This window comes from Bactrocera tryoni, chromosome 3, assembly GCF_016617805.1.
Source record: "Bactrocera tryoni isolate S06 chromosome 3, CSIRO_BtryS06_freeze2, whole genome shotgun sequence".
NCBI lineage: Eukaryota > Metazoa > Arthropoda > Insecta > Diptera > Tephritidae > Bactrocera > Bactrocera tryoni.
In genome coordinates, this window is record NC_052501.1 from 36070927 (window position 1) to 36215105 (window position 144179).

The 144179-nt window shown below is 36.3% G+C and overlaps 8 protein-coding genes across 17 annotated transcripts in view; 4 read left to right on the forward strand and 4 right to left on the reverse strand.

Moving 5' to 3' along the window:
* Nucleotides 1–21516: 21516 nt before the first annotated feature.
* On the reverse strand, nt 21517–23100 carry LOC120772498 (palmitoyltransferase ZDHHC3-like). The gene is made up of 4 exons (XM_040101144.1): nt 22874–23100; nt 22404–22811; nt 22125–22337; nt 21517–21848 (listed from the first exon to the last, which is right to left on the reverse strand). The coding sequence occupies exons 1-4, from the start codon at nt 22955–22957 to the stop codon at nt 21690–21692; spliced, it is 864 nt and encodes a 287-aa protein (XP_039957078.1). The 5' UTR covers nt 22958–23100; the 3' UTR covers nt 21517–21689.
* Nucleotides 23101–23464: 364 nt separating this feature from the next.
* Nucleotides 23465–24369, forward strand: LOC120770188 (ubiquitin-fold modifier-conjugating enzyme 1). Its single transcript, XM_040097418.1, has 3 exons — nt 23465–23842; nt 23909–24076; nt 24167–24369. Exons 1-3 carry the CDS (start codon nt 23588–23590, stop codon nt 24236–24238), a joined length of 495 nt encoding a protein of 164 aa, XP_039953352.1. The 5' UTR covers nt 23465–23587; the 3' UTR covers nt 24239–24369.
* Nucleotides 24370–25135: 766 nt separating this feature from the next.
* On the reverse strand, nt 25136–32013 carry LOC120770187 (transmembrane protein 131 homolog). Its single transcript, XM_040097417.1, has 4 exons — nt 31112–32013; nt 29619–31052; nt 26473–29521; nt 25136–26411 (listed from the first exon to the last, which is right to left on the reverse strand). Exons 1-4 carry the CDS (start codon nt 31691–31693, stop codon nt 25774–25776), a joined length of 5703 nt encoding a protein of 1900 aa, XP_039953351.1. The 5' UTR covers nt 31694–32013; the 3' UTR covers nt 25136–25773.
* A 1448-nt stretch (nt 32014–33461) lies between these two features.
* LOC120771215 (transmembrane protein 18) lies at nt 33462–34477 on the reverse strand. Its single transcript, XM_040099117.1, has 4 exons — nt 34275–34477; nt 34097–34214; nt 33785–33933; nt 33462–33715 (listed from the first exon to the last, which is right to left on the reverse strand). The coding sequence occupies exons 1-4, from the start codon at nt 34335–34337 to the stop codon at nt 33575–33577; spliced, it is 471 nt and encodes a 156-aa protein (XP_039955051.1). The 5' UTR covers nt 34338–34477; the 3' UTR covers nt 33462–33574.
* Nucleotides 34478–35428: 951 nt separating this feature from the next.
* On the forward strand, nt 35429–40357 carry LOC120770525 (ubiquitin carboxyl-terminal hydrolase 35). Its single transcript, XM_040098072.1, has 5 exons — nt 35429–37025; nt 37081–37242; nt 37309–37493; nt 37554–38463; nt 38535–40357. Exons 1-5 carry the CDS (start codon nt 36021–36023, stop codon nt 39117–39119), a joined length of 2847 nt encoding a protein of 948 aa, XP_039954006.1. The 5' UTR covers nt 35429–36020; the 3' UTR covers nt 39120–40357.
* A 2140-nt stretch (nt 40358–42497) lies between these two features.
* Nucleotides 42498–80702, forward strand: LOC120770281 (pyruvate dehydrogenase (acetyl-transferring) kinase, mitochondrial). 7 transcript variants are annotated; one of them, XM_040097601.1, is made up of 8 exons: nt 42498–43007; nt 43216–44129; nt 69511–69718; nt 70202–70392; nt 71087–71436; nt 71499–71723; nt 72377–72475; nt 79609–80702. In XM_040097601.1, the coding sequence occupies exons 2-8, from the start codon at nt 44027–44029 to the stop codon at nt 79672–79674; spliced, it is 1242 nt and encodes a 413-aa protein (XP_039953535.1). In that variant the 5' UTR covers nt 42498–43007; nt 43216–44026; the 3' UTR covers nt 79675–80702. The 7 variants fall into 7 exon arrangements, with proteins under 7 accessions (XP_039953535.1, XP_039953536.1, XP_039953537.1 ...); XM_040097602.1 differs by having other exon boundaries at nt 43664–44129; XM_040097603.1 differs by having other exon boundaries at nt 43669–44129.
* Nucleotides 80703–83186: 2484 nt separating this feature from the next.
* On the reverse strand, nt 83187–111198 carry LOC120770163 (PTB domain-containing adapter protein ced-6). Of its 4 annotated transcripts, none has more exons than XM_040097369.1 (7): nt 110678–111198; nt 90622–90976; nt 90102–90562; nt 89652–89881; nt 89122–89583; nt 88634–88794; nt 83187–84361 (listed from the first exon to the last, which is right to left on the reverse strand). In XM_040097369.1, exons 2-7 carry the CDS (start codon nt 90796–90798, stop codon nt 84302–84304), a joined length of 1551 nt encoding a protein of 516 aa, XP_039953303.1. In that variant the 5' UTR covers nt 90799–90976; nt 110678–111198; the 3' UTR covers nt 83187–84301. The 4 variants fall into 4 exon arrangements, with proteins under 4 accessions (XP_039953303.1, XP_039953306.1, XP_039953304.1 ...); XM_040097372.1 differs by lacking the exon at nt 110678–111198 and adding an exon at nt 107758–107841 and having other exon boundaries at nt 83361–84361; XM_040097370.1 differs by lacking the exon at nt 110678–111198 and adding an exon at nt 107606–107708 and having other exon boundaries at nt 83361–84361.
* Nucleotides 111199–135171: 23973 nt separating this feature from the next.
* Nucleotides 135172–144179, forward strand: part of LOC120770118 (serine-rich adhesin for platelets-like) — a 21425-nt gene continuing 12417 nt past the window's right edge. Inside the window, 2 exon segments of the mRNA XM_040097296.1 lie at nt 135172–135255; nt 135793–135865. Of these exon segments, the coding sequence (XP_039953230.1) occupies nt 135172–135255; nt 135793–135865 (157 nt within the window).

Sequence of the window (144179 nt, forward strand, 5' to 3'; positions counted from 1 at the left end):
ACTTTTCATTAGAATAAACCTTCAATAGGTCGTGAATTTGTTGCTAGTTTTCACAATTTTTGCATTATGAAATTTGTTATTTCCACTTTTTCTAGCCTTTTATCATCCACTTGCGCATTTAGCATTACATTTCACACACATAAGCACTTTAAACTATTCAATTATAATTTTTTTGTGAAAAGTATTTTTTTTTTAAATATATTCACAATATTTTCTGTAATCTGTGAGATTTTATGGGTTTTAGCATCCACGCACCACGTACATATATTAGCACAAGTATGAGAATCATATCTTAAATTATTACACATATTTCCCTTTTTTTAATATACATATGTATTGTATATCTTCAAGCTTTTAATATTTTCTTTTTTTACTTTATATCTATATTGCTGTGTTCACTAAGGGCAACGGTTATCCGAGCGTTTATCTCTGTACGTGACGATCGACGAAGTAGGACTAACGAGAACAATAGTGAGCAGGGTTTTGTTCACACCTTCAAAGAACCAAATTCTCCGTACTTCCTCGTTCGCACTAAAACACTTGCACGTTAGAGAAACATTTCTACGAAAAATTCGGCATTTTTGCCATTGCAATACTCAAAAATTCGCCCATTATATAGTGCCATCAAAATTATATCTGCCAACTTCGAGCACTCTCTGTGAATTGTGTATTCCCACTAGCACAGACAATTAGCCAGCGGATGTTCTTCATTCAGCATAGCTAATATTTTTCGACGCTATCACGCAGCGCTCTTTCCGGTCATTTTGGGCACAGATAGGCATACTGCCTCAATCTGTAGGTGGTAAGAAGCTCTCAGCATGCGGCGACCAACCAAAGCAATTCTCGAAAAAAAAAATTGCCAAAGCATTTCGTTTGCGCTCATTGAGAGCGCATTTAGAAGGTATTTAATAAACGTGCCGTCGGTCGTTGCATCGTGCGACACTGGAAAATGGCCAAAAATTGTGCTGTGTCGGCAAAAGAAAGGAGAGCTTAGAGAACCGAAAACCCGAATGTTAATTTATCTCTGAATATTTAAACAAAATCAAGCATATTGTAAAACATTTTATAATTTGTTTTTAAAACTTTGTTCTTTGACGTTAAATTCGTCCTTTTTTTTAACTTATACTCACCATTCAAATTGTAATGGCAACAAGTCGGAATCTTCGTCACAGTCGATTTTCACGAAGAATATCGCTCTTTCGTTCGGTACACAACGTATTAGCGAACTCGAATTTTCGCTAAATGAAAGTTTCGGTGGCGGCTTTTGTTGTTGCGCGCCTTCGAGAGGAAAACCCTGGGGATCTGGAAGAATAAATGAGAGAAGCATGCATGCAAATACAGAAATAGTATTCAAAATATTAACAGAAAATAAGCAATTGCATTATAAAGTAAATATGTTCGTATGACTGCAATAAATATATGGATGTACATATGGGGTAATCCATACCAAATCGAACACTTTTGAACCCGACCCCTTTAGATTTTGCTGAAACTTATCCATCCTTTTCTACCCTTTGAAAAACATTTTTGAGAATTCTTTCAAAGTTTTTTGTCCAACTTCAGAAAAAGTTATGAATTTTTCAAAAAAAGGCTTTTTTATTTTCAAATAGCCATAACTTTTGTAGAAATTGACTTTTGGGGACCTTTTTTTTAAATTTTTGTTTTTGAATGAACTTTTCGAAAAAATACACGAAAAAAATTTAACACGATCAATTATATAAAATAATCGGTTTTTTTAAGTAAAATCGTCACTTTTTGGAAGTTCGCCATTTTTTGAAAGTTAGCCATTTTTGTTGTTTTTTTGCCCCCTCAAAAAAACTTCAATTAATTTGACAACTATCCCTGCTATCCTGGAGTGGGCCGATTTGTTTTTATATTTTTTTCATTTTTGAAAATTTGACAATATATATATAGTTAAACTTGTTTTCTTCGTTAGTAGACCTACTTCAAGACGCCATTTTCGTCAAATTTAGAGTTCAAAAGATATTTAATAAAAAGCTAGTTTAAACTAATATTCGAATCTTGATGATACTGAGTGGAACAAAAAAATCGTCGCTAAGTTAACATTTATACTTTATGTTGTTAGGCTATCTCACATATTGATCGACATACATTGCGACAAAAAAGCACCTGGAAATTTTAATTAAATTCCCCGAGTAATGGTATTTCAAATGTATTTTGCTAAGTTGGTAGGCCTGTCCTTTCCGGCCAAGGTTGCAGCCATTAAGGTAGCATCGAATGCATTTGTGATAAGACTGGTATGGGTGGGCCACAGCGAAATCGCAGGAAACTGTAAAGCTATAAGCTAGCAAGAAAAGGCACCCTAGAGCCGTTATAGGTAGAATGGGAGCAGATCAGTGTTCCCTTATCATCTTGTGGTCAACTGTTATATAGGTGGGCTTCGCAGAAGCTTGCTCAGCGCTAGGACACAATCGATACATGCGCTGTCGCAAAAGCTTTTTAGCTCAAGATCCATGACAAAAGATCAGGTGATCCCTTTGCCCTCACTAAGGTTAGCCTCTCCCTAGTAGTGGGGCTTTTAACAAGCCATTTTCCTAGTGGCGTCCACGCAGTAAGGCTAGTAATAATACCGGACGCTATCTGCCGAAGCTGTATGGATGAAAATGAGGTGGAAACAACTCAACACTTCCTTCTTGACTGTCCCGAGTTTGGGCGGTCAAGACTTAAGCACCTGGGTGTGCATACCTTTGAACATCCCATCGAGCTAGCGGGAATGGAAATTAGACGCCTGTGCAAGTTTGCAGTGGCTAATGGGCGTTTTGCAAATTTATAGTTCGAACACAGGAGTTCTGCCTTTCTATGGCATCACAAAGGACTACACATAGCAGTCCACTTGCGATCTTTTTGATCAACCATTTAACCTAACCTAGGCCTGTCCTTAATTACTATGCCGAATATGAGCGCGATCTGTCAACCAGTTTGTTTCGCTTCCTTATCCATTCTGGAGAAAGCAGAACTAATGGCGCGGGTGTTGAGTCCAATGATATCAATATCATCTACATATTTAGGTCGCCTTCAACCGGATGTTCTTTGGCTGCACAGAGGGTACTTGCCCAGTCTAAGACCGGAAGTCGTGAACTAAATGAGCCATATGTAAAAGAATCATTTCTGGCCGCTCCCAAATGAATGGCGCTCAGAGAACTTTCCTCAATTGCGGGAAGTTCTACACGACTCTATCCGCCTTTATGATTTTGCTACAAAGTAGGATTTTGCGCTTGAAAATCATCAGGCAAGTGTTAGTGGGAGGGCAAGAGAGCTCAACATGTCTCGCGAGTTCGTTCGAATGCTTTTGGTGGATATTTCGGGTACGAAATGCGTTCTAGCTCAACTCGTCTCAATAAAACTGAATTTTTTTTAAACAGTACTGTAAACTGGTCTCTTTCGACCTGCTTAATCGTGCTGCCGATGAGATATGAATTTATTAATTTTACATGCCAACAAGTCAGCTGATTATCGTAATGGAACTCGCTTTTCAGTCGATCGAAAAGAGAAAAAAATTCTCTGAAGGATCTGAAAGACATTCAAAAAAGAAGTTTGTTAATTAAATCAATTTTTAGCATGAGCTATATTTGACTGTAACGATAGCAAATTTGCGTCTGAAATGAAATAGATTTGCAAGATTGTGGACTTTGGTCTGATGATGGTAGAAGGCTACCTATTAGATGATACACTTGTTCCTGTTTTTAAAAATAGGCATTAAATTGTCTTCCCTTATTTCTTTCGCGTCAAACGATGTCATTTGAAAAAGGTTATTGTACCTGCGTTTGTTGTTGAAAAAATAAAAAAATAAATTTTTGAATGGGTATGGCGGCTCTTGCATATTGGAGAGATTGACTTTTCGACCCATTTTTGGCAGTACACTTAGAACATATCCAATTCATGGATCTCAATCTGAAAGCCAATCTGTTATTATTAGCTAAAACTTGATTACGATCTCTAGTCGTTGATGTCCGTTGTCTTTCTCTTTGATTCATGAAGGCGTTGGGAACGCTTCGGAGCTCGACTCTCCTAGTGCGAACTTGTATGTTTCTAATAATTTTTGTTCTTCAAGCCGATGCACACGCTGCGTACTCGCCTCTCGGGCGCGTACTTGGAAGGGCTTCCAAATTTTGTTCAGTAAGCCGCTGAGATCGTTCGATACCCCATACACGCGATTGCGATGCGTATTCTCTTTGACTTGCAAGACGATTTTCATTTTCTGATAAAGATTTTCCAACACGGCGTGTTTTACCCTCGCCAGGCAACTATTTCTAGAAAGTTGAGATCCAAATCTTTTGGGGCATTTTAAAATAAAAAAAAATTTAAACTAAACTGAACTGAATGTAATTGAAAAATTATAAGAAATACTATACTTGAGTCGCTAAGCTATTTGGATAGTTAAAAGTTATAATATATTATTAACTGAAAAATTAAAAAAGTGGATTTAGTTCTGAAAATCGATTTAGTTCGAGTTGCCCCGTTATGGTGCCACCTAACCCAGCAGCTTGAGCGGCGACCATTAGACATTTTTCAAGTAACTTACAATTTTACACTTGAGATATCTTTCGAATGGAATGTCCAAATTGAATAATTCAAAATGTTATATAATGGTATTGAAACACAGTTAAATATGAAGTCATTTGTTTCGAGAAGGATTAAAAACGATTCCAAAGCTTTATAGCGGTGGTATTTATATACATTTTTTAAAATGATAAAAATATTTATTGTGACAAAAGTATTATAGTTAGGCATATGCTGTTGCGTTATTTTTTGTAGATATTTATATGATCTGCAAATGTGTGGTAGATTATTTTGTTCTCTAATCAATAGTTTTCGAGCCTATTCAATGCAAACAAACAAATAATATAAGTTTCTTATTTATATATTAATATAGATTAACTTTTTTGTCACAAAGTATACGGTATCAACCGGAAGTTCAAAAATCATGAAAAATTAAATTAAGTACATGGTGGCTAGCGGTGGTATTGAATTTCTATATTTTATCACTAGACTTGGAGAGATTTTCATAGAGCTGTCTATGAACCTATTTTTCAGAGTACTAAGTGAAAAAATATTCATTATCTGACCTACCTAATGAACAGTGTCACGAGCTGAGTCGAAGCACTATAGCATACAGCTGCCATACAAACTGGGTGATCAAAATAAATTTTTGTATGGAAAACTATTTTATTTGTGGAGGGTTCTCTGCAAGGCAGTTAACAATTTTCTTGTATTTCCAAAAGATGGTGTTAGTAATCTGTATCTCAAGCTGTAAAACTGCTATCGGTTTACGCTATATAGCGATTGAAAGACACCTTTTCGTTTTAAAAAACAATTGTTTCGCTCAGTACTGTTTGAGCACCCTGTTTTTTAACTAGCTTCAAATAGTTTTTAGACTAAAGAGTTATTTGGCTCTTTTAGCCCATGCTTTCTAGACAATGATGTCATATGATCTATAGTACATACATATGTAGATACTATACGCACTACGTGTGCGTCATGTGGTATGAGCAACATCAATTAGTGGTGCCAAGTCCCAGTGCCATAAATTCAAAACTACAAACTAGTCAGTCTGCCGTAAAATTGAAATGCGAAAACGAAGAACAACACATTAACATTTGCAATGTACAACAAAAAATCACAACAAATGTAGAGCAACGAATTATCGCTTGTGGGCAAATGAAAATTGCCATTCGGCAAATAAGTAACACTGAGTTGATGAGCACGCATACGCCATGTCGTACCACCACATAAAAAGTTTTGCAATTATATATGTATATTGTATATATATATTTATAGCAAAGTTTCTGCTTATCTTTTATTCTTATTTTGGTGTTATTAGTTATAGTCAAAAACAATAAATGTCCTAATTGAGTGAATAAGTATCTTCATAAAATAAGTATATCCAGACCTCGATTGAGACATTTTTGCAAACTTTTTAATCAATCGTTTTTAAAAGTGCGTTTTTATGTACCCAAAAGCGGACCCTTATAAATGTGTTTTTGTGTAAAACTTTAATGAAGAAAAACGGCTAAAACACATATTTTTTTGATCCCTGTAAAAATTAAATTTTTTCGATAGAATGCCATAGCCAATATATACGGAGAAAAGTCAACCGCATGTTTGAAAATCTTGACAATAGTTACATATATGGGACAAAGCAAAACTTTCACCTGATTGTATCCCGTTTGCGCACAAAGGTGCGGAGTTATTAGAAAAAGACACTCACTCAATTTTATTAAAATAACTAATTTTTGACATGCAGATATATTATTATGATCAGGAAGGGTTTCTTTCCAAATTTCATTTACTTAGGTGAACAATTTTATTTTTGAACATTGTTATATCATATAAGCAAAAAAAATGGAAAAAACAATTACAAATCGAAAATATTAGCTTTTCAAGCAGTTATAGCGATTTGCCCATTTTTGATTTTTGGACCCATATAATGTCAGTCTGCGACAGTATGTGTTTGCAGATTGCAGATAAATGATGTGTTTCATGAATTTGTTTCCTGTAACATCTAGTACAAAATGCCTTCAAGAATATGTAAACGAGATCCTGACTACTTTTGCTATATTTGCGGCGCATATATTGAGACAAAGCACCCGGAAATTATAATTAAATTCCCCGGGTAAATGATATCACAAAAAACAATTTTTGCCAAGTTGATGGGACCGTGCTTAATTAATATGACAAATATGAATGTGATCTGTCAAACCAGTTTGTTTACAGCAGTTGCTTAAATCGATACACCACAGTAGTGCGTTGCGATTTTTACAATGGATAAAAATATCGAAGAAAGAATTTGTCTCAAAATTTGTATCTCTTCAACTGATGAAAATATTATAAAAGTGAAGGTTAGGGAAGTCGTCAGGCAAGGATTAGAGATGGCAAAGAGCTCGACATCTCCCGCGAGTCCGTTCATTGATTTGTGGTGGATGGTTTGGTTATGAAACGCGTTGAAACATTCATGGAGAGCATTATAACTGCCGATGAGGCAGGGGTTATGGGTATGAGTTTGACTTGTAAATAAGTCAACGGTCATCGAAATGGAATCCGTTTTTAGTCGATCGGCGAGATAAAACAAAATTCACTGAAGGTGCTGAAGGCCATATCAAAAAGTGCTTATGAAAGGTGTTTCGAAGACTTGGAAAATCGTTGGCATAAGTGTATTACATCTGGTGAGGACTACTTTAGAAAATAAATATTGATGAATATTTAAATATTTTGCGTTTATTTATAATTTTCCGGATACTTCGCCACAATGTATATTAAATAATTTAAAAAAAAAATGATATAAGAAACAATTTAAGATTTGTGAATCATGTCAAGCTTACTTCAATCTGCCTGTAGTTATAATCTGATTGGTCAGTTTACTTCCTCCATTTTATAATACCATAAATTAGGTTAAAATATGTTGCCGCTGGTACCGAGGCGAAAAAAGAGCAATAAAGCTTGCTTGTAGTGCCGAGAGTTTGGAGGGAACCAGGTGATCATCTTTCAAATATTTAGAGCATTTTTTCCAAAGCTTTCAAAGGCAAAAATAAAAGCTAGAATCCTTAGCGAACTTCAAATAAAAGAATTAGGGATTGTGGAATCTCTCCGAGGCCACTTACATAATAATGAATAACAAAAGCCTCGAATAGTTTTAAAGCTTCAGTAGTGCATGGGTTTTCTGGAAACCATAGAAGCTCACCAATTATAATGAGCTTTCACTGACATGATTACGTATTTCTTCAGCATCGGATGTCGAATGTCTCTCTAAAGATGCGCATGTTATATTCTCATTTAGGTAAATTTAAAGATGCGAGAGCTTATCCGGAAGAACAAGGAGAACACTTCCATCAAGATATAATAGAATTTTAAAAAGACGTTATGCAAGGCAGTATTCAATATTGCCGGACTCTATTTAAAATAAAGCTTCTGCAGAACATGACAGGAAAAAGTAAAATTGTCCATTTTGAAACATTTGGAGTCTATTTTAAAATGTCTATTGTATGAATGGATCCTAAATGGAAGATCGGTACCTCTTATTAAATTATTGATATGCAAATTTTGAGGCATTTTTATTGAGTTGTTTTTCCATTTTTATACATAAAAGCAAATACAAAACAATAAGGTATGTATAACCCAAAAAAATGCTATTGTCGGTGATATATTGACTGATATTTTCTGTAAATAAGTCAGCCGTAGACACCGACGTATATCTTCTGGATCTGGGGGCTTGACAGATTAACGTCAATTGTGTCAATTTTAGGCTTGTAGATGGCATACGTTAGAGGCACTATTGGTTCAAAGTTCTCGATATAGTTTATTGGTTCTTGGTTTTTGTATACTGGAGGTGAAACAATTATTGATTTTATATCACTTTTAATAGTTTTTAGGGTTTTATAGATTATCATCCGATTTGTCTTGTGCAAATTTGGGTGATATAACTTGAATGGTTTGTACCACTCCCACTTTTTAAGGGTTTTTCAAACCACAGTTGCTCACCAATTTGTTATAACAAAAAACGGTTTTGTATGTTGAACTTTCCGGTATGGAAATTTATAGGTTTTCGATTAAAGGCGTTTTGTATGCCCATTTAAAGTACCAAACTTACAGTGCCAAGGAATAAATGCAACAAATTTCAGCAAGATATCGTAATTTGTACTCAAGTTACAGCTTTCACGGACGCAAACGGACAGACAGACAACCAGTCACCCGAATTTCAAATGTTTTCTATCTTTATAGTAAAGTTCATATTAGCATTGCAGCATCTCTTTAAAGTTAACCGCAGGTTTCCGAAAGTAGGTGTAGACTGTTCCTCAATTAACTCAATAATTCCGAGAACAAGATACACAGAAATCTCTTTTAATCATTCTAACGGCCACATTTTTTGTATCTAACTAAAATCAGTATATTTTTGGAGGGTAAGTTCTAATTAATTTAATAAAACTCATATGCCATCTTAAGCGATATTCGCCGTTACTGTCATCGGTCTATCTCTCAAATACTCTCAGGAGTGCAGCTTTCTGCTTCAAGCGTTAGCACGTGCATAATGTATTTTCAATTGTTAGCTTTAATTTTGAATAATATGAACTTTGTATAACATTCAGAAGTATTTAGAAAGCAGAGCTATTCAAGAATGCAACTATGTCTACCCATGTGACATACAAATATACAAGCAAATACGATGCAATTTGACGTTTTTGAAAAGAGCATGCACAAGAAACTTTCACATTTCTTCTCGAAGGTGGCAAGAACGAGACGTCAATGAACATATTTTGTAAAGCTGGCAAATAGTGCATTGTACCGACTCTCTGCCTTTCCAAACCTCTGTTATATGATTTCGCTCGAAGCAAAAGTCAAATGCATTTTTCAAAACTATAAATAGAGCAACAACTTTCTCGCTGACTGCGGTCAATAGGATACAAAAACTAAAATAGAAACCAAAAGTATATATCTTGGGGGACGTTAGTAGACGCTTTCACATCTTTCCGGCGTCAAATCCTAGGGCTTGCGGACTGCTAAGTTCTATCCACATCAAAATCTAATCAAATAACAATAACTTTTCTAGAATGTATGATGTTTCTGCATTTCTATAATTATCGGAGTAATTATCAGAGTAAACTTTGCATTAAATCTATTTTAAGACATTTTGACATGAATACATAACCTCATCACAGTAAAGCGGTTTCGAAAAGCGAGCATAAAATACGAAAACTTCCTTTGGCCCTCCCCCTCCAACGAAAAATCCTTTCTACAATAGGCAGAAGAAATTTACAGTATTGATATTTATATCAAACGCTATGAGCAAGAGCCGGCCCAAATTCTGTATACAAGTACTAGTACAAATATATCTCTATATATGTATGTACATATGTGCAAAAGTGAATTGACGAATATTTTTTTTATATAGTATATTCTTTATTATATTCTATATTATGCAGAATAATTGTGAATTCAGTCGCAGTCCATAGAATCTAATTGATAACTAGATATTTTAGAGTCAGGAAATGAAATTCGTAGGGCACACTTAGCACATTTAAATGCATGGAATGAACTTTTATCAATCAAAAATTCCCATTTTTTTTTCAAATGACTACCAAAAGTTCAATATTTTGACAATAGTCCATTCCGTGCATTAAGGCTTACAGATGAAGCCGCTAATCGGTCTGAATCGTGGAGGAAGTGCGTATTCATTTTTTCGAGGCAACCCCGCTGAACGCTGAAACACATGTTCTACACAATATTTTTAGCTTAAAATATATATTCGTACTATCGAAATATATATTGGTAAGTGATAATAAAACTCTATCTGTTTACTGCTCTTAGAAAAAAAGTCCTAAGAAATCGCTAGAAAAAACAGAGCTGCACATGGGATGGCCCCCTTAAAATGTGTACGGGTATATGGGGGTCATTATACTTGTCTACGTCAATTTCGGTTGCACCGAAGCTGTAATACCATTTTCACATAGAAAAGATTCCATTAATAACTTGATATTGATCGATCAGTTTGAATGGCAGCTATATGATGTAGTGATTCGCTCTAAACAATTTCTTTGCAAAATTATATCCTTCTTCTTCTTAATTGGCGTAGACACCGCTTACGCGATTATAGCCGAGTTAACAACAGCGCGCCAGTCGTTTCTTCTTTTTGCTACGTGGCGCCAATTGGATATTCCAACCGAAGCCAGGTCCTTCTCCACTTGGTCCTTCCAGCGGAGTGAAGGTCTTCCTCTTCCTCTGCTTCCCCCGGCGGGTACTGCGTCGAATACTTTCAGAGCTGGAGTGTTTTCATCCATCCGGACAACATGACCTAGCCAGCGTAGCCGCTGTCTTTTAATTCGCTGAACTATGTCAATGTCATCGTATATCTCGTACAACTCATCGTTCCATCGAATGCGGTACTCGCCGTGGCTAACGCGCAAAGGACCATAAATCTTTCGCAGAACTTTTCTCTCGAAAACTCGCAACGTCGACTCATCCGTTGTTGACATCGTCCAAGCCTCTGCACCATATAGCAGGACGGGAATGATGAGCGACTTATAGAGTTTGACTTTTGTTCGTCGAGAGAGGACTTTACTTTTCAATTGCCTACTCAGTCCGAAGTAGCACCTTTTGGCAAGAGCAATCCTGCGTTGGATTTCCAGTATTATTAAATTATATCCATTGGAGAGAAAAGGTCGTTTGTAAAATGTCAAATTGAATGAGACAGACAGACGGACAGCGCTAAATCGACTCATCTCGTCAAGCAGATCACTTACATATATATATAGATATATATTATTTATATAATGTGATGTTAAAAACTTTGTGGCAATCTTCATATACCTTGCTCAGGGTCTAAAATAAAAATATATGCATCGAAATACAACGCAGAGAAACTCTTGCCAAACTCGAATACCAAAATCTGTAAGTCGCTCATAGTTCCCGTCCTGCTATATGGTATATAGGCATGGACGATAACAACATCTGATGAGTAACCGCCAGAAAAAGCAGAAGAAGAGGAAGACCACCACTCCGTTGGAAGGACCAGGTGGAGACATTTTGAATTTCCAAATGACGCAAAACAGCGAAAAAGAAGAACGACTGGGGCGCTAATAATACATATATTCTTATTAGGTAAATAGATTAATTACGAACAAGAAGGGAAGAACTAAGTTCGGGTGAAACCGAACATTTCGCACTCTTGCAACTTGCCAAGACCAAAGCCAGGGAAATGAGCTATTATCAATCAAATTACCTTAAAGTGCAAACGGCAACCAGAGGATCGGATTCAAACGAGTAAGGGTGTTAAAGTAACCTAAACAATAATGGTATATGTTGTACTATATGGGAATTCGGGTGGATGCTTTCTCTTATTTTCACACAGTGATATAGGAATGTACCAAATTTGGTTTACTTTGTCGGGCAGGTCCCAGGATGTGTGATCTCACTTAAAATAGGGCGGTACCACGACCATTGTCTAATTTGACCCCGGCTCTTACAAAGCTGTCTAACACCGTGGGTAAAATTTAATGTCTCTGGAGTTTTTTACAGACTTATCGCGCTTCCAGTAATTTTTGTCCGCAGCGTTATATGGGGAGTGAGCGGGGTTACGTTCCGATTTTTTTCATTTTCATATTGTCGGTAGGAGTTCTTATAACGTTTATCTTGAACGAACTTGTTTATTTTGGTTTGAACGTTTTGAAATGTGCATGAAAGCTATTTGAGGGCGGGGCCACGCTGTAGCAACATGTTGCAAGCGTATGAAAACGTTGATAATGTTACACTGCACGTTGGTGGGACGCAAGTTCATTTTGATTCTTTGCTAAATTTTCAAAGAATTTCTTTGGTTCCTCAATACGATTAATGTTTCCGTCTTTGAGTTCCTCCTTGCACCTCGAATTCAGTAATTAAACTCAAAGTTAGCAATTGAAGTGCGATCCTATAATGCACACTAATAATTTGGACGCTATTTACACCCCACACGACAAAAAATTTCGAATTCGGATTTGAAAAGGAAAATTTCGTTGCATAACAATTAATCATATGATTCGCTTTTGTGCGACTCGTTGCTTACCTGTTGTGTTTATCGCATTGTCGGCTGTTGTTGTAATTACACTCTGGCCGGCGGCAGACCGGCTGACGCATTGTCCGCGGCCTCCATCGGGAACGCGGTAAGGTCGATTCGGATTCGTGTACCCTATGCAAGGACGCCACGATTTAACACTTCGATACTTCAAACTTATTCTCTATAGGATATTTATGTGGCTTATGTATTTGCATGTACAGTATATAATATGTATGTGTTTTTGGTTATTTCAGTTCAAGCGCACCTAGGCAATGAGACATGAAATTACAAAAGCGCGAAATTACAAAAAAAAACGAATTGTAGGTAGCTTAACAGATATACATATATTCATACATATATAAGAACTAACTATTAATAATATTTTAATACACTAATTGCTTCTTTTACTATTTTATATTTGTGCATATATGTACATATGTATGTATATATAGGTATGCGCGTATTTATGCATATGTCGTGGTGCGATTATTTAGTTTCCTATTATCTTTTCTCTCGGAGAGATCACAACACAAACTCGACCAGTCGAAATTATTAGGTACAGGAGCTACAACAAAAATATGCATACGATATTTATATTTAGCACGCCGCAGAATAACGGAATTCATATGCCAGCTAGCGCACCAGCACACACGCGTATAAACACGAACACACAAACACACGCGAATGTGGTCTGGTAATGGCTCCCGGCCGTCGCTTCAGCGGGCTTATACACGACAGCCTGTAATCTTTTTCCTTCGCTGGTATGGTATTTTTAAAATTTTTGCTTTTCAATAATATATGCAAGTGGCCATATTCACACAAATATTTCACAATTTGCCGTTTCACTTCGAAAACACTTTTGGCTTTTGCAAATTCACTTTAAAATTTGAATATGACGAATTCGCAATTTGATTTCCACCGATAACCCACTTTAAACGACACTTTTTTAACCGCTATATGCTTGTTCCGACGCCCGTCGTCCACAAAGCACAAAATTTCAGCTGACACCGTATGCACTCGTAAAACACTGCTAACTGTTACGAATTTCCAACGCCTTACAATTGCTTTCAAAATTTTCCAACGACGATCAACGGATTCGTACACCTTATTTTTACCTAAGTACTTATGGACGGGACGTCGCTGACTGACTACACATGTTCTCAAACGATCACTTCGAATATCCCGCACACGCTCTGCTTACTTGTATTATATGTGTGTGTGTGTATGTAGGCAAGAGCCAAATCAGACTGTTCACGCACTACTCCGCATCCAGCGACAACACCTCCTGGATCTCCGACAGTTTTCCTCAGACTGAGTAGTCGGATCAGCCGGCGGCCGGAGCAATGCATGGTGGCTCGTTGCCATCGCTGACACACATACGAACACTTACACATTCACACATACACACACACCTACTTATGGCTTTTTAGTCTGCTCCGCTATTTTCGGTTTTGGTGCGAGCGTTGCGTTCGTCATTGTGGAGCTGAGACGGCGGGCGCTTTGCGCTTTTCATGTGCAGGTCGTGCAGCGCGTATGCGGAACTCATCTGCACCCATGTGCCGGTGCGCTTGTTTGTTTATGTGCAGCTATGCGGCGGTTTGGCTGATCGCTGGCATGCAGGACAGCAGACAGAAAATGCAGGAGATCTACAGTGGTGCAAAAAGTGCAAAAAGTGGAAAAACTACTCCGATTATATTAAAGAATTGTCGCTCTACTCTTCAGAAAATTTGGTCCAAATCACTGCGGCTTTAGGCCGACGGAGTTCTTGTATAACTTAATAATATATTTAATTATTTTTCAAAAATTTCAATATTATTGAATTATATTATTTATAAATATACCCTGCAAATTTCAAAACCATTCGTTGTGAACCGCGCAGGCAAGGCCTGAATCGAAGCGGGATTTTCTGCATAGACTTTAGACCTTACATATGTATCCCCGCAGGAAAAAGTCTAACCTTGTGATATCACACGATCTTGATGGCCAATCGACCAGCCCAAAACAGAAAATTATCTGCTCACCGAAGTGTTCTATCAATCAATTCATTGAATTATGCAATGTGTGGAAAGTGACACCATCTTGTTGAAACCAGAAATGAGCCCAATCGCTGAACAAAATTTAGCTCTGATCTTCTTGGAACTTTTCAAGAGTCCATAGAGTGAGGCGATGTCGCTTGGGAAGCTCGAGCGGCTGCAGTTCTTGCACAAGCTTTATTTTGTACGCTTTCAATATAAGATCTCGACGTAAAGTGCGGCAAGTCGTTCCATAAGTTCAGTCCGTATGCGAACGGCGCTGAATCGATTCTCCACAGTGTTCGTGTAAAACTATCAGCTACATAGCAGCCGTTTTCTTCACTTGAGTGATGGACGTGGTCTTCCCGGTCGAATATTATCCAATCATGATGGGTGATGGTGTTGCTAATAATACGTTCAGTAGGCCGATTATGTTGACCATGAATTGAGCAAGGCGCACGAAACTACTTTCCTTACAGAACGTGAATTTTGTAAACGTTGTTCAGGCGTAAGTTTTTCCATGATGAAATGCCAAACACAACAGACAGCCGAACGATTTTCTACTCGGATAGAATTTGCTGCTTTCTGAGAGCACTCGTCAACAACTCGGTATAAAGGAACTGTGGGACGGCATTTCAAACTCCTTACGTACAGCTGCAACCGAAACCATTGGTTTCGGAAAGTGCAAAAGAACAGCTGGTACGACGAGGAGTGCCGTGTCGCAGCGGAGAGAAAACAGGCTGCCTCACCTCGCAACGTTACGATCGACCACTACACGTGCGGGATGGGATAGATACCGAGAGTTGAAGAGGGAAGCGAGACGCATTTGTAGACAGAAGAAGAAAGAGGCCGAAATGCGTGAGTACGAAGAGCTTGATAAGCTGGCCGACAGGGGTAATGCTCGAAAATTCTACGAAAAACTGCGGTGGCTTACAGAAGGTTTCAAGACCGGAGCATACTCTTGTAGAACCCCCAAAGGTGATCTAGTCACTGATGCCCAGAGCATTCTTAAATTATGGAGGGAACACTTCTCCAGCCTGCTGAATGGCAGTGAACGCAGAACACCACGAGAAGGAGAACCCGATTCCCCAATCGACGACGATGGAGCAGACGTTCCATTGCCCGACCATGAAGAAGTTCGAATAGCAATTTCCCGCCTGAAGAACAACAAAGCGGCGGGGGCCGATGGATTACTGTCCGAGCTATTCAAACACGGCGGCGAAGAACTGATAAGGAGCATGCATCAGCTTCTTTGCAAAATATGGTCGGTCGAAAGCATGCCCAACGATCGGAATGTAAGTGTGCTCTGCCCAATCCATAAAAAAGGAGACACCACAATCTGCGCCATCTACCGTAGGACAAGCCTCCTCAACATCGCATATCAAGTTCTATCGAGCGTATTGTGTGAAAGATTAAAGCTAACCGTCAACAAACTGATTGGACCTTATCAGTGTGGCTTTAGACCTGGCAAATCAACAACCGACCAGATATTCACCATGCGCCAAATCTTGGAAAAGACCCGTGAAAGGAGAATCGACACAGACCACCTCTTCGTCGATTTCAAAGCTGCTTTCGACAGCACGAAAAAGGAGCTGCCTTTATGCCGCGATGTCTGAATTTGGTATCCCCGCAAAACTAATACGGCTGTTTAAACTGACGTTGAGTAACACGAAAAGCTCCGTCAGAATCGGGAAGGACCTCCCCGAGCCGTTCGATACCAAACGAGGTTTCAGACAAGGCGATTCCCTATCGTGCGATTTTTTCAACCTGCTTCTGCAGAAAATAGTTCGAGCTGCAGAACTAAATAGAGAAGGTACCATCTTTTATAAGAGTGTACAACTGCTGGCATATGCCGATGATATTTATATCATCGGCCACAACACCCGCGCCGTTAGATCTGCTTTCTCCAGGCTGGACAAGGAAGCAAAAGAAATGGGTCTGGCAGTGAACGAGGGCAAGACGAAATATCTCCTGTGATCAAACAAACAGTCGTCGCACTCGCGACTTGGAACTCACGTCACTGTTGACAGTCATAACTTTGAAGTTGTAGATAATTTCGTCTATCTTGGAACAAGCGTAAACACCACCAACAATGTTAGCCTAGAAATCCAACGCAGCATAGCTCTTGCCAACAGGTGTTACTTCGGACTGAGTAAGCAACTGAGAAGCAAAGTCCTCTCTAGACGAACAAAAGCTAAACTCTATAAGTCACTCATAATTCCCGTCCTGCTATATAGTGCAGAGTCTTGGACGATGTCAACAACGGATGAGTCGACGTTGCGAGTTTTCGAGAGAAAAGTTCTGCGAAAGATTTATGGTACTTTGCGCTTTAGCCACGGCGAATACCGCATTCGATGAAACGATGAGCTGTACGAGATATACGACGACATCGACATAGTTCAGCGAATTAAAAGACAGCGGCTGCGCTGGCTAGGTCATGTTGTCCGGATGGACGAAAACACTCCAGCTCTGAAAGTATTCGACGCAGTACCCGCCGGGAAAGCAGAGGAAGAGGAAGACCTCCACTCCGTTGGAAGGACCAAGTGGAGAAGGACCTGGCTTCGCTTGGAATATCCAATTGGCGCCACGTAGCGAAAAGAAGAAACGACTGGCGCGCTGCTGTTAACTCGGCTATAATCGCGTAAGCGAAGTCTACGCCAACTAAGAAGAAGAAGAGAAAAGTCAAACAACACTGAACAAACATAACATGACTGCTTGACACTACTCACAAAAAAAAGGCAATTGAAAAAAGTACCTCTACTTAAATCACTTGTTTTATATGCGACGTGGTTGGACGCATATATAAATGATCACCATGACGAGCTGAGTTGATTTAATCATGTCCGTCTGTATGTATATTCGATCTGAAAATTTGCACCGAATCGTCGAATATGTCAAACAAATTGAACGATCAAATTCATGTCCTTGTTAGGAAAATATGTTTATTAACGAGCTGCCTTGATAAAAACAGCTCAAAAAATACGCATTTTATTAAAAATGAAAATTGGTGGACGTCTTGATTGCTGCATATTTAATAAAATTCCTTTTTTGTAAATTTGGATCACTTGATTTATATTAGAGTGAAAAATAAAAATGAACATAAATAATTGCAATAATAAAAATTGTATGTAAAAGTACACAACTTCCAATTCTGGGGGGCCTACACTGGATTATTGTCCAAAGGAACTATACAATTCCTGAAGACATTATTCAGAATGAAGCTGTCATACAAACTAATCGATAAAAATCAAATTCTTTTAAGGAATCTGTTGTAATTGTGAAGAGAATTATAGTTTTAATGGAGCCCCAGTTAAATTTTTTTATTTGAACTGCATTTGTTATATGGTACACTGGTGCCTGATGTCATGTGTCGGAATTTTATTTCGATGATTCGTGTTTCAGTAACTTTTTTACAACATATCTTCGATTGAGAGATCTGAGTTAGTATGTATCGACGGAGATAAAGTGATATTTCAATTAGCCGAAGATAAACAGTTAAATTGATTCCAAGGTCCATGCATTATATGAAGCTTATATTATTTAGAGATTGTTTAAAATTAGTTTAAAAAATTTAAACAACGATCTCCCCATTCCACTTCTACTTTCACCATACAGTTTGAAAAATCATAAAATTAGTTACCTAAAATATAAGAATTCAGTGTGAAATGAAAATGCGGTATAACTCAAAATTTAGGAAGAAACACAAGTAGCTCAAGGCTCAAGGGGAATTATTCTGTGATAAACGTGAAAATTCTGATATGGTACAAGAGTGTAGGGCCCCAGAATTGGAAGTTGTGTACTTTTATATACAATTTTTATTATTGCAATTATTTATTTCATTTTATTTTTTTCTGTTTCATTATAAATACAAACAAGATCCAAAATTTACAAAAAAAAGGGAATTACTTTCCTTTTTGACACTGTGCAGCAATCAAAACGTCAAATCGGTAGTATGCTATTTTCATTTTTAATAAATGATATTTTTGAGCTGTTTTTATCAAGCAGCTGTTTGCTCATTTTTCCTGTAATTTTAGAAATTCCAATGCACCGACAAAAATTATAAGAGAACGTAAGAGACAGAGAGAGAGAGAGATTAAGTAGTAAACGGGCAGAAAGTCTCCTCACCTTTTGATATTATCTCTCCCTAAACGCAAAAAGTAGTGGCGTCAAAACTCTTATATGAAGGCACCTAAGATGTTAATATCATAACGCAAAAGTTGCGTCCATAATAATATATACATACATATATTTACATAAGTATGTACATTTGCCTGCATGCCTGGGTTTAATAAAATAATATAAATAAATAGTTAGATATAGGACATAAGTACAGTGAACGCTCCCATTAACGAAAAGCTCTAGAAACACTCTTCTCGCCATTTTCTTAAGAAAATGCGTGTATATTTACTAGTATTTCGATTAGGCATGCAATTAATTTTTATCAAAAACAGTTACATACATACATATGTCTTTTCTGTGGTTGTTGTTTAGAGACTGGAAATAGAATTTTAAAAAAAGGTACTTATTAAAATTATTAAAAATCTTCCGGCAGATGAGATCATCATGATGTACGATTATTTGAATTATCAAAGATTCCTTCAAATTTCAAAACATACTTAACCAACCAATATAACCAACTTTATTCAAATTAGAATATATTTTTTTTAAATAATTTGTTAAGGATTGGGGAAATAAAAACGCGTTGTCATGCATATTGATATATTATGAATGCTATTCATTATGTACTCATAATTGAAATGAGCTAAGCCTCGGTAAATAAACACACCTTTACAAAAAGATAATCGAAGGAATAACCAAAATAAAATTTTTTGACAAAATGGCGTTTAAAAAAAAAACTGAATTTCGGCCAAAATTTCGGACTTAAATTGTTTAAAAAAAAATTAGAGTTGGATACTTTTCTCAAAATTTCTCTTATGATAACTTCGGAAATCACTTTATTGTTGCTGTCTGTATTATTTTAACCGTACTCCGACTTATTGCGCCAGAAATTGTTTATAACTTTTCGACTTCTGCCAACTTTTTTTGATATTTCAATTATTGGAAGCTGGTACTCTTCATTAGCTTCGATTATTGCTTTCGCTTTAACCGATAGCATTTTTTCTTAAGCCATATTAAGCAATACAACAAATTTGCATTTTGTAAAAAATAACAAAAACCATATAACAGGACATTTTTTCACATGTTTTCTTTACTAGTGATTGTTGATACAAAGATGAGAAAACCTGAAAATGAAAACAAAAACAAAAGAGTAGTTGCAAGTTAATAACAAAAAACTCACAAACAATTTTATTAATCTAATGAAGGTGTGCTAACCTGGTGACGCGCAGTGTAAAAAACATTTCATAAAATTTTATTAATGAAATGAAATTTTATGAATGAAGTGAAATTTTATTGCAAATCACCACTCCTTTTATCTGTATATACTTCAAATAATATCTCAAGTAGTTATTATGAGTTAAAAAAATAGAAAAAAACATTTCATAAAATTTTATTAATGAAATGAAATTTTATTGCAAATCGCCACTCCCTTTATCTGTATATACTTCAAATAATATCTCAAGTAGTTATTATGATTTTTAGTATAAAATATAGTATGTATGGTAGTTTGTTCGTTCCTTCATCTCAATATTTCTTAATATATTTTAATCATATTCATACACATAACTATAAATTATTCGTACATTTTGTTTTAGTGACGTGTTTACAACTACTTCATAGCAGTTAATATTATTAAATATTAATAAAGATCAAAGAATACAATATTCTTAATAATATAAAAAATATATATTTATGTACAAAGGTATATTTATACTTAATTTTAGTCTTTGATTTGAAGTTAAAATCAAAAAAACGAAAATATTATAGTGTTGAGTTTTAATAAAAAATGTTTAACTTATAACCAATAAACGAACTAAATACATAATTCTTTTTAAACAACTGATTATATTATACCTATGTATTATACGCGTTTGCGTTCGCTAACTACTTCATTGAATTGTTAAAATTTAGGTTTAATACAATACAATTTCGAATATAAATTTTCAAAAATAATAGTGAACAGTAGTAGTAGTATTTATGATTATTATCTTTTTGACATAAAGACATTTTTCGCACTTTCTTTGAAATCATTTGATTTCAATCAGAATGGCTAATAATATATGTATATTGATCTATAACAATATACAATAACAGTGTTTAATATATTATTTAATGTTCTTTAAATATCAGAGATGTTCTCAAAGTTAAATCTATATAATTATTTTTAATCATATTGCATTTGCTAATTGTACGTGAAAGGAAGCATGCTTTTCACTGTTTTCATATATGTATGTAAATTAACACGACTTTTTTGGCTGTACAGATGAAAATAAAGCAAAATTACATTCATTACTTCGCAAATTGTATTCTTATATATTATGCTTCTTCAAAGTATTTATTGCAAATAATTATTATATTTGCAAATAGCGAAAGCTAGCTCAGCAAGTCGAAGCTGACTGTAATAATTACACAGCTCTTCAAAAACAATTTTGTTGCCTTGGATATCTTTGCAAATTTTGATACTTTCAAGTGCCCGGATTACGAACTTATTCATGAAAATATTCAATGTGCATATGCAATGTTTTGATAAATACCGGCTTGTTAGAAGAAATTGAATATCAAGCTAGGCTATCTCCGTAGTAATTTTGATACATTTTAAAATATTTTTCGAAATTATAATGAGGATCAGGGGAGTAATGGAGAAAAGATATTGCATTGCCAGATGACGGCTCATTACTACTAGTTCAAAAAAAAAGATTAAAAAGTTATAAAAGAAAATCCCATAAAAGGAGTTTAATTAAAATATAACATATGTTTTCGAGATTTGTCTCTTTGTTTTTAATGTTTTCTGATTTTTGTCAAGTAAAATGAAAACAAAGATTTAAAAATAAATGAGAGCAAATCTTACAAATTGATAGTTTCATGAACTGTAGGCACAAATATATTTAAAATCGATATTTTATCTAAGGCGACAAAACCAATGTAGACCAGTGTTATCGACAAATATTCATTATATAATTTACCATTTAAAAAGGGTACACATATTACAGGGGTATTAAAAGCTAAGCTAGCTCAATCTAAACGGAATAGAAATGCGAATTGAATTTCGTTTGCCATGATGGCTTCGTAAACGGTGAGAACCAGGCCAGAGAAAAACGTCCAAATACAGAGTGTATGCTCTTTAGGCGAGATTTTTTTGCCCAACGTGCTTCTTCTTTTTTTAATTGTTCTATACCCTGTAAGTAAAATTATAATTAAATTTATATTATTTATAATCCAAAAATAATATGTTTATACTCATTTAAATTTAAAATCTACCAAAATACTTTAATATTTCTTTGTTGTGGACAATATATGCATATGTTATCAAGTGATCGATAATCTAAGTAAAAACTATTCACAACACCTTTCACTACAGTGGCGAGTGATAACGATTTTATAAATATTTTATCACTTCACTTACATATATATATATATATATATAACAGATAAAACTTTCTCATATTACTTACCGTTTGGTCATTAAATATGGCAGTTAATTGTGTAGCCAACATAATAAGAGTAAAAATTGCAAACAATAACGCTTCGAATGATAAAAAGAGTAACAAAAATATCGTTGCTGGTGGTGAATACGGTGAACATTGTCGCCATTCCGTATGCACACATTGCGCGAATTCAGTGACAACTAAGAACATAGAATGTATGGATATAGCAGCAATGTAAAACTGTGAAACCGTTAATCAACATTATTTACAAGCTTTATGTATTTGTATATGAAAACAAATACCTACCGTAAATAGTACAAAGTATTTCTGATTATTTTCACCGACGCAATTATTAACCCATGGACAGTGATGATCCATTTTACGAATACAACGCTGACATACTGAGCAGTGATGGGCGCGTTCCGGTTTAATGCTGCAACATTTCGGGCACTTGAAAAACATTTCACCTTCACGGTAACCCATCTGTTCGATCATTTCTTTTGTTGCATTTCCCCGTGGCACTGCACCGGGATCTGACAACATTGTACGAATATGCGAGGCGAAAGCGAGAAAGGCAAGTAATTGGAATATTATAATGTTTATTGTACTATACACCGGATATGGACTTGGGAGTAGTATCACACGCATTACGACGAATTCCGCGAACAGTATTAGCAGCCATGTAAACACCGCGCAGACAATACCACAAATATCCTTTATTACCAAAAATGTAGAAAAGTATTAGACATGAAATATTATGAATTGATGATAATTACCTTTACACACCAAGCACGCCCTCCGCAGCAACGATTATGCATATCCCTACTGCCGCCATGTAGTGTTATATATTGAGAATGCATTCCTTTGATCCTCGCAATAATAATATATATTCACTCTTTAATTAGTAAGTTGCATATGCTAATATTTTACAAAAAATACAATTGTTTAGTTATTATGAAAATCTTAGCTCGGCCATCATTTCAACAGCTGACGGTGTTGCTGCCACCTGTTTGCATACAGCTGAGCAAGCAATGGTGATGCCTTACCAGAGAACTAACTAAAAAACATTTATTATCTGCGTAATAATTTTTGATTTCAGTGTTCCTAATTTCTGATTGACACGTGCTTTGACATGAGAGTTCGAGGTGTACATTTGTATACGTTTGTTCACAACGAGGCGAAGCAAATCGAAAGGAAGCGGAATGTTGGAAAACTCTCATCTCATTTACACTATGTTGGCTATGCTTCGTTGTTGCGGTATGAACTGTCAAACAAAGCGAGGAAAGTTGTATGCGAATGGCCCATAAAAGGGAACTTTATAAATTTTTATACAGCAACACTCGTTTTTAGTACTATTTGACGTGTCGTTTTTACTTCAAGTGAAACTTGTTATTAACTTATATGTTAATGTTGTGATAAGTTTTATTCTATTTTCATTAGTTATAAAACTATTTTGCCAAAATAGCAATTTAAGCAAAGCAATTTCCATAATGGTTGACGAATGTACAAGGAAGACGCTTAGCAACATTCCATTACTGCAAACCCGTGCAGGACCAAGGGACAAAGAGTTGTGGGTGCAAAGACTAAAGGAGGAATATCAAGCGCTTATTAAATATGTTCAAAACAACAAGGAATCGGGGAGCGACTGGTTTCGATTAGAATCCAATAAGGAAGGCACACGTTGGTTTGGGAAATGTTGGTATATGCACAATCTACTCAAATATGAGTTTGATATCGAGTTCGATGTAAGAAAATAAAATTCAAAAGAAAAATTTGATTTAAACATTGCCGCCATATGTTTAATATTTTAGATACCGGTAACATATCCTACAACCGCACCAGAAATAGCTCTTCCTGAACTCGATGGGAAAACTGCAAAAATGTATCGAGGTGGTAAAATTTGCTTAACTGATCACTTTAAACCACTGTGGGCGCGCAACGTACCAAAATTTGGAATCGCACATGCAATGGCTTTGGGTGTAAGTCAATAAAATCACAATCTGAGTTAAAATATTTATATCCATAAGTTTTAGTGATCCTAATTTTATAAACCTTTCTTTGACTTTCAGTTAGCACCATGGTTAGCTGTTGAAATCCCTGATCTTATAGAAAAAGGCATAATATCTTATAAAGATAAATGATATAAAAGATAAGTTATAAAAGAACAAAAACTGGTACCATAATAGAAAGCCTAAAGTGTTGTCGTGCCTGAAAGCAACTGAAATAAATTTTAAATTAAACAATAAATTATAGTTTATCTGTTTCGGTATACCCAATTCCACTTTATATTTTCGCAAAAATAATAAGTTAAAATGGAAAAATGTATCGGTCATCATCACTTATTAAAGTGACACGTCAAATTGGGATCCAAGCACTTATATAATATATGTATCAGAGAACTGCAACGAGTAATTGCATCAAATCAGTTGACGCTGGCGGGTACTCGAATTGATCAACAATGTTGTCTATGATGAACTGAATGTTTGTTCTGATTTAATCATACTCGTTGCAGCTCTCATGAATACTAAAAATTTGTTAGGAAAATGAAGTTCGTGCAATTACGAAAGTTGGATTTATCAAACTATATATATGAAAACTTTTTGATAAGCTAAAAATAACCGCACTTTAATCGGGCTCAGCGACCGTCTCTACATTGTTGAAATAAATACACGATAGAGTTTGCAAGTAAATGAAAATTGTTTAATGTATGCTTGAAATGATGTATGTATGTATGTATTTGGTTTGTATGCATGTACTTATTTATGAATTTCATTCTGTGCGTTGACTGCACTTAAGTCCATATATATAGTTTTTAAATTAAATAATTCATTGTGTTTATTCTAAAGAATTAAAGTTGTGGCTATTGTGAGGAAATATGTATATTGTAGATTGCTATTCTGGGCGTGTTGAGCAACACTCTTGAGTACGTATGTATTTTCACGTATATAATTTCACTTCATATATATTTTTCTTTCTCTACTTTTTTGTAAGTAAAAGTACAATTTCCAAAATAAATTATAAATTTTCTTCTTTCGCGATATTAAAATTAAATAACAAAGTCAAGTGAGTGGTGAATATAAATAAAATAAAAAAGTAAAGTAAAAATTTTTAAAGTACAGTTTTCATATGGCTTCAAATTGATTTCACTCCTTTCATTTAAACACCAATTATGACTTCTTACAAACATGTAGGAAAGGAAAAATAAGACAAATTTTAACAATAACGTTCAGTTATGCAATTTCGAATTTCACGTGATGAAATTTCAAATTTTGATCGCTTCACTTTATTTCTGCAGCTCTCTCTATCTCTCATTCCAATTTTATATTTTAAATTTATAGATCATATGTTGATACAAACGGCCAAATATTTGAGAAATGCAAGGGTGAGCATATGGCAACAAGTTTCACAATATAAATCTAACCAACTATAAAATCTGCGGTTATTTCATTTGTCTTCAATCTTCAAAATTTTCACGACATTAAGTAATAAATAATCTACCCGTTAAAAGTTTTGCGGTCAATGTAGATACGTTGTATAGCTATGTTTAGGTAGTTCGTAATATTTTGTGGAAAAAGAAGACAATCTTACAAAGCTCATCAAAAATTGCATCGCTTATCAAAAACTTGCTCAACCTAACACTTTCAAACATTGAGGCCGGTCACACATACAGCTCGCTTTACTTCATGTTGCCATTGTTCGTATTGCTATTATTACTATTGTCACGTTTCTGCCAGCTGTCCGACCAAATAGAGCTAAGCGAACTAAATGGATCGAACGTCTGCATATCGGCTGTGATGGTAGCACCTGTATCAGTTGACGAAACATTTAATGATTGTTGTTGTTGTTGCGTCACTGCTTGAGTATTGTTGTTAATACCCTGAAAGTTGCTTTCCAGGCCTGGCGGCGGACGTATAATAGTGGAGCCACCACTGCCGTTGACAACACTGCTAGTTGATGAGAGAGCAGCGCCAATTGGCCAAGATGTTGTTCCGGTATTACTACCACCAACTACGGGAGCACTTAAACCACTAATCAATGCAGCACAGGGAGGTGCATTTGTAACTGTCGTAGATAGAGCAGCGCTATTTAGACTTGGAGTGTCATGCTGTCCTAAATATGCCATTGGCGACCAAGTGCGCGAGTTGAGTCTTGCCCAATCGACCCCTTGCATCAATTGCTGCTGTTGTTGATGTTGCTGCTGCGCTTGAACATGTGCCTGCACTTGAGCTTGTAACTGCTGCTGTCGTAAATTGTAAATATATTCGAAATATTCGTTTCGTGCCTTTTTTATTTCATAGAGTTCTGCGTCCATTCCTGAAGTAAGCAAAATAATATTGCGAGTCCAACTTTTGATCAATCATCTATGGATACTTACCTCTAAGTTGACTGTTTCCATCATAATCGTAAGTGGTTAAAAGATCGGAGAAAAAACTGCAGTCCCCAGTAGAGACAATAGGCTTTGGAATTTGAAGACCATTGCCACTATGGTTGCTACTTCCGCTGCTGCTACTGCTACTGTTAACTGGCTCCCAGACAGGAGTAGAGGAAGGCGATTTTTTGGAGCCAATCGGACCGAGTTCAGTAGAATTCGTAAGGGCCGCCTTATCCAAAGCTGAATCTCCTGAGGTTTGCCCAAAAGACTGCGTTTGTTGTTGCACCTCTTTGCTGGTAAAATCTGATTCATGTTCCGGCATTCCCTTCTCTTTGTCCACAAAAAAGAAAGCTGATTTGCTATCACTAATATCCAAATTAGATTTATCGTTTGCTTTAGATGCATTTTTAACCAGCACACTGATGGGCTGTGCCTGCAATACGTCACTGAAAGTAGCCTGACTACAAGTATCCCATGGAGAACTTAAGCATCCCATTAAACCACCCATTCCACCGGCTACACCGCCCCCACCGAGACCACCATTGTCATTTCCATTCGTAGGCCTAGTGCGTGTTGCCGCACCAGCAGTTGCTGATGCATCGCCGAAATTAAGTGTTCGCAATGCGTTTGCTGCACGTTGACGACTTCTACGTTCAGCTCGTCGAGATGCATTCGCCGACGATGAAGAACAATTCGGAACAGCAACATCATTTCCTATATTGGTTGAGCTTCCGTTTTGTAAGTCTTTGCGACGCTCTCGACCTGGTGTCTTCCCATACTTCGCACTGGTTACAGAACTTTGCGCGCCCACATCTTTAATGGACGAAGAGGGTATTGAAATGGGTACGGTACTAGATGGAATATCAGGCACGTTGCTCTTCACATTTATATGATTCATCGCTTCGCCGACGGTAGACTTGTTGGTATTACTGCGTGTATTTTTTGTGCTACCAGGGTTGTTACCTTGTGCCTTTTGATAAACAGTACCGACGCTTGGCGGCTCTTTATCAGTTTTTTCGCCTATTTGCACTGAAACAGCAACCGTATTTTTTGACTTCCGCGCCCCACGTGGCTGCTGCTGTTTAGGCGGGGAAGTTTGCACCTGCGGTTGTGTTGTCGACGCTTGTGTTTGCTGTTTCTTTCCAGCGGTGTTGCTGTTGTTTGTACTACCTCCACTGTTGCTTCTATCTAATTTATCACTGTGCGTATTTGATTTGGGTTGCGTTGGTGCTGATGAACTTTTCCTACCACTATTTTCACTACCAGACGTCGGGTAACCCCCATTTATGCCACTGCTGGGGTTAGTTTTATCACTGTCACTTGTGGGTTTCGTCGGTGGAACACTGCTCTTGAAAACATTCAAGTCCAGTGACCACGGTAAACTTACACGGGACGACGTCGCGTTACCGCTCAAGTGGTTCTGTCGCTTTAAACTACGTTTCTTTACACCATTATTTCCGTTGCCGCTGCTACCACTACTGCCACTGCTGCTACTGCTGCTGCTCGCACTACCCTTCGGTTGTTGTGGATGAATAGCACCACATCGCGTTTGTTGTACATTCGCTGCTGATCTACTGACCGTTTGCGGTTCATCTTCGGTCGCATGTGTGGCTGCTTGCGCCTTCAGCGCAATATTGCGCAGATTAAATGTCGGGTGCACAGAACCCTTGTCGCGCGCTTCATAAAGAGCCGTCTGACTATGCAATATGTTGTCATAATCAATATGAGCGGCAATCAAAACAAAAACAAATGTAGTAGCCAAAACCACGATTGCCGCACTACGTATGCGCTCTTCCCATGGGGGGCGTTCTATCAAGACGGAACATTGATCGATTGTGCCTGGTGGCAGTTGGGCGACTATTGTATACTCCACATCGTAAGAGAGATTGGTATGTATCTTTAATGGTACCATAATGCGATTCATGGTAAAATCGGGCGTAAATATAATCTCAATCTTTTTCGTCTCATTCGCCTTCAGTGCAAAACTGTTGCAGTCCACTATTTTGAAACCATAACCAGAGCACATTTGATCACCAATTTGAAATGTCTCTATCCAAATTGGAATTTCGCCAGTGTTTCTCGCAGTGAATTTCCGTTTCAATAATGGATACTTGATGGCCCTAAAACCATTGTGGCTGCTAAGCGTGTGTTGGTGCGTGGAAGATGGATTACAAATCGAGAAATGTTTTTCAGTAAAATTAAATGTTAGCGATACATTTGAACCGGGTTTACGGTTTCCTAGACGGAAATCAGACTCTACTACCTTCGCGCTAACCCAAACAGCTTCGTAGAGTGTTAGATTATTTCTTATATGTAACAATGTACAATAACTATCTGCCACAGGTGCCTTTAAACGAACTGTTACAGGTAAGCTCGTGTGTGGGTGGAGAAGTACAGGTTGACGTGGCGCACCTCTTGGCAAAGAAAATACTTCCTTATCGGTTAAGTAGCAATGCGGCACGATATCCACTACTTCGAGAGGCAGTGACAGCTGCGTATCTTTCGCATATGATGGATCAGCGAGGAAGTAATCTAGTAATACCGGCGTGTCTGCCGGATTACTGAGTAACACCTGTACTTCGTGAGATTTACCCACTTCTATAGTTGGCAGCACTGGTTTCTCAGTGACGAACTTCGGCCACTCAATGTCAATAATCAACTGTAACAGGAATCGCCGCAACTCATGGCTATTCAGTGTAAAAACGATGTTTTGAAAGTCGTACTTTAGGTGGCGAAACAACTCGGTTCGTCGACGTAACTCCGTCTCGTCAAAATGTAAATTGTTGTTAAGGCCACCACGCGTGTTTGATGGTGCCGGGAAGGCAAGACTGTTAGTTCGACCATCTTGCTGTATATAGCAACGATTTTGGCAAAACAATGAGGGATTGACATGTATCCGACCCACCTTAGTCATAGCATTGCCTTCGATCGTCGAACCGTTAACGTTGTAATCCTCGAAATGTAACCCGGCATCAGTGAAATTTATAGAAGTAATGTGTATGGAGTGCTGAAATGTGGAGCGTATTGCTAGTTCTGCTGAACATTGTTTTCCCTGAAAGCGACAAAAAAAAAGGTATATTGTAAAATTTTGTTGTCTTATCCCTTGAATATTTACAAAGAGCTATGTCAGAAATATTTTATTAATTTACCGGAAAGCAGTTATTGAAGTAAAGTTGCTCTTGATCCACCTCCAATTTGCCGATCCATGTTCGAAAACGTACCGTTGTTGTGATCTCCTCATAAGCAGTCCATATTTTTAGGGTACATTGATGTTGCTCGGTTATGTACGATTGTATCGTTACTTGAAAAACAGCAACATCATCTTCCTCCAATTGAGTGCATAACTTGAATTTTGCACTCTCTAACTTAAGCGTTGCATTACGTAACGCTCGCAATGAAGACGGCCGTAAACATCCTCGGAAGGTGGTATGAAAGTAGACACCTTGAGGCGATTGAAAGTTCCAAGTGGTCAGCTTGACAGGTAATGGATTGCGATTGCGCAACACAATGTAACCGTCATGTGATGTCTCTGCCAGCGGAATTGCTCCTAAATTCAGATCAACGTTATATGGCCCATCAGCTTGTATGCGCGCTGTATCATAAGTGGAGACATGTAAACGGCCACCACAAACAACCAGTGGCACTTGAATATGTGTAATATTAGTAGATACGTGTAAACTAGCTTTATATGTCATGCTTGAATTAATCATCTGAAGTTGGAGCAGTGCTAAAGATCCACCCGCTGGCAGTACCAAGAAGCCTGATGCACCGTCAGCTATCGCATCAAGGTAGTCGCTACTAAACTGTGCACGTAACGCTTGACTACCTATATCTTCCTGTGGTAGGCTTACATTAAGCAATGCCAGAGGAGTTTCGTAGTCATTACGTAGCACTAAGGTGCGCTTATTGCCGCCCCGCGTACCAAGTGTAGCTTGTGTTATAAATGTGGTAGAATTACTATCATAATGTAGCGAACCCTTGAATAATTCTGCTCGAATTAGTATCGTAAATTCTTGCGTTGACTGAGTGACGCTGTCCTGAAGTGGCTCCCTTGGTATACTCTTTATAATCATCAGCTCATCCAATATTGTTGTGCTATCAAATGCATCTGCCTCTAGAATGACTACTCCATCTTTCGGATCGAATGTCAGCCCAGATATATTACGAAGCGTAAAATCGAGTAACTCGTACTGTTGTCGCATATGCGAACTGTGCAAATGTAGCTTAAACTGAATCGGTTTCACGCTGCTGTCCCGAACTAGATCCTCCCCGTCTTTTGTTGAAAAACGACCGAAGTCGATAACGGGATTATCTGCATATAATCCGTGTAATGGTAAAATTTCAAATTCGACCGGTATTACCAACACATTTCCTTCTGTGCCCACAGTATCACCAATGCCTTCTTCAATTTGATTTGATATTTTTATACGTATATAAGCCGTATGATTACCAGCGGTTCGAGCATGGAAACGTATTCGAATAACTGATTTCGTTTCATATGGCGGTATCTCCCATAAAGTTTGTGGCCCTTCTTGCCCACCACTCGGCAGTTCTAATTGAAACAAACCTCCACTGCTATAAACCTGAAATACGATGTTACTTACTTATAAAGATACAGAGCATTTAAAATATTCTTCCATACCTCAAGTATTTGAAGTGGTGTACTATGTGGATTATACATTTGAATTTCAGGAGTAAGTGTCGCATTAAGTGGAGCCTTAATCCCCACCAAAGGTTTAAGTCTGTACGGGCAGTCTCGACCCATACCACGAACTTGCAATCGTGCTTGTCCGAATGATGTGTGAATTAGGAGATCAGTGGCAACAATACCGTGCATGCGGGGTAAAAATACCACATTAAATGTGGTATTACCCTGCGGTGGTACAACTTTTGCCTCGAAGAAACTCGAGTAGAACATAGGTGTACGCCCAGACACTGATGTCAAGTACACGCTTCGATTGACATTTTGATTCAAGAGTGTAACTGTGTATGCTCGTGCAGTACCTACAGGACACGCTTCACCAAAGTCAACCAAAGGAGGTTCGAAGCGCAAACTTCGTTGAAGCTCATCACTAGTTGCGTCTGTGACAGGCGTTAAAGTCTCCAAGACAGAGGGTAGCTCAGTTGAGGAATTTAACTGTTGTGTTTCACTGCTACCTATATCGCCGGCTACGCGACTTAGGAGTAACATGAGCACCCATGCGAGTGACGAAGGTCGTGACATCTTGACGTAAAAATAATAACTTTACCTTTCGTCTGTAGATACACGTTTCTTTCAGCCGGTAGTGGCTTTTTGGGTGTGCTTAATGGCCGACGTTTGTCCTTCTTCTTCCTTTTTCCTTATAGCTTTCTTCCTTTTAAAGTCCTATCAGATTCCGATCAAAATCCTTTTATTTGTATTTCTATTGTTTTTATTTTCCAAATTACTTTTATGTTTTTATATAAATGTTTTTGGCATTTCTCTGCACATTCTATTTTTTTATCTTAAAAATATTTATCGCCTGAAAACACTACACTATCAGCCTGTCGTCTGTAAAAGTGCAAAAAATAATAATAATCAGACTGTCAAGCGTATGTCATGGGGAAGCGATTGCCTAAAAAATACGAAGCACATGACGTAAGATAATCGTGATAGGTAAAAACACAAGAATGGCTTTGTGTATAGGTATTTTATTTTGATTGCTCTGCAACACTGGACGAGAATATTTAAAGGCCCATTCAAGTGCTGAACACATTGACGCCCGGAACACATAGAGAGCGACAGACTGCAAGCGACATCTGTCAAATATTAAAATACACACGATCCAATGGACACAGTTATTTACACAGCTGCACTACTATACGATTGCAGGCCGACGGTTGACGTTCTCGCTAACTTTAAAATATTCTTATATTTGCCAACGACCGCAGGACGACAGTAGAGTTGACAGTAGAGAGGAGTGATACCACTAATATGTAAAATGTAAAATTATTCAAAGCTCTAACAAACCTGACGTTAATTTACAAATAAAAGCATAAAATAACTCTGTTATATCATTTGTAACAATTAATAATTTAAAACAAATATATTTCCCCATTTACTTATTTTCTGCATAAAATATTTCACTTTGAACAAAATATTAAAATTTCATTGAAGTGAAAGATATTAGTATGGCAACAACGAAATTGTGTACATACAAAATGGACTACTGTGTTGTTTTGTGTACATGTCAGCGATTGTTATGTCGCTGCCTTCTTACAAATGTTCATGTAGTGTAGCCATGACGTGGCTTCAGATACAACTTTCCGCGCTTTGTGGTGCTTTGTGAACAATTCATACTGAAACAACGAGGCCCAGAAAACAATGGTTTGCTTCAATTAACGGTTTATTTTCAGTGTTTCTCTGTAATAAAAATAGGGACCTTTTTTTGACAAAGTGTAAAAAGATTAGGGATGTCCAACATTTTGCTTTGCTTCGCATCAAAAACTTTTTATGTGAACGTACTAAACAATAGCGTACATCGAACTTTATTTTGTCAAAACACATCTCTGACGCAAAGCGAATTAAAAATGCTGTGTGAATTGGCCATAAGATATCGGCGATCCTTAAATTTAAATATGTACATATGTATATGTATGCCTTAATATTCATAAACTTAGATAAAGTCAAATTATTAGTAAACGCAGTCATAAAACTGGAAACATTTAGACTCATATACTTTTAAAATTAAATGTAATATAAAATGTAAGGCAGTTGATTATTTGTTACTATATCGGAAGCTGAAATTTAGAAAGTCAGATCTTACAACATTCGTATAGTTTGTCAATATGTTTAACTTGTGACTATCGGTTCAAGTTTATGCGATTTTTACATTTTAATTTTTATGAAACTTCTTTTTTTAATTTGAACTATTTCTGCACAATTTCTGTGACGGTAAATTACGAAGAGTATTCATATCAATCATATGTACAAAAGTAAAAATCAATAAAAAAATACGTTTTTTACTTTATTGATGTAAATTTATTTATTTAATTTAACTTGTCAAACTAAACTTAAATACTACTGGTACAAATAGTTTTTCTACAATTATAGCAGATTTTATAATAATTTATATTCCAAAATAGTTTAATCCGATTTTACGTGTTCTGATTTAACTTCTTTGGTTGGCTCTGAGTTCTTTTCTTGTTGATTTCGCTTCACCTGCTGCAGAAGCTGTGCTCTTTTTAGCGTAACCATAATTTGCAACGAGTTGTACATCCAAGCACCCTTAAATATTATGAATCAATTAAATTTTCCCAATTTGTAGAGTATCTAATCGTTTGTTACTATACTTACAATTATTAGCATACAATTAAGTAATATCGGTATTGAAAATACTGTCGAAATGAAAAGCCCATTACTATCAAAATATTGCTGCTTAGAAAAGCTCTTCCATTTAGCTGCCGCAAATTCGTTAATGCTTTCCGAACAGTACGCCGCTGATACTAAAGTAGAAAATATTGTTTAACCTTGAAGCAATAAATAAAGATAATCGGAATTTTTATCCGGACAAGGACTGCCAACTCGGCACCATTCCTCGAAATTACTGCAGACATATTTTCTGGCGCTACAACATCAACAACAACATAATTGGAATATATAACTCACATAATATTAGAAACAGAAATATTTGGAAATTAGTGTTGTTCCTTGTCATCAGAGTAGTCACCGTTGTAAGAACATGCACCGCTATAAGCGCAATCAGCCACGGATCGTTCCAGTCAATCTGTATATTAATGTGGCTTATTAATGTGTTTACTATACATTGATTTTTTTTTGCACTTACACTTGCCAAAAATGACCAATATCCGGTGATTTCATTAACTTCAATGAAATTCGGGTCCACCATTCTTAATCTTTTTGCAAATATCCAGCAGTTTTAAAACCAAAATGTTCTCTTTGCCAACAACAGTTTTATCAAATGTAAATAAAGAAGAAATAAACGAAAAAGACGCTCTGAACACATAGAGCGCGACAGATTGCAAGCGACATCTGTCAAATATCAAAATGCACACGTTCTTGGGGACACAGTTATGTAGTTGTGCAGCTGTCTCAATAACTATGTCCATAAGAACGAATGTATTTTAATATTTGACAGATGTCGCTTGCAATCTGTCGCGCTCTTTGTGTCAGAACATTACTATAGAAGAGAACGTCAAATCAACATTTAACAATATTAAGTTACGTGACGTCATAAAAGACAAAATTGATTGACAACCACTAAGAAAGTTTGGCATTTTATTACTTCAAATAAATCTTAGTTGTAAAAGGTAATAATTTTGCTATTCCAAATGTATTTGTAAACATACATACAAGTCTAATAGATATTACATTAATTACCAGAGAGCTCTAACAGAGTTTTTTAATAAAACTTCTATGAGTTCCTTAAAGCCGACTCCGTAAAACTATCCCGAATACATATGATTGATCATTCCTTACGATTTTTTATTTGTCATTACGTGCTTGATCTTAGATTGGAAAATTAATTTTAATTAAGATTAAACAATATTTAAATAAAAAAAATATATATATATCGCAGTAATTTTGACTATCTAAACTCCAATACAATGAGAACATACACAACGTGGAACTCTCAGGCTCTTTGCGTAAAAAATTAGATGAACCGACACAGAGACTTAACAGAAAGCTTTGGTAATGTTCCTTGGTATATTACTTTTTCTATAAATATATTTTTATTAAGTTGGAATGTTTATAATTACCCAAATATGTACTTTATTACGTACTGTTAAGTAAAATAAAAATTCACTGAAATAAAATAGAGTTCATTTATTTAAGGAATTCTCTGAAGATGAGAGAAATTTACTACTCTAGAAGTTTACTTTATTCTAAATTTTCAAAGCTGGCAGTTCTCTATGGCAAATTTGTTTCGCTTTACATAAATGTCTTCGTTTTGATGTGCAATCCATTTTCGCCGCGAAGAGGCATGAGCAGTGTGAAAATTTTTGCGAGTTTGCTGGTGTAAATTGATAAAAAGAAAAACAATTTGACATAGATTTTATAGATTCCAAACAGGAAAATATCATAAATTTAATTTAAAAACAATTTGTATATAGTAGCTGTAGCAGTAAAAGTTTTACAAAACCGTCTTATATCTTGCGAGAGGAAAATATTTCCAATTGGCCGAAAACAGCATAAACAAAGTGAATTTCGTTATAAAACTGCATAATAATAACGGGATTGGTGATTGCTCATTATAAAAGAAGTCTGCGTCATTAAATCGAAAATTGAACAAAAGTTGTATGTAAACACCAAAGAACTCACAAATATTTTGTATCTGCTTTTATCCGAATAAGGTCGTCGCCCGACCGTGAGTGGCCACTGGCCTCTAAATAGTTGTCAGTATAGATTGTGTGTGTGCACTTTGAAACGCCTGGTTTGGTTTCAAGCAGACGTATTGCAGTAGGTTTTGTTCCAGATAACGGAATCGAGCGATCAGCAGACGCCAGCTAACGCCAGAAATTCGTTCCCGGGGAGCGGCCGACGTAGACGACGCGTGCCCGTGTCACCGAAAATGGCTGTGAAGCAAAATAACACGGAAGCGAACGCTGCGCCCGCACCCGTTAATGGGAACGCCGTAGGAGGAGTTAATACGACCGGCGGGTCTATGGCTGGTGTAACAGGCGGTGTCGGAGTGGGTGGTAACAATGGACTTACTGGCGTGGGCGTTGGAGTTGGTGGTGGTACAAAAACCAAAAAGCTTAACGCTAAAGCGAATTTAGGTGCAGAGATAAGTGGTAATGCTGATGCAAATGAACCTGGTTGCAGCGGAGTTGATAACAGTGTTCCAAATAAACCCAAGATAAATATGAAAGCGGCCACTGGATCAAGCGGAAATATTGGCGGTGGAGGTGAAGCAGGAAACATTGGTGGTCAATCGAGTAAAAACACCACTGATATTACACATATTTTACATCTCATCGAATTGGTGGAATTGAATCAGCAGCATATATCATTTGGACCGGATATAGTAAAAATTTATCATCACATAATCAATGAATTAGCACGTGTGCAGACTCCAAGACAAATTCCCAAAGAACTTAAACGTTTTAAAGAAGATATAGTCAAAGTTGGCGCTTTCTTCAGTAAAGCCAATGAGAAACGCGTCTACCTATTCTACCTTCGAGTTGTCTGTCAGCTTATAACACAAGGTGAGGGGGAACCACCTTCTTGTGCTATCGCCATAATATTCCAGTTGTTTAGCTCCGAAATGGTTTTCGAAGCGGTGCAGTCAATGTTGGACCACAAAATACCTGAACAGAATATAAGAAAGACTGTTAAACTACTAAGCGAATGGTTACGCATGTGTAACTTTTGCCAAAATCTTAATCTATGGATATTAGCCATACTGAGAGGACTCCAGGAACAGCAAAAGTTTTCGCTATTTCGTGATATTGCGTTGGATAACATAGAACCATTGTTCACATCACTTATATTGCCAGTGTTGCGACCAAAAGTATACCCCATCGTATGTCATATGTTGTCCTTCATTGACCAAACACCGGTAGTGTTTCACAAGGTAAAGTTCAAGATGTGCATTTGCAGACAATGTTTAAATATTTGATTGTTTGCAGATTTTGCCAAAGTTCCCACGTGTTATAACGTATTTGAAGCAACAATCTAATAGTCAGGAAGACTACGCTGAAGAAACCAAAAAAATTCTTCAAAAATTAGTTGATTTAACTAAGTCTTTAATGGTGCGGTTCTACGGCTATGATGATATGTACGAGGCGGTGGTGAGTAAAATTTAAGACCACTGAAATAGTGGATTTGAATGCTATAACTGTTATTTTATTTGAAAGGAGCTCGTTATGAAGGATATTCCACATTCTTATGATTTGCCAAACTATGGGAGCAGCGCTAAAAGTGGTGATGATAACAGCACCGAAATAATACCACATGAAAGTAATGCAAAAGTCGGTCTTGTTAATTTAGGCAACACATGTTACATGAATAGCGTTTTACAAGCGTTAGCTATGACTAAGGAGTATGTACATTTCTCAAATTGTTACTCTATATCGAATATATTTTTGTCTGTCTAATACAGGTTTAGTCGGGAAATATTGTTGTCACAAAGCAAGTCACCACTGTTAATGAAAATGCAACAACAGATTGCATTGATGCTCTATTCAACTCGATTTGAATTGACACCATCGCGCGTCTTAAGTGCAACACGACCACCTGGCTTCTCACCGGGCTTGCAACAGGATAGCTCTGAATATTTGGGGTATTTGTTGGAAACGCTACATGAACAAGAAACGCTGTTCCGTAAAAAGCAAGGAAGTGATATGGCGAATGCAAGAAAAGTAACTGATGGTCAAAAAGTAGTAATAGCAGACAGAGAGGCAACCGAACCAATTGCTAAAAGTGCAAAGCAAGCCGAACAAGAAAGTGGCAGTACCAACAGTGGAGAAGGTGCCACCGCATACTTCAACACACCACAGGCTCAGCATTCATATACAAGTGACAGTGCTACCACCGACACTACTAACAAAACCAACGACAGCAGCAATACGGATGTAGATGAAAAGATCGTCGTTCAAACCAATGCCAGTAGCAGCTCTGATCCTTGTAAAGATAACGCTGTTGCAACAACCACAATCGATAAAACCTTTACAGGCAAATTGGCAACTACTTATGAATGCCTCACTTGTGGCTGGAAGAGTCGAATAGTTGATAGTTTTCGTGACTTACAGCTGTCATTTCCAGAAGTGAAAAATGATTGCGCCTCCAATTACTCCGTACAGGATCTCATCGACTATTATTGTTCACCAGAGAAACTATACGGGGACAACCAATACTTTTGCGAGCGGTGTAAGAAACTTAGCGATGCTGAACGGTACATCAATGTTATCAGTGCACCAAAAAATCTAATATTGACATTGAAACACTTTAAGTATGATCAAAAGTATCATACACGCGCCAAATTGATGCACAAAGTGTTCCATGATGAGAAGGTGCGTGTTCAGTTTAAATTCATAAAATTTCGTAATAATTCTTTTAATTGCTTATTATTTGCACATTTTAGGTATCTGTAAAGGTTTGTGCTGAGGAAACGTTGGAAGAGATCGCCTCCGTGCATTACGATCTCTATGCTGGTGTCGTCCATTCCGGTTTTAGTATGGACTCAGGGCATTATTATACTTACGCTGCTGATATCACTAATAAGTGGTACAAATTCAATGACAATGTCGTCACACCGTCTAAGTCAGAAGAGCTGCACAATCTGACACCACCCAATACACCATACATACTATTCTATCAAATGGGAGCACGCTCTAATGAAGTATGCTCATGCGAAGGATCCACAACAAAAGTGGTGAAAGTAGATGTGCCAAATTCATTGTCGTTGGATGAGCTTTCTGGCGATTTGCGAAATTATATCAACCACGATAATTACATTTTCGCCGAGGAGATTAAAGAGCGCATTATAAAGAGTGGCGGTCGAGCTGCGTTGCAGAGTGCATTGGCGGCAAAACGTAGCGGTAATGGTCGAGGAGGAGGCGGTGGTCGTAGCGACTACGACGACGATAACGACTCGGATCAACCGCCACCGGCTAGTGGCTGTGGTGGAAATGCACTCGATATTAATGTTAATCGTTTTGTGTACTAAACACCAAGTGTGACGTGGCACGAAATTATATGATTTTGTTTTTGTTATAATTTGTGAAAAATTATGTCGTACAATCTATGAACATAAAGAAGTTATGGTACGAATGAAATGCAAGAGAACACAAACGACGTTGTGTAGTTATGATACTTTTTATGTATGCCAGCGTTCGACAAATAGTGGGAAATGTCACTACCTTGGATCAGCCGCCTACTAACCACCCTTATATATACTTATATATATATATATATAAATACTGCATACTGCTATTTTCATTATAATAACGTGTAATTTTGTAGTGTGTTCGTGAGCAATGTAACACAGCGAGCGAAAGTTGCATGAAATGTGTAAAATTTGGGCAACATTAACGTTAAAACTTATAATTAGGCAAAATGCGAATATATTCCGCAGATGCACAGCATCACAATGGAAGTTACAAAAGGAAAAAAAAAATAGTCGATTTATTTCAATGCTAAAAATTTGTACTTGTTATTTGTAAACTTCAACTATGTAAACTATTTCTATAGCCACTATCAGCAAATAGCAGCAACAACAAAAAATAATTATCTTCATACGCCTGCTAAGTGTATGTGAGTAAATAAGAAATGCTTCGACAACATTCGACCAAGCTGTATATGAGAGCAAAGGTGTATTTCTTCAATTAGAATTGTGTGTGTATGTGTGCTTTTAACCGTTATTTGAATAATTAAATGAGTGCGTGCCTGCAATGAAAAAATATGTATATGTGGTGTATCCGTTGCATCTCCCTTGTGATTCAGTATATTTTCCTAAGCGCTTATTTTTATATTCGATTGAAAAAACTCGGTGTCATATGATGAAATTTCGAAATTTTTCAGGATGAATGGAAAACGACGATATTACCGAAATGAAAGTTCTAAAGCAAGCGCTGTTACTTTCTTCGCATGATGAATTAAAACTTCTGTCTAATTCCTCTTACATATGTATGTATGTGTGTATGAATTATGCAAAATTAAAAAAAAAAAATCCATGTAATTGTTAATTGCAAGTGGTAATTGAAATTTGTAAAATATATAACTGCATATTACAACGTAAAGTCGAAACTCGACGGCTCCAACTACGGATTTGCCCTAAGGCGTATTCAAATCTGAAGAGCTTGCCCAACTTCGTAAGCTAGCGACTAACGTTAAACTATTTATATTCTGGTCTACAGATTGTGTTTTAATTTTGCGCACTTAAATATATAAAATATATTCATTTGATTTTCTTCTGTTATTTTTTACTTTCTTCCAAACAGTTTTATTTAGCATATACAATTGTTAGTATAGTAGCGTAGAATTTTTATGCGCCTAAACCGGAAAGTTAGTAATATTAAAGCGACTATATCTGTCCTCATACATATGAAATTCGTAATGAAATTTGTATGCAATGAAACAGTACATGTGCATACATACTTGCATACCTTTATATATGAATAGAGTACGTATTACAAAACATATGCATAATAGGAGAAGCGATATGAAAGAAGCGATCATGAGTTCGTAACATGGAGTATTATTTCTCCTAGTAGAGAGGAGAGTTCTCATGTCCAAGCAAATGTAATGTATGTAACGCTATACTATATTTATTGGTTACTTATAGTAAGCACGTAAAATTATACAACTTAAGTTTAATTTCACAGTTGACAGAAAATGTTTTTTGTTAATTATAATAAAGAAAAGTATTAACTTGCACAACAATATTTTATTTAGGCAATTTATTTTTTAAAGCTATAGCGTATCCTTTAAAATACATAATAATATATAAATATACACTCTAGGCAAAAAGATATTCGATGAATAAGGCCGGGTTGTATCGCGAGTGCAGGTCACTGCACTTTTTGTAGGGTGATCATGTTATTTAACAATATTAGAGATACATAGAGAGGGCTCAGTCAGTGTAAGATGTGCGAACTGCTAGTCCACAAAGAACATATACTTACATACATACGTTTAGTATGAATAATTAGCATTCATTCAATTGCATTGTAGGTTGAGTTAGGTCGTAGGGATTTGAACATAATCGATAGATCTCATTTAGACAAATGTACGTGATTTGTGTTATCCACTGCTGAAGGTGGATCACCAGATCTTCATAGATCGATGAAACCTTTTGAGCTTCCACGTTTAATATCACATACAGCCATTTCAATCGCCGAAGGTAAGCCGGACAATGGAGAGAAAGTGACAAGATGATTTAATCTTCTCTTCCTCCATACAGCTTTGGTAAAGAGCGTCTTACAAAATATTTAGTCGCACCTCGTGCGAACCTATTTCACCGTGTCCAATCAGAACATCGACAATTGCGGCTAGATTGACCTTGCTAAAAGTAAGTAATTCGGCGGACCACTTACTGTTCACTTTTTGCTAGAAGGATACACAATTGCACAAGTTCTAGTTGTTGTCTAACGCTTGAGGAGTTCACTGGAGGTCCATAAGTCTAGCGGCTTTGCGATTTTCGGTCATTTCGCTGTGACCCAAACAAATCTAACATGGAGGAAGCTTGATGCTTTTGCTAACGAGGTCATGCACTTTTTGTCTAATTTTGCTCTTGCTGGTTTGTGAGCTCGGCTACCGGAGTTTCAATTCCGATGCCTCAGGCAGTGACCCATTCAGGACATTGTTCGGTTTTCAAGGTCGGTTCCGACATGTGCATATAGACACCTATAATTATCTACTCAATATCCAGTAAGCGGAGTAGATAATTAGCAAAATCGCTTTCAATTTTGCTGGCGAACGTTTTCAGAATTTGCATGCGCCTTTAAACGATTATATTACAGAGGGAGCGCACACATCAGTATAAACGAATAGTTTTTGAGATATTTTACTTTTAAGGATCGGGTTCGGTTCTTTGCAATAAAGCAGCGTGAAGAGTCGATGAGTTTAGGTTTGAATATGTACCAGCAATTATAATCTGCTATGTTCTTAAATGTGTAAGGTTTTTGCTTACTTTCTTGAAGTTGAAGAAGTTTCGATATAAAAATAATAATTTAATTTGAAAACATGCAGAATCAATGAAACTGGAGAACATATTAAAATATATATGTACATACATACATACTAACAATTATTCGAAATTTCGATTTACACTGATGGAATAATGTCTCTAGAGGAAAAATAGCAAAAAGTGGTTGACCAAAATGGTACGTATTTGTTCATTTATTTATTATTTATTATAAATATAAAAAAGAAGCTGAAAATTGATTAGAAATACGAAGATACTTTTTCGACTACCCAATTTAAAATTTTCTGAATTAATTTACCACAATTATCCCACTGTACAGCTGCTACAAAGCTATAACAAAAATGTCAAAAACAGCTGAGCGTGTGTCAAAAGCTCCAACCTTCCAGATCAGACCCAACAAAAAGTTTCTCTTATTAAACACGAGAAAGATAACATTGGGGATATCATTATGTGAAACAAATGGTCAATTATCGATGTCTGCGCCCAACAAAAGAAATAAGCATGTGTACATCAAAACAGAAGTATTGGCAGTGTGAGTGAGCCCCTTTTGGAGCGAAAAATAAAATGTAAGCGCTGAAACTAACAAATCAGGCGAAGCTCTTAAACACGTACGTATATATTAAGCGCTATGTGCAACGGAAAAGCTAGACGGGACACATCAATCCAGAATTGCGAAAAAAGTACAGAGCGGACCGAGAAATCAGTCAGTTAGAACTCAGCAGAGCAGTGCAACAGTACGGTGAACATCTCAGCAAGAATAGCAACAAAAGAAGTGAATTTCTAAAAAAAATATCTGAATGAAATTACTACACTTAAATTTTAAACGTGCTTACTTTTTTACATTTGTGCAAACAAATCTGCGTAATAAACCGACTTTTAATATATAGTACATTTCATTAAATAACGAAGGTGAATAAGCATCATAAGTGAAGTTTTGACATACACACCCTCCATTTATGTAAGGGTGTTTTGGAATAGAAAGGACACTGGCCTAACGAAGGTGAAGAGGCAGAAACGCAACGTCATCAGCCTTTTGACACCGAATACGACATTTTCGGCTGCATTGTGTTTGTAACCGCCAGACTATACATGCTCTTCTTTTTATATTGTTATTTAGCACAAAAATTTACTGCGACAAGGTGACAAAAAGGAGTTTAATATCAGGCTTTACAGCCACAGATTATTATACAAATGGCAATAGGAAATATTGCCCACATAAAAAAAAAGAAACTTTAGAATATACTAGACTGTAAGAACAAAGCGTGTTAAGAACCAAATTAAAAACGCAGAGCGGAGATTAACGAACACATATGTATATTCATTCACCATTGAATGTTGTTATGCTGCAAAGGACACGTAGGCACAACTGAAGGTAGAGCAAGCAAAAATACCTACCCAACTTCATCATTAGTATACCGCGATATGCAGAGGTGAAAAGGACATATGCCACAAATTATACTACATATATCAAGGCTCACAAAACACACAGTGGTTGAGCGACTAAAAAACAATAATATTAAACTTCAGACTTTCTAATTATTTATTAAAAATTTATTTTACGTCAGCAAAGTGTTCAGATGATCATCCCACACATAATCACAGTTTTAATTAAAAACAATAAAGTTTGAGTGTTTCTCGTGACAATTCTGAACTAAAGAAAAAAATGTTTTTTTACAAGTATAAAAATAAATAAGTGATAACAAATAACTGGCATTCAGAAGACTACTACAGATACAGCAAATAATACGAATGTTAACTTATTTTCACTATAAGAAAAATACATATATATTTATTATAGTTTGAAACCAAAAGTTAACAGTCTCATCGATAATCGTGCACAAATTCTCGCATACAGTTAAAAGAGGAGCTACAAGTAAAACGATTCCTTGCAACATTCACTTAAGAGAAGACAGCAACAAAATTTCAAGATGCGGTTATTTCCGGTGCGTTTATCGAATATTACAAAAATGCTCGATATGTACTCGCAGTTCAATCCATCCCCTTTGTCTATAAAACAATTTATGGACTTCGGTAAGTTTATTTATATTTTGCTAACAAATATGGCATAAGAAAAAATTACGAAATTTCAGTATATTTTTGTTAGTTTATATAATATTTTTCGTTTTTTTTTTAAATGGGGGCTTACTCAACATTTTTTGCATTATTAATATGATTTTTAATGCTTAAAAGCAATGTACAACAAATTGGCTGCTACTTTGAAGTCACGTTTACAATCCTGGAGCAATAAATATTATATTACTGCAAAGGCATTTATATTTTGATATTCTTTTCCGTTTAATTGAATTGTTTTGACGAAATTTGCTGATAACTCTTGTTGATCTTCAACATTATCGCTATGGCGAAAAAAGGAATAAAAAGATCATGTGCAAATGTATGTACATATGTATATTCGTCTAAGTTTATTTGGACATATCTGAATAATATTTTTTTATCAAATTTTCGAAATTTTTATTGTTGATAACGGTTATATTTTTTTAGAGCATAACAACTATACATATACAGTGAAAATCCCCATTACGGACAGTTCCTATAGCTGTACACCTCCCATTACCGGACAGATTTCATAAACACAATGGTTTCATTAATATTTTCATGCAAAACCAATTCCGATAATTGGACATGAGTACGCCCTAATGACCGGACGCGGGCACAATTTTGATAGTATTTTGTCCAAATTACCTCTGATAACCGAATACAATACACATATCCATGATTTTCTTTCCTAAACACGAATAATTTTGCAAAATGTACAACTTTTATCCTGTTTTGTGACCCTAACAAAACATTTTAAACGCAAATTTTTGCCACGCCTCCAAACATACATATGTGGATAATTCCTATACTCGGACAAAAACACTGCCACGGTGTCCAGTTAGGAGGAATTTCATTATATATGTACATTCATTAATTCTTCAGTCTTTTTATTTGACAATATGTACTAAAAGTCTGGACTACGTATGGTTGAGTATAGCGTTATACTATTACTTAATTATAAAAGTTTAAACACTTTAAATAACAGACAAAATTATCGTAAACTCTCTAACCAATCTGGTATACTTTGTACCACACTCTTCAGATAAAATTGAGCTTTCTAAATGTTCTCTTCTCTTTGTATTTGATATACATATGTATGTGTGTATGTAAATGTAAAATTAAAAAATATATATATATGTACATACATACATACATACTTATGTAAGCTGTTAGCTAAATCTGATTATTTTGTGAGAGTGGGCTAAGTGTTTACCATGTTTACCTAAATAATGTTGCTAACCTGTTTTGGTCACTTCTACCTTCTTCTAATCACTCCAACAAAATACATTTGATTGTTTATCTGCATTATTTTGAATTTTCGCAAGTTTTTGTTTTGGTTGATCGTTTGATATATATTTGTACATTCATACATATGTATAATATACATATTATCTTTTGATGTGTATGTATGCGTCTCCATATGCGTCATTGTATTGTTTATTACGTCGCACAGTTGCTCAAGTTTATTGACCAGTTTTTATTTTAAGGTTTTAGTGTAAAAATGAATCCTCTTTAGAAGAAATTAAGCGAACAGATCATCATATAATTTTATAAAATCTCCAACTACGAAAAGTATGTGTTAAACCATAATTATTTATCAGTAAAAATAACCCTAATTATCTTTGATAAGAGTATGTACTATAAAAAAATAGAAATATGCATACATATGTACATACGTATACATACATGTATATATGTATGTAGTTAATTAAAAAATGATTACAACAAAATTTATCGCATTAAATTATAAATCCATCGAATGTTTAATTGTGTAAGCATTTGGATTCAAACTATAGGATTCATCTTTTCAGTATATTGCCAAAATTCTAAAAGATGGTACTGGGTTAAGTTTTCGTCCAATTTTAAAACATTTCTTCATTTTCATTGAGATAATTCACACATTGGTCGATATATGCGATATAAAGTCACCCGGAAGTGCGAAAATCTTTGTATTAGGTATATGGGGGCTAAGAAAGAATTGGCCCTATCTAACCCAAACTCAAACACAGTATATTATCTAGAAAGGATTCTCTATGAATTTCAATCATGTACTTCAATCATATTTTCGGTAAAAAATCGACTATAGGTACTGGGGTCCACATATCCGGTACCTAGGGGCTTGAACAGTTTTGCTATTAATTGGATAATTTCTGGTTATAAGATGACATACTTCAAGGCACTGTTGGTGCAATGTTTTATCTTGTTATATTAATTGTTTGTTGATTTATACGAGTATACCGAAAAGAAAAAAAAATCGGAATTCAAAATTGTGAGAAGTATTCGTGGATGGAGTCCGATTTAATTTATATTCGCACTAAGGCATAGTAATTTTAAAAGAATGTTATATATTTTATTTAGAAGAAATCAGTCGAGCGGGAAACGAGATGTATGATTTCACTTAAAAGTGAGCGGTGACACGCTTATTGTCCCTATTGACCCGGGCTCCTATAAAGCTGTCACAAGCCGTCTCGGAGTAAAAGTTAATTTCTCTGTGTGTCAAATAACAGTTCTATATACATACATATGTACATATATTAATTAAGTGCTTAGCTATGGATTTTTATAGGTTTTCGTTTAAAGTCGTTTTGTGGGCGTGGTCCGATTATGCTGATCTAGGAACTCGTCTTTTCGTATTTGCCAAGGAATCTGTGTAACAAGTTTGATTCAGATATTACAATTTTTGCTTAATTGCGGTACTCATTCAATGTCGCAAACTTGCATTTATTGCAAACTTCGCAAAATCGCAAACAGTTGTTCATTTTTACATGCAATTAATTTTTCGACAAAATTGCAACTAAGTATGTAGACTATTCTATCTACTACTATTCTCAGTGGCATCCATGGCAATTTGTCGCAAATCACAATCAGCTGTTTACTCTTTTCTCGCGTTTTGGCTTCTTCGCTGCAAATTGAAAAATATAATTACATTTAAAAATTTATTTGATTATTTTAAAATTAATTCGAGTATAATATTAAATATTTATAGAAAGAAACGATCACGAATAAATAAAGAACAGCATACTTATTGCAATATAACCCAGAACGCTCATATAATCCAAGATGCTATTTTGCCACTTTGGCATTATTATATAAATGCCACATTAAATGATACCCTTAATGGAATAGTTACATAATTGATTGCTACTGACAACAAAGATGCATAACCTGCCTATGAGCTTATCTAAGCTTGAGGGAAAATCGATTTGAATGGGATGTTTTATTAAGGATTATGAACATGGATGTTTTATTAGGGAAGTGGACAATGTTTGCTTACATCAAGTAGTCTTTTATTCAGTGTCATTACTTAGTTGAGTACTTGCTAGATACTTAAGTAATTGATTCTTGTATGCATTTTGTGCAATTGGTTTTTGTTTTGTGTACTATAAATATTCGTTTATGTACATATGTACATATGTATGTAAAATTAAAAAAAAAATAACTAAACCCTGAAATTCTCGCATTACCCTAATTTCAATATACTTACATATATGAGTCTTGGGTTCCATGTTGATTTTACGCCATGTGGCTTCGATTTTTCATTTGCATTTATTTTCGCTTATCACGCTTTTAAAAATGGATTATACCTATAGTAATATTTTTTTTTTTAAGACGTCAAACTAAAAAAGGATTGATATCTCTCAAAAAAAATTCAAAATTCAAAATAACTCCATTTTTGTCGACCAAAAAAAACAACAATTTCCATATGTACATATGTACATATGTATGTGCACCTTTTATCATACCCTCTATCATAGTTTGCGCATTTTATTCATATAATGCACCAAATGTTCTGTAAGTTCAGGATATTTATTACTAAGAACTTTGCGTTCTCGTAACATGGATGGAGGTCTAGACTATAGGAAGGATGTGACAGCACTTTTTCCATTTCTATTCCTTAACCACAAAAGTCGGGTCGTTATTCTGAATAAAGCAGTAGCCTCCATTTAAATTGAGTTTAGCTGCTGATGGAGCCAAAATTATTTTTTAATATAGCCTACTTGCCCATTCCTTATACAATTCCTTCGATGAAGAAAAGCTCATTAACGCCCATTCTCCATGCTGACAGTTTTATCTAATTTTTTTTATCTTTTATCATGTAGAATTCCTTACGTTATACAAATCGACGATCATCAGATCAAAATAAATTAAGTTTAAACTCACCTACAAAACTTACAGAATCCCAAAATTAGTTATTTCGGTGGATATATTTTTTATTTACATATATAGTAAATGGTTTGCTATATTTCTCTTCGATAAGTGTTTCGAACAGTTTGAGTGTTCCGCGTTACTCCAAGAAAATTTAATAGCACAAAAATAACGGTTCGTACTTGATAACTGCATATAAAGTGTTGCCAACGGAAGGGTATAAGTGTTTTTGGTTCATTGTATAAAGTTACGAAAATTAGAAAAGTGTTATCGCAGGGTGATAATTCGAGACTACCTTTAAAACTACATAGTATGTTATTTCAGTTTACTCATTTACTGATACCTGTGCGATAAACAAAATTTCAACGACCTTATGTGCCTTAAATTTTATTCTTCTCGATATAATTCACCCTTAATTTTCAATTGATGATGTTTAAATTCCGACGATAAATAACGGAGACGAAGTTCCAAACCGTTATACTTATAACATTGATAATATGCGTATTGATGCTCATAGAACATAAGTACTACACTCTCACAATAACCAAGTTGTCATATATGTACATATGTAGTTCTGTAGGCCATCCTCCATAAACTACTGCATTTCTTTTCTATATCGATATACATATGTATGTACATATGTATGTATAATTTTACAGTTTGGGCTTCTAGAACTTTCTATTTTTTATTTATTTTTTGAATATTAGGTTTCTCTTCTAATTAAAATGTTCAGCTCATTGCAAGCTCCATGCAACGTGTGAGATCAGTTCTTGAATAACATTACGTTTTCATTTCCAGGTCATTTACATATGCATATATGTATGTACATATGTACATATGTATTTGTATGCCGCTACGAATTCAGTCGCGGTTGTGCATAATGCCGGAAGTATTCAATATCGATACATTGAGAATTTCCGTTAATATTTCGCTGAAGTTTAATAGTTAATTACATGTTAGTACAAACAAAAGAAGCTCATGCACAACGTTAATTTTTTCAAATAAAAATTGTGTGCCTATAAATGTAGTCTGAAACCGGAATATACGCATACATACATATCTTACCTAAGGTTATCTCAAGGACGACTGCGAATAAAACTTAGTCTGTATTTTTCTATGTAAACAAATATTCCTTAAAGTTCAAACTTTTATCAACAAACACCATAAACACACCGGCATATTCAATCATGGCTGCCGTCTGGTGTCTTTTGTTGTTGTTTCTATTTCGCCTATTTTCACCTCCCTCATCAAAGTGACTGTAATAGACACGCGCAGGGACTTTTCGAGAGTTCATTATGTGTCAATTATTTTTGGTCAACCCCTTAGAGATATTTGTACATACTGCATATACATATGTATGTATGTATATATGTACATAAGTATTTATCAGCTGTGTGTTGAAATCAATAATAATAATCAATCTAGGGCGCTATTAAATAGTGATTGGCGAAAGTGAGTGTATTCGTTTGTGAGCCGATTGTGTAGCACATTAAACTCTTTTAATGACAGATGACACATTAAATGTCAATTAAAATACATTAACCGTGCGATTCTGTACTGTGATACAGTCACAAGGCTCTAAAGTTGAGCTTTTTAGTTAGAGACAATTTTTGTGACTTGAGACGATTTTGATATTCTGTAAGTGACAGTCACAAAATCTATTACACTTCATTATTTAGAGATGTTTTTACACTTGAATGAAAATAAATATGTCGATAACAAATATTAAATTTTCCATAACATAGTCAAAAAACATAATTACCAATAAAAATAAAAATATATGTTGACTATGTTTCATAATATTTACGAACTTAGGTAAAATTAATTTTTTTAACTTTTCGTGTTTTAGCTGCTTACAAAATATAAAAAAACGGCAATCGATTTATATCTATGGTGATCTCTATTCAGTATATTCAAGCAAGAGTTCCTTCTTTTTAGTTTTGTGACCTGCTAACTATCAGATCTCGAATTTGAGACAATATTTTGAGACTAACGCTAGAGACTGTTCAGTGAATAGTAACTATTCACAAATTGAGACTTTACCTCAAAATTCTCAAATAGTGACTAGAGACAGCTTACAGAATCGCGCTATAAATTATGGCATTTTATGGCTCATCAAAAAAATAGCTGGTTTTTTGAACAGTTAGGAACCGGTTTAAAGAACTTAAAACGTTTTAACTTTGACAACTTAATCTGGGAATGAGTGGTTTTGGGCATACAAAATACCTTATTTATCAGTTTCAGTGCGCCCCAATTTAATTGGGCCAAGGCTGATTGGCCCATAAACTGTAATTTAACCAACAATTTAGTTTTTTTTGTTAATACTAACCTATAATTGCAATTGTCTCTACGTTTTAACCGCGCTGAGAATGTTTGTAGAGTATTAGTGTGCCATTACTTCAATTGTTGGTTTTTGACAAGACGCATAGTGACTCTTAAGTTTCGTCTTGCCTGATCTGCATTTCTATTCTTTTTATAGTATAACTGTAAAAAATGCCGGAAATGCTGTTCCTTCTTCCATTTTTAAATATTTAAAAAAAAAAATGGAAGAAAATTTTTTCAAAGAGGCCTTATTCTATCAGCTGTTCATATAATACATAATGGTAAAATCGTTAAGTGTGAAGTTGGCTGCAAAAAAATCAATAAGATCAGCTGCTGTCATCAAACGAAATTACTTACTGCCTTCTCTAAATAAAAGCGGCAGCGTCAAATTATTCTCAAAAATTCCTCATGCCCATAGATTTTGTATGGCGCATATCTAATAACCACGGCGGCAGTGAAGAGGGTTGAAAATTTCGATTTTGGCAGCGCGTTAAGAAGAATTTTTGCAAATTGTACAAACGAATGAAAGTATTATTAGTAAATTATTTCGTTTTGCATTTAATTTCCTTTGTATTAATTTTAAAATGTAAGTGAGAATTGGACGTTAAGTTGCCGCTTTATTTACGAAACGTTTATACTTTGTTACGCCAGTTAGTGAACGATCCAATAGTTCGGCGGGAGGTTAGGGCATGAAGAGTTTAAATAATGCCAAAGCACTTAATTTGTCGCTGACGATTAACAGTTCGATTTACACATTTGCAGTCGCATCCAATTAAGTCCCCACGACACTTTATTGTATGTGTGCTATATGGTACGCAGAACTTTGTGTGAACAATTTCTAAATGCTTTGCTCCCATATCTCGCCATTTTTAGCTATTGACGAGTTTCACTTGACAACCTTGTAAATACCGATATAAATATAATATAAAACGTAATGCTTAGACCGATTTCAAACACGGCAACTTTTGCCAAAGATTTTTTTATATGGTTTTATACTTTGGTGCAGCCGAAGCTATTGATTTTTTACTTTTGCATATACAAACATATGTACATTCATATATGCATGCAATACATACATACATACTGTTATATAATAGGAATATTTTAGAAATTGGAGTATCAACACAAAATTAAGCTAAAGCAAAATATTTTTGGTTGTGGCATAAATGGAACGTTCACGAAAAATATCAAATATAACGCCAGCAAATTAGCTCTAGAGTGCTCTGTTTCAATGCCTTGCAGTTCATCAAAATCTGCCGATAATGCGAAACACTTCCCCATTTGAATACGCCTTATCAGTAATTTTTAGTTTATAAAGCAGTTTGTTTGCGTGAGTTGTGTTTGGTCCTCATTGCACACTTCTCTATGTCCGCCTTTCTGCTGTGTTCCGGTTTACGATTACTTAGCCGTATATTCTAAATGCCCAACTCGGACATAGACACAACACGATTTGTCGGTTGGAATTAGCTCCTTATTGCAGCTACTGCTCTCCGCTCCCAATCCACTTGTCTACAATGCCTTCACGACATACAGTCATGGACAGAAAAATAGCACACTTTGAGAATGTAATAAAAAGATGTGTATTTTCAGTATAAACAGAAAACAAATTTCATTTTTTCATTAGCGTCACATAAAGTAAGAAATAAGTGAGCTATTTACAAAAAATTAAACAGTTTTATTCAATACTTCTTTAAAAAAAATGATTAAGTTTCCCATTGCGTGTTTAGGTCTGGACACAGAAATAGCACAGTAGGCCGATTCTGCGGAAATTAAATAAATTTATTAGAAATCTAATAAGTATTATAGCGTTTAAGCACTTACAACGTTAATATTTTGTTGTGTGCCCACAACTTTTTAAAATTGCTTGGCATCGTCTGGGCGTGCTCTCCACTAATATCTGACACCTCGTTTGTGGGATTGCGTACCATGCCTCCGTGCATTCAGTACAAAGTTCTTCCGAATTTTTACAATTTTTCTTGGCAATCTGTATCTTAAAGTTGTTCCATAAATTTTCCATCGAGTTTGCATCGGAACTTTGGGCTGGCCACCTTGAGACGTTAATACTTTCTTCAGTGAGCCAGTTCTTCATACTTGAAGCTGCGAGCTTTAGATTATTGTCATGCATAAAAATCCAATTGACTGGCATCGATTCCAAATCGCATGGCTCTATGGTATTTTTGAGAATGTTTAGGTATGTAAGTTGGTCCATTCTACCATCCATTCTTACCAATGATCCGACACCGTACCAGCAAAACGCTCCTCAGACCATTACGCTACCTCCGCCGTGCTTAACAGTTTTTGTAGTGTATCTGAAGTTATACGCCTGTCACCTGGGACGATGGAGAAATGGTTTTCCATCCTATCTGATACGGTTCACCTTAGTTTCATCGCTCCACAGAACCCTTTTCCAAAATTTGACGTCCTTTTTTAAATGTTCTTTAACAAAGCCCAGCCATGCTCTCATGTTTTTTTTGCCAGGTGTGGGTTTTTTCGACTCATTCGTCCAAACAACAGATCATCATATAGACGTCTTCGCCCAAATCTACTGGATACGTTAAGCCCAAATTCATTGTTTATTTCCGCCATAATCGCTCGGGATGATTTAAAAGGAGCAAGGGTGATGATTTTCTAATGCTGGCTGTATTGAGAAGTTCCGTTGTTTTACGCCCAGGAGCTTTGTGGATTTTTTTTTTATTTTTGAGCAAACTTGGATCTCTTTTAACAAAGTTGATGGCGTTGTATACCATTTTCCTCGAACAACTCATAATTTCGGCAATCTTAGTTGGACTTTTGCCTTTTTGTAAGGACCAAATATTATTATCCTTTTTTCGCTATCAGAGTGCAATGCATATTTCAGCCCATTCTAAAAATATGTTAATTTGTTTTATAGTTATAGTTAAAACAGCGTATTTTTTTGCACGATTGCTAATTAATAATGAGTATTTGTACAAATAACTAAAAGTGTGCTATTTCATTGTCCAACCAAACTTCGTTACTCTCCAAGTAAAACGAGTAACAACAAAATAGTAGGCATGATAACGGCATACGCTTACCGTTATAAGTTGTAGAAGTCATGCCATAAATTAACGTGGAAAATTGTTAAGATTCACTTACTTGATAAAACTGAAAACTTATTTGAATAACTTATTTGGAAAGTGTGCTATTTCTCTGTCCATGACTGTAGATATGCTTGAGCGGTCGTAGTAGTCAATGTTGCAGTTAACTACATGCTGCATTCGAGAAAATACTATAAATTTCCACAAGTTTATATGCATATACATTTATATGTGCTTATACATATGTACTGCACTCATTCTTTTGTACATATCTATATATGTCCATACTATTTACTTTTTTGTGCTGATTGTGGTTTTGCCTATTTGCGTCTGCCGTAGAACAGCTGTTTGAGCCACATTGCTACAGCTGATGACGCGCAGCGTTTCCAACATCGTCGTCAGCACAACAAAAGCAAAAAGACGTAAAATATTTACATACATACTACATCTGTTTTTATTAGTGTGGGTGTTTGGTCTTTGATTTGTACACAAACCAGCGCGCCGATTCCGAATTGGCAAATAGCCGCCTAACCTTCCATCATAACAATGTTCGCGTGCGTACGTTGACACGGCTGTTCGGCTTTTAAACGAGTGTGGTGTTGGGTTGATTGCCGAATGAAGAACTTGAGCGAATCCAAACATTCCACTTACCAATTTTAATATTTCGCAAAGCTAATTTCAATGGAAGATAATCTGAAATGAATTTATAAAATGAACATGCAAGAATGGTCTAAGTTTGGGTACATTAGATACTCCCGCATAGGGAGGATATACTATGTAAAGGGTGTGGAATGTTTTGAGATGTTTGCAAAAAAAGCAAAACTAATAATATTGTACCTAGACTGTCTATTTATCTTTTCGCTTAAAATTTTTATTGAACTTTGATTAAACTAACGGGATGGGCGAATATCTTTACATATAATAAGGTAAATGTCACAATATGTATTTCGATTGCGCCCATATATGTATATAATATCAGTTTTTAAGTAAACTTTATCAAAATATGTACTATATATTTGGGTCTGGTATGGGTCTGGTAGTGAACGAGGGCAAGACGAAATATCTCCTGTCATCAAACAAACAGTCGTCGCACTCGCGACTTGGCTCTCACGTCACTGTTGACAGTCATAACTTTGAAGTCGTAGATAATTTCGTCTATCTTGGAACCAGCGTAAACACCACCAACAATGTCAGCCTAGAAATCCAACGCAGGATAACTCTTGCCAACAGGTGCTACTTCGGACTGAGTAGGCGAATTGAAAAGTAAAGTCCTCTCTCGACGAACAAAAGCCAAACTCTATAAGTCGCTCATAATTCCCGTCCTGCTATATGGTGCAGAGGCTTGGACGTTGTCAACAACTGATGAGTCGACGTTGCGAGTTTTCGAGAGAAAAGTTCTGCGAAAGATTTATGGTCATTTGCGCGTTGGCCACGGCGTGAATATCGCATTCGATGGAATGATGAGCTGTACGAGATATATGATGACATTGACATAGTTCAGCGAATTAAAAGACAGCGGCTACGCTGGCTAGGTCATGTTGTCCGAATGGACGAAATCACTCCAGCTCTGAAAGTATTCGACGCTGTACCCGCCGGGGGAAGCAGAGGAAGAGGAAGACCTCCACTCCGTTGGAAGGACCAAGTGGAGAAGGACCTGGCTACGCTTGGAATATCCAATTGGCGCCACGAAAAGGAGAAACGACTGGCGCGCTGTTGTTAGCTCGGCTATAATCGCGTAAGCGGTGTCTACGCCAATTAAGAAGAAGAAGTACTATATAAAATATTAGCCATTTTATAGCTTCCTCAGATGAATGTACTAATGGTGATGCCTTAATGAATTCTTCAAAGCTTTATGTATGTAACTTCTATATTTTTTCTCTTTGTAAGTAATCGCGGGTGTACAAAAATTATATGTATGTGAGAGCTTGTCAACAGCGGAAACAGTAAAAGTGAACGTTTGAGAGAGCTGAGAATTTAATTTAATTTCGAATATGTACATATGTATATTATGGGTATTCGCTTGCTCTTGCAAGATTGCAGATTGCAAAAATACTATACCGAAATATACAAGGGCACGAGAGCACCCATTGCAGAATCTAGTGATATATGAACGGCTGATTCGGCCAATTTATTGTGAATGACTATTATGCATGGCTATTGTGAATTGGCGCATCTTCTGCATAAATTTTTAGCAAAAAAAAACTGTAACAAATCTTTATAATTTAAATAGAAATTATAAAATCTATTTAAAACTTACCTTCCTCAACAATTTAACGACGTAATATGTCTTTATGTAAAATGACAGCTAAAACAGGGTTGCAATTATAATTTTGCGTGACATTACACGCAAATATACATGGGTTTTGGTCTGACATATTTTACAGCCATTGCAAATAGTTTTCTGCGCGTGTTTGTTGTTGTGCCGGTGCACCATGAGGAAATATATGCAATTCTTGCACCGTGAAAGGCTTTTGCACGAGCAAGAGAATACCCCTATTGTCTTTGCGAGAAGTGCGAAATATCCGTTTGCGTTAACTCGCCGATTGTCGTCATTTTTCTCGCACATATTTATGGATATCTACATATGTACATACATATATATGTACATAACGTATCTATTGAGCTGCACAAGTCATTGAAGAAAGTCAAAATATTGTAATTTTATTTTTTATTTATTAACAAATCCTGAATATTATACATATGTTTCGTATATCAATTTTATATACTTACGTACTTACATGTTTGTAGGTATGTGCAATTTTCGTTTCTTGAGTGTGGAAATATTTACAATGACAAAGCGAACATTCCTATTGCCCTCCTCACCATCCTAATTTCTCCTGAATTGATTTTGATGATGTTTGTGTTGCCTTTCGATTCGTGTTCGTCTGAGGGGGCGTGCGTCAGAAGACAATTTTGCTTCTTTTCCTTTCATAAATATTTTTTTACTCAAATGTTTTATTCTTTTTCTGTTGTCCATTACGATCACTTTTTCCATTACGTCCGATCTTGTGATACAATTCTTGTGTTTTTTTTACCTTTTTGGATTTTTGTATTTGTATGTTAGCATTTTCGGCTGAGTACAAGGTACAAAGTTCTTGCAATTAATATTCATATGTTATACTTACTGTATTATGCACCTGTACATATGTATGTTGTTATTCTGTAAGTACAAAGTACAAATGATAATCTGATAAAAAAATGTGTTGCAATCTTGTGATTTCGCGTTTTGCGTAATTTCTTTCGCCAAATAAGTAATTAATAGTAAAAGTGATATTTATGTGGATATCTTTTGAAATAAATATTTCTTGTTGAATTCGCAGTAATTTTGACGGTAGTGTTGCTTGTAAATTGGCAGTAATTTTGACAATTGTTTTGATTGTTGTTCTTAATAGGCATGTTAGGGCTGCCAATCTATCGATCTAGACAGCGATGCTAATAATTTATGGCTTCACAATCGATAATCGGTTACACGATTCTTAAAAATAATAGTCAAATAATAAAAAAAATCAATCAATCAAAGGTGACATAAATCGTACCAAACCATAGATATGTATAAGCCCTAACTATATATCCTTGATTGGTATATACATACATATATACATACATATCTATAGTTTTGTTCGATATGTTATTTTCCTAATAGAAGTGTGGAAGAAAGTCTATACCAAAAATAAATGTTTAGGTAAGGGATTAAGTGCAGCCAGAGGCACTAAAAAACCACAGTTATTAAATTACATTATTTTATTTTATAAAAGTAAAAGCTTATCAGCATTACCATAAATAAGGTTTCGACTTTACTTGACAGAAATTTACAAAAAAAATATTAATTTCATCTAAAATCTATCGCAAAAACAAAATTAGTTTTTTTATTGGATAATAAAGTGTTTGATCGAAACTTTTTCTTTTTTTTTGGAACAAAATGACAGCCTCAGGCAAAGGCTGCATAAATTTCATACTGTTGAACATATGTATGTAGTTTTGATACAAACGCAGTCAAATTTTTACCAACGTTCCAGTTCGCTCGAAAGCCCGCTGCTAATGATTGAATAACTCGGAAAGTAGTTGTCGCATTTACTTAAAATTTTCCGAGAATACTTCTAAACTTTTCTTAAAGTACAATAAGAAAGTGCAAATATTTTATTTGATAATTCTGATTACCTTTAACCTTATAATGATATTATATTGGCAGGAAATTGCTTAAATGAACAATATTATTATCGATGAATAAATAAAAAATTCGAAATCAAGGAAAATCAGTGAGTAAGTAGTGAGTTAATTTTAACATGAAGTAAAAATGAGTCAAAAGAATATATTTTTGAGCTGCGCCGAAATGTGTACTCTATTAATACTTTAAAGATTAACTTATTACACCCTTCTTACTTCTATTTATACTAACTAGTATGTTTACTTATTACTAGTTGATAGTTTAGTTTTTTAGATATAGATATACATACATATGTATATTATATTATTTGTTTAGGTTCATTCTGAACAACTTTGCCTAAGATAATATGGGTCTAAAACCGGTATCGAGCCAGTGATTACTGAGGCGATATATAGAAAAAATCGACCGGCTCAGTGAAGAGATACCTAGGTAACTATTAGGTTGTCAAATATCTCCCTTCCGCTTTTTTGCTCTTTATTCAATGCTCTATAAAACGTGTTACAGTGATCGGATATAGTTCAAATATGCGCCGCTTCGTTCAATAATTTGTTTCCATCTAGACGGCAACTTCATAATACCCCCTCGTAGAAGCCCCCCTCCTTATTTGCGAAGAACTCGGACAGTCACTTTTCACAAACCTCTTTTGAGTTCAACTTTACATCAACAAGGGCGTTCGCCATGGACTAGAACAGGTGGTAATAACTTGGCGCTATGTCCGGGCTATATGGTGGATGTGATAAAACCTCGCATCCGAGCACCCGTAGCATCTGACGAGTCATCAACGAAGTTTGTGGTCTGCCGTTGTCCTGTTGGAACACTACACCCTTCCTGTTGGCAAATTATGGACGCTTCTGGTCGATCGCCTGCTTCAAGCGGTCCAGTTGGTGTAGTTGGTGTAAGTCCAGTAGATGGTAGAATTAAGCGTTAGGCTATATGGGAGCAGCTTATAGTGGATGATTCCCTTCCAATCCCACTAAACACACAGCAAAACCTTCCTGGCCGTCAATCCCGGCTTGGCCACTGTTTGAGACGATTCACCGGCCTTCGACCACGACCGTTTTCGCTCGATATTGTCGTATGTGATCCATTTTTCGTCGCCAGTCACCATCTGTTTCAAAAATGGGTCGAGTTCATTCCGTTCCAGCAGCATATCGCAGGCGTTCATTCGGTCCAGAAGGTTATGTCAAGATAGTATTGCCAAATACGGGCTCTGTAGCGCTTTATACATAGCCGCGAAATTCAAAAGACAAAAAAGCGGAAGGGAGATATTTGACAACGTAATATTTGAATACATACAATCCCTGTGCCTTTTATAAAAGTATTTATTATAAAAATATCGATGCATCGGTATTTGAGTCACGATACAATTATTTTGGCAAATCACTTGTGGTCACGAAGCTTAATATATTTTCAATAATCAGAGTCATTGTTTTCACAAAATTTCCCTAAGTGAAATTACAATAAAATGTATCTATACATATGTACATATAAAATCATATCGTAAGTGCGATCAGCAATTTTGCTCATACACTGGAAGCATTCGAATGAACCCTCTAGTGAAGTGAACTTAAAGCTAGCATGAACTACAAACACAGCTATTCTGCCGACTATCTTAAATGATGTCAACATAATGCAATTATAGAAAATTACTGCTCCCTTAAGCCATTATTTAATATGGTTCACAAACAATTCAAACTATTTAACCAATACTCGATAATGAAGAAAAAAGCGATGATTTTTTTGCGAGTAAAATGATTTATTGTAAAACTAAAATGTTGCCTCGTAAATACGTTTAGAAATAGTGTTCACAATTTCAAAACGATCGGCTTTGAAGTTATGAGGGGCACCGACTTTGAAAGAGTGAGTTTTGGTAGGAAACTGCTCTAAAGTTTTGAAATCTAATATATGGTCGACTTGAAACATTCACAACATTCTTAAAATATGCATTAATTAAAGACAAAATTTTCGCAAAAAAATTTAAAATCCCACTGTCTCCTAACAATCGGTACAAGTGTGGTCTCTTTCGTACTAGTTTCTTTTTTGGTTCGACTTCAGCTGTAACTGTGAACTTTTATCTATAGCTGATGACTTAGTACTAGACAAAAATTTCTATTCTACTACTATTCTACTCTGCAGGCTATCGCGTACTCGTAAGCATGTACAATTGAAAGTTTAATTATTTAATAGATTGCTTTGTTTATCGTGTTGCTGTTATTTTGTCAAAAGCTTTCGCGCAGAACGTTGGATTTATCGATGTAATAAGTGCAGTTGTCCTCTGAATTATAATTGCATATTGCTTATTTGCAAATATATGAGGAAGAGTGGTTATTTGCTTACAGAAGTACATATGTATGTATATATTGTATTATTCACATAGGATTATTTCATTCTTCAGCACAAATACAAAAGGAAGTCACATGTATAAATATAATAAACACATTTATAAGGAGTATAATTTAATCTGCTTTTTCAAAAACCAATATTTGTTCAAACTTTACGTTTGACTCAGTAAATTTATTTTTCCAAGTTGTTTGGGATTAATAATTAAATTTTAAATATTCATGTTTTAATCCCAAAGTCATAGAAGGATATGTGAATAAAAGTTTTATTTCAAACCATGGTTTTTAGACTATTTGTATTTCAAAATGTTTTATATTTATTATTAGAAATTTGTTTTAGATGTTGTGTGATTAACTGTGGGCAAGCTATCCACCAGTTTCTGGCATCTCCTCCGTGCAGTGGAATGCCACGTTTCCTTAATTCTAGACCAAAGATCATAACTTTTAATTCTCCCCCGATTTTAACTTGCAAAAGTTTTCTATCGGGATAAGGTTGGGACTTTGCGTTGATCATTTCAATACATCAATAGTTTCGGATCATTATCATGTATAAATATCCAATTTACAAGCATTGCGCCAAATGAGAATGACTTCGTCGGGTGTTTTAGAATATTTAAGTAGAAATACTGATGCATTCTACCATCAATTCTGACCAACTTTGTCGTTTTCTTCGTGTATCTTGGGTTTGAGGGTTGGCCTTTCTGGTGATGTACAAAGAAAGTACCCACCATCGGGCCCAATGCGATTTGCTTTTGTTTCATTTCTCCATAATACATACTCTTTTGCTAAAACTTTGCTTTCTTACATGAGCCTTAGCAAAATTAATCCGCGCGTTTGTATATTTTGTTGATTGAAGGTATTTTTAGAAATTCTTTGGCTGATGCGTCCATGGAGTTGAGCGTCATAGAGGTGTCGTCTGACTAGCCCGCTGGATAGTTTTTAGCCAAATTCTTGATTAGTTTCAGCCATAATGGCGCGGGAGGACTCAAATGGATCAACCTCGCACTTTATCATACTAACTTTGTGTGCATATTTCTCTACGCAAAGTTGTATATTGAATTCGAGTTGCCACATGCCAGGAATACTGTTAGTGTTCAATTTTGCTTCAATACCTCTTTGAGTGCTTGAGTTATTTACAATAGGTAAAGAACCAGAAAAGATCAAAAACGAGACGTTGGCGTGGGCGTGGTTTTTCAAAAAATTAAACAATTTTTTAAAAATACGAAAGGTGAGAAAAAGGTAGTTTATATATTTGGAAAGAAAATTTTACTAATTATTTACTATTAGTAGTCGCACAACAACATAAACATTAGTTATTATTATGCATTAAATTGTCATGTTTTGATTTGTTTATTACACACACCACAATAAATAGTACAATTTTATTTCACTCAGCTTTCGCATTCAAAAATATTGAAATTCCCTTCTCGCATTCGCTAAAGAATTTTGTTGCTGTAGCATTTTTTGTTGTTTTTGCCTTCATTGTTGCTGTAGCATTTTTTGTTGTTTTTGCCTTCATAGTGGCGTCCAAGTTGTCTACGTGATGCGCTCGTACAATGCAAATGGCATACACTGCGCTAAAATAAAGTAAATTTAATTGAAATTTATGTTATTATGAGCGACATTCAGAGGAGGCATGTCAGAATTAAACTGTTCAAATATCTCATTGTATTTGTCTCACTTAAATTCACTCAAATTCACTTAAACACATTTAATGCTACAATTTCTAAGTCGGCTACCCGACAATGAAATGCTGTAAAATTTCAACAATGCTGTCCTTCCCCCCCCAACCCACATGCCGCTGCTTTTATAAACCAAACACGACTGACACGCGCATAGCCACACCGGCATCACAACATTCCCATACCCATTCCCAAGTGGAGCAAACGCACATCTGTGCGCATGTGTGTGTGTGTGTATCTATGTATGTCACCTTCTGGCTTGGTTGTTATCTGTTTACTACTTTTTGTTTGCTATTGTTATTGTCTTGTTTTTTGTGGTTTGGGGCTTATCAAATATCGTCAAACAAAATAAAAGCTTCCTCCGTTTTTTAAGCTCCATTGAAATAACAAAAACCATTACATACTCGTAATAAGTAAGCACATATGTACATACATATGTAGGTGTGTATATTTGTTAAAGTTTTGCTATATATTTGCACTAAATGAGCGCAAGGAATTATATGCACCGGCAATTGTTTTATAAACAACATATTCATATAAATGTGTATGTACATATGTACATATGTCCAAATGAGGATTTTTGCGGTGTGTAACTTTTACTTTCAAAGCGGTTTTACAGCTATTACTTGCTACGAAACCTTTCGTCTCTAATTTCAGTAGACTCAGGCGGGGTTTAAGAGTCTCTGAAATGCTGACTCAACAGCTCAGTAGATGTTTGTGGCAATACATACATGCATACATACATATGTACATATATTGAGGTAGATTAAGTTGAAGCAGAAATTTTCTTTTTTATTAAAAATATACGCTTAACTTTTATATTTACTATATGGCAACCGAAAAGCTTCAGCTTCTAAGGCACCAGCTAAGAGAAAATATGACGTATGAACAGTGTTTATAGTCCTGACACTGTAACAGCCAATCTTGCGCAGTTTTGGTTTCGTAGATTCCGTTCGCATAATTTTGATACTAAGGATTTTCTACGCTCTGTGAGGCCAATCATTGAAAGAAACATCATGGCTCACTTACGGCAACATAAACTGAAAACGGTCGTGGGCGTGGATTGGCAGGGAATCATCCACCCTGGACTTGTTCCCCCACTGACAAACTCTTAATTCGGTTATGAGGTTAACAATTGGACAGACCGAAAGAAGAACTCGCTTAGAAGCGCCCAGCTTTGAGCAAAGAAGGAAATTGTGTCGCATTAGGACAAGCCAGGCTATATACATACGTCGATGGTGGCTCGTCCAAAACTCCGGGAGCTTAGTTGGGACGTTTTTATGCATCTATGTACCTTATAAGTAGTATGAACCTCGAACTAAATGATTTCTACCTGTTCCTGTTCGGCTTAACAGAGTTGGTCCACCTGTTCCTAACCTGCTGACATACGTACTTATTGTCCTTTTGCGTGGGAGCTCTTCAGACATGCGTGAAAACTATTTAGATGAGACAAATATTGCGTCAAATTTGTATATCCATATACATACATATGTACATATGTATATTTAGAAACAAATTTTACGGAATATTTGTACATACTCATATACATACATCCATCTATATGTGTTTTTATGTTGGAGTGTCGCGAAAATTTTTTCATTCCACTCATGTCTTTCCCACAATGTGAAAATTAAAAAAAATAATTTGGTGATGCTTTGAGAAAGGACGTGTGTAGGTCAGCCGTTCCGCGTGTATTAATGCATACCGTACCTACTTACGATTGTTTCTGGTTTAGTAACGCTAAATAATTTTAATTTTAGTTTTACATAACATGCACCTAACATGAAAAAGGTTTATTTTCGCTTTATTTGCATCGATATGTACATAAGTGTGTATGTATATGCATTCGTATAAAGTATGTATGTATTTAATAAGGTTTTTATTTTTGCCATTAGCACCTAGGAATGAAAAAAATGTACACACCTTCATCAAAAGCGGCTCACGGAGCAATAAGTCGGATAATACATATGTAAATAAGTAAAGGAAGCTACTCAGTTGTTTTCGATATGAATAATGCAAATATTGATCACGCCTAGTTTTTAATTTACATAAACAAAACATACAAACATATTTACAATAACTCGCCTATACTAAATAACTTTTAATTTTTCGAAATTCATTTTATTGGAAGATAATAGCAAATTATATAACTTCCCAGCTAATCTTACTAGAGTTAAGAGTAAACTGCTATACTCCCATATTTACAATAACTCGCCTATACTAAATAACTTTTAATTTTTCGAAATTCATTTTATTGGAAGATAATAGCAAATTATATAACTTCCCAGCTAATCTTACTAGAGTTAAGAGTAAACTGCTATACTCCCAGGTTCAGACAGGTTAGAAGTGCTTTATATACATATCTACATACATATGTAAGTGTACCCATCCATATTATAAGTAAACTGTTTTTAGAACATAACAATAGAGTTTGCGTACCAAGAATTTATAGTGCAGATTTATTGAAATTCTAAAAACACTGATAATTAAAATGCGTTTGTATATGTAAGTATGTATGTGTATAATTTCGCACCGGGCAAGTAGACTTCCACGTTTGCTATTGGCATAGTTGGCGGGGGCTTGTTCACCGGCACATTGCTGTTTTGTTAAAAATAACACAAAAAACATTTCTAGAATACTCATGTGGCCACTTACATATATAGTAAATAAGCAAAGTCCATCAATTGTTGTTTTATCTAGGCAAAATGCATACACGCGCCCGACTTCTCTAGTTTTTGTTTGTCTTTCTTGTTTTTTGTTTTGTTTCTTTTTTTTCTTCAGTGTCGGTGAGATCATACTTGTTATTGTTTTTATTCATCTATTTTATACTATATTTTATTGTTTCTGTTTTTATGATTTCCTTTTTGACCGACTTGGCCTCCAAAAAGTCATAATCAGTCGACGTCGTCGTCGTCGTCGTCGTCGTCGCCGCCGCCAATATGACTACGTCAATTCGCTTTATCGCTGTCGAGAGCTCTTAAGCATGTTGTCTGCAAAGCAAACTCGCCTGTCTGCTCTCGCACACATACATACATACGTACATACGTGCGATCGCCGAAAACAAACTCGATCATTTCAACAGACAGCCGCAAAAGTAGTTCGTGTGGCTCGCCCGTGTACATTCGCTCTCTGGAATAATCGATTTATCGCTGTTTGCAATGTGCAAACAGCGCTCGTTCGCTTAATGCTTAGAAGTAAGCTTGTGGCCCACTGTGCGAAATGATTTCATTACCTTTCTTCACATACATATGTACATATATGTATAAACAAACAAAATACATATGTACGTATGTATATCGAACTTAATTGAATTCGTAGATTGTAAACGTAACAGTAAAAGTCGAAATTAGCCGCAATACTCATTGCATCGCCTAGAAATGTTGCCTACAATTCACAATAATCGTCTGTTTCCGACGCAGTCGTCTGTTTCCATGTGGACCTAACAAACATATTGATGGCATGAGCCCACTCGTCCACTTGACTTACTTTATTTGAAGTGCTTTGAGGCAATCGTAAAACTCACTATCATAAATAAACAAAGCACTACAATATTTAATCGCCTTCATATGAGTTTATAAATGTACATATGTACATCGGTACATATGTACATAGGTATGTACACATGTACATATGATGCATGCGGCATATTGTGCCTAATTAAATTTTATAGCTAAATAAATATCTTTGCTCGGTTAAATTGCTAAGTATCGGCAATTTGACTTTTGTTTCTCAGCTTGCAAAAGCTTTTGTCGGTAGATTTGCCTCTTTTTTGCCTTTATTTACATACATACTTACATACATATATATATATATATACAGTCATGGTTAGAGAAATAGCACACTTTTCAAATAAATTATTTGAATTTGTTTTTAGTTTTATCAAATAAGTGCATCGCAAAATTTCTTACGTTTGTATACATAAGTTACGGGCAGCTGATGCCTTTATCACGCTAACGTTTTTGTTGTTACTCCTTACAATCGCAATCTAATGAAATTTGATTGGACAAGGAATTAGGACACATTTCGTTATTTGTGCAAATATTAATTTTTAATTAGCAAACGTAGAAAAAAGCAATATTTTAACTGTAGCTGTTAAATAAAATTAAAATATTAAAAAAAATCGTTGGAACTTCGCATTGTACTCTGGAAAATAAGATAATGGCTTTTGATCTACCAAAAAAGACAAAAATTCTATTCAAATTGCCAAAATTATGAATTGTTCGAAGAAAATGGTGCAAAGGTTAGGTTAGTTTAGGTTAGATGGCTGATCTAGAGAGATCGCACGTGGACTGCTATATGTAGTGCCTTGTGAAGCCATGGAAAAAATGAGCTTCTGTGTCCGAACTTATAAATTAGCAAAACGCTTAGAAGCCAATACAAATTTGCACAGGCGTTTAATTTCCATTCCCGCCAGTTCGGAAGGATGCGTGAAGTTATGAGCTCCAAAAATGGGATCCTAATTTGATAAAAAATAAAAAAAATGCTCGGAGCTCGTGCAGGTAAAACAAGGAAACGTGCTGATAGAGCCATCAAAAGATAAAGCAAGGCTGATCCTTTTAAACTTCCCGAAAGATTATGAATTTAGTTTATTAATGACTTGGGTTTAGCCTACCCAGCAGACTTGTACGAAGGTGTCTCAATGATGCTCAGTTGTTGGGACGAATTAGTATAAAAAATCATTGCTGTTTAACAGAAACATAAGAGCACGACTAAACTTTGCTAAAGAACTGAATTAAAGAGAACTTTGGATCGATGAAACAAAGGGGAATTGTATTGGAACCGATGAAAATCATTTGTACATCGTTCCAGGTGTTAAGGATATAACATCAAATACATCCAAAAACCGTTAAGTACGGCGGTAGTAGCGTGATGGTTTGGATACTGCCTTCTTGTTACGGCGTTGGACCATTGGTGAGGATAGATGGTAGATTGGATCGATTTCCACATCTCAACATTTTCAAAAATACTATGAAACCATTTGCGTTCGAATCGATGAATGTGAATTGGATTTTTAAAAATCTGATGAATTGGTCACTGCGGAAAGTATTGACGTCCTGAGCTGGCCAGCGCAAAGCCACAATGCAAACTCCATTGAAATGTAAGGAGCGATGGTAGGATGCCGATTGCTAAGATTCAGTTGGAAACTCAATATTTTTTTTATAAAGAACAAAAAAATGCTAATGAAAAAGAAAAATTTTTTTCTGTTAATATTATTAACAAACGTCGTTTTATTACATTCTTAAAGTGTGCTATTTCGCTGTCCATTACTGTACTCTGTGTACATACATGTATATGTATTTGTAAGCATTGTTTTAATTTTTAACTTTGCTCATTACTCATGTGCTTGAAATCTTGTTTACTTTTTATATTGCTGAACTTTGCATTTTTTATGTTTGCCTCGACCGGTTATTGACTTCATAAACTTGAAGAAATGCAAATAAATCGAGTTATAAAAACACTCATAAATATCTAGACACAATTCATACATATGTATGTACATATGTACATAACTCATATGAAAAAGAAAGTTCGTTATGTCACATGTTTTACTTCGGAATTGTTTCCAATTTTCTGAGAGTTTTATTCTCAGAACTCAAGAAAAATTTTTTATTATACCGCCATAAGTCATTCTGCTGATACATAAATTTGTTATACATAAGTGATCAACGCCACGATCTGAATCGATTTAGCCATGTCTGTCTGTCTGTCCGCCTGTATATACGCGAACTAGACCCTCAGTATTAGAGATCTCGGTCCGACATTTTACGTACGTGCTTTACTCCTCAAATAGCTGCTTATCTGAAGCAGCCGCTGATATCGGACCACTAAAGTATACACCCTGTCCAGAAAGTATCGGGATCTTCATTTCCCCCTCTCATCTCCCGCTTAGATGTCAGTCGACCTGACATAAATAGCTGCTTTAAATACACAGATTGACAGATTGCAGGACAGTTTTACCAACATGGGAAAAAAAATTTTACCTATCTTCCACATAAGCCGAAGATTCAAATGAAGAATTCCCGATACTTTCGGGACAGAGTGTAAAGCTGTCATTAAAATTGAACGATCAAATTCATGACTTTGTATTTTCACGAAATGTGACTAAGATTTTCGTCCAATGTGATGTGTCATCGTCCATATAGCTGGAAGGGAATGATGAGTAACTTGTTGAATTTGATTTTTATTCGTCGAGGAAGGGCAATTGCCTACTCAGTCCGAAGCTGCATCTGTTTGCAAGAGTTATTCTGCGTTGAATTTCGGGGCTGACGTTGTTGTTGGTGTTAATGCTGGCTCCAAGATAGACGATTTCAAAGTTATGACTGTCAACAGTGACGTGGGAGCCAAGTTGCGGGTGCGACGATTGTTTGCTTGATGGCAGGTGGTATTTCGTCTTGCCCTCGTTCACTGCCAGACCCATTTGCTTCGCTTCCTTATCCAGTCTGAAGAAAGCAGAACTAACGGTGCGGTTGTTAAGTCCAATGATATCAATATCATCGGCATACGCCAGCAGCTGTACACTCTTATAAATAGGAGATTGTAATTGTCTATTCAGATCTGCAGCTCGAACTATTTTCTCCAGCAGCAGATTGAAGAAGTCGCACGATAGAGAGTCGCTTTGTCTGAAACCTCGTTTGGTATCGAACGGCTCGGAGAGGTCATTCCCGATCCTGACGGAGCTTTTGGTATTGCTCAACGTCAGCTTACACAGCCTTATTAGTTGTGCGAGGAAATCAAGTTCAGACATCATGGTATAGAGGCAGCCCCTTTTCGTGCTGTCAAAAGCAGCTTTGAAATCGACGAAGAAGTTGTGTGTGTTGATCCTCTTTGCACGGATCTTTTTCAAGATTTGAATGGTGAAAATCTGGTCGTTTGTAGATTTTTCAGCTCTAAAGCCACACTGATAAGGTCCAATCAGTTTGTTCACGCTCTATATATGTAACTTTATATGCGATGTGGAGGAGGCTTATCCCACGGCAGTTGGCGCAGATTGCAGAGTCTGCCTTTTTGTGGATTGGGCAGAGCACACTTAAATTCCAAACGTCGGACATACTTTCGTCCGACCATATTCTACAAAGAAGCGGATGCATGCTCCTGATCAGTTCTTCGCCGCCGTAATGTTTTCCAATGCGGATTTAATGTAATGTGTATATTATAATTTGTGTTAACTGTATAATTGCAAAAACTGTGAAGCATTTCATATATTGTACAAACTAAAATGAAGCCTCAAAATTAGAAAACAATTGGGAACCATTAAATACTTATCACGGGGAGTAAATTGCCAATTTTCTAGAGTTGAAAGTGGTACTTCAAAGCCGGCAAATAAAACTAAGAGAGCGTTATCGAGCAGTGAGAAAAGCTATATCGGATTTTATACCTTTTTGGCTGTTGGCCGTAAACTACAGCTGCTGCCCCAAATTTTGGATAATTTTCGAGCTCATTGCCATGCTTCCTTAGATGCCTTAAATTTTTGAGAAGTTCATGAGAAGAGCAATAACACTTGTTGATAATCATTATTTTTTATTTTTTATTGTCTCAATTGATATTTTTCATAGATTTATTTAGTTTACTTTCTAACCTAGAAAATCTTTAATTTAACAATAAACACTTACAATTTAAGTTTCTCTCTACTTATTCTCCTTCGTACAGGTCAAAATGCATGCGAGAAGAAATCCTTTATATTCCTGCGTAAAGAGCTGCCCGTGCGTCTGGCGAATATCATGAAAGAGATCGCGTTGCTGCCCGACCATTTGCTAAACACCCAATCAGTGAGCCAGGTGAGCTCATGGTACGTGCAAAGCTTCGAGGAGGTGCTGGAGTTTGAAAAGGCAGAACCGACGCATAGTAACTTGGAAAAGTAAGTACTGCAATAAGAATCACTGCTCCGATCGCAGCTCTCTTTCTTGCTTAATTAACGCAGGTTAAGAGTAGCTCATTGATTTATACATACATATTTACATACATGGTATGTGGGTGTGTGTGATCACTTTATGCTTGACTTGGCTTGAAGGCGCAATAAGCTGCATCGGGTTAGCATTTTCGCATGTTTTATGACTAACTTATTATACAATGCGACATGCCGGCAAAAATTACGCAATGCTAAGTTAATTATGCCCGGCATAATAAATCCTTCATAGACATCTAAGTTTTACTGTTTGCACTTAGCTGTCGCACGCGCAAATGGTTATATGTGAGTCTATGAGCGCATTTACCATTTAGAATATTTATTGTATTGTATCTATGTATGTATGTAGACATGTTGTGTAAATAGCCATTTACTTCGGCCTATAATAAAATTGAGATATGGTTTTAATTAGTTCCATTATCGCTTCCATATCAGGTTTTGCAACACTTTGGTGCACATACGCAATAGGCACAGTGATGTGGTGCAAACAATGGCTCAAGGCGTCATCGAAATGAAGGAGCATCAGGGCGGCCCCGTTGATTGCGGCATGGAATCGTCGATACAATACTTCCTCGATCGTTTATACATGTCACGCATTAGCATACGAATGCTAATCAATCAGCACAGTGAGTAAAACTTTATAATTTTTTATAATTTTATACCCTGAACGGGGAAGTTTAAGTTTGCTACGAAGTTTGCAACAACCAGAAGGAAACGTTGAAATCGAGCTGAGTCGATTCTTGTCTTGTTGATTAATTTTTTTTTTTTTTTTTGTTTTTGCGTTTTTGTTGTATATGCGTATGCGTTTTGTTATTCAAAGTAGACCTATTCCCGCGACAGTCAGGCTTACGTAAACGGAACCAGAGCGCACAATAGAACTTAGATCGCGATGATATCTAACTAACCGGAACGGACCCGGATTCGCATTCCTCCAAATTACTTCAGGAATGTTTTCTACCGCCACAACAACAGCAACGAGCTGAGTCGATTTAGTCATGTCCGTCTGTATATTCGTCAACTAGTCCCTCAGTTATTTGGATATCAATCTGAAATTTTGCACACGTCCTTTTCATCCTGCTGATGCTCATACTCTAGCTTTTTATTTGACAATTTGGCATAGATTACTCGCCAAGGCAGCAATATAATCTTCGAAGAAATTGTTCAGATCGCTGTCTTACAAACTGTCCGATCAAAATGTAGTTCTTGTTCGGAACCTTTGTATTTACGAAGCTATAATACTTCGGTGCAGTCGAAGTGAACGCTTTTTTCTGTTTTTTCTTTTGTGAATTTATTGAAATTCTTGTTCTTTTCTGCTCACAGCTATACTATTTGGCCAGTTCCCCAACGAGCAGGGTCGTCATATTGGCTGCTTGGATCCGGCCTGTCAGATCTCATCGGTGGTAAGAGATGCTTATGAAAACGCACGCTTTCTCTGCGATCAATACTATCTGATCAGTCCGGAATTGGAAATCACTGAGCATAATCCACACGACAAAGCAAATAATCCCATACGCACTGTTTATGTGCCCTCGCATTTATACCACATGCTTTTCGAGCTGTTTAAGAATTCCATGCGTGCTGTTGTGGAAAATAACGATCAGGATAAATGTGAAAAGCTGCCACCCATTAAGGTGCTCATAGCGGAGGGAAAAGAGGATATATGTGTGAAGGTATAACAACGAGGTTTTGTTCAATTTGTAAAATATTCATACGTTTTTATATGCTTTTGCAGATCTCAGACCAAGGTGGCGGCATTCCACGTTCACAAACCGATCAGTTGTTCAAATACATGTACAGCACTGCGCCACAGCCATCAAAATCCGATCTACATACAGTGCCATTAGCTGGATATGGCTATGGCCTGCCCATTTCGCGCTTATATGCACGCTATTTCCATGGTGATATTGTGTTGTTGTCATGCGAAGGATATGGCACCGATGCGATTATTTATATGAAGGTACGAGTATTACAATTTTTATGTATGTGGTACAAAGAACTGTGGGAATATACAAATTAAAGAGGTATCGCACTGTAGAAGATCAGCGAACCTAATATTAAGCTATGGCATATCACAAAAAAAATCTTAAAAATTGTTTCTCATACTTCGAAGAGTGGTGAAACGAACAAACAACTGTTGTAAATATCCTATCTCTTATAATCAAATAGCGCTAGAAAAAGCGAGAGTTTTATCACATTTGAAGTACCCACATACTCACCTGCTTTAAAGTCAACTGGATAAGCTAGTAACTGCTCACACAAATAATTTTATCCTGTACAGGGTATATTAAGTTTGTCACGATGTTTGTAAAATTTAAAAGGAAATATATATGTATATATATATGTATATATATATGTATATATATATTATGTACATATGTATATAATATATAGAACGCTGAGTCAGAATCATCTTGTATGAACACTTTTTTATTTGAGAAGATATTAAAGTTTTTTCTTGTTTTTTGTTTTGTAGAGAGTTACCTTAAGCTTTATCTAAACTGGCTATTTTATTTTAATATTGAATTACATTTCAAATTTCAATTACTGTATAATGGATGGCGGAAAATCTTAACTGAATAATTCCACTCAATTTACTCTTTTATATTACAGGCACTATCAGATGAAGCTAACGAGCTCCTGCCCATTTTCAACAAGACGAGCTCGAAATTTTATCGCGCCACCGTGCCCACTGGCGATTGGTCTAATCAGGTAAAACATCCGAAAAAGAAAACAAATGAATTGGATGCACTTGCTGCGTAATGAATGATTGTGTGATATGGAGCGTCCAAATATATGTGCCTCTACCATCTCCCCCAATCATTTTGTTTTGTTGAAATATCCCGCGGTTCCTCATCTGCAAAAAATTAAATCCAAATCAACCTGCTCCCGCACTAAACGAAACTATTTCAATGTTGTAGGGACGAATTTTAAACATAACTTCTAGAATTGTTATTACATAAATTTATTTTTAACTGTACATATGTACTTCTAAAGGCAACATATTATGTAGCGATTGTTTAATTTTGGGACTTTTAATATTATTGCTAATATACCCAGGCTTTTAAAATCAAAAATGTATATAAAGTACTCGGTTAGTTATAGCTCGCAATTACCGTTTACACAACAAATCTTAAAATATATTTTGTTGCGCTTACAGATATACATACTATATATATATATTTATAAACGATTACATATTGTGTTTAATTTTGAAAAATTTATTTACAATTCGAAATTATATAGTTAAATTAGCAAGTTTATCTTTGAACCTTCCTTGCTCACTTAGTAAAACAAATTAATGTTATATGTTCGATAATAATAGATGCATATGGTTATTTGTGTATGTTTCTTTTATATATCTATGTATTGTCGTTGACTTTTGATTTGTATGTAGTTAGTTTTGATAAAAAAAAAGAATTTATATTAGGTTCACATTCCAAAATTTATATTATTAAAAAATGTAATAAATAAGACGACAATCGATTAGCTTTCTACTTCGGGACTTTTGACCGCGAAAGCATCTTACACGTGTTTAATGTGCTACCGACTGATTGAGCATTTAAATGCAGTTATTGATAGACATTATCAACAGACATAACGAACAATAATTATTTTCCCAACAAGTGACAGAGCTATGAGTATACATTTATCAGTTTGCGGGCGTTTGTTTTTTTGTGGCGAAATTCATAGTGATGAGGATCAGCTCAGTATAAATATATAAATTAGAAGCTTAGTTTGTGTGTATTTTAAGTATATGCAATATATATAGTTGTTGAATTATAATTACACTAGTTTACTGTCATCCTGCGACTGTGGTGGTGGAGGCTGTTTCTTGCTATTTTGTGTTGCAAAAATCGAAATCGTCAAGTGGTGTATGGATCAAACCACCACCATTTACCTAATTGACCAAAAAGCTACACGCGAAGGAAAATTTTTGGACTCAAATTCGTAATCAGCACGCCTAAAACACCCCACAGACCTCTCAGCATATCAGTTGCAAATATTTCCTTCAGATTTGTTGAGTAGTGTTATTTACACTAATGAACGGCTTTCAGAAACGTAGCTTTAATGTCTGTACTGCGCATGCAGTGTAAAACTTGATTTGTAGGTTAAGTATATTCACGAGACACAACTAAATGCTAAAAGCATGCATTAAATGTAAATTTAAAACTAAAACAAACAAAAACTATTTTTACTAAGCCAAATTGTTTACGTTTTGCATACATATATATGTATATTTGAAATATTTATGATTTTATATTTTTTATTTAAGCGAAATTATTAAGATTTATCTACTATTTTACTATTATTACTATTTATTACGACGTGAACATATGAATGCCTGCACACATCCAGGTATCTTTAACAAATGTAATTGAGTTGAAAAAAATAAACGAAAACATTTATTTAAACAAAACGCTGTTTATTTATTTTACTTTTATAGTTTTTGCTAATAATTGCTAATTAAACCCGTTTGCTTTCAAGGTGTGTATCTTTGTTTTTTTGTTATTGTAGAAATATTTGTTGCAGTTTTTGGTGTTTCCCAGTTCTTCATTTGTTGGTGTATTTGCCCGTGTTGTTCGCTTATGCTTTGTATTTTTTCAAGTTTGGAAATTTCTTTACATATTTACATATTTTTTATATTATATATTTCAGAATTTTTCCAACCGTTGGCGTTATATATATAGTCTCTTCACGTCCAAAAACAATTAGCGTATGTTTTATTCTAAAATGCTTGACTCATTTAAATTGGTTTTTATTTATGACGAAAGGTATTTTAAAGCGTTCACACAATACTATCATTCACTTATAAAGCGCATGTGATTTTTATTAAACAAATTAAACAAACAAATCTATTATTAATTATTTATACATATATTTGTTTAAATTATAAAGTGGGAAGAAATCTCCATTTCAAACGAAATTATTATAGCCATAATTTTTATCAGACTTGAAGTTGAAATTATAGCAACACTGAACAAACCCAGGGAAATACTTTTAGGTGTCGCAAAACTTTGTATTAAGGCATGTTGCGTAAGAATTCAATATACATAATTCGAAGAAATCAATCAATAATTTATTCATTTATTTTACTGCTCATAAAGTCATTAGTATATATAACTTCGCTAAAATATTCATATAAAAATCAAACTAACTCAAATACAAGGTGCTTTCCAAAGTACACAGGACTTAAACAAAAAAATAGAATAAATGGTTTTTTGGCAAAATCAATTTATTTTATTCAAAATAGTCTCTTTCTGTTTCAATAAGCTTTTTGCACGGTCCAAAAGCATGTCGAACGAGTGTTTTAGCTCGTTGGCCGGTATGGCCGCCAGTATGTCGGTGCAAGCCTTTTGAATGGCCTCTACGTCTGCATAACGCTTTCCTCTCATGGGCAAATGCATTTTTCCGAAAAGGAAAAAGTCGCACGGTGCCATATCAGGTGAATACGGGGAGTGGTTAATGGTTAAAATGTGATTTTTGGTCAAATAATCGGTCACAAGCGTCGATCGATATGAGCAATTTTTGGTCGTCAGTCAATTTTGTGCGGAACAAACCGTGCACACACCTTTCGTAAGCCCAAATGTTCAGTCAAAATGCGATAAATCGATGTTTTGGAGATGTTCAATTCCATTTCCATGAATTTCAATGATGATTTCGGCTGATTTGTAATGAATTCACGCACAGTTTCGATGGAATTTCCGATGATCACGGATTTTGATTCGCCCACATGTTGATCGTCATTTATGTCCTCACGACCACTTTGAAAACGTTGAAACCACTCGTGCACTCTGCTACTGGATAGGCAATTATCGCCATAAATTTGTTTCATCAATTGAAACGTTTCGATGAAAGTTTTACCAATTTCAAAACAAAATTTAATGCTGGCCCTTTGTTCGAAGCTCATTTTCGCACCGATAACACAAACATAATCACACTTAAATATATATAACTTCACTTTCAAAAAAACTAAAAGAAAAACTCAAAAATTAGCAGCTGATGAAGTGTGTATCTTTAACCCTCCTACCAATCTGAAAACAAACAAGAAAAAACGTTAACTTCGGCTGCACCGAAGCAAATATACCCTTCATAGATGCATTTCTTTTGTAATTTTTTCGGAGATTATGTTATTACCTTAAGCAGTAATAATTAGGTACAAGGATACACTTTTATTAGTTAGAGATTATCTCCGAATTTCCTTATAATATCCAACACATTGCCGATATATGAAGTAAAAAGTCAACCAGATCTTTGAAAATCCTGATGGAAAAATGGGTGTCAAAGTCAACCATAGACTAAGTCCACATATTCGGCATTTGGGGTCTTGATGGGACGTAGATGCTATATCTTAAGGGCACTTACAAACTTTTCTTTCGATAACTTCATTGACTTTCGATTTGTATACTGTAAAATGAAGGAAATATATGGCATTTTTCACCCATTTACACGTTGTAGGATTGGTGAAGTACTTTCTGATACGGATGATTTCACATGAAGGTGGACGGTGTCTTATTTTTTACCATATTTTTGTGAAATTTAATAATTCTGACACACGTATACTTGTTACGTAAATTATTGCGATTGGAATTTAAGGGGGTATTCTACTCTAGAAGCATGAATTTCAGGTAATTTTTAAAGTGGCGTAAAAAAAAGGCAATTAATATTTTTACTATCCATTTTTTTATGGTGTTTTTATTGATATCTTTAGAATACAGAAAAAAAAATTTACAAAAAAATATTAAAAATTAAAATAATTAGGGGGGGGGGAGAGACAGTTGTAAAACAAAATGGCGCATCCTGGTGACATTGATCCTGACTCTCCTGGTGGTCTGAAAAAAAAATCAAAAGAAATTCTTAATCAGTAAGGATGCTGTTATAGTCCCTATTTCAGAGAACACGAAAAAATTATTTTTTACGCTTTTTGTTTTGAAATTCCTGAATTTTTTTAAAATATTAAAAACAAAAATTTTGCTGGTAGGAACGATAAAGGATTATATAAAGGAGGTTCACACAAAATTTCAAGTAAATCGGTTATATAGAACTTGAGATAATGCCGGTACCGTGTGGAAAAAAGTAGCTTCGAGAAAAACGCGTTTAAAAAATTCGATACCACCGAACCGGGCTAGGTACTGCGTCACTAAAGTAACTGTAGCTCTTAAAATAATTTTAAATTTTAAAAATCCTTTGGAGGATATGTTCTTAAGGGTGTAAACTTTAAATATAAGGAAAAAAATCGAATTTTTCAAAATTCTAGAGTAGAATACCCCCTTCAGTGTGCATATGAAACATCGCAAAGGTTCTATCGAGCGTATTGTGTGAAAGATTAAAGACCACCGTCTACAAAATGATTGGACCTTATTAGTGTGGCTTTAAGACTGGAAAATCAGCAATTGATCAAATATTCACCATCTACCAAATCTTGAAAAAGACCCGTGAAAAAAGGATCGACACACACCACCTATTCGTCGATTTTAAAGGGGCTTTTGACAGCACGAAAAAAAGCTGCCTTTATGCACGAAGTCTGAATTTGGTATCTCCGCAAAAATAATACGGTTGTGCAAACTGACGTTGATCAGCACCAAAAGCTCCGTCATGAACGGATGAACATGTCGTCCGGGGGAAGCAGAATAAGAGGAAGACCTCTACTTCATTGGAAAGACTTGGTGGCGATGGATACATTTAATAGCTTTCAACTTAACCAGGGTGTTGGCGTGGTTATAGTCCGATTTCACACATTCTATCATTCAAAAGAGGTGCCACAAATATTTATCCTGAGCAAATTTGGTTCAAATAGTTATAATGGTTTATCAGACATTATTATTAAAAATATTAGGGGGCGGGCCATACCCACATTTTAATAATTGTTGAAATAAGTATGACTTAGTTGACCAATCTACGGTATGTGTGTTATTATAATCTGTGCATTCTATTAATTTTACAATATATTTGTGAGTTATGGTGATATAACACATGAAATACCACAATAATACTGTAACAATATTATATTATATTTCTGAACTGTTCCTTGTTCTCTGTAGGTTATCAGTCCGTACCAGCTTGTTGCCTTTTATATTTCGGGTTTTGGCAACACTAGTGTTGCAATCGTGCAACTCATATACATATAGAACATTTTCGTACGATTATTTTTTACAACTTTCAACGTGAATTATCTCAGGAATAGTGCATCTATAAACTTAATTAAATTTTTGACTAGAAGACGACTTCCTTGAAGATTGTTCAAAATCAGTTGTTGTTCCTGAAACTATTGATGCAGTGCGCAAAGTGATATCGCACGAAGGTCGCGTGACCTATCGTGAGATTGAGACAACTGGGTCAAACCACGTCAAGTGGTCCATGAAGATTTCGCAAAATCACCGATTTTGAAAACTAGCAGTTCATTAGGATAGATGCATACCCTGTGATATAAATATTTCGTTAAAGTTCATTTTTTTGTTATTGCAGGTTGAAATTTAGAGCATGATAAAATTGTAAAGTTATTTTCATATAAACTACTGGAGATAAATCGATGAAATTTTGTGAAGTTCGTGCTATATTATAGATATTTTTTCACGGTCCAATTGTTTAATTAATAATATTTTACATAATTTTTTATTAAACAATTGAAATTTTTCATGTGTTCTTCACTCCAAAAAAAACTGAAAAGTATGTGACACAACGCGGAAAATATTCCCCTTTAATAATGTGCAAAAAAATGTTTGTTCATTTATATCATTCCAAAGATATTGAATTTTTTGTCCCCCTACCGCTCTTAAAACGTACGGCACATTGATCGTTGCGCAGTGCGCTTGTAAGCTCCCGACATCTGCGCCGCAAGAAAAGCATAAGCGCATTGCGCAGCGAACATTTTTTTTGACTTCACAAAATTTCATCGATTTATATCGATCGATTTATTTTACGCTGTTTTTCTAAAAAAGATTAGTGATTTTGGAAGCAATCGTGTTTTTACTTTTCTTCGGCCCAAATGATAAATAAAATAAAATTTCAAAATAGTTTTCATTGATCCTTCCGATATTCCAACGATGTCAATAAGAGCTCTGACGATTTTTAAGCAACAATTCCTTTATTTTATTGACGTGTTGTCCATCAGTTGATGTTGATGTAGCGGTTCGTAGTCAGCGCGTTCTCGGCCCTCTTTGACTAATTTTTAACAATCAAAAACACTTGCAGGCAACAAACAATTATCGGCACCAGAAACAAAATTTAATGGAACTTCTTTATTGAATAACTTCACTCATCGTAAAAATCGCCGAATCCACTTTATCTACTTCAGAAAGACAAGCGTAATCACTAGTGTTTGACTATTTTGATGTGAAATTTGGCGGAGATGTCACTGGCAGTCATACCAAACTAGACAAAATAAATATTTCGACGTGTTTTTTTCGAAAATTCAAAAGTGTTTAATACTAATAGTCCAGTCATTATAGTAAGTTCACCTCGGAATTCGATATACCCATTTATATGTCTGTCTACAAGTATTTACAGACATATAAATGGGTATATCGATTTCCGAGATTCTTACATAATTTAAGCTTAAATGACTGGACTATAATAGATATTTTATTGCTGCGGATGTACTGATGATTCACATTATCTAGACACAATGTTCCGTCTAACTTTACGCCCTGATAGATTTTGCCAAACTGATTTCAAAAACTGTTTTTTCGGAGCTCATTAGTAACGCGCATACATAAATACACATGCTCATTCAATTATATACATACTTACAACTTTATATATACATATATACATATATTGTTTTACTTATTTCGATAAAAATATCTTAATGTCGAGGTGCATAAATATTTTGCTTTAATTTCTAGAGCTCTGACATGAATGCACGGCAGTTGAATGCTTCGGCACCGAAGCGCTACAATGACATGTTATAGAATGAACCTACGAGGGACTCGGCAGTTGAGCAAAGTAAGCTAACGGTAGCAGTTGCAGATCCAGCAAATCTATTGATATCACAAGCTCAGGCGCATTTGTTGAACGATAAGGAATGAAGCGCAATGGAATAGATGAAAGGGTTGTTGTACAAGGAAGTGTAAACCAATTTTCGGATTAATCAATTGACGTAACGCAATCAGCACAAGACCTTTAACTTATCAAAAGGGCGAGCATATACATACATATGTAAATTAATCACGGCGTTATTCAGGAAATATTGAAAATGGTTTTCTAACGGATAACGGAAATTTTGCGACAAGTAGTAACTCAAAACCCTAAAAAGAGAAAAAAAAATTAAAAATTATGAAAATTTTGCAATAAGTAGTAAGTGAGCAAGCATTGTAACTAATCAAGCTGAGCTGATTATGTAACAAGTATCCGTAGTAAAAAGTGAAAAGGCGCACGTGCGAATAAAAAATACAATTAATTAAAGCAAACTCAAGTAAAAATATCATGCACAAGTTGGAGAGGTTTGTAGGTTCGTAATTTAGAATTATGTCATTGCGCTAAAAGTCGCCGGCGTTTGATGAAAAGCGCACTCGGAATTTGCCTTTGTGCGCAAACAGTCAGTCGCGGCGATGATTTCTATTGCACATACATACATATACATAAATGCATATATACATTTACAAGTCGTAGAATTATGTAAGCAAACACATTTTCAAACGCATAAATTATTAGCAAAAACATTCCCCTCAAAAGTCCATAAACATTTATTTACTTGGCACTTTAAGCTCACAGCCATTTGCACTTTTATTCGTATTTTTAATGTGTAAGCGAACGAAGAAGATACTCGTATCCGATACTTTAGGTTAGGTATAAGAAGTTACCACGATTGTTAAGTTTAACACTTAGTCTTAACAGAGCATTTGTTTAAACCGTAATGAGTTATAAATTAAGTTTTATAAAGATATATGTTAATGATGGATACCGAAGACGGAAAGAAATAAAATTGTTTGATATGGAATATGATTTTTTTCTAGAGCTGATGGAAAACAAGCTTCTGCTGAGATGGCTGACCTTTGAAACTCAAAATTTTTAATTGGTTTTACAAAAGAAGAAAATAGTTTTTTGTCATACACGAATCCATTTTTATTGCATAAAAGAATTTCCTTGATTTTGATTCAAAGTTTGAATAGCGATTGTATATAATAGTGGTCCGAACTGAACATTTTTTCGGAGCAACGGTACACGTTGGGCATATTCTAAGCCAAACTTCCAGGTGGCACCTTGTCAGAAAAAAGTTGTCTTTCCAAAAAATTGACTTTGATCGTTCAGTTTGTATGACAACTATAAGCTATAGTGGTTCGTTTTGAATAATTTCTTCGGAGATTGTACCGTTGCTTTGAACAATAATTTGTGCTGAATTTCGTGAAGAGATCTCGTCAAATAAAAGGGTTTTCCATTCAATGATATGATTTACATGAAGACCATAATGATGATTTAGGGGTCCGATATCAGCAATTTTGACAAATAAGCAGGGAGAAAAGGACGGACATATGCAAAATTTCAGATCGATATCTCATAAACTCAGGGACTGTATGTACATACAGACAGATGGGCATTGCTTAATCGACTCAGCCCGTCACTGTAATCATTTTTATTTAAAGGGCGATCCATTTTGATGTTCCCTACTTTTCAAAGAAAAACACAGAAACTTCATATTTAATAGGTTGTTAATTATCATTCGAAAGAACATTCTATTGCATTTATTTTTTAAAGATTATCTCTTTCAAATGTTGGCCGCCACTACGTTTCAGATGGTCCACCCATTGAGTCCAATTTTCGATAACTGGCGAATGACACGCGCAATGTTTTTCTCCAAGGCCTGTATCGAAGCAGGATTGTCCTCATATACTTTAGAATTTACATGTCCACACAGGAAGAAGTCTAACGGTGTGATATATGACGTCTTGGTGCCCAATCGACCGGCCCAAAACGTGAAATTATCTGCTCACCGAAGTGTTCTCTCAATAAATCCATTGATTGATGCCATATGTGGGAAGTGGCAGCGTCTTGTTGATACCAAAAGTCGCTCTCACCGGTATCATTTTTGAAGAAACATGGATCGTTGATTCCACCGACCCACAAACCACACCAATTCGCTAATTTTTTCTGGATGAAATGGCAGCTCTTGAATCTCTTAAGGTTGCTTTTCGTCCCAAATGCGGCAATTTGCTTGTTTACATAACCATTGAGCCAAAAATAGGCCTCATCGCTGAACAAAATCGGGCTCGAAAACGTCGGATCTTCTTGGAACTTGCCAAGAGCCCATAGAGAGAAATGATGTCCCTTGGGAAGGTCGAGCGGCTTCAGTTCTTGGACAAGCTGTATTTTGTACGCCTTCAATTTAAGTCATTCAACACGTCAGTCCGAGTTGCTGCGAACGGCGCCGAATCGACTCGCGGTCGTTCTTCGTGCACTCTTTAGCTGCGGCTGTTATATTTCTGCATTCTGGACGTGGTCTATTCGGTCGAGTATTATCTTATTGGAATCTTAGGTTTCAATAGGGTGATGGTGTTGCAAATAGTAAGCTCAGTAGGGCAATTATGTTGACCTTAAGTTGAGCGAAGCGCATGTAATAAAGTTGAACGATTTGTAAACATTGTTTAGGCGTAAGTTTTTTCATGATGAACTGCCAATATTGAGCAAAAAAAAATGACAGCTTGACATGACTCGCACGTGATCTGTCAAGAAAAGGCTATTGAAAAAAGCACCGCTACTTGGAAATAAGTTAACTAGAGAATAAGAGAGTTTTGATCCGTTACTTATTTTGCAGTGCATTTGACAGAAAAATTCATAGACGTATGGAACAGAAAGGGCCGCAGGCTCGTGAGAGTTTGACAGGTCGTTTCGTTTATGACGTACGCGTAACCATCTCAGCTCAAAGCGATTTCGAGAAAACATCCAAAAAGCGAAGCCTGTTAGTAGAGAAAACTTTCTTGTACGCCTAAGAATTTAAGTGATTTATTGTATTTATATTAATTGCTGCGTTATTATAATTGTTTTAAGTGTTTTATTTAAGCTGAATTGCCTTGCTATTATGTAAACACTAGTTTATATTTTAATTTTAGTTGTAGGGCTTGCATAATAAATTCAACTGATTTGCTTGTCTCACGGAACAGTTTTGTAAATTTCTTTTATTGTTGTAGTAGATAAGTAGAACAAACAGAAATATTGATAAAAGTATCAATAAAAACTTCCCAGCTGATAGAAAAAGTAAAAAAAATAAAAGCATTTTCCACAATTTATTGTTTTTTATTTCTTTATTTATATACTTCGCTAGTAAATAACGTACAACGTACAAAATAATAATAATAATAATCACCATCTACATCATTATCATTACAATAAACATAATTATTAGCAAACATCGAAATCAACTAATTATCCTCAATTTCATACTCATTATATAACAAAGCATTTTGTATAAACATTATTTATGGTAGACGTGTGTGGGTGTGCGTGCATGTGTTCAATTTCAACTGTTAACATTTTTAACATACAGACAAAGCACATATTTTCAATTATTTTACATAAACTTTTAAAATATTCGTAATAATTGTGATCATTACTATCATAAGGATTATAACCGTTACTTTATATAGTTACACATACATATGTATATATGTGTGTGCGTGGGTGAGTGTTTTGGTTAAGGAGCGATAGATACCTACCAAATATTAATATTGTACATGTACGAGTATACGAGGGGGCGGGTGGGTGCTATCACTTTTAATCCTTGGAGAAATTTTACTTTAACAGCGAATCTTCATAATTAACGAATTCATCATCATCACCATAATCAATAATCATAATTTGATAATAATCGCAGTAAAATAATTAAATCAATAGATTCGATACATATACATACATACATATATACCTATATAATATTTATATTTATAAAAAACGTAATAAATAAAATAATTTTATACACATCATTTATCATAGTATTTATGGGGTCATCATTAGCGGAGCATTAAGGAGCGCAAAAAATACACCTTAACTCGTAGGAAAACTGTTGGACTTAAGCCGCCGCTAAGTGGTTCAATTACAGAAAGAGAGGAGAAAACACAAACAAATACTTGCAAATAGGAAATAATACAGTTATTTAAAGGAAGCACGAATTTAGTTGAAATTTCCGACTGAATCTACACAATATACAGGCAGATCGCTTGGGCAGCCCGCGTATATGCGCTCTATATGCGTGCATCACTGTAAGGCCGTGCGCTCACAAGCGTTAATTAATCTTACATAATATTTATCTAATGCATCCGTATATACACAAAATCTATAACTGTTTTTATGTGTGTGTGTGTGTGTGTGTGTAAGTAAATGTATACAAATATTCGATGCAAACATATTACAGTTTTAAGCATTTGTATCGTTTCGGCATTGAAAATACTTGGTATGCCTCCAAATGGACGCCTTGGCGTCGTGCCTTGCAGATATGCGATCATATTAGTTATTCTAACGGTTCATTTGGAGTTGGAAGCATTTGTTGGAGCGTTCACGTAATCAATATAAAGAGGCTTCGACGACGCTCCGAATGACGCGACCGGCTTACTTTCGCAATGGATCCAAACTCTCCAACGTGAAGTCATCTACACTCATCATCTTGCTCTGAAAGTAATATAAATGAGGTATACTATGTAGTGCAAACGTTTTATGTTTCAATAAAAGCTTATCAAACTATTTCAAACTAAGAGATAGTAATCATAACATTAAATGAGGCATTCGAAAAATAATTAAATTAACATCGGCATTATTTTTTTATTCTGTAATCCATAAAATCGTAATTAATAATAATTTTTAAATTTTTAATTTCAACTACGGAAACTACAACAACTACTCCAAATTATTCAAAAGGGGATAATTAAACATTAAAAAAAATTGTTTTAGAAAATTTATTTTTATTTCTCTCATTTTGAAGACGAGCTCGCACAAAGCTATCATCTTCATTACTTTAAAGCTGTGGCCTGTAAACAAACATATTCAAACGATTTATACAGGGTGGGCCATCTAACGTTTTAAATCTGAATTATCTATATTTCGACATTGGAAACGTCAAATACCATTCTGAAAGTGACAGATATTCAGTAAAAAGACTAAAATTTACGAAATGGGTCGCTATTCACCAGAAGAAAACTGGGAAACATTGAAAACTTGAAAAAGAAACCGAGGTTGGTCAATTTTACCGAAAAATCATCTTTTCGGACGAGGCTCATTTCCACCTCGATGGTTACGTTAACATGCAGAATTGTCGCATTCAGGGCACAGAAAACCCGCACGTAATCGTTGAGAAGCCAATGCACCCAGCACGAATCACGGTATGGTGCGGATTTTGGTCTGGTGGAATCATCGGCCCATTTTGGCGATGTGAATTGGCCTCCCAGAAGCTGCGATTTAACTCCGTTGGACTATTTTCTGTAGGGAGCTGTTAAAGATAAATGTTACGCCAACCATCCAGAAACAATTCAAGATCTAAAGTACGAGATTCAAGCTGCTGTAGCTACCATAAGGCCTGAAAACATCGAGAAAGTACTCCAAAATGGGGTGGATCGGATAAACTACTGTAAACTCAGCCGTGGTGGTCATTTGTCCGAAATTGTTTTCCACAAATAAATTTCATAAAACAACCTTTTAAATAAATGTTAGACCTTTAAAAAATATTAAGCCTTTTTTTTTATTGACTCTTTAAATTTAAAATTTTATATGGCCCACCCGTTATTTTATCGAAGTTATCAGACTAATAAAGGGTGATCCATTTCGTGGTTCCCTACTTTTTTGAAGAAAAAACACGGAATCTTCAAATAGGAAATCTTTACTATCATTCGAAAGAACATTCTTTGACATATATTTTTTGAAGATTATCTCTTTCAAATGTAGGCCGCCGCTACGTCTCAGATGGTCCATACGTTGAGTCCAATTTTCAACCATTTCGATTAGTAACTGTTGAATGACACGCGTGAATGATGTGCGTGATGGCCTGAATCGAAGCCGTATAGACTTCAGACTTTACATATTCCCACAGGAAAAAGTCTAACGGTGTGATATCACACGTTTCACGTTATCGCTGAACAAAATTTGGCACGAAAATGTCGGATCTTCTTGGAGCTTTGCAAGAGCCCATAGAGTAAAGCCATGTCGCTTGGGATAGTCGAGCGGCTTCAGTTCTTGCACAAGTTGTATTTTGTACGCTTTGAATTTAAGATCTCGGCGTAAAATGCGAAAAGCCATTCAATACATCAGTCCGAGTTGCTGCAAACGGCACCGAATCGACTCTCCACGGTCTTCGTGCACACTCTCAACTACGGCTGCTATATTATCTTCACTGCGTGTTGGAATTTGTTTATTCTGTCGAATATTATTCAGTAATAAATGATGGGTCTCAAGATGGGTGATGATGTTCCAAATAGTACGTTCAGTAGCCCGATTATGTTGACCATAAGTTGAGCTAAGCGTGCGAGTCACATTCTTTACAGAAGGTGAATTTTCGTAATAGAGTTGAACGATATGTAAACATTGCTCAGGCGTAAGGTTTTCCATGATGAAACGTGACAACCTGACATGACTCACACGTGATCTGTCAAACAAAAGACTATTGAAAAATGTATCTCTACATGGATCATCCGTTAGGTGTGTACCATCGTGACTTATGTTTTGCTTTACATCCTAATTCATTTTTAATTTACTTCATTCTTGCTGAAATGTTGAATAAAAATGCACTCTCTAAAACAAATTTCGTGTTAATTTCCAACCTCTAAGCTATTTCAAGGTTCAGTAAAAGTTAAGGTAAGACCGATCATAAAATATAATGATAATAATATATGCCGAAAAATCGCGTTCTGTTTCCATATCAGGAGGCTACTAGAATAGAATAAATGCTAGATAAGTATGTTTGAGACAAAATAGGTGAAGCACCCCATTCGTCAAAGTTTTTTTTTGTAATTTCATAAGCACCATAAACACGGAACAAAGAAACTCACAAAATTACTTTCAATGAGCGGAACATACTGGAATTAAAACTTTCGACCTAGTACTTCCGAAATCTCGGAGAAATACCACCATTTGAAGAGGACAAAAAAATTTCACATCGCGAAAAAGCAAGCTGAAGAATCAATGAATATCATGTTTAAAAGGACGTGAGTGGGTTTCGATTTACTTCCACATACACAGCTTTCTACGAATTCTGCCTCCTGAAACATTTTTTTTTATGTCAAACTTAAAAGATCTTCTTATCGTAATTTTAAATGAATTTGAGAAAAATTTTTGAAGTTAAAATAATTTGTATATCTGTTTCCTAAACCTTTTAAATTAGATTTTTTTTGTTACAAACTTTTTACAAACACTATTGTTTTCAAAGCGAGTGTCCCTAATAACTTCAAAACTACTGCACCGATCATTTTAAAATCTTGAATACTGTTTCAATATACAAGATCTGTCGCAAAAGAAACAGGACTGTTAAAAAAAACAACAAAAAATTAATATTTTCCAAAGTTATATTTCTTTATTCAAAATAGTTTCCTTGTGCTCCGATACAGCGTTTAGCCCGGTCAATTAGCATTTCAAATGAGTGTTTAAGGTCATTTTTCGGAATGCTCTTGAGAATATCGGTCGTCGCCTTTTGGATAGCTGAAATGTTCTGAAACCAGTGTCCTTTCATGGGCAAATGAAGTTTTCCAAATAGGTAAAAATCACAGGGTGCCAGAACAGGTGAGTGGGGTGAGTGATTAATGGTTAATATGGAGTTTTTTGTCAAAAAATTAGTGACAAGCGTCGACCGATGACACGGCGCATTATCGTGCAACAGGCGCCAGGACCCTGCCTCACGGTATTGTGGTCGAGCACGACGAATGCGTGACAAAAGACGTTTCATAACACCAAGGTAAAACACAGCATTAATCGTTTGGCCAGGTGGGGCGAACTCTCGGTGTACAATACCCTCGGAATCGTAAAAACAAATCAGCATTGTCTTTATTTTTGACTTCTGAAGACGACCGACTTCTGATCGTCACAGAGGTCCACACGACCATCTTGGAATCGCTTAAACCACTCATGCACATTACTACGGGATAGGCACTGATCACCATAAACTTTTTTCATAATTTGAAAAGTTTCAGTAAACGCTTTCCCAAGTTTAAAACCAAATTTAATATTTGCTCTTTGCATTTTACGACCGATGACCAAAAACTGCTGTCACTTTTTGATCGATAACATCGATTGTAGTTAACCAATTGTCTTATAATTTTTACGAAATGTCAACAAGAGATCAAACTTTTTATTTCATATACCCACCAATAGGTGGCGCCACCAGAAACAGTTATATTTAAAAAGTTCTGTTTCTTTTGCGACAGACCTTGTATAATTTACAAGGCTACTTACGTCGAAGAGTTATCTTAAAATTTTGGCATTAGCAAATTTTCCGATTTTTTCGCTAAAAGTCAAATTTTTGCCTCCAAAGTGTTCCAAAAATAAAAGTAATTGGAAATTCCGAAAAACTCTCTGGGCGTTACTTGAGGAAACTATTGAATGAATATGGAATTTTTGAACACGTTGGATCGTCCAGCACCAAATTATGAGGGGCACCGCAAACCTACTTTTTTCGGATGTGCGTATACATATGTCTCCTCATAGCTCTCTATGGAAGTATTAGGCACATTAGCATGTAAGAATTTAAGAATCAAACCCCTTAAGCTCTCAATGGCGCGTAAGATTCTATATAAAACAGTCAGCAATGTCATTGTTAAATGACCTTTAGCACACTGATAACAAACTTAAAACTCATGTAGTTTATGAAAGAATAAAATAAATAAAGTAAACATAATGAAACAAATAGCGAAGTATAGTAAAGCAGCGGCTAATAGTAGCAGCATCATCATCATTAACGCTCACCTTGAAAATACTGGGTCCATTATTTATTTCGAATGGATCCGAGCCGAATAGATCTGTATTGCCGTTGGTCACGGTTATGTTATTATTGTTGTTTGTGCTTGTGATGTTGTTCGTGACCGATGTACTGCGTCTGGGTGCGGCCACTTTAGGCGGAGGTGCCACTATACGATCGAGATAAAGCGCGAAAAGAGAACAGAGAAAAATAATCATTAACGCAACAAACAAACAATTATTTCACAAACAAAACAAACCAAACAATTCGTTTAAAATAAACTGCACAAGTGTGTTTGTGCGGACATATACATACATACATATGTTTATGTACTTATGATATAAAGGTAAGCAAGAGCCGATGAATTGGCGAAAACTTTTAATTGCAAATGAAATGCCAAAGCGCCGAATTTGTAGTTCAAATTGGTTACATATATATGTACATATGTATGTAAGTATGTATGTATGTCACCAAGCAGCATTGGTTGAGCACTTACGTAACGGCGGCGTTAGGTCGCTTGTAAAATTGTTGTTGCTTAAACTATTGCTGTTGTTGCCGACACTGGCGTTGCTCAAACTTAAATTAATGCCGTTGTGGTTGTTATTCACCAATTTACTATCGTTGTTGTTGTTGATATTGTTATTCTGATTGGTGAACAATTGTTGGCCATATGATTTGGCTGGCTCAAAGCCGAACAGATCGTTGCTAATGTTCTTGCCGCCACCGCTGCTGCTGCTGCTCCCGCCGTCGACGCATTCATCGGCGCGCGGATCGAAGTCACTGTCTGAGTCGGAGTTGAGCAGCAGCTCCTCCATTTTTTGGCTATTCGATTTGTGTATGATTTGGCTTGGTAGATTGTTGCGTGGCGGCACGATTGGCACAAAGGATGACGATGATCCCGACGATGACTTCATCGAATGCATTGAATTGGTGTCAATCAACAGTTTGTCTTCAAGCACTACAACAACACAACGAGAAAAAGTATTATATTTCTTAATTGGTATGAGCTAAGGTCTTTCGACTTACTGTTCGCTTTGGTGGCGTTGCCATTGGTTAGTGCGCCATTTTCAGCAGCCGGCAGATCCAGTATATCTTTGATGCCCATTTTGAAAAGCATCGAATCCAGTTCGGATTTTGGCAGCTTCAACGATAACTCGCGCAGTCGACTTTTGTAAATGGCGATCGCTTTTTCCAGCTCGGCATTCTGCTGCTGCGCCTTGCCCAGATCTGTCTTCTCAACGCTGTTGATGTATTTTCTACGAGAGTTAATAAAAACATAGGTATTACAAATACTAAAGGGGCTGCGGCAATGAATTAATGGACCTAGAATGCCGACAGGGCAGTATTTGAACTAAGCAAACAATGAAAGACGAAATTGAACGCGTAATTTAACATGGTTGGGAGTTGATAGTTTACGAAGGTATTTCACAGTGACCAAGACTGCGGCACCACGTCCAATTAATTCTTTCAACTTACTTGTAAGCCAAGTCGAACGCCTGTCCGATGGTCAGCGTAATGTCCGACGCCAATTTATTAGATATGAATACGAAGCACTCATGTGTCTCCTCAGTGTTACTGCCACCGGTGCTGTTACTGCCGTTGGAGCTACTCACGCCGTTGCTGCTACCCGTGGAGGTGCCATTGATACCCCCATCCAGTGGCTTTACTGTTTTGGCAATAAAACTAAAGAACTTCTTTACACCCTTCTCGTCGGCACAATACGAAATGTTGTGCAACGGGAATTGATGCAGAATCTTCTGTGTGCGCGGCTCTTGTACAGCGACACCATCCACGCTGATGGTGATTTCGACTTTTTTACACTTTTCCTGAGTACCCGTCTCGGCCTTCTTCATCTCCTGGGCGAACTGCAGCTTACGTATGGCATCTTTGACCACTTCAATGCCTTTGGCCTGCTCCACAGGTAAATTCCCAAAGAACTGAAAGTTTGTACAACGTTAGACAAGCACACACACAAACACTCCTATGGTACACTCACCTTGACTAGATAGACGACGTGGCCATTGACGAGTGCATCGGGCGTATGCAACCAATTGCGCTTGTCCTTTTTCGCATCCTCCGTAGCACCGTTTTTATCGTTTTTATTGCTATCGTTTGATTGATTCTTTATGTTGTTGTTGTTGTTCTGTTTGTTCCAAAACATCAACTGCGACATGTTGCTGAGTGGCGCGCGACTATTGTTGCTGAGGAGTTGATGTGTCGGCTCTGCAACGGTTTTGCGCTTGAGTGGACTGAATTTCTGCGCCGTTTTGAATGGAGTTATATGACAAATGCACCAAGCGAAAAATCCAAAAAGTCAAATATCAACAGATTGCGGTTTACTGCTGTGAAACCTGTAAAATGCAAAGAGAAAGAATTAAAAAAAAAAATTAATGAATTTGATAATTAAAAATCGATTGCAAGTGAAAACATCAAGATTGCAATAAAAATGCATGCTAATTTGCATACAATGGCGACAAATTCCAATTTGTATGCGAAAAATTAAAAATGACGATCATCTGCAGCGCTCAGCTCCTCTAATTCAAGTCGTAGATATGCGCATGCGTGTGTGTCTGTACACACCCATACATACATACATACTATATATGTATATTATTTGTACATACTATTTGTTAGCATTTATTCAGTGTCAACCGCTGCTGTGACTCTGTCAAGATCAGCGATCTGTGAGGTATTTAAAGCAAAAGTGTCGACGGCACAGTTGAGCCAGCTCCACCTGAATTGCCAATTATTTATTGCTAGATTGTAAGTAAATATTTGCTAGCCTTTGTTATGAGAAACGCTTCGAAGGAATTTTGTTTTCTTCATGCTTTTCAAATTGGAAAATCCACTTGCTTACAAAACAACAACATGCGCGCATGAAACTTAGATACATACGTGTATGTGTGTGCATATACTTACATGCATATGTATGCATGTCATGTTATTGCACAAAGTATATGTACAAGTTCCCATCCCCAAGTAGCAGTTGCTCACAATCAATACTCGCCATCGCACTAACCATCCACACGCGCATCAAAGTGATGGAGCGTTCGTCGCAACACGGCACACTATTGCACTGCAAGCCAACTAATTAACGCCAACCAGACGAATTGCTGAATCGCTGAAATCCTAAGCTGCATAGCTTCAGCGCCGAAGCGCACTGCATCGTGATTCTAATGGCGGCAGCAATTCTCAATACTGAAAATTATTACCTAGGCATACATACATACATATACATAAGTATATATTTATATACATATATATGTATGTATGTATGTAAGCGCATAACTATCAACACCTCCTTATACATGCATACATATGTACATATGTATGTATGTATATACATACATATTAGCGGTACATAGTCCAATAATCCCAGACAGCGCACGGCAGGTCCCCTTCAGCCAGCTTATGTATGACGTGCGATCAGTTGTCATGATCGGCGTCGACGCTTTTGCGCGTTTCGCGTTCCCATTAGCGTTTGAAACTTTTTGTTTACCCATTTTTCAATTAATTTCTAAACTCAAAACTCGTATGAATATTAAGTAGACACATACATATACTCGCTCATACACAATAGAAAATATTCATCAAAACAGAAATAAACGCACATTAAGAAGGCATTCACCATCGCACCGCCGTCAGTCGATTGACACCTAAATAACTTGATCTGTTTTTTAACTACGTCGCAGATTGGGGTTTTGAGTTGTTTAGAAAAACGAAATAAAAGTAATGGCGTATAAAACAAACGAGAAAATTTCGTACATACAAACGATCGCCAAAAACGAAATGACACAAATTTTAGTTGAAATAACAAGTGAATGAGCTGAACAGTTGTAACGTGATGTTACTGTAACTGATTGTTGCATCATGCGATTTTGATTATGTCATTATATTGACAATGTAATATAGTTGGACCAAAGGTAATTATTGAGAATATAAAAATCATTATTAATTGATCTCATATACTTATAATGGATATAGATAATTTTCATTTTTTTTTTACTACCGGTGCTGCTGTTCTCGGGGTTTGTTAAAAATTAATAAATAATAAAATTCGACTATTAACGTCTTCTTCTTTGGCGCTATATCTTCCATGCGAAAAATATGTTCTTACTAGCGTGTTGGTTCGATTTTTATGCGTTTAGCTATGTAACGGGTGATACAAGTAGATGTACTTTCTTCAATAGCCCTTTTTTGACAGATGACGCGTGAGTCGTGTCAAGCTGTCACGTTATTTTTGTTCAGTATTGTTCGACTTTTCATCATCTAAAGATTTTCACCTGAACAACGTTTACAAATCATTCAAATTTATTACGAAAATTCACATTCTGTTGGGAAGGGTTTCGCGCACTTCGCTCAACTTTTGGTCAACATAAACGGCATACTATTTACAACACCAACTTGATTAAATTATTGGATAATATTCGACCGAATAGAGCACATCCCTCGAAGTGAAGAAAATATAGCAGCTGTAGCTGAGCGTGTACATGAAAATAGTAGAGAATCGATTCGGCGTCGGTGTACAAAATTCAACTCGACTTTCCCAAGCGACATTTTTTCACTCTATGTGCTTGTGAAAAGTTCCAAGAAGATCCAACGTTTTTGAGGCAAATTTTGTTCAGTGATGCGGCTCATTTTTGGCTCAATGGGTATGTAAACAAGCAAATTGCCGCATATGGGACGAAGAGCAACCTGAAGAGATTGAAGAGCTGCCATTTCATTTAGAAAAACCAACGGTTTAGTGCGGTTTGTGGGTCATCGGTCCATATTTCTTCAAAAAGAATGCCGATGAGAACGTAACCGTCAATGGCGACCGTTATCGCGCCATAATCGACTATTTGATGTATGAAATGGAAGCTCGAAGAAAGTGATCTCGGTGACATTTGGTTTCAACAAGACGGCGCCGCTTCCCACACATCGCATCAATCAATGGATTTATTGAGAGAACACTTCGGTGAGCAGTGCAGCGGTGTGATATCACACCGTTAGACTTTTTCCTGTGTTACCATTCAAGATGCTGGAACGAGTCATCAAAAATTGGACTCCACGGAAAAATATTATTCCTGTAAGCAACCATTTTTTATACCCTGAACAGGGTATATTAAGTTTGTCACGAAGTTTGTAACACCCGTAGGAGACCCTATAAAGTATATATATAAATGATCAGTATGTTGAGCTGAGTCGATTTAGCCATGTCCGTCTGTCTGTCTGCCGGTCTGTCCGTCCGTCTGTCTGTATATATACGAACTAGTCCCTCAGTTTTTAAGATATCCTTTTGAAATTTTGAAAACGTCATTTTCTCTTCAAGAAGCTGCTCATTTGTCGGAACGACCGATATCGGACCTCTATAACATATAGCTGCCATATAAACTGAACGATCGGAATCAAGTTCTTGTATGGAAAACATTCACATTTGACAATGTATCTTCACCAAATGTGGTATAGATTATTTTCTAAGGCAACAATGTAATCTCCGAAGAAATTGTTCAGATCGGTTAACTATAGCATATAGCTGCCATATAAATTGAACGATCGGAATCAAGTTCTTGTATGGAAAACTTTCACATTTGACAATGTATCTTCACCAAATGTGGTATAGATTATTTTCTAAAGCAACAATGTAATCTCCGAAGAAATTGTTCAGATCGGTTAACTATAGCATATAGCTGCCATATAAACTAAACGATCGGAATCAAGTTCTTGTATGGAAAACTTTCACATTTGACAATGTATCTTCACGAAATTTGGTATGAGTTATTGTTTGTAAAAATAATGTAATATCTGAAGAAATTGTTCAGATCGGCTTACTATAGCATATAGCTGCCAGACAAACTGAATGATCGGAATCATATCATTTGACAAGATATATTTACGAAATTTGGTATAAATTATTTTCTAAGGCACCAATGTAATCTGTGAAGGGTATATTAGCTTCGGTGCAGCCGAAGTTAACGTTTTTTCTTGTTTACATCTACTTTTGTTACGAAAACATTTTTCCTTTATAACTGTATGAAAATAAAAATGTATTTTTTAGCCAATATCACAAATTCTAAGAAACAATTTTCCAACTGATTAACACGTTTTGCTTTAATATGTATGTATATACATATATTTACATTATTCTTGCTACTTTGAATCACGCTTCAGTAATTATCGCTAATAGCGGCTCATAAATAAATATTTTCAACTGATTTTCTTATCTAAAACAGCTGAGATATTTGTACACAATAAATTCATGCGCGGCATAGCCAAGCATGTGGATATGTAAATGGATAGCTATTATGTACATAAGTATACTTATGTGTACAAATGTTATTTATCAGCTAGAATATTTTTATTAGAATCCGGGCGAACACTCCCCCGCTCCAATAAAGCGATATGGTCCGTTCTGCGAGTACCACTTCCGGTGCAGTCATCAGATAGCTGGTGCTGGGGCCTTAGATAAATATATGGTCTATCTGTATAGTTAGCATACATGGATCTTTAAATGTTTGTTCAACTCTGCGGACTCAGTGCATATGAATTCAAATATTTTACAAGCTTATCAAATGCCAGCACACAGTCGTTATCTGCTACTTGCGGCACTTACAAATTCTAAATTGGAGCTGCTTACTAAAAAGCACGTTATATTGTTCGTCTTGATTAGATTAAATTTCTGCTCGAGTACAAAGCTAAAGCACGGACTGCCTATTAAGAGAGCATGCTGCCAGCCAGCGCATTTCAAAGGAGAGGCAACAGTCATTTTACATACATATGCACATGTGTACAAACATTCATAGCAGTGAAAGTGCAGAAGTAGATACATATCTACGTACATATGACCAATTATGAGAATCCAAAATCCATATTAGTAAACGCTTTTTTTGACACTTTGTGAATTTCTAGTTTCCCCTCGTTATAGGAGATAGGAATATTATACAACCTACTTAAAGACCATTTGAAATTCCTAAGCTTCAATGCCAATTTTGTGGTGAAAATATTTCAATTACTACAGCTGTTTTTGCAGCAAATATGTAACTAATTAGCTCTATTCCGGGCAAACCACCGGGAGCGAAAGAAGCAGGAAAACTCTGCACCCGAGAGCTAATATGTTCCATTTTTGAAACTTAAATATGTTTGCCTTGAAACCCATGACGGCTTGGACTTTTCTCTAAGCAAAAATTGACAAAATGTCAAATTGCTTGATCAACGGTTTTTTTGTTTACAGCCAGAATAATTTTACTGCAGTATTTATAAAACACAAAAGTCGGAAATATCTAAAAGTTTCAGAAGAATTAAGTATTTTATATATTTACCCCAGCAAAGTGGAAGTAAAAGTAGAATTGTGGATACTCTAACCTACTTATTAAATACTTTTGTACTCCCCAAGGAGTGTGCGCTTAAAGCTGAGCCCAACGCGATTTCCCATTAACGCAACACGTGAATTTACGCTCGGCTCGGTTTGAAAGCCCACTCTGCGGGCACCTTAAGACGCAGCGCTCGCTAAGTATTTTGAAAAATGAACAACCGTTAGCTTTTTTCTGTGTCCGAACCTCACTAGATACTTAACTCGTATCGAACAAACCTCGCGTAAAAGAGTATAGCCTAAAATATTTAAAGAAAAATGCCTAAGTGGTAGTATAATACATAATTTAAGACAAAAAGGCAAGAACGGCACACATTAGCCTACTTACAAATATTTACTTTCCAAATTCCGACCTTGTATGCAGATTTGCTCACTGAGTAAACAAGGTGACTCAGGGTCAGGGACAAGTGCATTGTTTTCATAGTTATATTCTTGCAACATGTTGCTACAGAGTATAATAGTTTTGTTCACCTAAAGGTTGTATGTATCATCTAAAATTAATCTATATAGGGTTATATATACATATATACATATATAAAAGTTTAGGATGGCGAGACGTGTTTAAGTCCGGGGGACTGTCTGTCTGTCCATCCGTCCGTGCAAGCTGTAAATCGGGTAAAAATTAGGATATCTTGATGAAACTTGACGCAGGTGTCCATTGGCAAAAAGGAATCGGACCACTGCCACGCCCACAAAACGCCATTAAGCGAAAACCTATAAAGTGCCACAACTAAGCTACATAAATTAAGATATACAATTGTAATTTGGCGCTAGGGATCGCGTGGCAAGCAGCACCCTAGGGCTAAAAGTTTTGAAAAAGTGGGATTGGCCGCGCCCCCTATTTGGTATAATGCACATATCTCCTAAGCCACTTAAGCTGCAAGAACCAAACTCGCTCACGACTAAATGTAGTCCGTGGTATTCTTACCATATTCCTCTGGCGCAGTGCGAAAATGGACGAAATCGGTCAACAACCAAATTTACTTCCCATATAGCACAATATTAACTTCCAAATAATATTAATACAAATCAAGAAGCAATTAATATACGGGATAAAACTTTGCACGAATAATGAAAAATGTAACAAAGAGTATGCCCCTATGACCAAGAATCCAACCAAAACTTTTCAAACCCCTAGGTACCGAAGCTGTGGACCCCAGTATCTATAGTTGACTTTTGACCGAAGATATCGGTCAATATGTGGGATATACAGTTGAAATTCAGAGAGAATCGTTTTCTATAGTATCTCTGTTTACCAAAAATTGGGTTGAATCGGATCAATACTTCCCTGATCCCCCATATATCTAATATAAAGATTTTCGAACTTACGGGTGATTTTATACGGCGAATATGAAGGAGCGTGTTTTGCTCATAACAGTGTATCTCTGTGCCTTTTAGTCTCCATAAAGCTAATATCGGGATTTTCGAACATATGATCGGCGATTGTATGTGAGGTACCTTAGTGAATGCCAGGGAACATTTTTTTAGTATGTGGCAAAATACAAGTTAATAGATAAAATTGAGCCGATACTGCCACAACTCCCATAAACCGCATATAATGATTTTCGTTTTCCTAAAAGCCCTAATGTCGAATAAGTCGGCCAGTGTAAGAGTTATATATAGTACTAGAGGACCCGCCCACGTTTTACTGTGGCTGATACATAGGTAGTACTACTAATACCATCTATATCATTTATAATAGTTAGATTATAAGTATTAGTTAAGGAATAATCGCATTTTTGGTGAAGTAACAAAAATGAATCAAAAAGCATTTCGTGCTTTAAGAAAGAATTGGTTTTTGGGGTAAAAATTCTATTGAATTTGGGCTGGGCATCAGTGAAATCAATCGAGTTCAATCGATTGTCAGCCTGGTGGACTGCATATTAAGAAATGGTGGAAAGACAAAAAGAAAATCAGCTGGGAAAGATTATGGCATCAGTCTTGCAAAGCTTCGAAAAGATTTCTGTATATCTCAAATTTTAATAGACCTTTTTATCAACACTTCAGTTATGCCGCTATTTTTTATGCCAGATCTTTTGCAATTTCAAATCGCCTGACAAGATACCCCCTCCAATAGTTAGCAGGTACATATAAAAAAAATGTTATAGCTACCCATAGATGTATTGAATCACCCAATTTATTACTTAAGAACGAACAACTCTGTCCACGTTATGAAAACTTGTCTACAGATGTCGCCTTTTACTTTGGCATCGTTTTGTTTAATGCACGTTTACGCAAATTTAAGGTTTGAATATTGGATACTGCGATGGTAGCGCAATCTATCGGTCAAACATTCCAAAATTAGCAATTAATTACAAATGAAAAATTAATTTAAAAAAACATTTTCCAGTGGACCAAATTGTGAATATAAACCATTCTCGAATCTCCTTGAACACACACAAAAAATTTCATCCAAATCGGTCCAGCCGTTTAGGAGCAGTTCAATTACAAACACACGGTCAGAAGATTTATATATGTATAAACATATGCATAAATAAAATTGCTTGGATTTCGATTCTCAGGTTGACATTTTACACCTTAAGGTATTTCCCTGGATTTGATTCTTGCCAATTTCAAGAGTATAAAATGTTCGGTTGCACTCGAACTTAGCCTTTCGTTACTTGTTTAGAGTTAAGTTTATTTTTCATAATAAATCGAATAAATCTTATTACGTTTTGCGACGTTTTTAGCAGCAGACAGAGAGCAGCTGTTTTGTCGCCGACGGCCTTTGTTTTTAAAAGACCATATAGTATTATAATAAATAAAAATTAAACAACAAACATTTTGTTTATATCATATTCACATACAACAATACAATTATACATAAATCTAATTAAGGACTCGAAATAATTTAAATATTTGTCGTTTGTTCTTATCATTTGCTTGAAAAACAAATCTCATTATCAAATTTCATATAAACTTTATAAACAACATTACTTACTTACAAAATTCAAAGGAAAAAGTACTTTCTTATCATTGGAACAGCGAAAGCTAACGATAAGGATTCTGCGATGCGGAATATAAACATTCATGTATGTATATACATATGTATGCAGGTATGAGCGTACATTTATTTGACTTTAGTCATCGGCGTAGCTCCATCAAAACATGTTATTAACAAAACCAAAAACGAGCTCTTTGCATTTAAAAATGGATGCTAGTGGCACCTTTACTTTTATTTGCGTGTCTGAAATTGGAAATCTACTTGCATGGTCCAAATTATTTTAGTGACGTTCCCAAACTTCTCTCTCGGCAACAATTGCATCGCGGAAAAGACCTTTTTAGAATTTCTAGTAAAATAATTAACGTTTTAGAATACGAGTATAACTCAGTTGTATTGCTCTGAAGACTTTTCTAAACACTGCGCGACAAATTAACATTTTTTTTTTATCAAAGATATTTCAACAATTATATAGGATTACAATACTGTGAGTAATGTTGTGCAATTTCGAGTTGTTTTGGTTTCGTTTATTAAGCATAATAAGGCATATACAAGGTATGTATGTTCCAAAGTAAACAGGACTTTAAAAAAACAGAACAAATGGTTTTGTATGCCGGTGCAAGCCTTTTGAATGGCCTCTACCTCTGCATAACGCTTTCCTTTCATTGGCAAATGCATTTTTCCGAAAAGGAAGAAGTCACACGGTGCCATATCAGGTGAATACGGGGAGTGGTTAATGGTTAAAATGTGATTTTTGGTCAAATAATCGTCCTTCGAATGTTGGATTCTGAGTAATTTTTGGTCGTCAGTCAATTTGTGCGGAACAAATCGTGCACACACCTTTCGTAAGCCCAAATGTTTGATCAAAATGCGATAAATCGATGTTTTAGAGATGTTCAATTCCATTTCCATGAATTTCAATAATGATTTCGGCTGATCTTTGATGAATTCACGCACAGTTTCCATGGAATTTCCGGTGATCACGGATTTTGATTGGCCCACATGTTGATCGTAATTTATGTCCTCACGACAACTTTGAAAACGTTGAAACCACTCAAATACACTGCTACGGGATAGGCAATCATCGCCATAAACTTGTTTCTTCAATTGAAACGTTTCGGTAAAAGTTTTACCGATTTTAAAACAAAATTGAATGCTGACACTTTGTACGAAGCTCATTTTCGCACCGATAACACAAACATACTGACACTTAAAACGCAATAACTTCACTTCCAACACAAGAAATGTCATGAAATTATCACTGGACAATCGATAAAGATAGCAGATTCTAACGCATTAGTCGAATGGCGCCACCAGCGGGCGCTAGATTCAAAAAGTCCTGTTTACTTTGGAACGCACCTTGTATACATATGAAATCTTCAATGAATTATTCCGAACAACTTTGCCGAGAAAACGATGGGTCTAAAACCAGTTTTGAGTCAGCGATTTTTTAAGCCAAATTTTGTTAAACAATGAGGCTCATTTCAGGCTTAATGGGTATGTAAAGAAGGAAAATTTACGCATTTGGGACGAAGAGCAACATGAAGAAATTCATATTACGTATTCGGACCATATTTTTTCAAAATGGTTAAGATGAGAACGTAACCGTCAATGCCGACTATGATAACCGACTATTTGATACCTGAAATTAAAGTTCGTGATCTGGGCGACATTTGGTTTCAACAAGACGGCGCGATTTCTCACACATCGCATCAATCAATGGATTTATTGAGAGTACACTTCGGTGAGCAGTTAATTTCACGTTTTGGCCCGATCGATTGGCCACCAAGATCGTATGATATCACACCGTTAGACTTTTTCTAGTTGAGATATATAAAGTCTAAAGTCTAAGCGGACAAGCCGGATTTGATTCAGGTCTTGGAGCAAAACATAACGCCTGTCATTCGCCAGTTACCAGTTGAAATGCTCTCAATGAATGGATCCTCTGAGACATAGCCGCGGCCAACATTTGAAAGAGATAATTCTAAAAATAAATGTCATCAATGTTGTTCGATTCATAACAAACATTCCCCATTAGATTTGAAGTTTCCGTGTTTTGCTTTTAAATAATAGCGAACCTCGAAATGGATCACCCTTTATAAAAGTATTGTTACATATGTGTATATTTGGTGAATCTCTTATGTTTTTCGTATAGTTGTTATTATATAATAAAATATAGACTCATAACTTAAGTAGGAGTTTACTATATTTATTTAATACGTAAGTTATATATGGGTTCGTGAGTTACACTCCCATCTAAGCAAATACTAGAAGTACAAAACCAGGTTTGATATGTGTTATCTGGACAATATGATGTCAAAAATGAAGAGAAAAAGCTATTATTAAACCATAAAGATACATGTGATAAGTGTGAGCGGCAAAACTGGTTAAAATTATATAAACACTAAATCATCTTGCGAGACACTCTTTAGAGGCTCGATATAAAATATTTCTAATTTAGAGTAAATAAGTGGGTAAATAACAGCATATAGAGGGGTTTTGAATTATTGTACTATCAATATACAAGTATTTAACTGCACAAAGCTTAAAATAGTGGCGTCGGTCCAAAAGCCTCAGTGCAAGTTTAAAATACAATAAAAGAACTGTAGAAACCATAAATTAAATAAAACGAAGATATGAACATTTTCATGCAAATATATAAGTTTCCGCGATTAATTGAACTTTGCTGGCATACAAAAGTGTCATTGGCCGTTAATCAAATGCGAGGGGTTCCATTTCCATTTCCATTGGTCATTAACACTCAAAATTTATTGAAGCGTCTCTTATCAGCACTGACAGAATTGGCGGAGCGTGAGTCACTAATACTTTCGTATATATGGCACTGATGTACATATGTACATACATAAGTATGTATGTATATTGCCGTTAGCATGTACAATCAATAGTTATTAATAGGTGTACATTTATAATGATGGTCATCCATCGGTCAGTGATGGGGCTATGAATTGATAGAATCAAAATTTGAGAAAAACTAAAACAAACGTCAATACCATAAGGTCAGAGCACCTGTGTTGTCTTTTTATTGGCGTCCTTCGATTTTCAAGTAGCCTCCTTTGCAAGAAAGAGGTCAACGAGACCACTAAAAATTTGTGGCGATCGGTCAAACAGCTGTCAAATTAGCGGTGCGCTGAACCGCGAAACTCAAGTGCCATAGAGTCACAGTTATTTGAGTGCATTAATGTACACCCATACATACACACACATACATATGCATGCATATTTGAACGCTGTCACATTAATTAGTTTCACTTTCAACCGATCGAAGTGTAGACAAAACGTAATAAACATTAAAAACAAAGCCAACAATTATCATTGACCACCGAACACAATGCAAATGCGCAATAAAAGGCAATCTGAAAGTGTAAGAAATCGAAAGCACAGTTCAGCTAAAAGCCGCGTGAACGCTTTGACGGAAAAGAATAGTTGCGAAACACATATGTACATATGTACTCGTACATGTTTGTATGGATGTGTAGCAACAGCGAGCCAACAATAAATACTGAACCAGTGGTGAATTGAGGAAAAGAAATGAAAATATTGAGTCATAGCGCGAATTATTTCGGATATGTTATCGAAACAAATATAACAACAACTAAAAGTGGTATTAGTTATGTATGTTAGTATTGCCCACTTGTCCGCTTTTGGACATTGGAAAGAAATCAAAAGTGGGCACCCGCTATGGACATGTGCTTAAATGTATGAGCGCTACACTTTCGAACGTGAACGCATGCGCAAACGCAAAATACTAAAGTGACATATTCAAATCTCCATACATAAGCAACACATACATATGCATACATATGTATATATATACATATGTATGTATACATATGCATACATATATGTATATATATGTATGTATGTATATGTACGTATGTAAGTCAATCAAATATTTCAGCGTAAAAACGAACACATCAATCTCGCTCATTGGCAGTTTCCAATTATGAATTTAGTAATTCCATAAGTCAATGCGCTTATCTACCAGTAATACTTATAGTCACATCGTTCCAAAGCGATTCTAATACACATACATACATATGTGCATATGCATATACATCTCTGCAGAGAAGCTTGCAGGGGCAGACGGCTGGCGAGCGATAATGATGTGCAATTGCGTATCGCTTGCGGAAGTCATTGTTCGTTACTGCCTCTAGATAGCTGCTGGTTGCTTTGGCTTTGATTGTTGCTGTCAATTGTTGTTGCCGTAAGCGTTTTGGCTCTTGCCCGAGTTGGCTATAAGTGCTGCTTCGATAGCTTCTTTATTATTCAAAGAGTGTGTACATATGTATGTACATACATATGTATATTAGCTTGATGTAGAAAAATATGTTCGACAGCGCAACCGCCGGCGGCTCCAATAATAAACAAGGGAAAGCTAAGCTATTGCGCAAAGTTGTCTGTTTGGTTTGACTTCCTACTAATTCTTACACGAAATTTACATAATATATGTATGTATGTATGTACATATGTATAAGTAGAGCCAATATTAGCACACTGTTTATAGAGAAGGCATACTTTGACGTAGCGAACTGTTATGAAAGAAATCTTTGAATGAACTATGTGGTAAGGGCGGATCATAGAAGTTCTACGTGGTCATACATACATACATATGTATGTATGATTCATAAATTCAACATCAACTTGCTTGCTTTATAAGGAAAAATTCGATTATTTTTTTCTAGTTTCAGGAAGTTTATTTTTTGTCGAACTTATATACACAAGAAAAAATGTTAACTTCGGTTGTACCGCAGCTATTATACTACATATACTCATCACAAACACAAAAGATGCCATCCAAGAACTTGTTTTTGATCGGCCAGTTTGTTTAGTGGCTATATGCTATAGTTTTCCGAGAGAAAATGATGTTTTCAAAATTTCAGGTCAATATATCAAAAACTGAGGGACTAGTTCGCGTTTATACAAACATGCGGATGGCCGACGTATAGACAGACGGATATGGCTAAATCGACTCAACTCGTGCTGATAATATATTGTATATGTACATATGTATATGTTTTATAGAATGTCCGACAATTCTTTCCGAGGTACATTTCGTGGCAAATTGAATATACCCTGTCATATATTTAGATAGATAAATTTTACTACTTTCGGAGACATTTGTGACCCAAAAGTATACTTTTCACACCCGCTAATAAAAAACGAATGATTTCTAAAAACTATTGGGTTATATTTAGGTCATAAAAACTTTTTTCGTAAAATACCACATGAGTCCTGATGACACATACATTTTACAACGGGGGTTTCCAATAACCGACTGAATAGGACAAACATTTATAATTAGTTTAAAAAAATAAACGCCAATAACACTATTTATTACCCCAGGACCGAATGTGATGATTTCCGATTTCTCGATTTCATCTCCGCACTGGAAATCATATCAAAGTAACTGTTCAAGTATCGCAAGGACTAAAAACTATATGTGAATTGCCTAAAACAAGATTTATACAAGTTATCGCCCAGCAGATCTAAATATTCCATACCAAAAGGATTATTCAAATACCCCTTATAACATGGCTAATCAATCTATTGTAAAATATGACAAGTCAAATTTGAAACGGCCATCCTTCCAATAATTAACTGTTTAAACGAATTGAATTTTATATTCGTCTTGCATTCACCTTGCCGATTAATTACTCACTATGTCAATGCTTAGGATTTGTGGTATGATTTAAAAAATGCATTTTTCCTCATGGGTTGTGTTTGATTTTCATGTACCAAACCAAGTGGTTTATTTCATCTTCTGCAAGTTGTCGTATACAAGTATAGTAGAGGCCCGCTAATCCGGATCAATTAAAACCGGCCCCTATTCGGAATAAAAGGAAATCCGGATTACCAAAGACATATCAGAACGATGTATTATGAAAAAATATTTATGAATTTCTGTTTGTTTATTATAACAAATAATACACATGTTCCAAAAAAACAAAAAAAACTTAAACCAATAAAGCATAAAAGCGAATGTAGTGAATAATAAACATGTGATCCGGATTAGAGAATACGGATTGAGAATGTCGGTCCGGATTACAAGAGACATAATAGAAATTTTCAGTTTTTTAACCCTGTCCGGATTACAGTGGAATCCGGATTAGGCCATGTCCGGATTAGCCGGCCTCTACTGTATTACAAAAAAGAAGCTTCATCATCCAAATTAGTAGCGGTACGCCATTGATATTTTTGATTTTTCTGTTTTATTGCGTTTTGCTTTTCACTTTATCCCAATGGACTATCGAGCGTAACACATTTTTGATATGCTGAACTCCTAAAAGAAACTTCGGAAACCCTATAAAATATATATCTAAAGAATTAGCATGATAAGCTGACACAATTTAGCCATGTCCTTCTGCCTGTCTGTATATATGTGAACGAGAACTAGTAGCACAGTTTTTGAGGTATTGCTCAGAAATGTTGGACACCCCCTTTCCTCCACATAACAATTTCCTCATTTGTCGGAATCGCTGATATCGAACCACCAAGAAAATGTTGCTGCCATACAAACTGAACGATTGGAATCAAGTCTTTGAATAGAAATCTTTCATATTTGACGAAAAATCTTTACGAAATTTGGTACAGCTTATTTTTAAGACACCGCTACTGTAACTGAAGAAATTTTTCAGGACGAATATCCAAATTTAGCGTTTTTTCTTCTTTATTTGACCAGATATCTTCACGATCTTCTTGAGATCGGATCACTATAGCTTTTAGCTTCCATACAAACTGAACGATCAAAATCAAGTTCGTGTGCCTTTCTATTGGTGAAGGGTTTTATAGTTTCAGTCCAACCGAAGTTGACGTTTTTTCTTGTTTTTGTATTGACTCTCATACATTTAAACAAGACTAGTGCAATAACGGCTCCTACTGCTACAAGAACTTAAAAATTTTTTAAAAGACCTGCCAAGCATTGGGCACAATATAAATTTTCACGGAAAACCTAAAACAGTGTACGATTGAAACAATCTTGACTCTATTGTTCTCATAACATTAATGTTTAAGAGAACTGAACAAAGAAGCTTACTGGAAACAAAATATTAACAACAATGTCTTCACTATTATGTGGGCGGGAAACTTGGATTTTTATAGCTTAACACAACGGCAATATTAAAGCATGGCTCCAGCTGAAGTCAATCCCCCATTGGAAAGCCAAATTACTATTCTAACAGTAACTGAATTCCGTTCGCAGTATGCGTGCATATACAAATGTCTGTATGTAAATTGAAGAAATTCGAATATGAGATGAGGTAGTAAATGAAATGACCGACTCGAAGTGACCACTAATGAATGTGAAGAGGCTATAAAACCACCAAACTCGTTCTAGAAAAATACATTGCATACATTTCTATATATGTACTTATTTGTCTATGCATGCATATGAATGTACTTGCATATATACTACATACTTAATACATACATACATATGTACGTATATAGATTTTTTTTGTATGAACAAGCAAGTAGGCATTTCCAATATTTTTAATGAATCGTCGCTTAGACCTGTCCACCAGCGATGGCAAGTCAGAGCGGAAGCTGGGCCACTCAATTAGCGGTAACAGGATTTTCAGGTTAAAATTCACCACGCTCGCTGCCTTCCAACTTCCCCAACCTTCCAGCAGCAAAGCCGTTACGACAACGACAAAATGTGTTTGCTGCTGTAATAATAGAGGAGTGAGCGAGCAGCTGTTTTTATTTTCCATACTTTTATTTCAACTTTTTTAAATGCTTCGTCTTTTTCTTCGCTGATTAGTAATTTTTTATTTCTCTATGGGTCGGTCGGTCGGTCTGCAGTTGTTATAGATTTGTTTTTGTGACTTTCTTCGTGTATTTTCAAGCCATACATACTTTCCAATGGTTGCTTGTTTATAGTTTTTGTAGTTGTAGTTGCCGTGCATGCACATATACATACATATGTACATAGTACGTATACACATCGATGAAGAGTTTAGGAAAAAGAATGTCTGGCATTTGCTCGTCGATCGGCTGACAGCAGGTAGCCATTTCCTTCGTCAGTTAGGCAGCCAATTTTATGTGGAAGCCTGAGACGTTCGTGAAACACGCCTATATGTTGTACGTGTGTAGTGCAAGCATAGTTTTGTATGTATGTAGAGGTATGTATGTACGTGTCGCAGTCGTAGATTTAGCAACAGGTGGTCATTTGCAAAAACAAAAACAGCAACAGATGGAATTTGGCTTTTATGGCAGTTGCGATGAACGAAGCTGAGTTTCACGGTCTTGTTGAGCACACATAATAGCAACAAATGAACGTATGCATGTATGTATGTGTACAGTAATGGACACACACGCACTCACCACACTGCAAATATCAATCTGTTCTGATGTTTTAGGCAAAAAAATGTTCATTTGGCTCCACACAAAACATACATACATACATATGGATGTATTTGTATGTACGCAGGCAGCTTTTCTATTGTTACACAATTTTTTCACAGCCATTTACGACAAGTTGGCTTTTCCTTTTTCACAATGTGGGTGGTTACATACATACATATTTTCCACAGAGTAGACACTAGTAAAATGAATTTTGGCTCTAAAAACTAAACTAAAAAGTCAGTTTTTGGTTAAAAGATGAGTTTGAAATCACCTTCTCTGTGCACTTGAGGCAGACACCACCCTCGTCGCAGCAAAAATAATTCTCACCGTAGTTAGCTTGCAGACATTTGATTCACGCAACAACAATAACAGCAAACTACACAATATAAAAACAGTAAAACACAATGCTCAATGCATTAAGCGTAGCGCGAATTACAGGTTCAAGCCGACGATGGAGTGCACGAACACGTCTTACTCACCACACGTATGGTCGCGAACTGAAACTCAACTAAACCTACAAATAATAAACGACAAAAGCGAACGACCGACGACATACGACAGTGACTGTATTCAAAGCTGAGCTCCAACTGATGACTGGCGTCCAGCTGGTCATATAATCCACCATCGACGGCGGAGAGATCTCTTTTCCACATGCTGTCATAAAAATACATATACAAAAGCCACCATGAATGCATAGCCCGAAAGCAAAGTCGACAAAAAGTAATAAATGAAAATACATAAGTAACAAAAGATAAAGAAAATTAACTACTCTCAGCCGATTGAACAGACGCAGCTCAGCAGCTCACCAACGAGCCAGCAAACCAACCAACCGACCGATCGAGTCATCTAACTAGTACTTGTACGTACAGAAACAACAATAATGCTAGCAATGCAGTAACAACAAAAAACTGGATAGCAATAGCGGCGGACCATGAGCAGAGGTATACAACTAGCATCGGCAGCTATAACTATTGTAGTAATCATTCGGTTTGCTCACTTGTTAAATTACAGCGTTACCGGACTTAATTGCCATACACATTTTCCCAAATCATAAAATCGAACTGCCGTTCCACTAAAAATAACCAAAATGGAGGAATAAGTTTTTATGCATACGACCAACACAGAGCCCATATCGATAGACAGTGGAAACTCATGAAAGTATTTCCGAGTATACAACTATAACGATCTCAGAAAAATTATAAAATTTAAGGATTTAAGAGACTGTATGACGAGAAGACGAATGACAAAAAAAAAAAAATTTATCCACTGCGTTCATGAACCACGAAATAAAAAGAACGGAGTCAAGGCACGGGATGTTTTAAAATCTGTAAGTGGTCTATCAAGAAAATCTGCAATGTGGAAATAAAGCTCACTGCTTCTATAATGGTTATAGGTTGGCTATTTAGTGAATAGTTACAAATCAAATACCGAACACAGTTGAAATTATAGAATGAAACTAAAGTCAGCTTCTTTCTAATGACGATCATACAGTTTTTCTGTATATACATACATATTTAGTCAAAGGGCGTTCGTATGAATTTTTGTTGATGGGCATTTATAGGCAAGAAAACTGTTATGTACCTGTTGCTCTGATAACTTCTAAGGGTCCACTTTTTTTCAAAAAATTCGCGTTTTCAAGGAATTTGTGCAGCAAGGAGGCTTCGAGGATCCGTCGACAGAAAATTGGTCAGCAACCATCATTTAATGGCCTTTCATTGGACTTCAAAGCCAATTAGACTATATTTTAATTTCTTTTACATAAACAAAATAGCCTCGAATACGATCGGCTCATGACTTGATAGCAGCTTTATTGATTGCTACAGATAAATGATTCGGAGCTTCTTAATACCGCTCTAAATAAAAATTTCGTTGAACAGCATCACTTTATCGGGACGACTAAAGCGTCCTTTTTGTCGGTATACCAGCAAATGTGTAATCTCTTCTACTAAACTATGCAAAATTCAAAGACAGCATGAAGAAAAACTAAGCAGAAAAAAACGAAACTAAAATACGAACGAAAATAAAATAAATAACTTTCCATACAAAAACTTGTTGTTGATAGTTCAGTTTGTATGGCAGCTATATGCTATAGTGGTCCGATGAGCACCTTCTTGGGAAGAAAAAGACATGTGCAAAATTTCCAAACTAGATCTCAAAAACTAGTTCGCATATATACAGACAGACGGCCGTGACTAAATCAATTCAATACATCGTGCTGATCATTTATACATACATATATATTCGTTATAATATAGCGTCTTCGACGGTTCCATCTGTTGACGGAACGGTTCTTAATTGAAATTATGAATGTGAACCGCTGAAATGTAGTTGCTATAGCAAAACACTCACACAAATCTCTTGCTTTAGGCATTTCAAAAACTAATAGTAATGCTGGAATATTTTTTACTGCTCACATCTGGCAACTTCGGACTTATTTTTGCAATCGCTGTGATTTTCTCTTCACTTAAATCACTTAAATCGCAAATTAAAATTATTTTTTAGAAAAAACAATTATTTCAGCCACAAAACGTACAGAAAATGGAAGTCTTTCACAAGCGTTGCTTAATGAAAGCCTTTCTTTCAGCGTACAGGTGAGCACAGACATAAGTACATACATACATATATATGTATATACTATAAACTATAAATGGATATGTAAATATGTATATACAAGTACTAATCGCGCTTTTATAAATGAGATTTTCGTGCAGCACAGGTTTGTAATCGCAAATTAAATATCAAATATCCAGTACTGTTAGACCTACTGTTACTGTTCAATTCGTAACCTTTTAAGTGGTATTTGTGTTGTTGTTGGTTTTATTTGCAATAACACAAATATGCCCTGTTTTATTAGGTGTTCCACCGCAAATATAGCACGTAAACACACGCACATACATACAAACAATACAAACATACACGAGCGCTGTGAAAATATGTGTTACGTACGAGCCCAAAACGTTTCTTCGGATGCTTTGGCAGCGCTTTAGTGCTCTTGCTGGGAGCGGAGCGAAGTGGGTGAGCGCTGCGCTGACGGTTTTTTGCAATGTTTCGACAAGATCTTACAGACCTTGTTGCTTTTGCTATTGTTGTTATATTTATGGGGTTTTTCAAAAACTTCCAGCGAATTTAACTTTTTTCGCCCATGTTTTCGTGTGTGTGTGTGTCTTGTATTTTGTTTATTAAACTCGGCAGTACGAGCTGTTTTTAGCCATGGCTGACGCAGTTTTATTGCAAATTGGCTCAAAACCTGTTTTTGGAATCAAAAACGCAAATTTCGTTCTAAATTTTCACTTTGCAATTTTTTGCTCCGCATTTCGCAGCTTAGAGGAAAACTGTTGTGAATTGAAACGAATCGAATCGCTTTTTAATTTCGCCAATTAAATGGCGTAGCATACACACCTTTTCGCTGGCCACAATTATGCCCGTATGATTTTTCCAAAGCTTTGCACGAAGCTACAGGCTTTTCACTATCAATTAACTTTCCCAGTAACCGATTTTGTGCGACACGATAGTCGGTTTTTTATAACGAATTTCTGCGTCGCGTTTTTTGTATTAAGTAATTACGCTTTTTTATATCAGAAGCGCTACGAAAACCAACTAGCCTACAACCGAGTTTTCGAGTTTTCAATAGCCGATAGACGACTCTGTACAGAGCAAACGGAGGTCAGCACAGATAACGATGGCGACGCCGAGTGACGTTGAACGCGCACGAAGGATGCCACAGCCCTGTAACAGTAAATAGCGACCGCAATGACAACGTGTGAGCAAAAGCGCAACCAGACTCGGAGCACTTTGATCAAATACTAAATTGCGGACTGAGTGTTGGGCCGGCAGATGGGATCGTTTGGAATGGCTTTATGAAAATAAGCGAAGCAGCAGCAGGCGAAAAAGAGCGAAGGTGACGAACGCACGAACCGACGGCCAGACAAGACGTTCACCGATTGAGCTTCAATGCGGGCGAGCAGCACCAGGTTGAGCCAGCGCGTTATATGCCGTACTCACCACAGCTTGTGCTTGATAGAGCGTTTTACTTAGCTAAATTAGCAGTAACAAACGCACCGCTTAACTTACCACAAACGTCGGCGCTGGGGAGCAGCTTGGCTATTTGTAGATAATTTAGAGATGATGTTGTTTTTCCGCAGTGTTTTTCGTCGTCTTATTTGGTTTCGACGATAAGAGAACTCTGTTAACGCGAGTGTTCATGGGGTTTGAGACATGCCTTAGGCACTTGATATGAATGCAAGGCTGCAATAACAACTGAGCAGGCGTTTGTTGGGCAGTCAGCGATCCGCTCAGATACCCAGCTCAGCTGATCTCACTTCGCTTGCATTAAGCGCCGCATTTATACAAAGGTATGTGTGTACGTGTGTACGTCTTCGAGGTGTATACCATAGTTCGCCTGGATGAGCATTAGACGCATAGCGCTGTAGTCACTTGGATCTTGTTATTTGTAAAATACACACATTAGAGCGGTTGTGAGAAAAGAGAAAGGGGCGGCCAACAACAAAGCTCAGCGGCGGAGCGAAGGTGTAAGCTGGGGAGAAAGAAAAAATAATAAAAATATAGAAACAATTTGCTAACTACGTAAATGCAGAGCTACAAGCAAACAAACACACATTTTTGCTTACATACACACACACACACATACGTTAGTGGATGTGGGAGCGTGTGCTTTATGGATGGAAATATATCAAAGGCACATATGCTCATATTTTGTCAAGCATCGTCAACAACAAACAAGCTACACTTACATACATATGTATGTATGTATGTATGTAGCTGTACATGAAACGCTTGAACGCCGTCATGACGCCCCCAAAAAAGTGCTCACCGACATTCGTGCAAGGCACAACGCTGATAAGCGGCTCCAATTATTGGCTACCAGCAACAACCAAAACAATTACAATTATGTCGCTCCAGCTGATTGGAGAGCTGATGTTTCGGAACTGTACACCCTCAAGAAATTACGCAGTTCTCAGCTAACAAATGGACTTATTGGTGGCAAGGCGGAAAATATTTTGTTCTCCTCTGTAATTCGCCACCCATTTTGCTTAAGTTTTCATTCGATATTTCTGTAAAATGCTCCGGGTTTTATTAAAATCGATTTAAAAACAGAATGAATTTACTACCAAGAAGTAATCTTGCGCAGTGGAAAGACACACTATTACAGTGGCGGACAAAAGCCTGCATATGAGTACACCCCTGTTTTCTTAGTTCATAAAGTACATAACCTTAAAAAAGAGTTTTGATACAGTTTTATTTTTATCTTCTTTCTAATTACAACAAACTAAAACTAAATAATTTTTTAACATAAAACAACAAATTTATGGAAGAGAAACTGAACAATTGCTTCAACAGAAGTCCACATACAGTGTAAAAATAATATATTTTAGAGCGAAAACTTAACTTAATTCTAGTTATTATTGCATTTTAGTATTTAATTTGGCCACCGTTGGCATCTATAACCTCTTGAAGGCGTCTTGGCATTGATTCTACTAAATTTGCCAACTATGCAAACGTATTGGCGTTCCAAGCTTGTGTTGACACATGCACTTTTGGAGTATGCTTTTTTCTCGAGCTTGGCTCCAAAATTGTCTAGACATGTTCAAATACTTATATTCTAAACAGGGCTTTGAGGTGCTATGTTTCACTAATATAATATTATTAAAAACTAATAAAATTATTAAGTATTGGCAATACTTAATAATTTGAACACAATTTTAGGGATTGTTATCTGGTTTAAATATTTGACTTCCAATTTTTGTTCCAAGAGGGAATTCTGCTTGTAACGATCCAAATTACTCTCAATAAAGGCTAACATTCCAAAACCAGTGGCCGCCGCAACAGCTCTTCAAATCATTACGCTGCTGCCATTATGATTTACAGTTAGTACTAAGTTCTTCGGATCACCCTCAGTCTTTGTTTTGCACCAAACTTTGTATCTTCCACCACCATCAACAATCAGAGAGAGCACTTTACTTTTCTGTTGGCAAGAGTGATTCTACGTCGAAGCTGATTTTCTTGTTGGTTCCAAAATAGACGAAATTATCCACGACTTCAAAGTTATGACTGCCAACAGTGACGTGCCAGCCAAGTCGCCTATACGACGACTGCTTGTTTGATGACAGGAGATATTTCGTCTTGTCCCTTCGGAGCGTACGTAAGAACCCTGGCTCATATAACACATCTTTGGTAATATCGTCCTTCTCTTCCGTCGGGGAGTGAGCGCAAAGCAGCGGAATGTTGAAGAACTTCGCTTTGATGAGGATTGTGGCTAGATTGGGGCCACCACATGGTCGTCATCAAAAGGGAGGTTTCTCTTCTGAGGCTGTTGTTTCGTTTTTATTGGGGGCTTTTTTTACGTGCCGGGTCCCAAACCCAGCGCATGGCTAAGGATAATAAGCACCACCAATTCCGCTAGCTAGTGAAATTCCTATAAATTACTAAGAAATAACGCAGAATAACTCTTGCCGACAGGTGTTACTACGGACTGAGTAGGCAATTGAGAAGCAAAGTCCTCTCTCGACGAACAAAAGCCAAACTCTATAAGTCACTCATAATTCCCGTCCTGCTATATGGTGCAGAGTCTTGGACGATGTCAATAACGGATGAGTCGACGTTTGCGAGTTTTCGAGAGAAAAGTTCTGCGAAAGATTTATGGTTTTTTACGCGTTAGCCACGGCGAATACCGCATTCAATGGAACGATGAGCTGTACGAGATATACGACGACATCGACATAGTTCAGCGAATTAAAAGACAGCGGTTACGCTGGCTAGGTCATGTTGTCCGTATGGACGAAAACACTCCAGCTCTGAAAGTATTGGACGCAGTACCCGCCGGGGGAAGCAGAGGAAAAGGAAGACCTCCACTCCGTTGGAAGGACCAAGTGGAGAAGGACCTGGCTTGGAATATCCAATTGGCGCCACGTAGCGAAAAGAAGAAACGACTGGCGCGCTGTTGTTAACTCGGCTATAATCGCGTAAGCGGTGTCTACGCCAATTAAGAAGAAGAAGACTAAGAGATAACGCCAGAAGAGATATAAAAATATACCTATAAAGAATGGATCGGTTGATGAATTGTACGATGTGGGCGGGAATTGTCGAACTTCCAAGATTTCATACCTCTCAAACAACTTTAACGAATTGAATCATCACATTTCTATTATGTCCTTTTTAGATGGTTAGAAAATATTGAAGTCTAAAACCCCGGTCATTTTGCATAGATCGTCAACGAACCGCAGCTTCTAAGAAACTTGCTCAAACGGTGCAACTGTTATTTATTTGATTTTCAATTATATCAAAAATGTTTAACGTTATTGTAGATCTCGACAAGTTGAGTGATGGCTCGATCGGCCACTTGACTGGATTGTAAATGCTCAGCTGAGTGGTTTGCCAAAGAACCCGCCAGCAGACTGCGATTACTCACATTGCCGCATTGTGTTTCTCTGCAGTTATGTACCTGTCGTCTGGTGGCTAGCTAGCCGTTCTGTGACTTAGCATAGCTTGTGAACAAACCATCACATCTGTGCGAATTTCCAACAGTCACAAGTAGCCAAGTTGAAAATATAACAATTTCTGTTAATACGTCAGCAATGGCAACAAATTGTCCACATTTCACCACAACAGACCCAGTTTCGTTGCGCACGAACAAGCTTGGCAAACCATAAAAGCCAAAAAACGCCGAGCAGTTTCCAGTCGTGCGATAACAAATAACAGACAGCTGCATATGGCCGATGACAGTACCGACAACAACAAACAACGAACCGTTGTCTGTACGCCAGTCTTCTAATAACATCAAAATGGCACAAACAAATAAAAACAAAATCGGCAAATAAAAATGCGAAAATATACAAACACGGTAAGATCGACCGAACGAGCAAGACGTCAGTAGCAACGAGAGCTACTTGATGTCAACCGCCAGCAGTCGAAGGCTGCCGACCACCGGCCAGTCGACCAATTGACTGACTCACTACCGGGTTTTCGATCGTTGCAAGCGGCGCAGCATGGTACATATGTATATAGTTCGAAGCAGTTGACCAAGCGCTGAGCCAATACGAAGATGGACCGCATTATATCCAACACAAGGCTGTAATGAAGCGCAATTCTTAGACGTCGGCGTTTGTTTTTTAGGTTCTTGCGTTGTTTTCTTATCGATCAGTCTGCACAAAAATTGCAAAAAGTAAAATTACAAGATATAATATTGAAGTCTAAGACCTCGTCTCAGGCAAATGCGATAACTGCCCTCCTATTTAACATTTTACTACTAATATGTTGGAAAACTCTTTCAATTAATTAAATAAGATACAAGAATTCGTAGTTTATAAGTATTCTGGTTTAAAACCGTTTGATGACTTTTAGTTAAATGAATTTTTCTGCTAGATCTTAAAGCACCGCTGCTGAAAAATGTATTTACATGCATACATATGTATGTATGTACAAACTTTTGCTGTTGCCATTAGCTAAAAATATATTAAACAGGTAATCGATGCTAATATTCCTCAACTTTGTTTGAATCCATTTCTCAATACTTCTCTCTTAATATCAATTATTGAATCTTTGGCTAACGCCATTGCTCTTATAAGCCAATCAAATAAATCAAAACTTGCTGAAGAAACGAAAACATGTAATGCACACTCGCTCATTGGCAACCTTTCGGGTCAATAAAACTTTAAAAATTTGTCAAATACCAAAGCAGGCACACAATCCAAGAAATGCAATGCACAAGAGCATTCAAAACAAGGAGCGGAAAGAGGAACGAGGCATGCATCTAGAGTCGGTAATAAATTTACGTGTGTTAAGACAAAATAATGATCGCGAAGGTGGAAAGTGGAGGCGGGGGAAAATGCCGGCTTTGTTTCGAACACTTTGTGCTTCGCAACACCTTTGTCTTCATGCAAACACATTTGTATTTGTGGAACCAAATCAGCTTCGGGCTTAGCTTGCGGCATTTTCTGTGGTCGGACGTGCTGGTATTTTCCGAAATGCAGGCGTAGCAACAGCCAAAGCAACAACCGCTAACCGCTGACCGCAACAATTGATTTCACTGCCTCGCCGACAAACGCTGGCGAAAAATACAACAAGCTCTTTTTGTAGGAACAAAGGTAGATGGGTAATAAAAAGTGAAAGAAACACAAATACTAGCGTGCGTGTGTATGTGTGTGTGTGTGTGTAATTGAAAGACAAACCAAGCGAATTACAATAAAACTGAAAATTCAACATAAAAATATCAAACTTTACGTGACACTTTGGCACTTGGGCGAAGGTGCAGTTCCGAGGCTAAATCACGTTTTTGCGGCAAATCAACAATATTTTAGGCAAACTGGCTGTTAGTCAGGCATGGCAACCACTCCTGTGACGTGAATTCAAGCAGTTTAAGAACGAGCAATAAGCAATCAGGACACAGCAATAGAATTACGGCATTCAATGGCTGCTCAATGCAGACGCACCCTGTATGCCGTGTTGCTAATGGCGGCATTAAGTGCGCGTGCTCCAACGAGCTGTCGATTATCTTTCTTAACTTTGCACGCATTGTTGTTGCTGTGATTGATAACACTTTTGCTGACACGTTACTGTTGTTGCTGTTGCATTGCATTTACTCATGTTGTTTACGGGTGTAAGATTGCAGCTGATGTTTTCCTTGCTTCGTTGCTTCGAGGGTGATTCCCTTATCTGCTAGGAAAGTTCCATACGCTCCCACAAACAAAGCAATTATTCGTATTCAAGTTACGATCGCAGTAATTATATATTTAATTTGTAATTTTAGCATTTTCAATAATCTGGCGCTGCAAATAGCTTTTATCAACATATGAAGTTGTGGGAAGTATCAGGACTTTGCTGTTCTTATTATAGCCTGACTTGCAATCCTAGTTAGGTTAAAAGGTCGATCCTTCCAGGGTTCTCACTGGGACGCCGGTACATTGTGCAACCTAGAACTCTTATAAAATTGAGCATAAGAACTCTCCTCTGTTGAGGGCTAATTTCAGTTTCTGCTACGTCTTCTGGTTCGTGGTTGTTTGGCGCGACATTCCAACCTCAGTCTTGCAAAGGCTGGACAATGTAGGAGAGAGTGCTTGGATATTTCCATTGCACTTTGTTTCCATAAAACTATGACAGTTTGCGTCCGACAAGATTTTTAGCTTTATAACATGAAGCCTATTGGACAATGTCCAGTAAAAACTCCTACGATTGCATTAAGTTGAACTTTGTTAAGAGCAAGTAATCAGTAGATCTCCTACGTTTTACTCTAGACCAGAAGAATCTCGGCTGTTGCACAGAAGCTAGCGATCCTAGTACTTATGGTAAAATGTGCACTCAAAATATGCGAAGACGGGGTATATCTCTTATTGTATGCTGGGATAAACGCTATTGTATGGCGTTTTAATTTAATCACTGCTCTTAATATTGCAGATGTGGCAGATCCCAATTTTATCTGTCCTGTTTTCTTATCCCTCACTTCTTGAAAGGCCGTCATATCAGCCACTGGTTTTACGATTTTAGCAAACAAAGTTCACCATTCAAATAAAGGGAGCGAAAGTTTGGCTTTTATTTATCATCCTACAAAAGCCGATGCGATTCGATCCATTATCGAGATTTCTGCCATTATATTACTTACATTTCTAACTGTTTAGAACAAACTTTAGTGTTCATTGTATTTAGAAAGGTATTCCTTATAATCCAAAAAAGGAGGGTCTCTCATCCGAGGCTGTTTTTTCTTTTTCATTGGTACTGATTTTTACGTGGCGGGTCCCAACCCAGCGCACAACCCTATATAGGAGATGTTTCGCCTTCTCACATTAGCTCGCCTTCGAACGGACGTTCTTAGGCTACCCAGAGGATACTTGGTCAAAGACCGGAAGTAGTGAGCTGCTTGAGCCATGTGCAAAAGAATCGTTTCTGGCCACTCCCAAGTGAATGGCGATCAGAGAACTTTCCTCGCTTGCGTGAACTTCTACACATGACTCCCATCCGAGGGCAAGACGAAATATCCAGGTTATGTTGTCCGAATGGACGGAAACACTCCAGCTCTGAAAGTATTCGACGCTGTACCCGCCGGGGGAAGCAGAGGAAGAGGAAGACATCCACTCCGTTGGAACCTCCGAGGGACCTGGCTTCGCTTGGAATATCCAATTGGCGCCACATAGCGAAAAGAAAAAACGACTGGCGCGCTGTTGTTAACTCGGCTATAATCGCGTAAGCGGTGTCTACGCCAATTAAGAAGAAGATTCCTTATAATTTTATTAAAAATGTATTTGTATATTATAGGGTCTGATATCCTGACGAGTCGAGTCGATTTAACCATGTTCATCTGTATGTATATACTCGAATAAATTCTTCAGTTTTCCAGACTACCACAATTTTTACACAATTATTTTGAAGGTTTTATGATGGCGAATATACTATGTTAAAGTATATTATATTAAAGCTGCTTGAGTATAGTCATGACGCGCGTTCGCCTCTCGTTACGTCAATCCCAGATGCAAATATTGAGGTTTGAAATATTTGGCTAGACATACTATATTAAAGTTTTCTGTTAGGTCTAAAACCTTGTTTAGTTTTCTTAATCGGCATTTGATTAGCCTTAGACTTTATAAAGGTTGGTAGGTATGAGTGCTGCCACTTTGGCCTCAATTAGCGCTGTATGCGCCATTTTGTTTCATTATCGTCGGACTTCTATAAACTTGCTATCTCGTTTCATTTTTGCGCTCAAAACACTTTCGGCTTTCGATGAAACTACTTATGCAAGTTATACTTTTTGTGGACTGCCATTCAAAGTCTGGTGTCTGATGTGTTCCAAATAGTCTTTGCCTTAGTTGTGCTAGAGCTGGACACTCACAGAGAGCGTACAGCTGCAGCAAATATTGTTATAGGGCAGACTCATTTTTAGCGTGTGTTCTCCAAACGGCCAGTGAGCCGTTATAGTTGCTGTAAGCCCAAAAATACTATTCCTGGACCTATATAGTAAGTCTTAGTTTTAGTTTTGGGCCATCTCTGCTTCGAAACCTTGCAGTGGGTTATTGATTTCCAACTGCACTGTGCTATTTGTTCATAGTAAGTATAAAGCTCTCTTTTGATCGTTCCCAGCGAACATTGCATTAATTCCGCCTCGGATTCATCTAAAGAGGCTTCTAGTTTTGCCAACTTGTTAGCTTTTTCTGTATCCTTCCGTAGTTATTCTAAAGATCACTTGGAAGATGCTGGCTGAGTTTGGTAGTCGGATAGAGATGGAAATTTCGAATCATCGGAGTATACACCCGCACGCTATTGCACCCACGATATTGAAATCTAACCTTGGGGGAATATAATCTGATTTACTTATGTTTAATTGGTTCAGGACGGCGCTATGTAAATAATATTTCTTATTTCAACCTTCCTTTTCCGATATTCTTAAAGCAGAACATTCTGCTACTCTCCGAGTAAAGACGTCAATGGGAAGATGATGGAGGAGTTGGCCAGCAAATCAGTGCTCCATATGTCAGAATTGGCCTAATGACGGTCCTATTGTACATCCACATAACAATATTTGGTTTAAGGAACTAGAGGAAGAAAAAGGCCTCCATTCGGTTGGAAGGACCAAGTGGAGAAGGACCTGGCTGCACTTGGAATCTCCAATTGGCGCCAAAGAGCGAAAGGGAAGAACGACCCGCGCGCTGTTGTAAACTTGACTATAACCGCGTAAGCGATATCTACGCCAAGAAAGAAGAAGAATCTTCCAATTTAGTTTAGTTGATTTCAACCCCCAGATATTTAACTGCGGTGGAAAGAGAATTTGCTGAACCACAAAGTGAGGGAAGATTAAATTGAGGTATAGGTGTGACCTTGGTAGTGTTCTTTCCATAATCTCATTGAATGTGAAAGGGAACATCCCTGAAATAATAAACAATATAGGGTTTGTCTACAATTCTTTAAAAACTTTCGAAATAGGCTCCTTCTGAGTCCATGTAGAAGGCGTCACGGAAGGCAATCTCCGGAATAGCCATGAGAACCGAGATGCACACTGCTTGGATCTCCTCTGTCGTCTCGTTGTCGTTGTCGTTGTCGTGGTACATCTCCAATCGGCGACCCTTCGTTTGAGTTTTCACGTAAAACTTGGCGTTGACGGTTTGTTCAGGAGGAATAACTTCATGGTGGACGATACCTTTGATGTCAAAAAAAAAACAGTGAGCATCGTTTTCACTTTGGATTTGCTTATTCATCAGCGACCTCTTCCCGGCCCTTCAAAAAGGTCTGGTGCCATCGAAACACACCACTTCTAGCAAAAGCAACATCTAGATGAGCCTGCTTGATCATATCACAAGTCTCTGTCGCGCAGATTTACCGAGTTTTACACAGAATTTAATCGTGTACCTCTGCTCTAACGCTGCATTTTCGGCTTGCACTACTCACAAAAACACGTCTCTCGAAAATGTTTGTCCTGACTCTCCAGGTGCTCGGAGATAACTGACCATCGCTCGTTCGTTAGCTAGGAACGCCCTCTACCGAATCCAGACGGTGCGCGCACGCTCCGAAGTACAGTCGCTGCGGAAGAAAATCAGCCCTATTACTTTCCGGACAAACCCTGTATGTCGTCCGCTTTAACTCTTTCCCATTGAATTTAAGTAGTATTCTATTCAGCGCCACCACCAATAAAAGAAGGGACAATACCGCTCCTTGGGAAGTGCCTCTGCTTATGTAACTTTCTCGTGTCGCTCAAATATTTTGTGTTATGGTGTGTTCTTCTGCCAGGTTTGGGAAGGAACACCACTTTGGCTCTTTTCCAGTTTCTTGGGATGTAAGATAGTTGGATGCTGGCCGTATATATCTTTTCTAGCTTTAGATCCTTAGGTTCTTTTAGCTTTCTTAGCATTATTACAATTACAGAATGTTTTACAAAGTTCTGTAAACACAGATTCTTCTATTAATAATATACATAAGTTCAGTATGAATTTTCAACTCCTATACAGATATCGAGGAAGTCAATCTCTCCTGAAGTGTAAATCTAATTTGCTAAATTGTCATTTCAGCTGCGAGCTTAGGGAAATCAAGTATGAAGATTATATAAAAATTAGATTCTATTGGATATATATTCGGTCGGTTTGCCAAGAGATATATAGTCAATCATTACATTGTTCCAATATTCTGAAGTGGCGTTGGTAATCAACTGTCCTTTTGCATTATTTTCAGTTATTTGAAGCGTAAACAAGATTTTCAACGACATTCACTCAAATGTGTTAAAATTTTATGCCTATAAATGTGTTTTTGCAAAGAGTTCTTCTTCTATACTTTAATGAAGAAAATCTTAGGCGAAAGTCGTCGTATTTTGGGTTTATGAGTTATGATGAACATGGTCTAGCAGAGTGAACGCGAAAAGTAGTTTACATTGTTTAAAGTGTTGTTCGATATCAAGTAAAAATCTATCCTATCACAAAAATCTATCCTATCACCCAGCAGTGGATTCATAGCTGCAGATGATTAGCCATCTAGAAGGTCAGATTTGAATCTGACCATCGACAGGACCATCGACAGGTCCCACAAAAAATTTGAGAGTCTCAAAAACCTTTGGTTCGAGCAGTGTCATCAATAACTGTGCGTGCTGCTATTGATCAATGGCCGAATCGTTGGAGGGATTGTGTGAAAGCAAAGGGTGACCATTTTAAATAAAATTTTTGCAAATCGCTTATTTACTATATTTTTTTTTATATACATATACAAGCATATGTATATATATAATCTATATAAATAATCTATATAAATAAAATTGAATCGCCAAACTGTATGTACGCTCATAACTTTTATACGACTGAACCCAATTTGATAATTTTTTTTTTAATGTTCGTTGAGGTTCAAGGATGGTTTTTACGGAGAGAAAAATTTGAATAATTACCGGAAAACCCCTCAAAACAGCCCTTTTCTTTTTCCCATACAAACGAATGAATGTTTGTTTGTTAGTAACGCTAAGAGAACGGCTGAACCAATATTGATAAAATTTTCAGAGGTTGTTCGTTGTGGATCAAGGAGGGTTTAGAAATAAAAATACCTTATACTTTTCATGAAGAAAAGTCGGAAAATTGGATAATTCCAAAAAGTACAAATTTTTTTCAATTCTTGTTTGTTTTGTTTTTCAATATTTTGATTTGTAAATTATTTGAATCGTTCAATTTCGGTCGCTTGCTTTTTTATTCCGTCTATTCAAAAGAAAAATTATTGAAAAGTATTCAGTGAAAACTTTATGTGTGTTTCACACAAAGAGGTCAATTGCAGATTGAACTTTGTTACAAAGCCACGAAGAGGTCGCCCTAATATCGATCGGCGTTCTTTTTGCCATCAACGTATGGCAGCCCAAGGCAAAGCAAGGCAAGAAGTACTTCCAGGATGCGGTGACAAGCGTGCGGAATTATGGATCACGGTCAATCAGCAAGCGATCGTCACGATGTCACAGCATGTTACGATGTTTGATTGACTATATCTTGAAGCAACGTACATGCTGGTGGTGGTGGAGTGGCAAAAGAGAGGTTTTCCGCATTCTTCTTTTGATGACGGTTACACCAGATCAAATTGATGAAATCATTTCTGCGGAAATTCCTGATGTAGAGAAAGATCCAGTATAATACGTAGTGGTGGAAACCAATATGGTTCATCTTTTCGGTTTGTATGTCGGACAATAAATGCATGAAACACTACCCACGTGCTTTTCTTTCGGAAACACAAACTGGAAATGATGGATATCAACTCTATCGGCGTCGGTCACCAGATAACAGAACATTCAGCAATCAACTTACAAGAGTTAATATCGAAGTTGACAACACATGGATCGTACTATATTCACCATTATTGTCTAATTCACATTCAAAACCCATATCAATGTTTAATATTGCAGTTTGGTGAAATCGATAAAATACGTTTATAAGTACGTCACCAAAGGAAGCAACATGGCCATTATTGGTCTTGAACGATACGGTCGATACGTGAACTGCAATAAAGCGCTTTGTAGGATATTTACTTTTGCAATTCATGAACGTTTTCCGACTGTTGTGCGTCTCGCAGTTAATTTGGAGAATGGCCAAAGAGTGTATTTCAACCCAAAGAATATAGTACAGCCAGTGGAAACACCGCCAGCAACAAAATTAACTTTGTCGAGTTTTTTCTCAACTTTCCTGATATTATACATGGAATGCATCGTCGAAGAAATAGTTGCGCAGAAAGCAAGGCCAAGTAGATTGACATCCGGATGTGTTTTCAACTAATGCATTAGGACGAATTAACACAATCCACTCGAAAAACGACGATTACTTCTACCTTCGGTTGCTATTGATTAATGTACGCGGTTCAACTTTATTTGAGTCATTGCTTACTTTGAATGGTACGGTGTGGCAAGTTTTGGAAAAGTAAGCCAGCAATTACAATTGCTGGAACACGTGAATCACTGGAATGAAAATGAAGTTCGCACACTTTTCGCGATAATCATTTCGACATATCAGCCTTCAAATCCGCGTCAATTATGCGATACGAACAAAAATGACATTGCCGAAGACATTTTACATCGCCTTCGCTAAAAATTGGAAATGATACAATTTCGGTTGATACTTCCGGTGGTTCGATATCAATTCCATCTTCTTTTTATCAATTCACGAAAGATGAACTCATCACAAATGTTCGGTCATTGGGCAAATTATCGTAACTATGATTCCTTAAGTCGACGCGCAATGTTAGCTGCCAAAAATACCGATGTTGTTGACTTAATCTGGAAGATTCAAAGTCAAATTCCGGGAGACTTGCGCTCATACAAATCGATTGATCGTCTTAACAATGAAGACAACGCCGTGAATTATACAGTGATATTTCGAAACTCTTTGGACAGGCTTGGTATGCCACCGCATCATTTGCGTCTCAAAGTAGGATCGGTCGTTATTATGTTTCGCAATGATCATGCCCCGAAATTGTGTAATGGAACCCGACTAATTGCGACGCACCTATCGAATACAAAGGGCAGAATGCTTGATTCTACGAATTCCTTTGAGTTCTAACGATTTCCCATTTCAGTTCAAACGTATTTCGTTTCCAGTGAAAATTGCATTTGAGATGACAATCAACAGGACCTAAAGATAGTCGCATAGTGTGAGGCATAAATTTGGAAATGCTATGTTTTTCACACGGCCGTGGCGTGCTCACGAGTTGGAAAACCATCTTTTCTGTACACCGGAACAGAAACCAAAAAATGTTGTTTATCAAGCTGCGTTACATTGAAAAAAAAAAAACAAAAAGTAAATGATAAATTTAACTTTCTTTTCATTTCAAAACAGATAATTTCACACAGGACAACGGCTGCGGGGTCAGCTAGTTATTAAACATAATTAACTTTGTTAAAGAATTTATTATAATTTCCTTTTTATAACGGTCAGACCATATGGCCGGACTAAGTAGTTTAGACCCAATGCGTACAATTGATTTTATCTGAGCGCAAATCAAAACAATGTCATATTATGACAATAAGCAAAGCATCAATATGAAATCATCAACCACAATAACAGCAGTTATCTAACTTAATCTCACTTACAGCTATTTATAATTAATATGTATGTACATATGTGTGTGCGTACATAAAGTCTGTTAAGTACATTTTTATTAGCCCAAAGAAACCGAAAATAATTTCAAGCTTTTCATTTTAATTCAGTTACCTCGTTTCTAAGAGTGCTCACACAAACTTATGTAGATACATACATACATATGTATTTACAAGTGCTCATGTTAGTAGCTGTGCATATATGCTTGCATGTATGTATGTAACGCATCCTCCTTATGTTCCTCTCTCGCTGTTTGCAACCTGAAAGTGAACAACAATCACAGTAACTAGCTAAACGGTAATGCAACAACAATGGCAACAATAACACATCGCGGAAAAATGAATATCATGCAATCGCTGTCACACTGCCAACAACAACAACAACAATAACGACAGCGAGCTTACGAATGCATTTGTGTGGCTGGCGCTGTGCACTGATGGGGGGAAGAGGAAGGAGGGCGGTCAGTGGGTACGAGCAAATCGCATGAAAATATATGTATGTATGTATTTAAAGTTAGTTGCGCTCATTGGAACTCATTGTCGTGCTGACACTGGCACCGACTGGTACAACAACAACAACGAAGAAATTTCAACAAGTTTGCCTGAATGTGTTCGCAAAAACATATCCACATGTTCACATGTGTCTGTGTCGGTATGTACGTACGTATGTGCATATAAATACTGGTAATAACGAGTGTATGTAAGTTTTTTGAGTGCTTGTATAAAATAATGTACACTTTACAACAATAAAATTTACACAGTTTAACACGACCGTGTCGCCCATTTCAGCATCTTGACGTCGCAGCGTCACTGGGCCATTGAGAAGCGTTTGATTATTTCGCGGACATGCGAGCTCTAAGCTTGCTAAAAAATTACTAAACATATGAACAGACTTACAAACATACAAATATAAATACTTGCATACATATGTACATATATACATATAATGCATACATATTTACTAATGCAGGCAAAACTTAAGGTTAGGGTGATACAGAACTTACCAAACTAGTCCCTTAGTTGTTTCACAGTGAAAATAGAACATCGAGATAAGGGAAACAAGAGATTTTACAATGAATGCAAAAGAAGCTGAGATAAAAGTATTGATTGGTTACTTAAAAGTGAAGAATAGTAACGGTTACTTTATTTATACTCAATTTGATTTGCCATTTCATAATTAATAGCCTTACTTCGGACCAAGGTTTGCAAATTGAGCAAATAACATACCAAAATAATGATTCTGTTCGCGCGACACATCACCCGCTGCGTTGAATATTCGGTCACATAATCGCCCAGGAGAGTCAGTAATTCGAATAACCATGGATCGGTTTCGCAACAAATTTACTCTAGTGAATAAGGCGCATCCTAAAAGATGAAGACGTTATTGCTGTTACGGAGCAGAGTATCGAAGAGAACCCCAATTGAGTCCATCCGCCATCGTATGCTACAATTGGGGCCGTTCTTTCCACTTTATGGAAGATTTTGTGGAAGGCTCATGGTTGGGGGGCTTACAAAATCCAACTCTTGCAAGAATCGCAGCTAAATGACCATTGAGCCACCGGTCCCGATTTTCACAAGACAATTTTGTTCGGCGTTGAACCTAACCTTTGGTTGTATGGATACGTTAATAAACCTAATTGTTGCATTTGGACGTTACATTCTCTAAAAGTCACTGTTTGGTGTTGAAGGCAGAGGCAATCATTGGTTCATATTTTTTTCAAAAATTAAGCCGGCTACAATATTATATTTTATACGCTATAGAGCCATGATTAATGACTTTTTCGTGTCTGAATTGGGGGATATTGGTGTAGTCGATCTCTGGTTCCATATAGTCAACAAAACAAACAACTTATTGGTCGTGCATTTTGACACCGATGGACTGTTTTTTGTATGGTTTTGTGAAGTCGCTTGTCTACGCAGATAAGCCTGAGACGAATGATGCATTGAAAGAGAAAATAGTTTTTAAACTGTTATATTTGCAATGTAGTTAAATTCTTGGAAATAAAATTAAATTATATGCGTTTATTTCTTCTTGAAAAAAAAAAATTCCTTTATATTCATTATGCTCTCGATAAAAGCAGCCGCTTAAAATACCGGATATTTTGTTGATCAAGGTTGTTGCACTGACAGAATTGTAATAAAGTTCAGCATGAGAATAAATATAAATTCACAACAAAAACACTACATAAAATTCAAATATTTATTTGTTAAAAAAATAACATATTGATCCATATCTTTTTGGTGCTAAATTTTACTACATTTTTGTCGACGACCGACTCTCTCGACTGGTTTCTTCCATTTTCTCATTGAAAACTATTTTCATAGCGCATTCAGCTTCGCTACAGATTTCATCTATTTCAAAATTCTTGCAGACCGGGTACCATGGTTTTCTGTAATCTAATTGGCTTCTCATTATTATTTTCGAGTTTGGTTAAAAATTGTTTGGCTAAATGATTTTTTGGCTAGTAATTCGCTTTTGAATAAAGGATTTAGGAGATGAAAATGCCTTGTCTTCGTCGATTCTTACTTATGTAGAATTGAATCTTTCCATTTGCCGACTGGCAACGTGAAACGAATATTACCAACTATATTTTTCTCTTTGGCTCCGAGTTTTGCATGCTTACAAAACGCGTTACTGAATCAACTTTAGTCAATTTTGTCCAAATTTCTGCCTTCCATTTTTCAGTCCACAGAGAGTTGAAATGAACTTATCTACATACCTACTTTTTCCTAAAGGAATACATACCAGATTTAAATAAGAGAAGAGTAAGCTCTCAAAGAGGATGGACACACGTCACCTCTTCGTCGATTTTAAAGCTGCTTTTGACAGCACGAAAAGGAGCTGTCTTTGTGCTACTATGTCTGATTTGTTATTCGCGCAAAACTAATCCGACAGTGTAAACGTTGGTGACGTTGAGCAATACCAATTCCGTGAGGATCTGAGAGGACCTCTTCGACCCTATCGTGCGGCTTCTTCGATCTACGGCAGGAGAAAATAATTCGAGTTGCAGTGATGAATAGAGAAGGCACTATCTTCAAAGAGAGTGCACAACTGCTGGCGTACGCCGATGACATCGATATCATTGGCTGTAAAAACCGCGCCGTTAGCTCTGCTTTCTCCAGAATGGATAAGGCAGCGAAGCAAATGGATCTGGCAAGACGAAATACATATATCTCCTGTCATCAAACAAACAGTCGTCGCACTCGCGACTAGGCACCCACGTCACTTTTGACAGTCATAACTTCAAAGTTGTAGACAACTTCTTCTATCTTGGAACCAGCATTAACACCAACAACAATGTAAGCCTCGAAATCTACAGTAGAATAACTCTTGCCAACAGGTGCTACATTGGACTGAGTAGGCAATTGAGAAGTAAAGTCCTCTCTCGACGAACAAAGACTAAATTCTGCAAGTTTTGTTTCTTTTTCGCATTTTAAACAATGTTTTAAGTGGGCAGTCTTGTCAAATGAAGTTGAAAAACACCTTGGTTAGTTATATAGGTCATATAAGTCTGCACATATTGGAAAAATTCAGTTCGCTCATCGTAAATCCAACTTCTTTGGGTTTAGTTTCTGCGGATCATCTGTGGAAACACTAAATAAACCGTGATTTTCTGCCATTTAAGCTTGGGTTGGTAGATAGTGAGGAAATTCCACATTTAGTTTGAGGAAAACTATTGGCCCAAATTGGATTACTAAAAATATAGAATATTTTTCTGCTTATATTATATTTTGAATTCTGCTAACGTAATGTTAAGTAATTATGTAGGCGCAAAGCTCAGCTCTTCTCCTCTGATATCCAGTATTTAATATCAAGTGAATTACCGTAAACGTTTCAAAACGCGTGCAAAAAGTTGTGTTCTCATTCACAGAGTTTAGCTTCAATTTAATAGCGAGATTTGTCAGATTTGTTGTAGAGATTTTCTAATTCCTTTGTTGTTGTACTATTTATGTTGCTATTATTATTGTACTTAGTATTTTCCTCTTTTATCTGGTTCTCATACATATGTGAGGCGTCAACTTTTAAGGCTATTCTAATTTTGTTATCAACGCGCCATGGCGTTCTGCGGCATGCCGTCTCCGCAGCCGACTTCCGCCCCGCATCGTTTATCCAAAGTCCGCTTTCATTTGCGTCTGCGATGTTCGGACTGCGAACTGTGCGGCAATGTGCTAGTGGGTAATCAGTCAGCCGCTGCATCCACCCACAATAGCGGCAGTTAAGGCTGTTCCGCCAGCCGTGACTGTCACCGACATTTCGCTGATAATTCACGATTGGCGAGAGCAAATGAGTGTCGTTTAGGGAATTCTTATGTTGTGCGATAACAATATCAGTCTAAATTTAGATTTCTTTGAGGACAATGCAATTGCGTAGTTTTACAGATTTCATTGCAATTTCAAATAAATCAACAATGCTCGTTTGTGCGGTGCGCAGTTAATTTATGCCATTTTCACAAGTAATTCGAGTATTTTCTCTGGTAGTAGAATTAACGATTTCTAAGGTACGAGTCGGAGGATCATAACAGATTTGTATGCCCTACTGATTCGAGCTGGAGGCTACGAAACTATAAAGTATTTTGATTTACTCAAAAAAGATATCGAAACCGTTTAAATCACACCAGACGTCCTGCTTTTAAGTACATACTTAGATACAAAATCAACTCCGTATAAGTTATTCCCTCGGAAATATGTAAGCAAAAATAGTCTAACGATTTCACAGACCAACCACGGATCAAAGGGGGCATTTCCTGTATCCCAAATACCTTTTTGATACTAAATACTGAATTAAAAAGTAATAAGTAAGGATGGGCTAAGTTCGAGTGCAACCGACCCTTTATATTTTTGCAACTTGCAAGAATCTAGTCAGGGATATACCTTAGGATGTACAAAGTTAACCAGAGGATCGGAATCTAAGCAATTTTATATATACATATGTATACTATGTATAGTAACTCATACAGACACGTAAGCATTGTTAGAAAAGCTATGTAAAATCATTATACAATTCTGTAATATATAAGAGTTACTTCTTCTTCTTTACTGGCGTAGACACCACTTACGCGATTATAGCCGAGTTAACAACAGCGCACAAGTCGTTTCTTCTCTTCGCAACGGGGCGCCAATTGGAAATTCCAACCGAAGTCAGGTCCTTCTCCACCTGGACTTTCCAACAGAGTGGCGGTCTTCCTCTTCCACATGGACTTTCCAACAGAGTGGAGGTATTCCTCTTCCACATGGTCTTTTCAACAGAATGGAGGTCTTCCTCTTCCTCTGCTTCCCCCGGCGGGTACTGCGTCCAATACTTTCAGTGCTGTAGTGTTTTCTTCCATTTGAACGACACGATCTAGCCAGCGTAGCCGCTGTCTCTGAATTCGCTGAACTACAAGTATGTCAACGTCGTCGTGCATCTCAAACAGCTCATTGTTCCATCGAATGCGAAGAGTTATTCTGCGCTGGATTTCCAAGCTGACATTGTTGGTGGTGTTTATACTGGCTCCAGGATAGAAATAGAAATTTTCTACGACTTCAAAGTTATGACTGTCAACAGTGACGTGAGAGCCAAGCCGCGAGTGGGACGACTGTTTGTATGATGACGGGAGAGGGTCTTGCTCTCGTTCACTGTCCGACCCATTCGCTTTGCTTCTTAACCAGTCTGGAGAGAGCAAAACTAACGGCGGGGGTGTTGAGGCCAATGATATCAATATCTTTTCAAGGGTCTTTTCCAAGATTTGGCGCATGGTGAATATCTGGTCGGTTGTTGATTTTCCAGGGCCAAGCCACACTGATAAGGTCCAATCAGTCTTTCACACAATATACTCGATAGAATCTTTTACGCGATGTTGAGGAGGCTTATACCCTGTAATTTCCATTGAGATATCACAAATATTGGATATATGCAGTATAAATTCACCTGGAGGTTCAAAAATCCATTATAAAATAAAATATATTAGGTTGCCAAAAAAGTCTTGCGGTATTGTCGCTAGTTGGCGCTGAAAGCGCGTAGTTCTAGTTTTATTCGTCGCATCGGGTCATGCTATACCTTTTTGGAAAGCTCATTTTACGCGCTAACACGTGTTTGATTGATTGTCGTTTCTTTTAAATCGTTCGTGAGTTATTTTACAGTACTACTACGATAAAGGCAAAAATGCATCTCAAGCCGCCAATAAAATTTGTGCAGTTTATGACCCGATACCGTTTCCATTTTTATTAGGTATATGGGATAGTATTGACCCGGTTCAACCTAATCATTTTCAATACACAGATTTGCTACTGTCAGAAACGGAATTTTCTGAATTTAATTGTATATTTCATACATTGACCGATATTTTCAGTCAAAAGCCAACATAGATACTGGGGTTCACATATTCGGTAGTTAAGGGCTTGAACTGCGGTCTCCAGTGTCAAGCTAGAGTTTTATATCTTAATCTTATCTTATCACTTATTTGGTCTTCGGTGGGCGTGGTAGTGGTCCGATTACGCCCATATACGAACTCATATCTTTTTTTGTACTAAGGAACCCACATACCAAGTTTCATCAAGATATCTAAATTTTTACTTAAATTACACGGATGGACGGACGGATGGACATACAATCACCCGAATTTCAATTCGTCTCTTCACCCTCATGGTATATGTATACATCTATAACCCTACAACTATCTCGATTAGTTTTAGGTAATACATACAACCGTTAGGTGAACAAAACTTTTATTCTCTGTAGCAACAAGTTGCAAGAGTATAAAAATATAATCACAAAATTAAAATAAATAAATCCAAACACCGGATTGAAAATAAAAATTAAACCCAAGCTTATAGAGAAAAACTTAAGAAAAAAATGGAATTTAATTTTTTCGCATTTGCATCTTGTTTTATCATTTTATCCTTTCTAAAGAAAGCTTGTTTTAAATAAAATACCAACAGGTAATCTAATTTTGTCTTATTTATGTATATTTAATTGGTGTTTCAGTTAAAAATATGTAAATCGTGCCGTTATATTTTTTTCGATTAAATTAATATTAAAATCAAAAATATTTTCTCAATTTAAAATTAAGATGTTTGGGATTAATAATTACAATTACGCTTTCAATTTTTATTATTAAATTAAAAAATAAAATATTTGATTTTTAATATTAAATTTTGAATCCCAATCGTATTCGATAAAAATTAAAATTTCGATTTTGAACAAATCATCAAATTTTCTAATTAATCACAAAATTCACAATTTCGATTTTCAACTGCCGTTCTAATATTAGGTGGAAAAACGAGAGACTTTCATGTGAGGACACGAACAAACGAGCGTCCGAAGGGTTTTCACACACTTCACTACTACCGTTGCTAATATAATATTTGCATTTTAAGTGATTTTAATGAATTTTGTGCGATTTTGTAGATATTTTATGCCATCATTGCTTTGTCTGTGAAAAGAGAGCAAAATATCTTCAATATATTCAAGCAATAAATTTCATTATTACCTCAAAGCTTGTTTAAATAATATTCAGACAATTTGTAAGCAGTGATTTACTAACTGTTTAAGACAAAATGAGTTTAAAAAACAATAAAATTTAGAGATTTAATTCTTAATTTACTGTATTTCGGCCTGATCGAACGATTGTTTTAATTTCTACTTTATATTTACAAACCATTAACTGTTGCCTCTTCCCGAAAATCTAGAAAAAACAAAGCTTCAATAAAACACTATATTACATCGGTCTACAGCATTTTAGCCCACGGGATTTTGTTGCTTTTATACCTCGAAGTATCAAATTAAGAATAAGAATAAAAAATACTTTTTAAATTTTTTTATATATAAAAATCAAGAAAAATACACAAAAATTTTACATAAAAATACCTCAATATAATATACCGATCATTCATTATTACAATAGACATTTTGAAATATACTCCAAATGCATAAAAATTAACAGTTGTAGCTTTTCTGTCATGTTCCGTAGAAGTTTCTCATATTTACCCTCAATTATAGCCCCCATCGTGCTTTCAGTATACCCCTTGGTAACTATCACTCTAAAACTGTTCCAGGCTTTTTTCTCAACATTACGAAGTAACTTCGGGAAAATATCACAATCTGTAATTTTTTTATTTGAGACATTCTTACAAAAATTCCAGTTTTTAGAAAAAATTTCTTTAAATATATTATATATTATTAAAAGCTTATGATTCATGATTAAGAGCCTTCTCAAGTGTGCAAATGGTTTAAAAGACTCTATTTAATATGCATTTAATATGGTTTTAGCATCGACAATTGCATGACATTTACTTTGCGGTTGTGAGCAGCATCGTTCCTACTATCCACTAATCAATGATAAGAGAAGTATTTAGTACTCACCCAGCTTGCATACCAGTCAAAAAACACATCTCCATCTTGACATCTCAAATAAGTTTCCACTTGTATTCAATATATTTAACAGTCGCTAGTAGCCTTTTAATATTGTCGTAATTATCTTTGCGATATACCTGTAGGGTTAGCATTTGGTATATCGGTGTCGATTCTGGATAAGTAGGAGTTTAACCTGCTACAATATCCAGAACGTGGCAACTTGAGTTTGTCGTGGGAGGGAGTCGGTGAAGGTATTTATGGCTTCACTGTGAATGGTGGTCAGTAGATGTCTGAAGTTAATTGTGTCCAAAGTCTGATCGGCGTATTGACTTATGTCGCCTACGTGTTTAAGGAATGACCTTTTGATGCTTCTATGAGGCGGTGACTGTAGGGATGATTTCTACGAAAATACCTCAGCCGAAACTGCTTGGAGAGAAGCTCATTATGCTCTTTAATTGGAAGTATACGGGCTTCATTGTGTCGATGTTCGATAGGAGACATCAAGAGGCATCCGGTATGGTCCGCAGTGCAGTGTTTGGTCGATAGGAGACATCAAGAGGCATCCGTTATAGTCCGCAGTGCAGTGTTCTGGCATATCTGAAGCATCCTCGCCTGCGTTTCACTGCATCCAGGCGGCCATTCGATCATGCAAAACTGGTAAAATTGCCCGAATTTCTTAAAATGCAAATATTTTTCCTTTCCCATGTACATTTGCTTATATAACCAGAATATATTCAATAAAAGGCATGCATAAAAAGAAAATACTTTTGACCGGTGTTATTCATTAATAAAACTATTTTTGTTTGTTCGATTGATATTGGATGTAGATGTAGCTTCGATCGGAACTGGCTAAAAATTAAAAAGTTTTAGTTTTTCTTTAGTTTATGTCAAGTCAAAACCTTATTTAATGAGGCTATGATTTTACTCTAATAAAATAAAATATTTTACTGGTAAACAAATTATTTAAAATTGTAATCTCTCAATGTACTGACTACACCTAACTTTATAACTTTAGAAAATGCTTAAACTTACAGCAATTATAAATTTAGCTGGTAGCACGAAAAGCGAATATACAAACCGGATACGCCAGATGTCGCCGTCATATGAAATAATCAAAATAACTTATGTACAAGGAGATATGCCGAATGATTGGAATATATTTTGCACAATCTCTTTTTCGTTTAATTGTGTATTTGTTTTTTGTTTAATTTTTCGGTTCAAAATTAGTTTTGGCGTAGAACGAACACCTTTAACTACTTAAATTCGCCTAAAATATTTAAATATAAAAAAAACAAAAACATTTACCAACACTGGCGCTGAAGTTCTATTTCCAAATGTCAACAGTGCTCAGCTGTCAACTATCAAACGAAATCAATAATCGCCTTTCAAAGTTGTTAATTCGATTTCAATAATTTTCTAATACGAAAATTTAAATTTTTCTCTTTTAAACAACATATTTCTTATTGAATTAGTGGCCTGTTGTGGCCGAAATTCGCGCGGAAGTCGTACGTTGTGTGTATTGCGTTAAATTCTGGAGTTCGTGGCGGTGTTGTTATTAAGTGAGGAAGAGAAAAATTGTTTACATTTTTTGTTGTTGAACTGCATAGAAACGAATTGTTCTAATTGTATAGTTATTTTTTCTGCATGTTGCCGATAATTTTATCTAATTGCGGTGATACTGATACACATAGCTGCTGAAATGGCAAGCTGTATTAAAAGGTACGATATAATTGCTGCCATATACCGATTTACTGCAATAGGTAGTGGTCGTGAATCCAATGTGTTGTGGTTGTGAGGGGTACTGAGCAGTTCTAGTTAAAGGGGCCTAATTAGCCTATGCAAAGATCGACCAGCCACTACCTGTAATATAAATACCACAAATAATAAACCATGTGCAGGTTCTCTGCTTGCAGTGTGTCGGTGTATGAAGTGTGAGTAAATGCATCATAAGGCTGCTATTGACTAATACTCCTATCGGAGTTAATAGTGAAACGTGCATACGTTAAGCAGAGGACACAACTTAGAATGAAGGGTGGCGCCATAGTTGCTGTTATTTTTGTGCTGTCAGTGGGCCACCTGCGTTCTTCATGGTTGGACTGCTTCATTTTCGTAAATATTTATCAAGTGAAGGAGCATGGCAGCGCTAGAAGGGGCACATGAGCATTCAGATATCTAAAAAGTTTGGCTCTTAATTATTTGTATTTATATGTATGTTCGTCTGTGCGCCTTCTGCTAAGGCGACCAGCTGCTTGTTTACGTAGCAGTGATTGTGCGGTTAAATAGCCTCATCATGTACTAAATTTAAAATGTGTTCTTATTTTTTGCACAACACCACACATCACCACCTTGCGCGTCTATATATTGCTGACTGTGCCCAGCACAGCAAGTCAGCTGTGCACTGCAAGGGGATGAGTTCAAAGCATGCCTTGCTCTCCCATGCATATGAAGATAGATAAGCAGACAATGCGCTTCTCACTTTGGACTTGCTTATTTAAATAACTTTAAGATTAATTTATTAAAAAATTATTAATAAATGCTTGTTCTTAAACATATACTGCTTCTTACTTTTTCGTCTCACTTCTAACTTTCAACACAAAAATTTTACAATTTTCATTAACATGCACTTTCTTATTGCTACAATTCCAGAATAACCATGTTCATCGCTTGTAGCATATGATGTGCTCATCGGCGACTACATATTGCCTGAGTTTTAAAATAAGTAAGTGCACTGCTTTAAATAATTCGACAGAACAACTTATTCAATTCAAATAACTCATAATAACACACCCACATTTGCCTTCAGAATTAGTATCAAATGACTCAAAAACTTGAAATATTAGCGGAAATTTTGTAAATTCCGACGATTCTCATAAAAGTTGGTTCTACGTTACTGGAATCGACCTGGATATTATATGGCTAAATAAATACTGTCAACCCTCTAGCATTCCTCCAAATTAGTTCAGGAACGATACACCAACAACAAATCTTTTATGAAACTTCCGTTTTTTTAATAACCAGGTTTCCAGAAACGAGCCCAGATTTGTTCCAGCCAATGGCTGCCGTTCTCAACCGAAATCAGTTTAGTTTACGGTGCACACTGAAAATCGGATTTTTCTGCATGAGAAATCAGTATTTTATATCATCTCCGGCAAATATTTTATTAAAGAATGATTTAATTAAATTTGATTTTATTTTGTAACCCCAAAATCTTATTTGAAATATTATTTTTTCTTAATTTTTAATCCTAAATACGAGATTGAAAAAATAAATTGGAAAATTAGTGCCAATTTGGGATTAATCCGATCCTGGGAATAGAAATTTAATTTTTATAATAGTTTATAATTAAATTTTTCATTTTAAAATTTTTTAATTAAAAAATTTGCCACCCTGAGCTTCAGCTTGCATTGTTTGTACCGTCTTTCCCCGAAAGTATTTAGGCACGTCATTAGGACAAAACAATACACTGTACACCATTCAATCGCTGCAATACTACATGTTAATCTAATATTATAATGCCAATTTTTTGCCCAAAAGGCAAGGAAGACAGCTAGAATCCCACCCAGAAGAATGTATATATACAAATATGTTTACATAAATGCGGGCCAAAATATGCAAGACCATAAACTTATAGAAATACATTCATATATACATATATGTAAGTATGTATGTGCGTATGAGCTCATTGTAAATATTGTTTAGAAGAGAATAATCAACTCGCCTGTACATTATCAAAGCGAAATAATTGAAAAATAAAATTAAAAGCAAGAAGTGGGAAAAGGTGTTAAGATGTTGTTGTTAACAAATGATTATTTTATGGCGTTTGTGGATCAACATACAAGCTCACAAACCTAATTATACATCACCATACAGGCAAGCATACATATGTATTTACATACATATGTACATACACGCCCGAGCAATTGGGTTGGCGCTTTGCTGATATGAATCAATTGAATCGCATTCTGAACAAGTACTCGCTGAGGTGAATACGCGCCGATATCGACACGGACACTAACGCGTTCACTGATATAGACCGCAAGGAATTACCGCGATTTCTGTCAAACACTGGTCTCAATAGTGCATATGTGATTCGGTTGGACAATGAGTTGTAAACAAATTAACTAATTGATTAATATTTGTGATCCATAGCTCTTATCGATCATTAATTGCCTCAATACAGATACTTTTAGCGGTAATACTGGCAAAGATTGATTTGATAGTAAAATTAAACTTCATTCATTAATCAGTTTATGAAATTGGCCAGATACACATGTGTTCCTTGAACTCTAGACTTTGGAAGTAAAGTGAGCTGTTGAACATATAAATATTTTAAAATGATAACATTTGCATTGTGTCCGGTTTTTAATGTTTTGAAATCTAAAGGCATACTGTGAGTATTTCATATGATTATCATATTTTTACAACCGCATATACATACATACAGATGATATTTGCCAGTACAAATATTTCCCATTCCTGTGTGACTCCTAGGCGCTGTCAACTACGGCTACGGCTTTCTATAAAGTAAGAGGAATTTCAACACATACAATCTTTGAAATTCCACAAATGTGTTTATGCTTGTGTATTCAATAAAAGTTTGACTTATGCTGTCAATTGATTTATTGATAAGGCAACAAGCAAAATAGCGCTAACAAGCAATGGAAATAAATAAGCGTTGATTATTTGCGCGTTGAATTGCAAATAGATTGTCAATTAAAAAGTAAATGTGTGTTAAAACACAAAATTTTATTTTTTAATACAAGTAAACAAAGTTGGCTACATTTCTTGAAAATAGTTACTACTTTTTAATAAAACAAATGAAAACTTCGGGCGAAAACAAAAAAATACATACGCTACGCTTTTGATACGAGCTTACTTGATATTTAAAACAATTTCAAAATTTCACTCGATTTTTTGTTATGCGTGAATATTATAATCTAAAACATGTCACAAATGCCCGATTAAAAATTGCAAAAAAACAGCACAATTCCAAAAATTTTGGATTTTAAAATTGAAAATTTAATTTCTTAATTTTATAGTAAAAACTGAAAGTTTAATTCTGATTAAAAAAAACGTAAAAATTCTAAAACAATTTCGTATTTCAATTTTTATTTATACGCTTGGGTTTATGCTTTTTAGTTTTCAATGTAGTATTTATGATTAAAAAATAAAGCGTTAATTCGGTCCTTGCGGATATGTAATTGTGTTCAAAGATCTCTATTTTTGGAAACCTCATGCAATATAAGTAATTAAAATTGAAAAGTGGGTGATAGTAAATTGAATACATCCCTTGATGCAAGTAGTAAACACTTTTTTATACAAACAATTTATTAAATCTCATTACATCTCATCTTGACTTTAGGAGTTCACAATGCCACCACTGTACTTAATTCAAGGTTGTTTGTTGTTCCACAAAAACATCGTCCAAAAAACAAGATGTTTTGTAAAGTAAAAGAACAATGTCTCGTTCGGCAGTACTTAAAAGAAAAGAAAAAAACAGAAAACTTCCTGGGGAAATACCAGCAAACTACATGTAAGTTTGGAAAGGGATTTACACACTATGCTGGTAGACTTTTTAGTGTTCACACGTGAGCAACATGAAGGTGAAAAGGTACTTTTGTCCAAATCGGACGGTACTTTACTCCAGCTATGGCTCGTTTAAGCTAAGCTGGCGATGAAAGTCTGTCTCCATTCCCTTCATTTGGATCAAGAAACAATTCTTGTTTTTGTGAAACCTCTTTGACTTACCGAAGCCCTGACGTGTTTCAACACTTGTCATCAATCCGTCAATTACCTAAAGTCAAACATTTTCATATAGTGATTGGATTATAGAAATAGCAAAAGATACGTACATCTATAATAATCACTTTGCCTTCGAGACGAAAACATGAATACCTCTACTATGGTTTTCAACTCCACTCAGTTGATCCGAAGTTAAAACAATTCCACTCCTGATTAACGGAACTTTTTTTGGTATTACGAACTTGAACTTTTTTCGGTCGATGTTTCATTGGTGTTGCCAAACAGCTGAAGTATTTTAAACGAAATACCAAATCAATTTATTCAGTTATTGCTCAAGAAAAGCTGAAAATTTACTTAAATTAACTTTACTTTTCATTTATATTATGTTGAGAAAAATGTTGGGGCCAAAACTCAAAGAGTCAGATACAGGGTTATATATACCAAAGTGATCAGGGTGACGAGTAGAGTTGAAATCCGGATGTCTGTCTGTCCGTCCGTCCGTGCAAGCTGTAACTTGAGTAAAAATTGAGATATCATGATGAAACTTGGTACTCGTATTTCTTGGCTCCATAAGAAGGTTAAGTTCGAAGATGGGCAAAATCGGCCCACTGTCACGCCTACAAAATGGCGAAAACCGAAAACCTATAAAGTGTCATAACTAAGCCATAAATAAAGATATTAAAGTGAAATTTGGCACAAAGGATCGCATTAGGGAGGGGCATATTTGGACGTAATGTTTTTGGAAAAGTGGACGTGGCCCCGCCCCCTACTAATTTTTTTGTACATATCTCGGAAACTACTATAGCTATGTCAACCAAACTCTACAGAGTCGTTTCCTTTAGGCATTTCCATATACAGTTCAAAAAGGGAAGAAGTCGGATAATAACCACGCCCACCTCCCATACAAAGGTTATGTTGAAAATCACTAAAAGTGCGTTAACCGACTAACAAAAAACGTCAGAAATACTAAATTTTACGGAAGAAATGGCAGAAGGAAGCTGCACCCAGCCTTTTTTTAAAAATTTAAAATGGGCGTGGCGTCGCCCACTTATGGACCGAAAACCATATCTCAGGAACTACTAATCTAATTAATTTTACAGCAAAATAAAAAAAAATATGTAAATGACGGATAATGAAATCTCGATTATCATTTTATCATGCGAGAGTATAAAATGTTCGGTGACACCCGAACTTAGTCCTTCCTTAGTTGTTGATATTCTAGTCAACCACACTAGCACATAGTTGAAATTGCACAAAAATGTAGGCAAACTTCACCTCAACCGAGACTTTTTTTGTCTAATTGAATTATTGTAATCCAACGATTACCTCCTTGCGCCCAACCGACGCAAGCGGTGGATTTGCATCTGTGCGGAATCAACCGAGTCATCAAAGGCAAGGGCGTTTGTAAGAGTCGATATCTAGATAATTAAAAAAAAACAAGACTTTAACAGCAAGGGTCTAAACTGCCTCGAAAAGCGATCCGGGATATTCAATTTAACTGCAGACAGGAGAAAAGAACTGCTAACTGTTCCATACAGGATTTTTAGTAAGAATATAGCACCAAGCATTTCTCGACGATTCGAAGATGTAAGTAGATTTATACGTTTTAGACGACTAGTGTATAGAGGAAGACTTTACCTAGAATCTGACCGGAAATGCCCTAAGGCGAAAAGTAGAAATTGCTTTTGTACCGACTCTAACTTGTCAGAACGGATTTGGCAACTAGGGTGCCATACGACAGAGAGTTGATGTCGACAATACGGAATTTCAAAATTTTTAATGAAGCAAACTGTAATAGGGTCTTAAGTTATTATGGAGAACCAAACTTTGAGAAATGTGACGAGAGAATATGTATAAGTTTTCAAAAATATTACCGTTAATAAATTTAAAACTGCTAACCTATAAATAAATTGACAATTAAAGCTTATGTATTGGATAATCCGCTAATCCCTGCAGCTCAGCCAAATATGAAAATTCGATCATTAATGAAATTCACCAAAAATTATAATAGCCGAAACTAAAATTTTCGCACATAAACGTAATTCTTCATTGCCAAATATTAGCACAAACACAATAAAAATACAAAAATAATATCTTTGTAAAATAAAGCAACAACACAAACTGTGCTTGTAAGCTCCGCCATTCATGATGATGCATAACCATCACACATCACCGCCATCGCAGCGCAGCGTGGCTATAAAGACATCAGTTGTGTTGTTGCTGCAAAGGCGTCTGTGCAGCTCGTTGCACATTTCTCCATAAAACGCCAGTCACTGGCGGCAACAGGTAGCGTGTGGGCTGAGATCAAGGGCAAACAATGCACAATTCTCCACTGGCACAAAGGAAAATACACTCATTCTATATGTAAACATATCTATAAACATATATCCGTATGTGTGGGTACATAGTATTAACATTGTGCATCCACGAGGGCGGCTGGAAAAATAAACGTTTTTCATATACGAGAAGGAGCTCAACATTCTTCAAACAAGTTCATTTTGTTGACTTTACCTACCTTTTGTCTTCCAAAGCGTGGGTCTTCTCTAAAAGTTCTTTTGTTGTTGGCGAAGTCTTCGATGTAAACATTACTGTCTTCACTTCTACTCTGTAGCGGAAATCTACTCTGTTGGCACAACATCTTTAGGTCTACTAAGTGGTCATTCTTGCTTTTATTAGACCGAATAACAAAATAACTCCAATTTGATCCTTCAAAGCCTGTTGGCTATCCGTTTTGTCCCCGATGTATCCACCACGTTTCTTTGTTGTTGCCGGGGCCAAATTTGGATACATCCACTAAATAGAGTTGTCTAGAGCCTCAGATGACATTCTCGTACAATAATATAATGTATATTTCCCCACGATTTCTAAGCACAGCCTTTTCTTTTCATCTCTGAACTATTTCCCTCTCCCTTTTTCTAACTACAACTAAACTTCTCTAAACCTTACGGATTTACTAAACGGCCTCGTTTGTTTGTACAATGGATTTCATTTTTCGCAGTTGCCTGGTGGCAACACCCACATGGCAAGGCTATTACGAAATTCAAAATAAGCGTGCATTCATTAAGATGGTGGAAACATAAAGCCTCTCATTGCATTGTGTGGAAATAATTTCTATAATTTGTTTACCTATTTCCACAAAATGCGGTTTACTGGAAAATGATTTTTATTGTCGTTGCCGTAGACCTGAACCAAGTGTTTCTGCACGAATTTATAGCAATTTAACATTTTGCACTGCCCACTCTTTAGACTTAAGATGCTCGGAAAGGCTATTTTGAAATTCAATGAAATCGCCTTTTCGCCATTTGCACATACATTTATCATACTTTGTTGTAAGACCCGTGTGGGTCAAATCATTGAGCTTCTCTGGTGCGATTTATATCAAATTAGGGGTGTAATTTTTAAGTGTTTTTTCAGCATTTTTTATAGCAAAATGAGAAAACAGAGAGCTTCCAAAAACAAGTAGACAAACAGGGTCCATGATTCCAGCAGACTTGCTAACCTAAAGTAAAAAATAAAATTCAAGAGATAGCCACATGTGTGCTGAATCTACCAATAAAATTTTAAAGCAAACGATGGAACCTTTTTTGTGAAATCGTGGACGCTCGATGGATTTCATTTGCACAGATATTCGTCAATTGTGTTACCCAAAAAATCCTAAAAGTGGATCACCAGAATTTTAAAGATCGATGAAGCGTTTTAATATCAATTATAGCTACTTTGATAGGTTGGCCAAAGGTGAGATATTTTGGTCAGTTGTGATATTTTAATCTCAGTCTGCCAAAATTTGGGCAATAGAGAAGAAAGCGACCTCGTCTTCCTCCATACAGCTTGGGAAAAGAGCGTCCGACAAAACATGGGATTTAGTCGCACCACGTGTGAACCTGTTCTGAGGACTTCTTACGGTCACACTGGGCAGCAGGATCTCGCAGTTACACATGGTCTAGTTGTTAACCAGCGTTTGCTGATCTTACTGGAGGTCCATAGGTCAAGTACTAGAACACAAGAGGACATCGAAAAACAGACTCGTTTCCAATCGGCTGAAATTGGGGTAAGGGTGTGTTCTCTCTAGCAAGCTCATTGGCTTTACATTTTATGGCAAATCCACTGTGACCCGGAGTCCTAAAAGTCGAATATGGAAGAAGTTTGAAACACTGTTGAGCTAAAAGTAAGTATAGCCGCTCGGCAGTACATATACTGCTATGTTGTTGGCAAACAACTCGGCTTGCAAGACACTAAAGTAGTCTGGCAGCCTAAAACTAGAGTTGATGGAGAGCTTCCGACAGAAAACTCCATAATTACGAAGTAACATTTGTAAATATTATTCAATTCTGAGGAATGAAACAAATAAGAGTTGCAATAATCGAGCTCAGTGGGGGTTTGGTTCAAAGACGATTAAAGTTTCTCACTTTTACATATATAAAATGTGGTGGTGACAGTCCGCAACTGATTATAAAACCTGTTGATTTTGGATAAATAAACCCAACTGTTATAAGAATAGAGCTACAGTTGCTAAAAATTTCGGATATTACTATCCACAACAGGCTTCTTAAATAACGCATATGACTTAAGACTCAACTGATCTCTATGATTGCAGTATTTGCTCCTTTATTAGAAGCTTCCATAAAAGATCTCGCAAAGCGACGGGTTGACTATACTTTAGGTTATGATATTGCACAATATACCTACCAAAGTTTAGGAGTATTCCCGATTTAATCCAGAAGTTGGCTGATTAGTTGAATTATTCACAAAGGTCAATGCCAATGAATATGCCGTTGATGATCCGTTAAGGGGTTAGGGGTAGTCAAAGGTACGAAAAATGAGAGTTTTCAGATTTTTTTTTTGCTATTAAATCGTGTTATTTTACAAAAGTAGTAATATGGCATTATTATAGAATGTGTTGACTTGAAGTCACGAAAATTTCAAAAAAAAAAATTAATTTCCAAAGTTATAGTTGTTTCTGTTGACCCTGTTCCAAACAAAGGTACTTGCGGTGATAACCATAAGTCCTTGGAGATTCATCTAAAATCAATCGGACAAAAAAAATTAGTTAGTTAATTAAATTAGTTTTGTAAATAGATAAATTCGGGCCTGATCGAAGGATTTTCTATTTTTTTCAAAAATTAACAAAATGGCGGCTTCAGGAAATTTTTTTCCAAATTTTTGCGAAAAAATTAGTTAATTGGTCTTAAAAAATCGAAATTTTCAAAAAAATAAAATCCTTCGATCAGGCCCCCTTAAGCCAAAAGCTATGGGTCTTTTCAATGTTTTTTGTTTTCAATAATAACATTGCT

What these genes read in the sequence shown, in the direction of transcription:
- LOC120772498 (XM_040101144.1), bottom strand. Translation starts at nt 22,957, where the DNA reads ATGCATTCTCAATATATAACACTACATGGCGGCAGTAGGGATATGCAT. An exon ending in AATACTTTGTACTATTTACG is followed by an intron (nt 22,338 to 22,403) that starts GTAGGTATTTGT and finishes ACGGTTTCACAG; the next exon opens with TTTTACATTGCTGCTATATC. An exon ending in CCATATTTAATGACCAAACG is followed by an intron (nt 21,849 to 22,124) that starts GTAAGTAATATG and finishes TTTTACTTACAG; the next exon opens with GGTATAGAACAATTAAAAAA.
- LOC120770188 (XM_040097418.1), top strand. Translation starts at nt 23,588, where the DNA reads ATGGTTGACGAATGTACAAGGAAGACGCTTAGCAACATTCCATTACTG. An exon ending in AGTTTGATATCGAGTTCGAT is followed by an intron (nt 23,843 to 23,908) that starts GTAAGAAAATAA and finishes TTAATATTTTAG; the next exon opens with ATACCGGTAACATATCCTAC. An exon ending in CACATGCAATGGCTTTGGGT is followed by an intron (nt 24,077 to 24,166) that starts GTAAGTCAATAA and finishes TTTGACTTTCAG; the next exon opens with TTAGCACCATGGTTAGCTGT.
- LOC120770187 (XM_040097417.1), bottom strand. Translation starts at nt 31,693, where the DNA reads ATGTCACGACCTTCGTCACTCGCATGGGTGCTCATGTTACTCCTAAGT. An exon ending in ACTTCAATAACTGCTTTCCG is followed by an intron (nt 29,522 to 29,618) that starts GTAAATTAATAA and finishes TGTCGCTTTCAG; the next exon opens with GGAAAACAATGTTCAGCAGA. An exon ending in TGGAAACAGTCAACTTAGAG is followed by an intron (nt 26,412 to 26,472) that starts GTAAGTATCCAT and finishes TGCTTACTTCAG; the next exon opens with GAATGGACGCAGAACTCTAT.
- LOC120771215 (XM_040099117.1), bottom strand. Translation starts at nt 34,337, where the DNA reads ATGGTGGACCCGAATTTCATTGAAGTTAATGAAATCACCGGATATTGG. An exon ending in ATTTCTGTTTCTAATATTAT is followed by an intron (nt 33,934 to 34,096) that starts GTGAGTTATATA and finishes TTTCTACTTTAG; the next exon opens with TATCAGCGGCGTACTGTTCG. An exon ending in TTAATTGTATGCTAATAATT is followed by an intron (nt 33,716 to 33,784) that starts GTAAGTATAGTA and finishes ATAATATTTAAG; the next exon opens with GGTGCTTGGATGTACAACTC.
- LOC120770525 (XM_040098072.1), top strand. Translation starts at nt 36,021, where the DNA reads ATGGCTGTGAAGCAAAATAACACGGAAGCGAACGCTGCGCCCGCACCC. An exon ending in CACCGGTAGTGTTTCACAAG is followed by an intron (nt 37,026 to 37,080) that starts GTAAAGTTCAAG and finishes GATTGTTTGCAG; the next exon opens with ATTTTGCCAAAGTTCCCACG. An exon ending in ATGATATGTACGAGGCGGTG is followed by an intron (nt 37,243 to 37,308) that starts GTGAGTAAAATT and finishes TTTATTTGAAAG; the next exon opens with GAGCTCGTTATGAAGGATAT.
- LOC120770281 (XM_040097600.1), top strand. Translation starts at nt 44,027, where the DNA reads ATGCGGTTATTTCCGGTGCGTTTATCGAATATTACAAAAATGCTCGAT. An exon ending in AAGAGGATATATGTGTGAAG is followed by an intron (nt 71,437 to 71,498) that starts GTATAACAACGA and finishes ATGCTTTTGCAG; the next exon opens with ATCTCAGACCAAGGTGGCGG. An exon ending in CTGGCGATTGGTCTAATCAG is followed by an intron (nt 72,476 to 79,608) that starts GTAAAACATCCG and finishes TTTAATTTCTAG; the next exon opens with AGCTCTGACATGAATGCACG.
- LOC120770163 (XM_040097369.1), bottom strand. Translation starts at nt 90,798, where the DNA reads ATGTCGCAGTTGATGTTTTGGAACAAACAGAACAACAACAACAACATA. An exon ending in CAACGCCACCAAAGCGAACA is followed by an intron (nt 89,584 to 89,651) that starts GTAAGTCGAAAG and finishes GTGTTGTTGTAG; the next exon opens with TGCTTGAAGACAAACTGTTG. An exon ending in CGACCTAACGCCGCCGTTAC is followed by an intron (nt 88,795 to 89,121) that starts GTAAGTGCTCAA and finishes TCGATCGTATAG; the next exon opens with TGGCACCTCCGCCTAAAGTG.